The sequence below is a fragment of the Tetrao urogallus genome (assembly GCF_951394365.1).
Source record: "Tetrao urogallus genome assembly, chromosome: 4".
NCBI classification, from domain to species: Eukaryota; Metazoa; Chordata; class Aves; order Galliformes; family Phasianidae; genus Tetrao; species Tetrao urogallus.
The window spans coordinates 25,374,994-25,519,172 of record NC_136817.1 but is presented as its reverse complement, the minus strand read 5'-3'; the positions used below and the strand labels follow the sequence as shown (position 1 = coordinate 25,519,172).

General features: G+C 42.8%; 3 protein-coding genes across 3 annotated transcripts; 1 reads left to right on the top strand and 2 right to left on the bottom strand.

Annotated features, from left to right (window-relative positions):
• Positions 1-13,641: 13,641 nt before the first annotated feature.
• Positions 13,642-16,304, bottom strand: FGF5 (fibroblast growth factor 5; the record flags this gene model as incomplete). Its single annotated transcript, XM_079534251.1, has 3 exons — positions 13,642-13,989; positions 15,457-15,560; positions 16,061-16,304. The coding sequence occupies 3 exons, from the start codon at positions 16,302-16,304 to the stop codon at positions 13,642-13,644; spliced, it is 696 nt and encodes a 231-aa protein (XP_079390377.1).
• A 5,022-nt stretch (positions 16,305-21,326) lies between these two features.
• PRDM8 (PR/SET domain 8) lies at positions 21,327-23,199 on the bottom strand (the record flags this gene model as incomplete). Its single annotated transcript, XM_079534496.1, has 3 exons — positions 21,327-22,552; positions 22,686-22,908; positions 22,987-23,199. 3 exons carry the CDS (start codon positions 23,197-23,199, stop codon positions 21,327-21,329), a joined length of 1,662 nt encoding a protein of 553 aa, XP_079390622.1.
• A 13,485-nt stretch (positions 23,200-36,684) lies between these two features.
• On the top strand, positions 36,685-135,916 carry ANTXR2 (ANTXR cell adhesion molecule 2; the record flags this gene model as incomplete). The annotated part of the gene is made up of 17 exons (XM_079534877.1): positions 36,685-36,809; positions 37,149-37,220; positions 39,822-39,893; positions 44,936-45,017; positions 45,555-45,662; positions 45,749-45,817; positions 46,694-46,774; positions 62,303-62,363; positions 63,368-63,463; positions 67,284-67,353; positions 84,069-84,147; positions 85,983-86,078; positions 91,220-91,261; positions 92,338-92,433; positions 96,227-96,394; positions 96,550-96,630; positions 135,878-135,916. The coding sequence occupies 17 exons, from the start codon at positions 36,685-36,687 to the stop codon at positions 135,914-135,916; spliced, it is 1,437 nt and encodes a 478-aa protein (XP_079391003.1).
• Between the last annotated feature and the right edge of the window lie 8,263 nt (positions 135,917-144,179).

Below are 144,179 nucleotides of genomic sequence, written 5' to 3'. Positions count from 1 at the left end.
TCTCACAGTGTTTCCTGCAGGCATCCTTTTCCAACAAGTTGTTCACATTCCCTTCCCAAATCTGCCATGCTTTCCCCTAGGTGTGGGAACACCACATCAGCACATTTGAGTCATGAAGATAAACAAGCTGTTCCAAGAACTGCAGATAATAGAATCACAGAATCATGAAAATTAGAAAAGATCACTAAGATCACCAAGTCCAATCCCAACACATCTCCACCATGCCCGCTGCCCAAGTTCCTCAGTGCCACATCTCCATGGTTCTTGAACGCCCTCAGGTACAGTGACTCTACCACCTCCCTGGGCAGCCTGTGAACTCATTCTCTAAACCCACTTACTAAAATGAGGAAGAGCTGAGTCACTCTCTGATGCTGAGATCTATCTGTAACCATGCTTCAAGCATCTCCAACATCTGCAGACCTGGGATGACAGGTTGACTTAAGAAGTGTTTGTACCCTTCTGTGGTATTTCCCCTAAGAAAGTGATTTATTTACAGCTACATCAGCACTGAGTCAGTTCCTTCTTTCTTTTCCTCGGCACCCTCTATTTACACTCAGAATCTTTTGTGAGCACAGGTGTATGAATAGCATAGCTCCAATTAATTGCAGCGTAGCCCACAGTGCTGCTCTGATCAGTCACTGCTGTGCACCTGCAGTAATAAAATACCAAGAGAGATAATGCATTGAATTTTAATCACGTGTTGCCATGTTACACATTAGATAGCTTAAAAATATTTCCTTTATTCCCGGGCTGTTTGTAACAGGGTGTTAGCAATTAAGCACCAACAGCCTGGGAAGTGCTGGTTAGAGTGACTAAGTGGATTCCAGCTGGGTAGCAGGAGTGCTCTTCTTAAATGGATCATATAATTATAGGATGTTTCTTTCCACTCTTTATGAAAGGAAGCTGGAGCAGTTTACAAACTCTTCCCATGCTGTAATGTGGCATTTGTGAGACTAGAATTCAATACAGAGCAGCCAAATCGTAAAAGAAGCAGTATCCTCTTCAGCTGCAAAGGCCAAGTAGTCCTTGTGTCTCACATTGTCCTTCCTCCATTAACATGTAACTGGTAAATGTGATCTTTTTCCTAAACGTACAACAGGTGGATAACTCTGAAAGAGCTTTCTTTTCGATAACTGCAGTGATAAAGGCAAAAATAAAACAGTTGTTCAATCAGAACAGTCTGCTTGGGCAACAGCTCCTGAGCCAAGGAAGGCTCCCTACAAAGCATATGAACAAGGAGGCACATTCTACATGGATGTGGGGACAGAGGACTGAGTGACAATGCTGTTTGTCTTCTGCCAAGATGAAAGGCTCTCTTACACCTCAAGGTTTATAAGATATCACAGAATCACAGAATTGTAGGGGTTGGAAGGGACCTCCAGAGATCATCGAGTCCAACCCCCCTGCCAAAGCAGGTTACCTACAGCAGGTAAATTAAATAAAAAAATACAGCAGGTAAATTAAAAAAAAAAAAAGAAAAAAAAAAGATATTTTGATGCATGCCAAGATAGTTACTTATTTAACTAACCCAGTGGACAATTACTGCTGAAGACATTTGGAAAGCTTAAGTATTTTTTGTCAGACCACTTCTTACCTTTCCCTCTTAGCAGTGCATTTAAAGAGCAGCAAGAGATGAATCAAACCCTTTTATTTCATTGCCAAAACCATCTCATCGTGATCTTCCAGCTGTTTTGGTTTTTATTCTGTGATCAGTTATATGCATTCCAATGCAAACAGTCACTAATCAGCAGTTCTCTGAACTTCCCTTAAAGCATTTCTACAAAAATGCAGTATTTGCAATTCTTCATTAAGGCAGGATAGAAGCAGTGTTAATGATGGTTACTTCATTACTGACTGCTCTTCAACTCTGGAGAGCATAGGCATTGCGCTTGATACTGTTTGCTGAGTAACTTTTGTCAATTGTTTCTAGCATATCTTTCACGCTGGGCATTAGGAAGCTCCCAACATATTCAGGAATTCCAGATCTGCGAGCACTGTTATCTAAGATACAACCAAAAGCAGCTCAACTCATTTCATGAAATCAAACATATTTCCCATGCAAGTACCCAGCACTCTGACAGCATCTTAGCAATCCTCAGTGACATCTCAGCAATGCCACTGGCATTGTGACTAAAGGAGATACAGAACTCACTGGGCCCGTGAACTTACAGACCAGAGGCAGGAAAGTACAAAGGCATCTAGGTTCCTTTTCCTCTCATACACTACTATGCACTGAAAAGTATGAACTAAAAATGGAAACAGTAGACCTACATCATTTGTATTAAAAATTCTCTTCGTCTCATTTAGGTGATTATTTAACAGATGAGTCCCATGAGTGCTATCAGAAAAGTTGCCTCTAGTAAGATGCTTGGCAACAAGCCTGAAGACAGACGCTCCTGTTCCATAACGAGTGATCAAAGGCAACTATTAATAAGCTGCTCTCCCTGGGAATAAAAAAGGAAAAACAGAATTTAAAGAGAGGTCTCCTGCAGGCTGAGAAGCACAAGAAATTTCAAGTTAACACATACTTTCCTGAGTTTTGAAAATCTACCTAAGCCAAAGAGAAGCAAAGTGCTTTTAGAAATCTTATTCTTTTAAAATCAGCACTTGTGGACACAGCAATGAAGTTGACTAATGGCAAGCATTTACAGCCAAGTGCCACAGCACAAAGAGGGTGAAGATCTTCAGTGAAGAGCTGGAACATACTCATTTACTTGGCCACAAATTCTTTCTTTTCTAATCTATTTGAAAAGGGTCAATGCAACTTCTGTAAGAGGAATCCTGCCATACAAACCTTGAGAGGGCTCTTAAGTGGTCAGTGTGCACACAGAGATGATCTGGTGGACAAGGTCTACTTGGATTTCTCAAAACCAATCACTGAAGGCTTTATAAGAAAACAAATTAGTAGTAGAGTTAAGAAAAAAAGGCCTTTACTGGGATATACGTTATGAAAGTTGACCACTTCTATATTTCATTTTCCATCTTTTAGACAAAGGGACACCAGCAAAGTGATGTCTGGAGGTGTGCTGCTAAGTCTGGGGAAAACAGAAATAGCAATCAGAAGAAAAACTTAAAGATGATGGGAAATTGTTCAGTCTAAGGATGAGCGGACACCTTAAAAAGCTATAAAATGATCTACTGAGGTTTTGTGAGTGGACAGTAATAAGTCAAGGGACAGCTGGTGCAGAAAAATAGACAAATTAACAGATGCCTATAGAGGAAAAAATTACAACCCTACCTACTGAGATGAAATGATGAGCCTCAAGAAGATGATTCTCATTTGGAAGTGAGACCTCCAGATTATGGTACAGTTGGAACAGTTGCAACCATTTCCAAATCAGTTATATTTGTTTAGCTGTTTTCATGCAAGTTTGGAATTGTTATTTAAAGCCAATTTAGAGCAAAGAACTTGTGAGCTGCTATGGAGCAGTACTCCATCCTTAACAATCTGAAGAACGTTCAACCCAGCGATTGACAAATGTACTACCCTGATGTAATTCTGGCATTCTTGGCCCATTAGTTTCCAACTTCAAAGTGAATCATAATCTTTCAAAAAATACAATTTTAGCATGCGGATCCCATTATTGAAGCAATCATTATGGATGCAGTTGAAATAACAAGGTAAAAACCTCATCTTTTGCGATGCAGTTCCAAATATATACATACACACATTCATATATATATATATTACACAGAATAAAGATTTCTATCCTAAATCCCAAAGGCTTAACTCCTTTCAGTACTTCATCTATTCATTGGGAAAGCTGCTTGGGATTTTCATATACCTAACTCATCACCACACAGAAATTATTTTTGAAACACAATTCTCACCTGGATTAAAAGGAAAAAGAAAAAAAAAAAAAAGGACAATAGTGACAAGGAAATTGAAAGCAACATGATGAGGCAAAATTCAGTTGAAGTTTTTAATAGCTCATCCTAGTACTTTATTTTCTCAGTTGAAGGTCAGTTCCTAGCTTAAAGGTAAGAATCCACATGCTAGTGCCAAACGTGGTGTTTGCTTAAAAAGGGGCTTAACCACAGCTGAATCTTGGACATGCAGACAGCATTAGCACATGTCCTTTAGAAGTTAGCAAGTGAATTTTGTGGGGATTTGGTACCTTTTTCACAACTCACTATTTGCTGTGTTGGAGGCGGCCAGGAAGAAAATTCAGTCTAGTCCTCAGTGTGGGCTTGTTTCTCCTCTTACTTTGCTGCAGAGGGATATTTTAGCTCTGCATTGTGGTTCTGCAAAAATTGCAACCCTTGATATACTTCAGAGGAGGAAATCTTCTTTGTTTTTCAGTTGATACAGAGGGGCTGAATTTCATCTCGTTGAAGATACACATTCATGTGACACTCAGTGGGACGAAGCTGGAAGAAGATGCAGACATTTGAGCATCCTACCTTAGGCAAAGTTATGCCTGAAAGGAAACAGATACCGAACTCATTGTGAATTATTTATCTTTTCTACATATTTAGCTCATCTTAACCAGAGTTCGTGCTTGTTCTACTATCTATCTTGCCTGAAAGAAATCTGAAGCAGCAGGCTATGAACTGCAGGAATCCACTGGCAAATCCATTTCCTGGACTCCGGTTTCCTTTGCCTGAAGATTACTCATAAAATAATAAACTTCCCCTCTGAAAAGGAAATATTTTCCAGCACCTACTTAAACACATTTCATTTATTTATTCCAAAACTTTTCCCCAAACTATCCACAATTTATAAAGGAAAAAAAAAAAGGCTCAATTTATTCTTAAACAAAGAACGCTGATTATTGCAACACACCGCCAGGTGAAAAAACATTGCTGTTAGTGTAACAAATTCACTGCCTGGAATAGAAAGCTACCCAAACACACCTGGGCCTCTTCACAAAGCATTTAAGATTGTGTTAAGGACATCGAAAACGGAACACTTGAGACTACCAGAAACTGTGTGCAACTTGGGGGGGACAGCTCTCAAGCACTGAGAACCAAACAGCCCTCAGGTATTAATCTATAGCAGTAAAAATGTATGTCAGATATACGTTCAGCTACTTTTCTTTTTCAGAAACATGTATCAATAGTCTTTTTAATGTCTCTTAATCCCACTCCCAAGAAAGGAAATGATTCCAAAGTTGTGTGCTGAAGGCATCCATTTGGCACACTGATTTTCAATAGCATTAGGCATACAGGGGGAAAGAGACTGCTCACTGAAATGGTCTCTACAGTCTCAATTGACTTTTGTTTATTTTTCATTTGAGTATGTAGACATCAAAAGTTTGGTGAAAGCCCAGAAAGAACAACTGGAGCTAATTTAAATGTCTACTTGTGTTGGTGGAATGCTCAAAAACTCATTGATATCTGCCCTGTCCCACTCAATCCAGGGCTAAGTAAATAAAACCAAGGACCATCAATAAAGCATTGACATTTGTCTCCTTCCTTCATTAGTTCAAGAAATGCTGCTTCATACTAAATGGTTAGAAAAGGATGTTGCTGTTACCACAGTAGAACGAGTAATAAGAAATTGAAGAAGAGAAAGACCTGGTCCCCATCCTGCTATTAGGTTTAGAGTCAGGAACAGGCCATCATCCCCTTCCCAATAAGGAACTAATTTAAAAAACTCAAAAGGAAGAGATGGAGGAGGAGGGGAAGAATTGTGGTGAGAGTAAAAAGACGTTTAAAAAAAAAAAAAAAAAAAAAATCTGTTTTCCTGGACCAAAATGGCCACCATGAAATATTCATAAGGCTTTTTCAGTTTGCTCTGTTTATCCATTCCTGAAATATTGACACATGCAAGCTTCAAAAAAAATCAGCTCCCAGAAATTGTTCCAATACCAGTGTCAGTCAATGTTATCTCTGCATTATGGGCTTATTAAAAAGGGGCAGAAGAGAAAAGCTCTGAGATACGCTTGCCATGGATTTCACCACATGTGTTCCAGTTCTTACTCGGTTTGGCTGAGCCAAAAAGCAGAAGGTTAGCTACAGGATGAAAGCTGTCACCTTCTGATCCCAGCTAGCACTGAGAGCACAGAGGCATGTCAAATTGAAATATGATTAACCATACCTCTTCCATAAGATCACAGAAAAAATAGCTATTGGAGCTCAGTAATGGCTCTGAGGGAGCTTAGCAGGGGACAAAAGATGAAGTAGCTCTATTACATTTGCAAGGCCTGGGCTCTGCAAAGCCTTGGAAGAAGTTCCATGGTTAATTTCAACAAGGAACTTCAAGAAATTGGTTTGCATTTAATATCTGAGACTCTTATCAGCAGTTGCAGAAAAGTCCATGAGGCCTCCATTGGGTCCAGAGTTGTCCTAGTGCAAGAACAAGAGAGAAAACTCTGATTATGAAGGCTAAGAAGATTCATCTTTTGTCTTTCTGTATGCAAGTAAAGCCTTTAGAATAAATGCACATGCATGGAAGCTCCTGACCAATTATTTTGTTTTATGTCATACTGAATGTTATACACACATGATTACTTTAGTATTTGGCATTTTCTTTATTGCCAGTCACTGAACTACAAGGAAAGAATGATGCTACCATTATGTCTAAAAGGGGGCTATAGGAAAGAAGGGAACAGACTCTTCAGTGGGGTCTGTTCTGACAGAACAAGGGGAAAGTGTTTCAAACTAAAAGAGAGGAAATACAGATTGGATATAAGGACGTTCTTTACACTAAGGGTAGTGAGGCACTGGCACAGATTGCCCTGAGAGGTGTTGGAAGCTCCATCCCTGGAGAATTCAAGGTCAAGCTGGAATAGCTCTGAGCACCTGATGTAGCTGTAGGCGTCCCTGCTCACTGCGGGGGATTTGGAACTGGGTGGCCTTCAAGGATTCCTTGCAACTCAAACAAATCTGTGATTCTATGATTAAGTGCAGAAACAGCCAAAAACCAGCTATAGATCCATGCAGGAAAAAATAAAATAAAATTGTTTTCCCTCCAGGTGAAAGAGCAGCACAGAGGCATCAAGAACCTAAGGGACACATTAATCTCACTCTGCTCCATAAAACACACAGCACAGAAGTGAACTGCTTTGCAACTGCCTCAAGCCTAAAATCTGCAGAGATGAAGCAAGTTCCCCCTCCTGCTTTATTTTCTGCTTCCTATGATAAATGTGGGATCCTTAAATTATCTCTCAAACCAGAAGCTGTTCCGGTTGCCTGCCGGTTGGTTGTTCCCGCACCTCGTCAACTGCACCGTTTGTGGAGCTCCAGTGCAGCAAACCTTAGGTGGAGGGAGGCCCCTGGTGGTCACACAGAGTAAGGCACCAGAACCCTGAAACGGAGACCTAACACTGCCACCCTGAACATTTCCCAGCTAGTTTTATGACATAACAGCACAGCTCTCCTCTAACAGCAGAGTCAGAGAAGTTAAAGGTAGCTTTTGAGTAACGAGATTTTTCCCATTTCTGTCATTCTGGGCAACAGAAAGAACTGCTGAGAAATTTGCATGCATCTAGAAATAGACTAATAAAAATACTTGAAAAAAAAATCTCCAGTGACAACACACACATACACAAAAGAAAAAAAAGACTATGGCTCAATCATCTTCATTTCTGGAACAGATCTTTTACAATCCGTTTTCTCTAGAACTTCAAATGAGATGTTAAAGACAATAAGAGTATGACTGCTTCATAACAGTCTGGAAGACAAATGCTATCCACAGCCTCCAGCCAACCCAAATCCATTTTCTGCAATATGTACGTGACTTCTTTTTACCACTTCTAACAGAAGTCCTACCAGTTCCTCTAAGCACATGCCTCAGCTCATACAGCCACTTAGGTAAGCAGGAGGCTATTGGAAAGCAGAGGTAAAGATTCAGAGGAAAATGGTACTACTAGTTAAAACACCTGAGGAAAACCATTGCCCCTTCTGATCAGGACTGCTTTGCAGTACATCATAATACATAGCTGCAATAAAGATGCTTTTTCTGCTGTGGCCAAGACATAATGCTGTAGCTCTTGAGCAAGCCCTGATCTTTAAGCAAAAATCACAAGAAGAGAGGAGCATCCTGAGAATGATTTTCTCTTTCTGATTCCCTTGAGTACTGCCCTAAACCATCCGCTGACCTTGCCCTTGCTGATTTGTTGCTACTGTCAGAGCTTACCAGTCTGTGCCTGTATCTACTTAATTTCCAAGAAACACTAATTTTCTACCACTGTTCAGCAATGCAGTTGCAGCACTAGGAGGTGTGACAGTAAAAGTTTGTGACCACAGAGAAAGGAGCCTTTAAGATAAAGTGGGCATTGGGGAATATGCATTCTTATAGTGGTATTTAATGTCTTATAGCAAAGCACCAAAAACAGAAGTTCGTTGGGGAGGGTGAACGTTCTCTTCGTGTTTTGTTTTATTCCCCCCTCCCCACCCTTTAGGAAGTAACCAGATGTGGAAACCAGAAAAGCAAGTAGCCACATGTGTTAAAAGTTTGTAGGCTGAAAGGATGAAGAGAGGAGAAAATAGAGGGGGAAGCGAGCAGAAGAGACGATGAGGCTGTGTTGCTTAGTAGTGAATCCTCTATGCAATTTGAGTTTTCTTGGAAAACCCACACTGTAACTGTCCACATCACAACAAGTGGAAGATAGCAAAAACTAGCACTGGATGAGCTTCCTTGGTCAGAGAGTTTTAGAGACTACATCCACTCTCTCCTCAAGGGTTTCTGGGAATGGAACTAAAATGGTCTACATAAAAGAGAGGGCTCTGTGTAACTATACCCAATGAGACCATCATTCTGAGACATTTCAGATTCTTCACAAGTGCCAGTTCTCATCAACTGTGGTGTGATTTGTCTCAGCTACTATACCTTAGGACAGTCCCACAGCAGCCTGCCTCCCTGACCTCAGGGAAACATCAACACAGACCCACAGCTCGCTGACATACTGCTGCCATCAGGACAGGAACTGCACAGTGTGTGACTCAGTGGACTCAGCCCTCAGAGCTCTGAAAAGAAAGGGATTTTCCTTTCTCACACACCACCCCTTTTCCATCCTGCTCTGTGTCCTGTGAACACTAATCCCAGAAGTCTGAGTCCTTAGAAAACATGTTTTTAGCTTCAGAAGGGTGATCCACCTATTGAAGCATATCACTTTGTTCTTGGGTAGAAACATTTTAGTATCTCAAACACATCTACCATTTCAGAACTGCAGAATATCCACTGTTGGAAGGGACCGATGAGGATTATCAAGTCCAACTTCTAAGTAACACAACTGCCCTGTTCCTCTACATATTCCTGACAGGTATTTGGAGTGAAGAAAACAACCAGCGACCCCTCCCACAATACAGAAGGAGGCTGACATAGTGCTCATTGCTATGTGGGAAGCACTCTGGGAAAAGTCAAAAAGCATTTTCTATCTCACGCACAAGAAGCAGAGGGCATTGGGAACTGTCACCATTGCCTTTATCTAACACTGTGTTCCATGGGAACAAGCAAAGAGATGTGAATACATGTGCCTTTTCTCTCCTGACTGGGCATCTGATGTTCTGTTTCAGGGCAGCCCAGGAGAGGACACCACAGGGACATCCATTAAATCCAATCTGTACATTCACATGGTCATTTATGACCTCATTGTCAGAAGGACCTAAAGTCCCAATCTGTGAGGCTGTTCTCTCAGTGATTTCTTTTGCTAGTTTGAAATATCTTAGAAGAAAATAAAAGTTTAAGTGGGTTCAAAAGAAAATAAACAGATTTCCCCATAAGCAAATATGTTCCAGGTAGCAATAGTGCATTTTGCCTGCATACCCCCAAAGCAGCAGTCAGTGTGCTGTGAAGATTGTGGAATCATTTGAGTCAGAAGAGACCCTTAAAGGTCATCAGTTCAACTCCTCTGCAACGAGCAGGGACGCCTACAGCTACATCAGATGCTGAGAGCTCCTCCAGCCTGACCTTGAACATCTTCAAGGAGCAACCAGCATCTCTTTGGGCAGCCTGTGCCAGTGCCTCATCACCCATATTGTAAAAAACTTCTTCCTTATATTCAATCTAAATATCTCCTCTTTTAGTTTGAAACCATTTCCCTGTGTCCTAACAAAACAGACCCTGCTAAAGAGTCTGTCTTTTCTTATAGCTCCCATTTAGATATTGAAAGGCCACTCTCAGGTCTCCCCAGAGCCTTCTCCAGGCTTAACAGCCCCAGCTCCCTCAGCATGTCCTCATAGGAAAGGTGTTCTCTCCTTCAGATAATTTTTGTGGCCCTCCTCTAGACACACTCTAACAGGTCTACATCTCTCCTGCACTGAGAATTCCACATCCAGATGTAGTACTCCAGGTGAGGTATCACCAGCACAGAGCAGAGGGGCAGGATCATCTCCCTCTCCCTGCTGACCACACTTCTTTCGTGCCCATGATGTGGTTGGCTCTCTGGGCTGTGAGGGCACGTTGCTGGCTCATGAAAAGCTTGCCATCCACCAGTACCCTCAAGTCCTTTTTGGCTGTACTCTATCCTTACATCCTCCAGCTTGCACTGATAGTGAGGGTTACCACAACCCATGTGCAACACCTGGCACTTAGCTTTATTGAACCCCATGAGGTTCACCTGGGCTCACTGCTTGAGCCTGTCCATATCTCTCTGGATGGCATTCTCTCCCTCAGGCATGTCAACTGCACCACACAGCTTGGATTCACCTGTAAACTTGCTGAGTGCAATTGATCCAAAGAAAATCCATAAATACTCTTCTGACTGGGCTGAGAAAGAGCCATCCTGGAGGGGTCTCATCTTCCAGACCTGCAGGCATCACATGCACTGCTCTGCTTTCTCCATGCTGGAGGTATGGTATCCATCAGGCAGGGCACGTTCAAGGACACTAGGATTGGACTGAAGAAAAGAAGAAATATGTATCAAATGGGAGAAGGGAAACTTCAAGAATCATATTGAAGTGTTGCAGAAAAAGCGTAGTCTTGACCATACAGAGAATGAAATAGAGCATAACAGACTACAGCAAAGGATAATATTGGCTTGAAAGAATTATGAAGTTGCTGATTTCTGACCTACACAAAGAAAACATAGCAAATCATACTAACAGCTAAAATGTGGATTCTTATCTCTATGGATGATTCAGCCCAAGTGAGGTAAATGAGGTGTCAGAAGGAAATGAGGAGGACTAAGATTCTGAGAGGAAAACACCTCACATCCATGTCCCATCCCTTAAAAACAAACACATTACAGCCTGTAATCAAATTAGGAGACCTTTAAGCAACAAAAACGTTACCTTCTGGCATTGCCAAAGTTCCACATTGGTGTTATCTGCAGCCAGTGGTGGCACCCAGGGCCCTGCTCTTTCTCAGCAAGTCCACACATGATGTCAGGGCACAAAGTGCACCATCTCCAAAAACTTGGGCTTTTTTTCCTCCTCTTCCCTTTGCTTTCTGCAGCCCTTGCAGATATAAAGAGGTTTCAGCCATTCACTGGGCAAAGCAGCATGGGGGAGCAGTGAGCAGCACTGGATGTGGCAAGCAGCTGATGGGACAGCACTGAATACAGCAGCAGTTGGTGCTGCAGCAGCCCCAAATCCACGCTCCGTTAGGACTAGGCACAGCTCAATCCTCTTCCCCATTCTGGTTCAGCACAGGGCCAACACATCTCTTCTGCAGCCAACAGAAGAGTAGAGCGGATTTCCTCCAGGAATCTTCACAGCAAAGTGACTGCTGCTTTGGGATCTGCAGACAAAGCACACTCCAGGCAGCTAGAGGGCATTACTCCATGAGCTCCTCAGCCAAAAGGGAAGCAGTCAGGATAAATATTCCTGTGCAGAATAAGAACAGGAACTTTCTCCACAAGGCTGTTTCCATCCATTTCCATTAAAATTTAAAATAACCTGCTTAGGAACCTTAGGGAACCTGCTTTGGCAGGGGGGTTGGTCTCGATGATCTCTAGAGGTCCTTTCCAACCCCTACAATTCTGTGATTCTGTGAAACCCTGTGGAGGAAATCTGGGTGGTTTTTTTGTTTTGCATACTTAAAAACAAACAAAAAACCTCTCATATTACTTTCTGATCATCAGTGGTACCTTACTATGGGTGCCTAAGAAAAGCTGTTAAAGCCTGGTGAAATCTACTGGGGTTCAACAAAGGAGCCCCATGTTGTCACTTACGAAGAGGGTGGTGAGGCACTAACACAGGTTACACAGAGAGGTGTTGGAAGCCCCATCCCTGGAGACACTCAAGCTGGAGATGTTTTGAGCACCTGATGTCACTGTAGGTTCCCTAATCATTGCAGGGGAATTGAGACAGACAGCCTTTAAGGATCCTTCCCAACTCAAATGATTCTATAGTTCTACAATTTAAGTTACTGCTATGACTTCAGTGTTACTTTGCTTGATCTTCATACTAACTTAGAACCTTACCCAAAAGAAAAAAGTTTACTGATGATTTCCCCTTAAGTAAGTTGCAGTGTTTCACAGCACGCCAGTCTGTTTTCTCCTTGGACATGCCTCCAAAGCCAATGGCTGCTCCCATCACCCAGAACTCCTTCCCTTGATCCATTCTCTATTTATTTGTAACACTTTCCTAACAGTTACCGTAGAGCCGTGAAAAGAACTGAGAGAACATTTTGTGAAATTGGTCAAAATAGTGTCACCCAGAAGAATGTTGTGAATTGTGCTATCTTAATGCTACTAATTGAAACTTCACATCAGTAAGCCCAGGAAGTAAGCTTAGCTTTAACAGCATGCTCAGTCACAACTTGGTCAAGTGTCTCAGGGGCAGCCATAAGCCAGGAGCAGACCTAGAAGACACCAAAACAGGAGCAGTGTGAACATTGTAGCTCTCTTCTGGCTGTATACTGTTTTTCTCTCACCCAGCACTCTAATGTATTATGAAGGCTTCTGTAAGCATCAAAGTTGATGTCAATGTTCAACGCAACAACAGCACAGCTCCTGTGCTCACATGGGACTTATTGAGGAAGTCACATCCTACAAGGAACAGCAGTGGTTCTCCTAGGTAGAAATAAGCACATTCATGCCACTTCACACATTCATCGAGGCAGTGGTGTGGAATTTCTTCTTATGATTTAGACATTGTTTTGTTCCTATTAGTTCTGATAGCAGCTCTTCTACTCAAAATAATGTGTCTGTAAAGTTAAAGCCAGTGACAGCACAGAGTACCTCATGGATGTCACGGCTGTGTTGGGTTGCGTTTGCCCTGCAGGCCTCCTCTCCAACATGGAAGGCTGCAATCTGAAATCAGTATCTGTCAATGTTAAGAATTAACACAAGATATCACATCTCTCAGATCGAGTTCATAAGATGTCCACCCAGCAGCAGCCAGAGTTCTGTTAGCACGGCGAACTCAGGATGCAAAGAGAGATGGCTCAGAGGGACTCATCTGGGATAACTTAGGAGAAGCTGTATGACCTCAGACAGTCCAGATTTTTTGTGTATTTCTGGTGTGTCCTACATCTTGTTGCTCATATATACAAATACAAATGGAAGACATGTGAGGAGCGCTGAGGTCCATGGTTTGCTCAGCCCAGAGGACTGTCACGATAGCACTGTGACAACGCAATGCTCAGCCAACCCCGGACAGGAGAGGGAAGGTGTCACGGTCCCACGGAGGTTCCACAGCAAAATACCATCAGCAGCTGAACTGTGGGTCCCATCTCTGCCAACAGACATCCTTGCCACGTCCATCCCAGCATCACCCTACCCAGCAGCCCTTCAGTGTCCTGAGGAGCCACTACCCAAAGCGGAACTTTAGCCGGTAGCGGCCAGGACCGGGGCTGTGCCGTGACGTGGCCATCTTCTTGGGCGGCGGTGGTGGTGGGGGTGGTGGCTTCTTCTCAGGGCGGGCGACTGTGAAAGCCAGCTGGGATGGAGGGGGCTGCCGGAAGCGGGGCAAGAAGTGTGTGGAGACATGCTGGGGACGGGCACGAGGGCTGCAACCCCTCTTGGCCTTGCCCCGCTTGTTGAGGGCCACGTACCACTGGCGGCCAGAGCGCTGCCCACGGTGCACAGCCGAGGCATAGGTGTTGTAGCTGTTCTCCTGGAAGCGCTCACGGAACTGGCACTCAGCAGTGAAGCGCGCCTGCAAGCAGAGACAGAAATTAGCTGGGGAGCTGCCCACACCCACACCCCCTGCCCATAGCACTGTGCTTGTTCTCCCAAACTGTTGCTCTGAAACTGGTGAGGGATGCATGGAGAACATCCTGGAGTCCAGCAAACCTCCACCATTCCTAATACCTCCCTGTGCAAACTGGGACTCCGGAGGAAAATCCTTCCCCAGAACTGGGATCGTGTTGCAGTGCACTTTCCCAGCAGATTTTTCCCTGTGTAACACCTGGAATCAAATCTTTCAGTCTCTGCCTGGAAGACAAACCATCCCACTGATTTCCTTGGGCTTTCCTGCTCCCCCCCCCCTTTTTTTTTTTTTTTTTTTTTTTTTTTTTTAAATGCACTTGAAGAGCTGCATCTCCACTTCCCTGCCACATGGCACCCCGGCTGCTGGGTTTAGGGCTGACCAAAGCCCCTGGAAAGATGTAGACCCACAGAGCTACTCTCAGAGCAGCTCCAGGCCTGCGGGCATGGCTGTACCACAGTGCAGCGCCGTGGCACCGCAGCGGCTCCGCATCAAAGCATGGCTGTGAGTGACGGGCACAGAGCTTGCTTTGTGCATTGGGCCATGAAATAACTTTATCCCGCCAAGGCCAGGAGGAACAACAGATGCAGGCTTTGCATTATCGGTGTTATCAGCCTGGCCATCCTCAGGCGTTTGGGTCAAGTTTCTACAAATTGATGGCTTTCATCAGAGGAAGGCACCATGTCTCTCTCCAAGGATGCTCCTGCAACATGGATTTGACACACACAGACTGAGGCTGAGTTCCTTGCTGCATTTTCATAGAAGCATAGATTGATTTGAATTGGAAGGGATCCTTAAAGAGTATCCAGTCCAACCCCCCTGCAATGAGCAGGGACCTCCAACAGTTACATAAGATAACCATAGCCCCTCCAGCCTGACCTTCACCGTCTCCAGGGGCTTCCAACACCTTTCTGGGCAACCTCTCTCTCTCTGGGGGACTCAATACCCATACTGTAAAAAACTTCTTACGTCCAATTTAAGATTTTTCTCTTTTAGTTTGAAACCATTTCCCCTTGTCTTATCAGCCTGCTAAAGAGTCTACCCCCTTTCTCCTTATAACCCTCCCTTAGACACTGAAAGGCCTTTGTTTTGCCCACTCCTGCTCTGCCCATTTTCCATATTTCCCCTGCACACAGCCATCATATCTCTCCCAGACCCACCCTGCTTAGACACAGCAAAGCACTCAACCTCTGGGCATCCCCAGGAGACATGCCCCCATAGAACTCAGTGCAGAGCAGCACTGAGAGTGTGTGAACCTCACTCGATGGCCCTGTGGGCTTGGGTGGCCCCAGCACATCACCAACGCTCGTGTTGCAGCATCACCAACACAGGGCAGGCACCTACATGCCCCAAACACCAGTGTGCACACAGTTGTTGCAGCGCCGGTACTGTGCTGTACGCACTGGGAATACTCACACTTGCGTGGAGTTTTCCTTTCTTTGACATAGCTAGAAATTTGTTGCTGAAAACTCCTCGGATTCCAACGATCCCCTGAGAGACAGCAAAGATTTCCAGAACGCCTAGGACGACAGAAAGCTCAGAATAAATCACATTTCTTTTTGCATCAGCGTGACAAAAATAAAGCAGAAATCTCACGGCTGCATTTCTCCAGCAAAAGGCCCCGCTCCTCAGCAACCGCCTCTGCGCGGCTCTGCTGCTCCTGTGTCCCCAGCAAGCGGCATGACGCTGCGGCTGTGGGGTTTGGTTTATTTCTCTCCTTATTTCCCAGCCGGTTCCTCGAGCCCGCGGGGGACAAGCTGGGGACGGAGAATGCTCTTACACACGGCTTGGGCCAGTGCCGACAGATCGCAGATTCGGGAAGCCCCATTTCCCCCCCGAATTTCTCACCTGTTCTCAAGCAGGTTTGTCCCCACCCCAGCCCCGGGAGCCGCGGTTCAGAGGACGGTTTGGGACAGAGAGAGCTCCCAACCGGAGAAACCTTTCTGCTTCCGCGTGGCCAGCTGCCACGGCCCCGACCTCCAAAACGCGGGCAGGAAGGGGCCCCGGCCCCGGCACTCACTGAGCGGGCTGGCGGCGTGCGCGCCGTCCACGCGGCCGTCGGGGTGCAGCTGCAGGTGGAAGCCGATGCCCACCCGGCAGTACAGCCGGCCCCGCCGTCGGCCCGGGCCCGCCGCCGTCAGGGAAGAGGGAGAGGAGGACGAGGAGGAGGAAGGCGCGGAGTGTCCCCCGCCGGGCAGCCGCTCCCTCCGGCCGCGAGCGGGCAGGGCGAGGAGGAGGAGGAAGAAGAGGAAGGCCGGGCGCATGCCGCCGGCGGGAGGAGGAGAAGGAGGAGGAGGAGGAAGGGCGGGAGGAGGGCTCGGCATCCCGCTCCGCCACCCGGCACCGGCGGGAGGGGGCCGCCCCCGCCGCTGGCAGCCCGGGGGGGCCGCACCTGTGCTGGGCCGAGCAGCTCCCGGCGGTGCGGGGCGCGGCTCTGCCTCGGGTTACGGCGGGGCCCCCCCAGGGCCGCCGGGCCGGCAGAGATTGGATTGCAGCCTCGCCGGGAGATGACAGCCAGCAGCTGCGGGGAAGGGGCCGGGGCCGACCCCTCCCGTTTGTGGGGCCCCGGGGCTGAACACGGAGCCGGGGGGGAAGGGGGGGGCAGCAGCAGCATCCCTCATCCCCAGTGGCCCCGAATGCCATCCCACCTCTTACCCCTACTCCTGCTTCATCGCTGCCCCCACACCCCATGGCAATGGTCTCCCCAGACACACCCCCCATTCCCCCACCTCCTATCCTCCCTCTGCACCCCTAAAGCCTCTGGAGAAGCCCTCCCCTTCATTTATCCCATACCCTTCTGTGTGCCCACCAGCACCAGAAAATCCCACTGTGGGGCCATGGGGGGGGGGGGGGGGGGGGGGGTTGGGCGAGGAGGTCCCAGGGGTCAGATTCACAGGAAGTACCGTAGGTGACCTTCAGCTGTGAGGAAGAGGAAGATCACGGGAGGAGAGGGGGGAACAACACATGCTTGAGGGTGGCACGCATAGTCCTGCATCCGTATCTCTATATATACTTGTGTCTATAAATAGAATCATAAATATATATACACACACGCACAAATATATAAGCAGGCAGACACACAAATACGCATGTTACATCCATCTCTATGTGTACAGAAGTAGAACTGCCCCTATACTTAGAGGCCATACCTGCAGGAGGGTTGGGGTGCTCGGAAGACTCTTCCCTTTTTGCCGTTGCAGCACTCAGATCAGTGAGACCCATTCGTTCCTCTCATCCAAATGGGATGTGGGGCTGTTGGGGATTGGTTCATGCTCACGGGGCATCCATGGCCTGGAGGATGATTTACCCTTGCAAGGTCCATGCAGCAGGGAGAGGGGAAAAAAAAGAAAGAAAAAAAGAAAAAAAAAAAATAGAAGAAGGCGGCTTGATTCTAAATAAATAACAAACCCTAATAGCCCACTTCCTGCAATAATCCAATTTAATTGCCTGTGGCAGTTGCAGCCCTTACATACACACAGCAGCGGCCTCTGAAGGCTGCAGCTGAAGTGCTGCTGCTGCCTGAATTATTCAAGGCTTGGTTACAGAGCAAACTGCCAATAGACAGAAAGATCCTTATGGACTCAGCCCCTGCATGTCCCATCCATGAGGACTCCGTATCTGTGGGCTCTATCTTTGCCTCTCTCATCCCTAGAGGTCCATCTCTAACCCATTCTTGGTCATCCAATTCTCATAAGCCCCATCCCTGGTGGCCCTAATGCACTGGGAGCACTGAAGAGTGCCTGTGTACCCCACAGCTATGCCACCATCAGGACTTCAACGAGACACAATGACCCCAATGGACACAGACAAGGACAAAGACCCAAGCAAAACCCAGAGCAGTGCTTACATAAGGAAATAAACGTTCCAGAAGTCCTAAAGGTGCAAAGGAGCCCCCATTGCACACTAGACATATTTCCCAGCTGCTATCAGAGTGTCGTGGTGATTGATAGAAGCTCTGCAGGGATTGTCCCCTCTGCAAGTGAGGCTCTGTGATTTCGGCCACAAAACAGAGAAACTAGAAAAGACTGGGGGAGGAAGGGGAGGAAACGACACAAGAACAAAACACAGCACATAAAGTGGAGAGCACTGCACATCACTAGCAAAGCCGTCTACTCCTCTATAATCTCTCCAGGAGCAGCTCCACCTGAGCTCCAGGGGATGCCCAGGGCTGAGCCACCGTCGCCCCACTAGGTGGCACTGCGCACCCATGCACGGGCTCCAACAGAGCCCAAAGCATTAACCTCCTCCCCCCCCCCCCCCCCCCAAAAAATATCCCTCCACCATCCCTCAAAATCCCTTAAATTTCCCCCAGATTATGCCCTAAACACACACCCCCCTCCCCCCCGAGCAATAGGAGCGTCCTCGGTTTGGGCGGAGTTGCTCTCATTGGGATGCAATGAAGTGGTGATTAAAATGTAATGAAGTGCAGGTGTGTGCGTGTGGGTATGGTGGGGGGGAAAGTTTTGGGGACAGCTCTTTGAGAGGAGGTTTTCTCCTCTCTTTGAGAGAAGGTGAAGCGCTGCGGTGGGGGATGAGAGGGAGTGGGGTTAGTGCAACTTTGTGCGGGGGGAGTGGGGGATGGAAGTGATGGGAATATGGAGCGGACTGTGTGGAGGGGGAAAAAGGAAAAAGAAAAAAGGTGGGGGGGAGGGAAGAAAAGGGAAGAAATGAAGAAAAAAGAAGAAGGAGAAAGAAAATGCAGTCTGGGGAAGAAAAATAAAAGAGAAAAGTGGGGGAAATAAGTAAATAAAGGAGTACTCAGAGCCTCAAAAGCACTGCGCTGCAGAACACGGGGTGCAAACGGTGCTCCCCACGCCGGATGCACAGTGCCCAATATTGTCCCTAGGATCGTGGGAGCTCTACGGCAGCGTTCACATCTCACTCATGTCCCCCTTACAGAACTCGCCCCCACGGACGAGTGCTTCTCGGGGCTGGTGATAGGGGCACGGTGTGGGTCCCAGCCTCCCCTCTTCCCCTAAAGACGCGGGCAAGGCCGCACCCGGGGGCTGAGCCCCAGCGCCACTCGAACCGTGCGTGGGACCGGGAGCGCTGCGGGGCTTCAGGTGGCATCGGCCGGGGAGTGGGACTGTGTCGGGGATGGGGTATGGTGAGGGGAAGGGGGGAGAGGGGAAGGGTAATGGAAGAAGGGAAAATTGAAAAAGGAAAGGGGAATGGGAAAACAAACAAATAAGCAAATGGAATAGGTAAAGGGGAAAGGGAATGGGAGAGAAAAAATGGAAGAAGGGAATGGGAAAAGAAATGGAAGAGGTAAAGGGGGAAAAGGAATGGGAAAAGGAAATGGGAGAAAAGAATGGGAAAGGATGTGGGAAGGAAAAGGAAAAAAATGAATGGGAAAAGGAAATGGGGAAAACGAAAAAAAAGAAAAGGATAATGGGGTGGGGAAAAAGGAGTGGGAAAAGCGAAAGAAAAGGAAAATTGAGAGGGAAAATGGAATACGAAAAGCGGGGTGGGGGGGGAAGGAAAATTGAATGGAAAAAGGCAATGGGAAAAGCGAAAAAGAAATAAAATTGAATGGGAAAAGGGAATGGGAAAAGTGGGGAAAAAAGGGGGAGAAATTGAATGAGAAAAGTCGGGGGAAAGGGAAGGGAGAAAGGAAGGGGGAAAATACAATGGGAAAATAGGAAAGGGACACGGGGGAACAGAAAGGGAAAAGGAAAAGGAGAAAGGGAAAGGAAAAAGGAGAAAGTGGAAAAGGGGAAGAAGTAAAAAAGGAGAACGGGGGAAAAGGAGAAAGGGAAAGATGGAAAAGGGAAAGGGAAAAGGGAAGCGAAAAAGGAGTGGGGGAACAGAGTAGAAAAGACCGAAAAGGGAAAGGAAAATAAAAGAGAAAGAAAGAAGGAGGAAGAAAAGAAGGAGGGAAGGGAGGGCAAAAGAGGAAAGGGAGGAATGGAGAAAAGGGAAAGGGACGGAGGTGCGGAGGTGCGCGGAGCGAGGCGGGGGGCGCGGAGGGGCCGTCCCCGCGGCCCCACGGAGTAACTGCGGCTGCGTTGCAGAAAATAAATCATTTATTGTCAAAGCACCCAGCGCACCCAGATAGACTATAAAGTTTAATAAATCTTTTCGGGGGGTTGGGCGGGCCGGGTCGGGCGGGGGCATGAAAAGAAACACGAAACTACCGAGACTCCATCATTCACGGGCACATGTCACACGCGGGCGGGCGGCGGGGACGGGGCGGGCGGGAACGGAGCGCGGAGCCCCCAGCGCGGAGCTCGGAGCCCCGGAGCGGGGAGGGTTGGGGGGGTCCCGTCCGCCGTCCGCCGTCCGCCGCCGCCGCAGCCCCGCCCGGAGCTCCGTATCTAAAATAAAACCTTTACCCTGACATAGAATTATTCTTACATCTAAACCATAAGTGCTTCATAATTTAAGTAGAAACGTATGACAAATGCATCAATATGTTGCAATATATGACATTTCAAAAAATGTACTTTAAGTCATTTGCTTTCCTTTTTTTTTTTTCTTTTTCCCGTTTTTTTTTTCCCTTTTTTTTTTCCGCCTTTTCTCTTTTCCCTTCTTCGCTTCTTTCGCCGTTTTTCTTTTTTCTCTCTTTATAATCTTCGTCCTCTTTTTGCCTTTTGAGTCCATTTTTCTCTTTTCTTTTTTTCTCCATTTTCTCCATTTTTTTTTCTTTTTTTCTGTTTTTCTCAATTTCCTCAAATTCTCTCATTTCCTCCATTTCCTCGGTGTCTTTTTCTCATTTTTTCTTTCTTCGTCACTTACGTCCATTTTTCTTCGTTATTTCCTTTTTCTTTATATTCTCCACTTTTCTCCCATTTTTCTCCATTTTTCCATTTATCAATTTTCTGCATTTTTTCCGATCTTTTATCCGTGTTTCTCCATTTTTTCCCATTCTTTCTATTTTCTCTGTTTTACTCTATTTTCTCAATTCCTCCCCGTTTTCCCCATTTTCCTCCGTTTTCTCACTTCTCTCAACTCTATCCCTTTGGTCCATTTTCTCATTCTTGTCCATTTCTCTCTCTCTCTCTCTCTTTTATTTATTTATTTATTTATTTATTTGGTCTGTGTTTTCAAATGCTCCCAAATTTCTTTTCTCTCCGTTTTCCTCCGTTTTTTCCCCAATTTTCTCAATCTTTTCCTTTTCTCCATTTTCACCGTTTTCTCAATTTTTCTTTTCTTTTTTTTTTTTTTTTTCCTCCGTTTTCTCCATTTTCCCCTTCTCAAATTCTCTCCGTTCTCTTCCTTTTCTCCATTGCTCTCCAATTTTTCCCCCCCGTCCCCTCACCCCTTTCCCCCCTGCCTCCCCGCCGCTAGTTGTGCGAGGTCATGTGGCGGGAGAGGTGGTGCCGCTCGCGGAAGGACTCGTTGCAGATGGGGCACTTGAGCTTCTCCTCGCGACGCCGCTTCACCAGCGGCTCCAGCGCGTACTCCTTCTTGTGGTGCGAGCGCATGTGGTACACCAGGTCCGACGTCATGCGGAAAGACGCGTTGCACTTGGCGCACCAGTTCTGCGCCGGGAGGCACAGCGACGCGAACGACGGCGGCAGCAGCGTCAGCGCGGACGGCAGCTGCAGCTGGAGGGGCCCCACCGCGGCCGCGGAGCTCTTGGGCCAGAAGGCGGTAGCGTAGAGGAAGGGGCTCTGCTTGGCTCCCGCCCCGCCGCCCGCTCCCTCCTTGGCGGCCAGCTCTGCGGCGTACAGGCGGCCGGCGGAGGGGCCGTCGGGGCACGGTTCTCCCAGAGCGCCCAGCTTGGGGCCGAGCGGCAGCGGCGGGAAGCAGCGGGCGGGCTGCGAGAACGCGCTTTTCCGCTCCTCCGCCCCGACGGCTCCCGCCGCCCCGAGCTGCGGCACCGAGCTGAACGCGCTACCCCGCGTCGCCGCCCCGTTTCCACCGCCTCCTCCGGAGCGGGGGCACAGCGCCGGCTCCCCCCCGCCGCCCGCCGTCGGGGCCGCGGGCGAGGAGCGCTCTGGGCCGTCCTCGGGGGCTGCGTCGGGCTCGGGGCCGCGCGCCGCCTTCTTCACCTCGACGAAGGCGCTGCGCTTTGCCTCGCCCGTCTCGGGGCTGGGAGGCGCGAAAAGGCGACCGCTCTCCTCGGGGCCGCAGTAGGAACCGGCGGCACGGAACTGCTGCTGCGGGGCGCACACCGGCTCCTCCTTGGGGGCCGCCGGCAGCCCCGGGCGCTCCGTCGGGAAGCGGCTCCGAGCCTCCTCCTCGGGGTACCGTCGCTTGGTCCCTCCGCCCGCACCTTCGGGGGGAACGTCAGGGCGGCGCGGGGGATTCTCCAGCTCCCGGGCCAGGTTGTGGAAGTCCGTGGAGGGCTTGGCCGCCCCCCCAGCGCCGCCGTCCGGGAAGGGGTGAGGAAGCGGCTTGGGGAACTTGGCGGGCTCCGGCTCCTTGGCGGCTGCCTCCTTGCCGTCGGGGGGACCGCCGTTGGTTCCGTGCAGCCGTTTGGGGCAGCGGAAGCGCAGGTGGGCGGCGAAGGGCAGCTCGAACTGGAAGCGCTGTCCGCACTCAGGGCAGGAGAACGGCGGCGACCCTGTGCGGGACACGGGGAAGGGGACGCGCGCTCAGCCCCGGGCTGCTCAGAGCCGCCGTCGGGGAAGGGCACCCCGCACCCACCGCCCGGCCCCTTCCCCTTTTTTGGGGGGGGGATTTTGGGGGGCACCCACCGTCGGGACCCCGCGCGGGGCCGAGTAGCAGCAGCTCGGCGAGCTCCTTGCCGTACCACACCAGCAGCTCCTCGTCCTTGGCGATGCGGCGCAGGGAGCGGTAGAAGAGCTGCCCGCTCTTCACGTAGGCCTCCAGGTTCTGCTCCTGCCGCTCGCGGGCTGCCTGCACCAGCCGCAGCCACATCAGCCCCTCCGCAGAGCCGTTGGCCGCCGACGTGTCCACCTGCAAAGGGCCGAGTGTCCGTCGGAGGTTCCCCAGGGGCCGTGGGGCCGCTCCGCCCGCCCCGTCGGCGGCTCTTACCCGGAAGATGTAGGGCACGGTGCGCTTGTCGGTGGATTTGAGGGCGATGAAGGCGATGCTGTCGTAGAGAGACGTGTGGCTCAGCACGCACGGCCCGAAGATGGCATTCTCCGGGATGTCGCAGGTGGTGTAGACGCTGGTGAAAATGTCCGTCAGGCACTGCTGCACCGCTTTGGCCTCCCCGTCCCACGGCCCCCGCGGGGCGTCCTCCATGGCTGCGGGCGGGGGGAGGGTGGGGAGAACAAACAAACACACACACACAAAAAAGCCACACACACACACACACACAAAAAAAAGAAATTATAGCTATTTGTAGAAGCAGAAATCAGAAGGAAAAATGCGAGTCATCACGCTGCGAAAAAAAATAAAAATCAAATAAAAATCACAAAAAATGAAATGATGGATGTTTACAGAGATGTAAATCAGAAGGAAAAATGAGAGAAAAAGTCATCGCGGTGGGGAAAAAAAGGGCTCCGCGCGGGGGATGCGGCCGCCGCCGGGGTTGTGCGGGTTCGGATGGGGAGCGTGGCCCGGCCCGGAGGGGTCGGAGAGTGGCATTGTGGCTGACGGCAGCCACCTCCCGCTCCGAGAGGAAGCGTCTGGCTGCGCATTACCATAATCCAGCACTTTCCCTCCGAGATGTAATTCAAAGCAGAGAGCGGAGGTAATTCTTTTTACCCCGACACTCGCTCCGCAGAGCAGCCCCGCTGCCCGCGCGGGGTCGGGCGGTGCGGGATCCCACCCTGCGCTGTTCTCCCGTGGAGCCCTCTTCCTCCCGACCCGCTCCTCTGAATTCCTCCCTCCCCACCTCCACCGAACGGATCCCCGCGAACCGCCCGCTCCGGAGCAGAGCGACCCGGCCCCGCTTCCCGGGGACACCGCTGCCACATCCCCCCGCGGAGCGGCGGAGGGTGTCCGGTCCCCCGCGGGATCGGGAACCGGGAGGGGGCCGCTCCCTGTACCCCCCCTCCTCCGCCGTCGTTGCGGAGCTGCCCGGCCCCAATCGCGCCGACCTCCGCAAACGAAAGCTGCGGCGGCAGGCGGCCCCCGCCGAACTTTCCCCCCGCCGCCTCCCGCTCTCCCCCGGCCCCGCGCAGCCCCCGGCTCCCCGTGGCCGCCCTTTGTCCGGGGCCGGCTCCGGGCATTGTTCCCTCCGCCACTCACCGGGGGCGGCGGGGCCGCGCTCCACGCCCGGCGCTGGCACAAAGGCGGCCGCCGGCTCCGTGCCCCCCGCTCAGCGCCGCTCCATGGCCCGGCCGAGTGCGCTCCGCGCCGCGCAGATGGACGCGGCGCAGTGAGTGAGTGGCACGCAGACACACACTTTTTGTTTGCCGCACATAATCTGCCCAATGACGCGTGACAGCCCACGTCCCCTCCCTTTAACCCCTTCGGGGGACGCCCGCTCGCCGCCCGTCCGCCCGCACGGCCCTCACCTGGCAGAGCGCGGGGACACCCCGAAGCTTCGGGACCCGACGGCCGCCCCCGGGGGGCAACGGGGCCGCCACCGCTGGGACGGAACCACCGCCGCGACAGAGTCGCTGCGGGGACGGAGCCACAGCCTCGGGGACGGAACCACCGCCGGGGCGGCCCCGACGGCGCTGCTGCCCCCGCGCACCGGGATTAAGGACGGATGGGGGGGGTGAGGGATGGATGCGGGATGAGGGTTGGATGCAGGATGAGGGATGCATGCGGGATGCGGCCGCTCCGTGCCTGCGGAAGGGTTCTCCCGCATGGAGAGCTTTCTCCGCTTCAGTCCTTACCGCCGTCATTTCGGACCCGCGATGGATTTAAAAAATAAAAAGTAAAAATGGAAATAAAAAGGCGAAAGTAAACAAAAGGCGGCACAAAGCCCCTTCCAAAGGGGAGCGGAGCGCTGGGTGCAATCAGAGAGTGGCGGGTGAGGGGCTTTCACATTCACTTATCCGCCGCGTAATTACGATTTTCCCTGCATTAAGATTAAGGGCTGCCCGTAATGTGCTTTCAACATTTATCTTATTAATTCCACAAACCCAGCGGCTCCTCAACGGGGATTGCTATAACATTGCCGATACGCGGCAATTTACAGATGTTTCGGAGGTGCGCGGTTTTTGCGTTACATATTTTTCTTCTCTCTTTTTTTTATTCTTTCCCTTTCTGATCTTTAGCCCCCGCTGCTTGGCACGCAGCTCCCGACCCGCTGCCATGCACCGGGGAGCAGAGAACTGAATCATCCTTTTTCTTTGCCACAGTTTGAAGGGGCGCCGCAGAAGGAGTAGTGCCCGAACCGCTGCAGCATTGCCACGGCGGCCACCAGCACCGAGCTCGGAACAGAACTGCGCGGAATTTTGGGGTGTCTTGGGGCATTTCGAGGCATCTTCGCTCCCCCCCTTATCCCTCCCCACTGCTTTTAGGTTCGCGTTCTCCTGTGTGCTGAGGAAGGTATCTTTGGGAATACTTCACCATAGCGTCTTCCGAGAGCCCCGTGCGTTATCCACGGGAAAATTTCTGCGTGCAGAACCGCGTCCCCGATGGGGCGGCCTGACCCACCCTCCGAACGGTGGTGAGGCCAAAAGCAAAGAATGGAACAAGCTCTGAGCTCCGCGGTCCTGTGTCCCTGACCCGGAGCTGACACCTCACCTTGGCACCCCCGGAATCATTGACAAATATTCACGTCTGCGCTCAGCACCGCAGTTTTTTCTCTTCTGTGAGCACTGAGCTGAAGGATGAAGGGTGCACGCAGTCCCTCCCTAGCCTTCACCATTCTACAGCTCAGCTCCCTGCCCTCTATTCACTGCTACCTGGTTTTGGCTTCCCATAAGTGCAAAATGCAAAGAGATGGGGCCCAGGGCCGCACCCCATTTTCACTGCAACGTGTCACCCCAGCACCCAGAGGCTCCCCTTCTCCTCTGGGGGTGAAGACAGAGGGGCAGACAGAGGATTGGACAGAGTGGTGTGGAGGATTCCAGCAGGGATGGAGCCCACAACTCCCCAAGATTGATTTCCCTCCGTCATAAATCTCAGCCCGCTGTCCCCCTGCCCACCCAAGCATGATGAAGCCCTTTTCCATCGAGTATTCAGCACCGGAACAGCACAGCCCGCCCGGCCCGCAGCCATCTGCTGCTCCGGGAGCGGAGAACAGCGGCCACAGAGAAAGGGCCGCGCTGTCCGGACCGCTCCGGGACAAACGGCAGCGCTGAATAGCGGCCGCAGACTCTGCCTCGCTCCGTGCCTATGGAGACGGAGGAAGAAAAGGAGCATTATAGCGATGCGACAATTGTAACACGAGCAAAAGAAGAGGCACCCAAAGGGCAGCGCTGCGGCGGCGGAGGGCCCCGGGTGGAAGGGTACTGCCGGGTTTATAGAGACTTTCACTGCTTTTCGATCGGGAGCCAAAGAGTCGGGGGACAACCCCCGAGCAGCGGTCGCGGCACGCAGGTGACGACTTTTCGGGCTTTGCGGCATTTCTCCCCAATTCCTTCCCCCCCGTCCCAGGCGTAGCATCCTGCAGGGCGAGCGCTCGCTTCCTCCGATGGAGGGCAGGAGAGGAGAGCCGACGACTGCGGCCGCGGCCCAAGGGGACCTCAGCGCCTCCCACCCGCAGCCACCCATCGCCACATCCTTCCCCCCCTCCCCCCCCCCCCCCCGCCCTCTGCTCGGGACTGTGGCACAGCGCTGCCCCTTCCTCGTGTTCCCCGACGTGCTGCTGCTTTCGTGGGCACCAGCCACGTGCGTGGCTCATCCCCATTCCCAATACCAGCATTGCTTCCTTCCCCCCCCCCCCCCCAAGCTTGCTTTTCTCAACGTATTACACGCACGACTCCGCGCTGCTTGCACAATGTTTTGCGTGATCTAATATTCTTTGTTCCAAACTGCAAAAAAAATCTAAATAAAGACTATACTGTGTCGCATCGGTATAGGCATCAGCTCGCGCTTCCCGCGGCATATGGTACTTCAGAAGCCATATGTACCACTGTTTAGTGATTCTGGCAAAGAGGCGCAGAATGGTGAAATCCAACTGCCAGGATTTCTGAAAACAAATATGTAAATGCTCCAGTGCTTTTGTTATTCATAACATACCTCTAACACAGCACATACAATATGCTGTTCATTCTGTAACTAGTGTACTACTCAGCTATATTTGCTTCAGCCCTCGGTTTTAAAGATTTTTTTCGGCTCTGTACGATTCCTCCATGCTTTCCATCTACATTCATTTAAATTGGCACTTGGAGAAGGGGATTTTTCCTTTTTTGGGGGGGGAGAAATGGGGGAGTGGGAAGCGTGCATATCTATACAGGCATCTAATAGTGGAACAAAGAGCCACGCGACTGCAGCATCCCCTTGGCACAAATGGTGGAAGGAAGCCTGGGAAAGGCACTGCTTGCACTGCTTTGGGGTCAGCTGCTGGTGTGGGGCAAGCATCCCAAGGAAGGTGATGCTGAACATTTGGGGAACGTCAGGAAATAACAGCTAGGAGGGGGTTTGGGACAACAACCCCACAGAGCATCCCACCTGATCCCACAGAGTATCCCTACTTGTATTTTGTATTTGTTCTTTACATTAATGGGGTGACACACTTAACAGCAGGAAACATTGGCATATTATGCGAGAGAGGTCCCAGAGTATCCTCATACCATCATCCCTCTGCACCTGGAAGCACATTCCACGTCCAGCATCTCTGTGAACTGTGAACAACAACTGTGAGATGTAAGCCCTCGGCTGCTCAGCCATTTGCACACCCTGTGCGAGTGCATGGAATTTGTATTTGTTGGTATTCACCTTAATGGGAGAATGCATATCTTAGATCGATGCCATCGCAGTTTATGGGGATCATCTGTGCCACATTAGCAGCTCAGAGCTTTGATTCCACAGCCTTGCAGGTACCACTGCCCTCCCACATGCATGAGTGGGGTTGTGAAGGGCTGGGACACCTGGCACAGGTCCTGGGGCTGAGTCCCACCCTGACCACCTTTCCAAACCTAGAAAGCAACTTCCACATCATACATAAACTTCAGTATTTTGAAAAAAAAAAAAAAAAAAAAAAAAAAAAAAAAAAAAAAGCCTCAAATTTTGACCATCCTCGCAGCAGAAAGCTTCCTATTTTTCATTGTGTTGGTTCTTACTCTCAACCAACATCTGCCGCTATGATTATGGTCTCTAATGAGCTTCTAAATCACATCACAGCATTCTGTGCTGATGAGCTGCAGTCAGTAACTAAGTGTTTCCTCCTGCAAGATGTGAAACACTTCCTACAAAATGCTGAGTGCTCGCAATTCTCCCAACACAAAAGGTGAGAAACTGTTTTTTTTTTTGTTTTTTTTTTTTTTTTTTTTTTAATAGCATGTCTTATTTGGGGAAACCCAGGAACTGAGTGATACGTAGAGAGATCTGAGCCTGCCTGCTTCACATATAGCACAGGTAGAAAACACCACAGAAGCACATCCCCAGAAGAAGACAGCAGTTTCAGGGACTGTCCTTAGCTGTTGACCCCCTTAGAGGAGGTGAGGGAATCCAGAGAAACCCATGGACAGCCAACTGACCCACAGGGATGCAAAGCAGCTTTCTCGTGTCACACAGATGCATCACAGCTCCTTCCTAGACTCTCTTCTAGCACACAGCCAGAACCCAGCTTGTGTGGCACCACCTCAGCATGTGCTGAACTGGGTATGGCATGCACATCCAGCCCTGTCTCAGGAGAACTGGGATGGAAGAACATAGATTTATTCATCTTTTTACAGGATGTATATGATTTCTCATCATTTCGGTAATGAGGTGATGACTCCTCATGGGTGACTCAGGCTTTGTCTTTCCCTTCTGCTCCAGCAGCTCATGAAAAGGGAAGTGAAGAGGGTTTGGTTTATAGTATGATTTTACGGAGATACTCCTTACTTCCTGCAGATAAGGATTTGTACAGCTGATGCAAGCCAATCCATCCACAAGCTGACACCTGTATTCAGTTGGGCACAAAGCATCAGTTCTCCCCACCACCCAGGAAGATCATTCAGGACATGTCCAGTTCAGCAAGACAATGCTACCTTGCACACACATAGGGATACAGGATTCCCCTCTACCAGCCAAATCCCAGAGAAATGATGATCCACACACAAGTTTTTGTCTTAGGGAGTAGTTGAGTGTTAGAAAGATAGCAAGGAAGTTGTTGAAAAGATGTTCTTCCATTTCTTTTGGACTGCAGGCACCCAAAACCCAAGCCCATAAAATGGCCCTGGAGTTGCAACCATCTCCAAGATTTCTTGCAAGTTTGAGAGCAGGAAACCCCAATGGGCAAGCAAAAGAGCAAGGCAGTACTTTCAAGCATGCAGGAGCAGGAAGCAGACAGGACACACACACCGTGGTGTGTCTGTGCCATGAGGCATCTTGGCTCACGGCCGGGTTAGGTGCCTGTGAGGTGACTCAGCACTGTCCCTGGCACAGGATGTGAGTTCCAGGTGAGCTAATCCCTGCCTCGTTTGCACAGCATTTATGGGAGTAACACACCTCCCTGCTTTGGCTTGGCTCACCTATGGCAGGAGGAAGAATTAAACACGAATGCTAGAACATTGCTGTATCAGAAGGGCGTGTAATAATCCAGGTCTTTTTCTGCAGTCATCACTATATACCAGTTGTAGATATTTCCCCAAACTGTTGCTAGTTGTGCCACACTCAGCCAAGATGACAGATTCCTGCTGGTCTTGGTAAACAGGGTAATGGCTGCCAAAGCACCATAAACATGAAACGTGGATCCAGCTGCTTCACTTGCTGGTCTGGGTGAAGACCTCTGCCCTTCCTGCCTGTTGTAGATAATTGCATTTACTGATCTGCCAACATCACCACTCAGAATGAAGCCTAGATTCCCAGGCAACACTGCTTCGCTCCCACATGTATTAACCACACAGTTGTAGGAAGAAAAACCCATAACTCCTTCAATTACAGAAGATAGTGTATGTCAGGACTGCCTACTATGTTGCACAGGCTGACTTTTCTGAAGCTGAGAATCTGAGGAAGAGGCAGTTTAGAGTAAAGAAAATTTTAAAATCCAACCTAAACACCAGTTAAAATCATCACAACCACTTCCCTTCCATCCATCAACAAACTCTTACCCTTTGGCAGACAGGAACTGCTACAGGCACAGGATTGATGCACACGTGGGCACCGGTGCTGCCCACTTGGCCACGGCCTGATCTTATGCAATCCAGACAAGCCACCTGCTCAAAATATAATAAATAATCAATTCATATTCAAACTCTGGACTTCAATATGCTAAGCCTCAAATGTCTCCCACGATACCAACTGCACAACCTTCCCACCCTGTCTCTCCCAAGGAAGTTGCTTCAAGAGCTCTGTGCCACAGTGCTTCTCTCTTCCCTATCAGATTGGGACTCCATATCGGAAGATTTGGACCAGAAAACAGAGCAGGAGCCCACACTGTAGACCCCACTCATTCCTCCTCAACCTCCATGCCACTGGGCTCCAACTCTTACCTGTGAGTAGCAATTCACAAAACCTCCAGAAAAGGCCCACAGTCTCCTTTTTCACCCTACACAACCCTATCATATCCATCTCCTCCAGCTGCCCATTGCCTCGACCATTGCAGGTTCACAGTAACTCTATGATAGATGCACAGAGATTTCCTCAGCGCAGCCCAAGTCCCTCCAACAGCATCCTCACCCCACGGTGTAGGAGCAGCCAAACTCATTAAGCCAAGCCCTGGGAGATCTGTCCCACAGCTGCACCACATTCCCAGCAAAAAAGAAAGAGGACTCAGGTGTTGCCTCTTATAATCACAGACCCACCACCAGCTGCTGTGGGCTACACCCTACCAACAAAAACCCCCACAAAACTCTCTTCCAGACCTTCAAGCTCCAATCAAAGCAAGGTGTTTCAGTATGCCTCGTCACAACACTGAGCTGCAGGGCAGCGTATGCAAGTGCAGCTCTCCGTGACTACGGCTTGCTGGTGATCGTATGCCGGAAGAGTGTTGCACAGATGACTTCACGAAACAAAATTAAGAGTCATGCATCAGAGAGGACATTGCCACAGCTCTGGCGTAATTAGGAGCCATCATCATCAAGCACAGGAAATTGGCACATCTGCTTTTTCAGGCTGTCGGGCACACTGTCAGGGGGAGCTGTGCTGCATCTCTGAGCCTTGCAAAGCACAAACATTTATGCAGGCTCCCCCAAAACAGTGATGTATGCAGTTTTTAATCATTTATCCTCCCAGTGGTTATGTTCCCTTTCTATCCCTACACCATGCAGGGAACACTGATCCGACAGCACCATATTCTTTCTTTCCTCCATCCCCAAAGTGCTTTGGCTTTAAACCTGCAAAACTCCACAGAACAAAAGTTACATTTTTGTTTGATGCACCCAAGATAGGGTTTGCTTCTTTCCTTTAGAGTAAGCAGTAAAGCCCCAGCAAGTCCCATGGCTTGGGTGGATGCAGGCTTGCAGTATGAAGACATGCCACTTTTTCTTTCTATTCTTTTTCCCTTTGGGTGCCCACTCAGAGATGCATTGTTCCCTTGAGGGGATATGCTGAACTGCTCCCTGCTGTGGCCATGCGTTATTTCCCAAGAAGACCAAACAGGGTCACTGCAGCCCCAGAGTTGTGCAAAAATCCCATCCGGAGTCATCCGTTCCTCAGTGCTGCTCCCAGCCAGCAGCCGCTTCTGGCATAAGATTTGATTTTTCCATCATGCTTTTTTTTTTCCCTCTCCCAGGCCAAGGCTGATTTAGCTGCACGCTGTGAGGTTTGCACTGGGATAGCACACAACTTCATCTTCCTTTTCAGTCACTCTGCTCATGTGGGAAACAGTGCTGCATATCCCTGTGCAGACTTCATGTTGGAAAATCAGGGACCTTCTCTGCTTTGCTGAGACTAGGAATAGTATCACTCATTACTGACAGCAACTAAAGGCCCATTGTGCACAGATCACTAACAGATCTCCATGTTCTCATATGGAAGCAAACACATTGCTGACATTCAGGATTCCTAGTTTTTGGACTTGAGGGTTGGCTTTCTACCTCTGTGTTTTTGGCTATGTATTTCCAGTAGGTATCACAAACTGTTTTGGTGTGTTGGAAAGCAGTGACTATTCAGGAATTCTGAGCTTGCATAATTCCCAGATTTGTCTAGACAGATATTTTCCATCTGGATAATATATGCAGCAGTACACGGACACGAGTTCCTGTGTTACTTAATGCTATCCTTTTTATTTATTCATTTATACACTGATGTGCAGAATGCAGGCAGACCAGTGGGCTACATCTGTAAGGCAGAGGAAGAATTTGTTTGGGTAATCCTCCAGCAGGCAGCTCCTTGATGATGGCTGCACAATGTACAATTCCTGGACTCACCGTGTCTGCTCTCCTTCTTTGCAAAGGGTGAGACTTGATGTTGACAGCTCAAGTTGTGTTGCCTTGAATCACAGAATCATTAAGGCTGGAGAAGACCTCCAAGATCACTAAGTCCAGCTCCAGCCCATCTCTACTATGCCCACTGACCATGTCCCCCAGTGCCACATCTCCATGGTTCCTGAACACCTCCAGGGACGGTGACTCTCCCACCTCCCTGGACAGCCTGCGCCACTGTATCACCAGTCCTGTAAGACAGAAGTTGGCAGTGAAGTTGTGCTGGTTTCTGCATACATCTTCTCTGTCAAAAGTTCTTGCTGCAGTTGTGGGAGCACTGCCCAAAGTGCTCCCACAGGTATCTGATCCAGTGTCATACAGAGGTCTCCTGGTGCAGGCAAGAGCAGCAGGAACCCCTCCTTCTGCCTTCAGGGACCCCTTCTGCTGCTGCTCTTCATTAACCTTTGTTCATTCCTGTAGCAATGGAGGAGGCAGGGAAAGAGGTGGGAGAGAGAATGGTCTGATGGGTTCTGAGAACTAGGCAAGGAAGATGCTTAAACACAGCCAGAGCCAAATCCATGTAAATATCCATAGCTACTGCCATGTGCTTTCCGGTCCATCTCTGCTTCATCTCATCCCTCCAGTAAAGCAGGCTCATGTTATCCGCTGCTTCAGCAGAAACCACAGAGTGAGAGAGGAATTTACACACACTTGGAACCTGGGAAGGAGCAGCTTCCAGCTGTCACAGACCTCGGGCTGGCAAGGTTGGATCTCTGTAAGCAGCTGAAACAGTCTCCAACAGCTGGATGATGTGACACATCCTCACAAGGCTTGGGGAGGGCTCTGCAGGCTGAGCTCAGGTATGTGTTGGGAACCCTCAGCTGGGCCTGCAGAGAGAGAGGTCAGTGCTGCTCTGCAGTCCTTAAATGCAGTAGATTTACAGCCTTTGCTTTTGCCACATCTTTGCGGGTGCTCAGCTCTTAATCTGCTGTGTTTTGAACACCCACAGGGACTGTAAAATGCAGCTCACTTGCCCTTTAGCCTTGCTAGCTCACAAATACAAAAAATTTCATGCGCCAGATCCTTGGTGGATGTAAATTGTGCTTGTGTGGATGAAGCTTTCAGCCATTAAGTTACTGAAGTGCGATACAGGGAGGATTAAATTTCAGGTGCCTTTCTCTTTCCTTTTGTGCTGCTGAGCACATTATATGGCATGGAGCATTTCTTTGGGTACCACAGGTATTCCCCCACCCAACTTCTGCTGTCCTTGTGTCACTATTTCTGTAAGGGGTAGTACTTATTTACAGATCAAGGTTGTTTATAAGTATGCAGTAGGGAAACAGAAAGCAATTGTTTGATGTTACTATAGGGGAACTGTGTTGTGATTTGATGTAGCAAGAAAATACTTCAAATTTTGTGTGGAGTCCTGTGGTTCCAATAACCAGTGCAGTGTGTGAAAGCTGTGTGCTGGAAGTGAGAGGAAGATGACGGATCTCTGACGTCATCCATCATCCGATGGATGTCAGAGATACCAGCTTTGCCAGCTCATCACAGCTGTGGCTGACGCAGGTTCCTTCCCCTATCTTGTCATGTGAATGATGTTGACTCAGAGATGGAGGCTCCATGAGGATAACAAACTGAACTATGCTTTCTCTTTCCCCAGATGGACAGCCCCATTGATCCACTGCTCCTGTGATGGATGCCATGGTGGGATGCAAGCTGGGGTAGAGCTGAAAGCTCCAGCACATCAATTTGCTAGGAGAACGTAATGCAACGTAATGTATCCTGATACCAGGGGAACGTCAGGCTGAGTGTTAGGAAAAGGTTTTTCACTAGGGGGATGTGGGCATGGAATAGTTTCCTCAGGGCAGATCATGGCATTGATCTTGCCAGAACACAAGAGGTGTCTGGACAAAGCTCTTAGTAATATGGTCTGATTTTTGGGTGGTGCTGTGTGGAACCAGGAATTTGACCCAGTGACCTTTATGTGTACTTTCCAACTTGGAGTATTCTGTGATTCTATGATTTCATGAGACAGAATGCTGAGCTGAGCGCCAGCCGGAAGAGTACTGAGGACTGAGGAGTTGGAGAACTGCACACCTTTGGCTCTCCACCATTGGAGCTTTGAATGCAGTCCACTAAAAGCCAAAGCTGCCTGGATTAAAGGCTGTTGAAACAAAACAGTGAACAAAAGAATAACCCTTTTTAATTCCAATCCCATTGGTTGCTTGTCACAGAGTGCTTGTGGCAAAAACTCTGCAAAGGAAACAAAGAAATAGTGGATAGACATTTATTTTTAACTTGGGAGATAATTTTGGTTTATGCAGCTTGTGGCTGGAGCTTTTCATCAGAGAAAACTTGCGCATCTTTTTAGCCCCCAGAAAATATTTTAAGATTATAAAGCATATTTGAACTTCCTGTGAAAATCTGAAGGCCCAGATGGCAAAATCCAAAGGATAATATTCTTGCAACGCTTTCTGCAGTGCCTCATGCTCACTGCTAAGGATCCGGCTTATGCTTCAGACCAAATGCTCACTCTATATTTAGCTTTGCACAGTCTATTGTGAAGCGATGTATTTCAGAGGCAACCACATTGAAATGGAGAGAAATTGGTCAACATGCATGGTTGGAACATGGCTGGTGTTTTGTGGGTTCAAGTGTTGGACTCGATGATCTGTGTGGCTCCATTCAATACAGGGTGCTGTGTGGGTCTGTGTCTATGACTTGAGCATTCACTGATTCCATGTTTCTATGACTTGGATATTCTGTGAATCTATGGTTCTAGAACATGGATATTATAGAATCACAGAATCATTAAGGTTGGAAAAGACCTCCAAGATCACCAAGCCCAACCACCAATCCACCCTCACCATGCCTACTAACCACATCCCTCAGCGCCACATTCCCACAGTTCTTGAGGGACAATCACTCCACCACCTTCCTGGGCAGCCAGTTCCAATGCCTCACCATTTTTTCTGAGAATAATTTTTTTTCCTAATATCCAACCTGAACTTCCTCTGGCACAACTTAAGGCCATTCCCTCTTTTCCTATCACTGTTACCTGCCTTTCGGGCAGTTGCAGTGAGCAATAAGGTCTCCCATGAGCTGCCCCTTCTCAAACTGAACAATCTGAGTTCTTTCTGCTGTTCCCATAAAATTTGTGCTCTTGAACCTGTTAATCTCTGTTGCCTTCCTCTGGACATGCTCCAGGGCCTCGATGTCTTTCTTACAGTGAGGGTCCCAACACAATATTCAAAGTGGGGCCTCACTAGAGCTGAGTACAGAGCAATAACCATCTCCCTGCTCCCGTTGGCTGTACCATTTCTGACATGAGCCATAATGCTGTTGGCCTTCTTGGCCACCTAGGCACACTACTGGCTCATGTTCACATGGATGTCAACCAATGCCCCCAGGTCCTTTTCCTCTGTGTTGCTCTCCAGCCTCTCTTCCCCAAGCCTGTAGCGATGCTTGGGGCTGCTGTGACCAAAAGGCAGGACCCAGCACTCAGACTTGTTAAAGCTCATACAATTGGCCTCTGCCCAATTGTACGACTGATTGTCACTGTGCAGATCCCTCTATAGGACCTTCCTATCCTCAGGCAGATCAACACTTCCCCCAAACTTGGTGTCATTTGCAAACTCAGTGAGGGTGCACTCAATCTCCTCTTCCAGATCATCAATAAAGATACTGAACAGGGCTGCCCCCAGCAGTGACCCATAGGGAACCATGACTGGGTTTAACTCTACTTTCCACCACTTTCCATGCCCAGTCCTCCAGCTGGTTTTGTACACCGAGAGGAATAAACCTGCCCAAACCATAGACAGCCAGCTTCAGTGATCATTCTGTGATTCCGTGGCTCTATGAGTTGGAAGAGTTTTATGTGGTTTTGGAGAAAAGTTGATGGCTCAGCAGCCCCGGCAAAGGGTGAGAACTCACAAAGGATGTAACAAAAATCATAAAAACAATACAGTGTCAGAATGTTCTGTGTGAGGTCCCTAGTTAAGCGGTGGCACGCTCCACGCTCACGTTCGGGCTGAGTCCCAGCGAGGGGGCAGCTCCGCGGGCCGTCTGAGCGCAATGCCAGACGCTCGGGCTCCGATTTAACCGGAGTTCCCGTGGTTACTACGGAACAGTGCGCTCCCAGCCCCGGGGACCGGCGGGGAGGAGGCGCCTGAGGCGGCGGCGGCGGCGGGCGGGAGGCGGGCGGAAGGCCGCAAAGGGGCGCGCCGAGCCCGGCCGGCCCCGGCCCCCGCCTCGGGCGACACGGAGAGGAGAGGGCGGGGGAGGGCCGGACGGGGGGCGGCCCTTCAGCAGCGCCGAGCGGAGCACGGCCGCGCCGGGCCGCGTCCCCTCACCGCCGCCCCGAGGCCCCATGGCGCGGCCCGCGCTGCCGCTCCTCATCCTCCTCCCGCTGCTGCTCCCCTCCGCCAGCCCGGCCCCGGCCGCCGAGCAGCCGTCGTGCCACGGCGCCTTCGACATGTACTTCGTGCTGGACAAGTAAGGCTGCGCGGGTCCGCTTTGTCTGCCGGCGGACACCGGGTGCGGGCGGGGGGCGAGCGAGGGGGGCCCGGCTCTGGGGGCGATGCCCTCACCCGCTGCTCGCGGGAGGAAGTTTGAGTGCAAAACGCGTTTTCCGAGGGGAAAAAATCCGTTTTTCGGGCAGCATCTGCCGCCCCTCCCCCGCGGCAGCTGTTGGTGCGGGAAGTTTGTGCCGAGGGAGGAGGCACCGCGGCGTGGAGCGAAGCGAAGGGCCCCGCGCGGTCCGAATCCCTCCCAGAAACGGCCCCTGTGCCCTTTGTCCGTAAGGCTGCTGATGTGCACTGCTTTTCTCTGCAGATCCGGGAGTGTGGCACAGAACTGGCACGAGATCTTCGACTTCGTGAACCAGCTGACGGAGCGGTTTGTGAGGTGCGTTTTGGTCCTTCTAACATCTGTAAGCTCTGTAGATGTGTTGCACAAACACGCTGAGAGGCTGGCTTCCGTGCCCAGATCGCTAGAAAACAGTGCGAACTTTCATTCCATCTCCTCGTGTTTGGGACTGAATAAAAAGGTGATAGCATGCACCTCTGGACGCTGTCTCTTAAATTACTTACAGATGCCATTCAGCATTTTTATTGTTTTTGTTTTTTTTTTTTTCTCCGTGAGCCACACGGTTTATTTCTGATAGAATATTTCTTGAAGATTGCATTCAGAGCTGTAGGTAAAGCAGGCTGCCTGGTTATGGGTCTGTCTGTGTGGATGTGTGGTGCAGTGATATGGAACAACTTTAAGTGGATGGGGCGAGGCTCTTTGCTGTGGTGTGCAGTGACAGGACAAGGGGCACAAACTGGAACATAAGAAGTTCTTTACAAACATGTGGAATAACTTTCCTATGAGGGTAACAGAGCATTGGAACAGCTGCCCGGAGAGGCTGTGGAATCTCCTTCTCTGGAGACTTTCAGTACTTGCCTGGATGCTTTCCCGTATGAGCTGCTGCAGGGAACTGCTTTAGGAGGGTTGGGCTGGGGGATCTCCAGAGGTCTCTTCTAATCCCTATGATTCTGTGATTCAGGCCTGGACAAATTCCCAGGAAGTTTGTGCCATAGTGACTGTGTTCGTGTTGTGCAGACGTGTAATCAGCTCTGTGTGTAGCTGGCAAGCGTGGGTGCTGCAGGAATGCTGTGCAAACACTGCTAGCTACAGCTGAATGCAACCAGATGAGGGGGACTGTGCAGTAGCATCTCCTTAAAAGAAAATTGAAATGATTGAAACAAATAGCCCCCAGCACACACACATCCGTGTGGCAGTTTCTGCTAAGGCAAAAGATGTGAGTGGGCACTTAGAATCTAATAGCAGGATACAGATAGGGCTGTGTAATTTAATACTTCCCACATCCATCATCTGCAAAGCAAACCTTGCCTAGAGCAAGTGGATGACCTGAGGTGCTGGAAGTTCTATAAGCTTTAAAAGAAAAAAAGAAAGCCTGAGGAGATCATAGCACCACTTTTTTTGCAGTGAGTGATTCTTGTCCCACTGAAAGAGTGGTGTTTGTTCAGTGTAAATCCAGTTCCTCACCTTGTACAGCCAAACTGCTCCTTGCAGCGGTTTTGGAGAGGAGCTCTGGCTGCCATTTTTAAACTGAAGGGAGTAGCTGTGGGCAGAACCACAGAGAACCACTTGGTAACAGTTTTCTTCAGCAAAAGCTTTCACTGAAGAATTTATTCCGAGCTGTGTGCCTTGTATTCATTTGCTTGCCATTCTGGCTTGTCTGCAAGACAGTGTTTGTAGTGACAGTGTTGCGTGTTGGGCATCTTGGTTCTGAAGGGCAGGGTTGCTTCGTACTCACATGATGCTCCTCCATCACCTGAGTGCTGGGAACGCAAATTGACATGGAATTTCTTACGAAGAGGACAGTTTCCTGAAGTTAGTTATATTCTAACTTTGAGGTTTTGGTCAGCAGAGAGCTGCGTCTCAAAGAGGGAAGTCTCACATTGCTTGGGCTGGGTGGTGAGGTAATCCACAGAGATGGGGATTTTGGTTGTTTGTTATTGGGCAACTGCTTACAGCATCTAACACAGCTGATAACACGCAGCCTGGGTTATAATTACATACACTGTGATTTATGAAAATTACCAAATATATTGAAATAGGCATGAATAAAAATTGAAGGCAAGCTGGACAGGTGTTGTTAGGACCTGCCTTAGGAAAGTTATTATCTTGGCCTTCTGGAATATAAGTTCCTAGGGAATGCATTTTCCAGTAATGTTTGGAGGTAATTCCTCTTAATCTTGTTGGAAGAAACAGGTAGGTTTCTCCAAAAAAGACTTAATTCTTAGTAAAAATAATTTCATACAATTCTTTTCACAGTGCCAATTTCCTGGATCCTTTTATGGAGGTTGATCTTAAGTTACACAACTCTGTGTCACTGATGAAACACTCTCATTCTGAAATCAGGAGTTTGTGTAGAGATGTCTGAAAGACTTTTCTAGAGAGGAAAGGCACAAAGAGTACTACTGATTTGATTCTGCTGATCTCTATGATGCAAAGCTTCACTTTGTAAATTACTCTGTGATGGGATCAAACTTTACAAAGCAGTAACTAGCTTTTGCATGTATCCGTGTGTAATACACACAAGAGTGTGCCCTGAGCGTATGGCTCCAACTTACCTTTACACCAATGACCATGAAAACACATTTTTTAAACGTTGGTAGATCACAATCCCTGGATTTCACATTCTGTTGGGTCACATGACTTTCTAATTCTTAAGTTCAGCACCTGTTGATTTGGATTTCAGTCAGGCAGGAAAGAATAATATTTCAGCTACTTTGTTCTCAATGTAGATCTGGAAGAGAGATGGACATAAGCACATTAATTCCTTTCTCATTCTTGGTATAGTTGTTTGAAGGTGTGTTCTTCTGAAATTAGAGGATAAAGACAATAATAATAAAACATGAGTACATGAATGGAATATGTGCATCTGTTCTTTTTGTTTGACTAAAATCTTTTTTTTCCTTTTCCCTCTTTTAAAAGCCCCAAGATGAGATTATCATTCATCGTGTTTTCCTCCCAGGCACAAGTCATTATGCCATTAACTGGAGACAGGTTAGTGCACTGTGTTTTTAATTTCCCTCTTTCCCTGTCCCCACCAAAAGCTCTTATTAAATCAGAGGAGCAGATACTGCACAATAACTGATACCTGTAGGTGGAGGTCAGTCATGAGGCCTTTGTGCAGATCTGGATTTAATTTTGTAAAGCAGAGTCTGTAAATAAAAGCCTTTAGTGTTACTTAATGTCTGTAGGTAAAGCACGCAGTGGTACATTAATGCTTCCTATACTTTCAGATAAGGTAGGTATTTTCTAATTGTAATTTTCTACTTCAGGGTAGGCTTTAGACAGTGAAGTCTGTGTCATTTGAAAGATGAGAGGTCTTTCTGGCACCATGGACATGTCTTGATGTGCCTGATCCCTTCCATGACCGATGTTTTCAGATGCAGTGGAAGGCAAGGCTACTTGCATTGATTTTACAAGAATAGGAAACAGTTTTGTAGAAAATGTCTCAAACCACCAGGGTCCTGGTGAAATCCCTTAAAACCTATCAGATCACGTCCTCGCTGTCTCTCTTCTGTCCAGAAACCAGACACAGTTCACAACTCTGTGGATTTGGAGCAACTGGATAGATCACATAGGAATCATTAATGAACTGTGTCAAAGTGAGAGGGAGGTAGTTCTTCCTTTCTGTTCCTTTCAGTAGAGTCAAGCTAAAGCACGATCTCTCCTATTTGTTCAGGTTACTGTGGTTTTTTTTTGTTTTTTTTTTTTGTTTTTTTTATTTTTTTAAAATAATTCATAATAGCAAGTACAACACTTACTGAAGAGAACACATTGGCAACAAGCAGTCTGGCACCCTAGAAGCAGGCTGTCCAATGACACAGTTCCCCTCCTGTTTAGCATTTCAAAAAGTGGTCTGACTTGAGACCAGCCAAGAGTCTCCCCCCGCCCGCACTCCAGTGCCGGATCTGCTCTCTGCAGGGACAGACAAGGTTATAAGCCATTTTTCCAGATGGCTTGAGAGAGGTCATGAGAGGACATATAAGCCCATTCCAAGGACTGCTCAAGTCAATGAGATCCTTTCTCTCAGTTTCAATGGGCCCTTAATCCCTGCCAATAGCCTGCTCCTTATCAAACTGGTTGATAGCACACAGACCACTTTGAATGCTTGGGCAGAACTCTGGAATCATGCCATGGAAACACAAGTGCCTTTCTCACTGCATGTCAGTTGCACTCTTCAGGCTGTGGAAACCTACTTTAAAGCATGGGAAGAACCCATTTAGTTGCTGTGAGTTCCTCTGTCCAACTTTTCTTCATTGCAAGCCTTATTGCTTAGGAGGAATTATAAGGAAGATGAAGAAGGGGGCAGGAGTGCCTGCAACCCTATGCAGATCAGCAAGAAGGGATGGGTACAGCTGGAACAGTTGTCATTTAAATACAGAAAGTCAGCAGTTAAAAATTGCTTGGAATTCCACACTCTAGTTGTTCTGAATGGGAGATGAGGATGCGAAGTGCAGTGCGGGATCAGGGATGTGAAACTGCACTGTGTGTGATGATGGGATGATGCAGCCTTGTTAGTTTATGTGCATTTTGGCCGTGCTGGGATATTTTTCCCCTCACTCGCTAATTCACAAATGCCAGGAAACCACAGTTTATTCCCAGCAGTCAGCTCAAAGCTGGGAGGTCTTTTTTGTTTTAAAAGCCATAGGATTCTAATTGTTTGCACACAGTTACTGCTGCTTTTTACTGCGTTATGAAGCTGTGGATATAAAGAAAGCCACACTATAGTGGTTAAGGCCCCAGATTACCAAACATTTTGTGACTGCGAACAGTGCTGTGTGGATAACTCTGCAAACAGAAGTCATTGCTAACCTCAGTATACACAGTTCTATGATAAATACATAGAAAAAAACACTGGAATGGAGAAGACTTCTCATGCTGTTTACGTGCTGTTGTAGAGATGCACATTTCCCCTGTGAAATTTGACTGGATGCTATAAGCAAATGGTCAGCAAAAATTTGTGCATTCACATGTGGGTCTCAGCTGTGCTGCTAGTTTTAAAAAGCAAGTTGCTTGGAAAAGCAGTTACACTTAGGAACAGCTCTTGCATTCTCCTAGGGCCAGTTTTATGCTGGCTAGGAGAATTTCAGGTTTCTGATGGTACTTGTCTTTCTTCTACCCAGAGCCCATGCAGGAGGCTTAACATTTTAAGCAGAATAAGTATTATTGTGCATGGCCCTCTGTACTATTTGAGAGTTGTAGAAAGCCAGAAGCTCCTTCAAATCACGCATCTAGCTGATGCACAGAGTTAACTCTCACTGGTGGGCAAGCTGTGTTTGCTGGGGGTGCAGCCATCCTTCCTGTTCTTAAAGAGCACTGTTCCTTTGTTTCTCAGACTGGTACCTATGAAAAAGCAATGATTTGGATAGCTTTTAAGCTTCTGTCTTCAAGCACGCTTTGCTTTCTAGCAAGGATAAATCCTGTCTCTTTGTACATGTCCAAATGCAACATATCAGCAACATCAGCAGTCAGACCACTGGGCTGCTGACAGCACTCTTATTAGCATTGTGCCAATTAAAATTTAGAAAAGCAATAGGTAGCACCCTTGACTTCAGACACCTAGACAACATAACTGCAGCCTTTGGCCCAAGCAGGGAGTAGTGTTTGCAGACAGGCCCACACGCTTCCCGAAGGAGTTGGCACAGCTTTCACACAGCCAACAAGCTCTCTCCAGCTGGAGTGAGTAATGCTGGCATGAGGTCCTGCTCTCTGAGATGGAGCATGGCAGGGTTCCTCTAAGGGCACTGCAGAGGCCACTGCTATCACCTCTTTTTTTTTAGCCACAGTGGGGCTGTGCCTGCAGCCCCTCTTGGCAGAACTCCATTGAGGAGCCAAAAAGAAACCCCAGAGCAAATTGGCAAAGGACACGTAGCTGCAGATGCATTTGCCTGCCTGCTACTGGAAGATTTATTGGAAGTAGTTGCAAAGTTTCTGAGAGACAGGGTAGCTGTTACAAACTGAATGTGCCTTTTCTCAAAGAGAGGTGTGATATACAATGAATGTGTGCATATACAATGAATGAGGAAGAGTTAGTAAGTCTGTGCTCATTCAGCTCAGTCACAGAGAAGCTCTAAGTTGCTGATATCATTTTGTTTTCCATTTCACTCCCGCATTTGACTTAAACCATGAAGCCAAAGGCAATCCAGCCTGTATTACCATTATTGAATTTTGCTGCAGTTGTGTCCAGACACCCAGACTGAGGTCATGGCTCTGTTATTTCAGTTCAGACGAGTTTCATGTAAAACCAGATCTTCTCTGCAGTGTTCTCTGGCTACAATAAATCATTACAGAAACCAGGGAGGGGAGAGTTTAGAAAGATTCAGGCAGACACAGGCTCCTGTGTCCGCCCTTCAAACCTCCTGGGTACAAGTTGTAGGGTGCCTCAGCCAACCCCGCTCTTGCTGTCTTTGGGAATCATCTGCTCAGGCCTTGGGTTTCTGCGTTGGCCTCATGACAGTCACACTGGGACTGAGTCCTACCTGACAAGCTCAAAGCATCTGGCTGGGCTGATCTGCAACACGTGTCCTAAGAGAAAGGGGCGGCGACTGATGGAGTTGCAGCTAAAAAAGCTGTTGCTGCCAAAGATTTTCCTGGAACCTCTTGTAGGCAGAGGCCTGGAAACACCAGAGATTTCAGTGTGCCTGGGTCACAAGACATTTCAGATAAATAAAGCCCAACTGATTGTACAAAAGTTATTTTTGCAGAATGAAATCTGTTTCAGAAAACTGGGACTTCGGTTGCTGCTTATTTCTTGGCAGCAGAACACTAACGCCTGTGATGTGCTGCCACTCATCCTGGCAAGCACTGAGTATGTGGTTTATAATCTGCCTTCGTACATAATCAGTTTCAAGTTGTTTCTATAGATGCTGAATATAAAATATTTGGATCAAACAGATTGTATTATCTTACGTAACTTGCTTTCCATATATTCATGCAACTTTTTTTTTTTTTTTTTTTTTTTTTAAAGTTTTAAATTCTATCAGTTGATCCTGTGATTGGGAGCTTACTACATCAATGGATTGTACTTAGGAACAAAGCTTCTACACATAGAAAAACCCCATCCATGGAACAAATGACTTGTGGGTGGTATTCAGGCAGAGCAGCATATGCATTCCTTCTCTGTCTTTTTTTTTTTTTTTTTTTTTTTTTTTTTTTTTTGTGTGTGTGTGTGTGTGTGTGTGTGTGTGTGTGTGTGTATGTGCTTTAGGAAAACCTTTCATAAATCCTGCAATGCATTTTCCCTCCATCTCTTTGCTCTTGCTCATTTCCTGATTTTTCCTTATATTTATTGTCCAGATTTCCTGTCTTTACTTAGTTTTGTTTTGTTCAGTTAACCCAGCCACTTGCAGTCAGTGATGGATTTATTCAAAGGCCCATGAGAAATAATAGCACAAGCTTATTCTTTTAAATGTAAGTGAGCTGCAGCCTTTGCAAGTATGACATCTTATCAAAGCTCATGCAGAAAAGCCATGAGAGCTTTGGATAAAAGGTGTCTTGCAGGTGCTGCATTTACCTGTTGGTTCTTGCTTTTAAATTATTGCAGTTTTTTCCCACCTCCTACCTGTATATTGATCTGGATGATTTGACTAGAAACAGAACTGCTCCCGTAGGAATTTCCTTTTCTAACTGCAATGTGACTGGAAATGAAGTCAGTTTAATTGACCAAAGTGAAGTGAATAATAAAAAAAGAATTACCATTGAGCTGTTTTAATGCTGAGGCACGGCCACTTCTTGGCAGCATCTCCTCCATCTGAAAGGTTTTACTGAGTATGGGCCTTTGACTCATCAAGGCATCCTGTGTTATTGAGATCTAAAATAACTGTTACAACAGGCACTTTTGTGATGAATAGACAATCTGCCTCCACTTTATATCTCAGCTACGTGCCGTATTTCACAGATTTTTATTTCAGATCTCATTTATTATAAATGTTATTTTTCCACTGATAAACTAATGTTATTTTTCCACTGATAAACTAACACCTTTGCCTACTGTAAGTTGATGCTAAGTCTTTTACCTTTTTTTTTTTTTTCTCCAGAGAGAAAATCAAGGAAGGTCTCAAGAATTTGTCAGAAGTGAAACCAGCAGGTGACACATACATACATGAAGGGTTAAAACAGGTGGGTTTTGCTCATTATTTTGCAATCACAATATCCTCTGTTCTCATCCCATGGGTAGAAACTTCTTTTTTTTTTTCATTTAATATCCGTAGAGCCAAGATTGTAATTGCAATCTTTTTGCTGAACAGTTCAACAAACAAAAGACTGTTACTATTTGAAAGGAAAACAAAGCAAAACAACTGTAATATTAAGCCATTATCTTTATATGTTGGAACCTACTGACTGACATTTAAAATCCATGGATAGCAAAGGAAATCTTATGGTGGATTTAAAGAGCTGTGAAGGTATGTTTTTTTTTTTTTTCAAGAATGGGTCAATTAATGAATGACCCCAGTACTTTAGAGGTGAACTCACTGCTGACTGGACTGTAGTGATAAATGATTTCCTTGTTTGTAATTTGTAAGAGGATTATCTGAAGAGATAAGTATGAAGATGAAACAGAGTTGTTCAGATGAGACACTTTGTTTACTTACAACCAACGTCCTAGTTAAAAGTTAAGATATAATCTTAAGTGCAATAAATATCTTTCATTTTCAGGCCAATTTGCAGATTGAGAAGCAGGGAGCATCGAGGTTTTCTAGCATCATCATTGCGCTGACAGATGGCAAGCTAGATGGTCAGATTCCTTTGTATGCAGAAAAAGAGGTGAGCACTAGTTGAAAACACATATTCTAAGAGTTTGTAATGACCACTGGATGAAAAAATACTCATTCCTCTCTATTCTGGGACAGGCGAAGACATCCAGACAGCTGGGGGCTAGAGTTTACTGTGTTGGCGTCCTTGATTTTGTACAAGCACAGGTAAGAATATTACTATTTCAGATTACTAGATTGTAGCACATTGCAGGGTTTTTATATGGTTCATGTTCAGTATTATACATTAGGCTGTACTGTACCTTCACTGGCAGACAGTCCCATGTGTTTACAGGCACAAGTAGAATATGTGGGTGTCACTTTTACTGTAGAAAAAAGCTGCAGGCTATATCCTTGCTAACTTATAGCTGCCTGTAGCAAAAGTAAAACTCTTCCAGTAAGACAGTTACCAGATTAGGCAACAGTGTATATATGACATCGCTGTGTCTACTGTGTAGCTCCAGACAAGCTAAGCAGAGAGTGTAACAGCTAAAGGAAATGGGAAAAAAGATAAAATGAAAATAAACTAAGGATCCATGATCCCTGTCTTTATTGATTGGAAGTTCTTCCAGAGCTTCTATTCTGTGGCAGAACTGTCCTAATAGTCACTGCAGCTACTCTTGTCAGGTGAAAGAGTGCAAGAGGTATTTTACTACTGTAAAGGCACATAGAAAGGCTTTTTAGTGTAAGGCAGAGCAAACAGGGAAGGTAACTCTGGAAAGAAATTCAGAATTACCACCAAAATACAAGCTCTAAAAGGTTCCTTTATTGTGCTTGTTTTATGTGATGGATAGCTACTATAGAATTTAGTTTGCTGCAATACATTCTAGCAAATCCTCCCATTTAGAAAAGTTAGAGGTAGCTTCTATAGCTGAGAAGAACTCAAAACTTTCCTTCTTTTTGCAGGGGTGATGAAAAGTGGTGGTTTTTTGTTTTTTTTTTTTTTTTTTTTTCCCTCATCCCTTTATATTTTAATGCTGAAAAGTCATATGAAGTGTTTAATTTGCCAAGTGATTCACATGCATGTTTGTGTTCTCTCCAAAGCTTGAAAGAATTGCTGACACAAAAGAGCAAGTCTTCCCTGTCACTGGAGGATTCCAAGCACTTAAAGGGATAATCAATTCTGTGAGTACAAGGCGAGAAGTTTAACATTTCCTGAAGATTATAGCATACTCTCCACTTCCACTTACTTTTCCAGGCAGAATTGGTTCCTAAATCTGTAAATCCAGTGCATTATGCTCTCTCCTCCATATCTTAGAATGCAGTTCTGATAATAAGCATTGCCTACCACTTCTGCAAGTGTTCACGCAAAGACCTTGTATGGAGTTTGATGACTCCAAGCTCTGTTGAGTGAGTTTGAGGAGAATACATTGAGGTATAGCTATTGCAGACTTCATCTAAAATAAATGGAGGCCATTACTGCGGGAAAGTTGAGAATAACTGGTTGAAAGCATTAGGAATGAGTAAAAAATATATATTGCACAAGTCTTTGTATTCAGAGAAGCGTTCTAAATATGTGCTAGACCTTAACCACTTGTTTTTCTACTAAGGAATGAGACTTTCAGTTGTGTTTTTTTTTTTTTCTTTCCCCAAATGTGCATTGAGTGACTCTCATTAGTGAGAGGGGACTCTTCAAATGATTACTCTGAATTGCAAGAACAGATCAAAGCAAGAGGAAAGTTATGTTTGTGGTCAGTGGCTGGACGTTATTGTAGCTGTCCTTAGAGCAGATGTGTTTGATTGTAAGGACCTAATTTATTTACTTTATGTTCAACCAAAGGCCGTGTGCTTTGTTTAGGGTTTAGACTGCTGCTGCTGCGTGTAAGCAGCAAAAAGGAACAAAGCCTACTGTCAACTTAAAACCAAGAATGAAATCCTTTTTCTGAAAGTGATGTCATTATAATTCATTTCCTTTTTTTTTTTTTTTTTTTTTAAATAAAGGATACCACTCACATGCAAGATATTATGCAGTCATCAATTTATCACTTCCTTTCAATAGCCTTTTTTTTTTTTTTTTTTTTTTTTTTTTTTTTTTTTTTTTTTTTTTTGTGGAAGTTAAAAGCATAATGGGGCAACTTTTTTTTCCTTATTATTGCTTAAAATAAATGTAATTTGAGAAGCTTCCTTGCATATTCTGAAGACGTATAATCAACCTTTTCATAGAGTGACATTTATTTTCCTGAAATGAGATACAGCCCATGTGGTACTCCTTTTTTAATCTCTGTTTTTGCTATTTAAAATACTTACACAAATCAGTTCTTCTGCTGGCACAAAGAAATGCAACATTGAAGCCACCAGAGGAAGACTTACAAAAGCTAAATATTTAGTCCCACTTGGTTAGGCTACTGAATTTCCACAGATATTGCATTTCAAAATACATATGTCAAGGCAGAGTCAGGTAAAGAAATAAATGTTTATGTTTAGAGTATCATCTCAAACAGAAGTCACTGACCTGCAGATCAGACCCTTTCCAGGAGCTGAATTTCTCTGTGGATTTCTTAGGCTCTCTGAGGAAACAGCAGGAGTATGATCCCTTGAGGATTCTGAAGAGCTCAGCTTGAGAATTCTGTAATTAAAATACACAGAAAGTTAGCATAGCTTGTAGGCTGTCCCCTTAGCCTCTATTTTTGGCTGAGGTGTTTTTGGGCAGTCTCTGGCTAGCAGCCATGGTGTGTGTGTGGTGTGTGTGTGTGTGTGTGTGTGTGTGTGTGTGTGTGTGTGTAGAGAGAGTCAGCCTGGCAGATGGTGCTTGCACAAGCCTCAGTCTAGCTTCTTTTGGCACCTGTGAAAAGACCAGTACAGAAGTAGCAGATGTGTGCATATTGTATCTGCACAGCAAGAAAAGATGCACCTAACAGCAGCACCTCATTGTTAAAGGACTAGTTTGAGATTGACAGGAGCTGTACGGAAAAAGAACACTTTTTGAGTAAACTGTTCTGCAGCTTCAGCGTTGTCTGCTCCTTTAAGCTGTGCCTGAACTCATGAGTTGTTGAGGTTTTTGTTTAGCAGGCTGTAGCTGCAATAGGTCAGTCAACATTTGGATCACTGTATATTTCCGTCCATAAAAAGACTGTATGTTGTGGCTATCTGGGCCTAAAGAAAACGTTTTCTATGACAACAAAAAAGCATGAGAAAGCTTTTCTGCCAGGAAACACATCAGTGCACCTCTGTCTTCTCATTGTTCTTATTTGTTGGGTTAAGCGATTAAACGAAGCCAAGCTAATTATTTGATAGCTCCAGACAACTTTTAGAGGTTGGAATATTGTCCCCAACTTCCTGAAAACCACTGAATTTCTGTGTAGTTTCATTTTACTGTCACGGCATCTAAAACTATTCTCTCTCCTTTAGTAAAGCACTTTAAATGTCTTTATCGGAAGCAGATGGTTAACAACGTGCTATCATTGTCCTTGTTTTTAACTATGCGGTGTAGATGGAAGTATCCATAATAACCATAGTTTTTATTTTCCCTGGTTTTTTTTTTTTTTTTTTTTTGGTTTTGTTTTTTTTTTTAAATGCATGTGTTTTAAAATGATTGATATGCTGTAGTTATAAATCAGTTATCATTGAAAGGGTTTTGATTGACTGTGACAATTCACTCTCATCATATTGTAAAATTGGTAAGCAAGATCTAATCAAATATGAAATAGTAACAGTTTTCCTTTTATTCACAATTATAAATCCATTTCAGTTTGCAAATGCACTAGAGAATACAGACTCGGAGAGACACTCTGTCACAAAAGGGAAGTATAATTTCAAAAGAGGAAAAGGAAATACCCAAGTCACAAACATGCAGAAGCATAGCTTGAAGTGCAGTGCTAAGGGTTCAGTTGTGAAACCTTCCATTATAATTGTTGAATATTTCTTGTTTAATAAAATACACACTTTACAGAAATAGCAGTGACCCAAGAATTGAAACTCTCCAGCAAAACTGCAACACAAAATTGTTCAGTATGAATAGTAGGAGAAGCTGCTCCTCTATTCTGCTGTATTTGCGTCTACCAAACTTTAAGCTCTAAATTTTTTTTTGGCTGTTCTGTTATACCTGCAGTAAATGGAAGGAATCCTGATCATTTGCTGATGGAAAAAAAAAGTGATAAGCTTAATCTTAAGTGTATCTGTTTCTACCTACTTCTGCAGTTGTTAGAAGTCTAAACGATTACGACAATTTATTTTCTTTGGATAGTTACATTAAATCACAGCGAGGTGGTGGGAACTTCATAATCATGAAGATCCCTTCCAACCTAGGCCATTCGGTGACTCTGTGAAATATGTTTAATGATGGCCATGGATTAATGTTCAAGACAGCTGGTGATCAGCATTTAGAGAAAAACAAGTTCAGATCTTGAAAGCTTGTATTGAAATTAGACTTTCCTACTTCAGATAAAAATCCCAGTGAAGTTTGGAAGAATTGAAGCACCTCCATGGTGCACTGCATTTTTTTTTTATTTTTTTTTTTTTTAAATAATACCACCTAACAATTAAAAACTGTGCATGGACTTATGTGAAGAGGTGACTGTTTTTTGAAGTTTCCAGCTCTTCCGACATCACTAATATCTAACTTTACCAAGTAGTAAAGTGAACAACATTGTCAGAGTAAATAAATCCAAGGGGAAATCTAGAGCTTAGAAGAAAAATGCTGAGGGCAACTTATGCTATCAGGAGCAGTTTACTGATTCAGTTTGGCTGGTAATTACATGGACTATGGCCTTCTGAGCAAGCCACAGCAGTGTGGCTTTTTGGAGTGCACAATTTATATCAGCATGTGGCAATTTAGTACTGTATGAGAAAATGGAATTGTTCTTTTTTTTTTTTTCCTCTCACATAAATGATTTAGATTAAATAGATATGTATATATGTATTAACTTTAATCATATATATGTGTATTTAATTTAATGAAGAGCCATTTGGGAATTTATCATTTTCATTGAAGCATAGAATGGCTTGGGTTGAAAGGGACCCCAAGGATCAAGTTCCAAGTTTCATTGTTAGGACTAAGTCTATCTGTCATAACCAAAATATTGCCTTCCTAGATGGCTTTGTTAGACTGCTGAGGCAGCACTTGTCCTAACAACCAGACATGTGGGTATGGAACATCTTAAGGAGAGGATGATCAGGGTTAGGAGTGGTCTAACTGCTAACTCACATGCATCTAGCTCGGTATGGTGCTGAACCAGAGCCTTCACTTGGATAAATGCTGTGGATTCATTGTTCTTACTAAATAGCTACTAACTATTAATAATACTAACTACTAACTAATAAATACGAACTCAGAATTTCCTTGTGGGGGTCAGATTGCACAAGGTGACTAAAGGCTGTGGGACTGACAGCCTGAAGACATACCAGTTATCAGATAAACTCCTCTGTAGTGCAAAAACAGTGCTGGACTCTATCAAGGGAGCAGAGTATGTCTGCAATCATAGAAGCAGGAAACATTGCAGTTCTGAACACTGTCATTCTAACTACTTTGGTCAATTATGAAACAACAGTTGTGAGAACAAGTGATTAAGTAAAGGATCTGGGAACAAAGATGCTAGTGCCATTTGAATCAAACATTGGAGTCTTTATATGAGACCATACGTCTCTACTGCATTGCTGGATAGCTCCATGTGTTTTCTAGCACCCTGACTGCCTGTCTGCCCTACCCCATCTGGAATTGTTTGCTGCCTGTTTGAGTGCAGGGGTAGTCTGTGGTAGAATCAACCTTCCCTACTTCTATTGGGTACATTGTACCTGATGTCAGGCAGCTGTCGTCTTTGGTAGATTGTTATTCTGTTTTGTGTTTCCCCAATAGGGCTGAAGTTTCTGTACTGTCCCCATAAAACTCCACCATAAGACAGCATGAAATTTTATTTCCAATTGTTTTTGCAATATTTCCACATTGTACTCGCGTTTGTGACACATTTCTGTGCTTGTAGCTTGCATGGCAAGTCAGAGTATATCACATTCTGAAAAGCAAATTGAGATAAGGATCCCTGCTTCCTCTTCCATTTATGCAAACACAAGCCCTACTGATTGGAGAGTGAAAGTTGCCTAGTTGTCTCTGCAGGCAGAGCTGGGCAAGGTTTGTGCCTGTAGAAGTTAAATTAGTGGAGCTTATTTTAGGAATGTTATTAGAATTTGTGGCAGTTGTAAGTAGACTTCAAAGCATTTTTATACTAATGTGAGTTAGCACCACTTAATACTCAAAGTTAAAATATATTTCATACTTCAGAAATCCCCACAAAGTGGTGTCAGATAAAACTATAGGAACTTGACTCATGTAGAACTAAAGAGGAAGTTATTGACTTAAAAAAAAAACAAGTAAACAGTTCCGTCTAGAATGGTTTTATCTTGTATTGTTACAGAAGTTCATAAGAATTCTACATGGAAGGGATTAGAAACGAGCATTCATCTCTTTTTGCTCATTTTGTGGGCACTCAGTTTTGAACCGGGCATTTCAAGCAGGAAAAGCACCCTTAGTCATAGGGGAAAAAAATCTGATCAACAGATATAAGCTGGGAACTTGCATTACACAGTACGTATTTTACTTGTATTTTTGAAGTTGTTTCCACATTGGCAAAGACTGTGATGGGAAAAACACCCACAACCTTAGCATAAAGTTTATCTTCATTAAAAAAAATCTCCACAAATATCCAGTTACAAATTTATGGTTAGTATTTCAACCCTAGGTCTTGAACTTCAGTATAGGTGTGCAGAAAGGCACTAAATTATCTGGACAGCTCTCCTGCAGCTCTACTGCATTTAGCTCTAGAAATCTCTTTACTGGAATTGATATTAACAAAAATAGGAAGAAGGTTGGCTAGCAGTATAGCTGATGGTGAAAAGGGACAGAACCACAGGAAAGAATGATTCTTGAAAGAACAGTAATACATATAGCTATATATATATATATAAAAACACAGTAGCTCTTAATGCTGAGTGTTTTTTTATGGAAATGCCTGCACTGAAATTAGTAGGACCACTTGCTGCCAGGTGCCTTAACCCCCCTGTGATTGAGATTCCTCTCTGGCCAAGTTGCAAGCAATTTAGTTATTGAGTAGTCATCAGTAGCTAAGTTATTTCCCTTTTGCCTTGAGACAGCTCAGCTCAGCTCACTAGGGCTGCAATCCATCCCTGGTCTACTTGCTTGGAATATGCTAAGACAGCTCCCCACTTTTTCCTTAAATGATGTCCCTGAGCTGCAGATAAGGGGAGAAGGACTAGCAAACCAACTGCAAGCTGTTAAGATTTTTCAAGAGCAAAATGAGCTTAAACAGTTCATTATCAATTATAAATGAATGTAATTGGATCATTTCCTGTAGGAAGAAAATATGCTCAGTTTATGCCCTGGGAATCCAGGAAGCGAACTATTAAACATTTAAGGAGGTGGGGGAGGGAAAATGCAACAAGTTATCATTAAAAGAATTATTGCTATTAAATCAGTCATCTTCTTTAATCCACTTGGATGGTCTAATATTCGAGCTGCACTGAGTGCAAGGTTTAGAGCTAATGCTGTGCTATGTTTTCCATGTGATCGAGACTGAGTAGATAGTTTTGGGAATTACTGCATGTAGACGTTAAAGGGACTCAATGGCCTGGAATGGAACGCTTTCTGCTCTATCCTTCACTGCTGTACAGCCCTTAATTTGACGTTCTCTGACATATTACAAACCAGATAATGTTCTCCTGGAGAACAGAGAGCTTGATAAACCAGTAGCATAACTGACATGGCTCCAGTTTTCATGAGCACACACGTGCCTTGTGATTTGGACACAACTTGTCAGCTCTCCTCACATGGCTATCGGTTCTGTTACATAAGGACAAGCGTAAATCTTGCTCAAAATGAGGCACTTACAAGTCTGAGATCTAGTGTTTCCTTAGTGATAAGTTGTTTTGAGACAGATTTTACTTACTAATTAAAAAAAAAAAAAAAACACTTTTTTTTCCTGCTATCAGAAGTAGCAGTTTATCTAGATTCTTATTTACATTACTTGCTAAGTACTGGGCTTAGAGTTGTTTTTAGTAATGTGAGGGTAAAGGTTCTGATGCTGTTAAAATCTGCATCTCTTCCGACCTGCAGTTTTGTCATCTACATTTGGTTCACTCGGCGACTGCAAATGAGGCAGTGCTTTGACATCGTATAATTAGAATATTCCCACTAACCTGACACTGCAGCAGGCTTCTCTCTGATGGTTATTTTATGCAAGACCATATGTCTCAGGGATTTTTTTTCATTTCAATGGGGGACAGGATAGCAGCCCTCCTCCACCCCCTTTCCTGTTGCACTTTGTCTAAGGCAGTGCTGAACGGTGTCAGGAAGTAGGCTGAAATTGGCAGCGAGCTGTACTTAAGAGCACAGATGTTTGGCACCAGACAGAAGTATATCCCCATTATGCACATAACTGCTATGGTTGCTTTGCCATTGCTTTGTTGGACGGAAACATCAAAATGGTGTTTCCTGTGAAAGCATTTGTTTCATTTCTAGTTATCGCAAATAGATTGCCTTCCATCTAGGGTGAGATGGTACCAGTGCTTGGTGGCACTGAGAGAGAAAGAAGGGGGGAACATATGGTTTGTTTCAACACAGTACCAATACGAGACGTGGCACAGTCCTATAGATTTGGTTTTGGAATATCATTTTGCATATGGATTTTACAGGAGATATTGCGGATGTCCCATCCCTGGAGATGTTCCTGGGGCCATGAGCAGCCTGATCTGGTGGGGGTAACTTCCTAAGGCAGGGTGTTGGAAACAGATAAATGTTGAGGTCCCTTCCAACCCAACTATTCCAGGATTCTATGACCACTGTTTAACTCTCTTTTTTAAAATTAAATTCAGACTGCGAGGACATGGGGCAGCTTAACACTATCTGAAACAATTCCAAGTTTAACATTGTGGAAAGGCAGTGGACTTCAAGGAGCAAATGTGCATGGAGAGGCTGGCCTGCTTAAGAGCAGGGAATGCATGGAACCTCATGGGTGCTTAAACATGATTAAGGTTACTTATGGAATCACTTCAGTCAAAGGATCTACATATGTTCTTTTGCTCTCATGACCTACTCCAGGCCTTTAGTTATAAGTCTAACCACATAACAGTATAAAGGGGCAACAATAATTACTCAGTTAAAAGGAACAACAACTTGTAGATGAGAGGGAAATATATAACAACACCTGCAAACAAACAGCCTGAGCTTTCACTGCCTTGATTCACTTTTGCACACTGTAAGACTCAATTAGCATGGCACGGCAATTACTGAGCTACAAGCAGTCAGAATTTCAGTCTTCAGAAGAAAAATAGGCAGCATTTAAACACCTCCTGCTTAACTTTGAGTTCATTTTCACTGCCTCAACAGTAGTGGAAAAACATTTTAGGGGCACGGGAGAGAAAAAAAAGTTTCCAATAAGACACTTAAGTGACTCATATAGAAATAAAAACACATGGAAACATGGGATAGGCGCAGTCTTAGTACACCAATCAGAACAAGTGAAGCAAAAGCATTTTAGGAACTGAACTGACCACTTCTGTAAACTCCACATTAATTGGCTCTCCTTGACTTATTTTGGCCAGACTTTAGCCTGGCCTAGCTGGAAATGACTAAACCAAACAATAGTAGAACACTGTTTGCATTACAAATTCTCCTGAGACTTTCTTTACAGCTCTGAACTGGGATGACACTCAAGAAGGTATTAACTTACCCAAGAAGGAGTAACTCAAGCACAGTGCTCCACAGTCCCAGGCAGCTCACACAGCTATAACCCAGCATTTCTAAACCTTGTTTTTGCACACTCTTGCACTAAATGATGCCTGCCTGCTAACTGCTTTTTTCTTGCCTACTGCTCCTGGAGCTGCTCTCCAAGCACCAGGTGTATAGCACTCCCTAATTAACATTTAATGGGAAACAAAAGGTACAGGCACTAATTGGCAAGCGACCATCACAACTTGAGTGTTACAGCTGATGACCAAAAGCTTTGCCTGCCTGCCTAAATCCCACTGAGACCAGTAATGTTACAGTTAGTTTTCAGCGCTATTTTGTTTTCATGGCTCCTCACAGATGCTGTTTGCAAGTTTTTTCTACAGCATTCCCCTTCCTCACCTGTCTCAATTTTTTCAGAATATTTTAAGTAATTCTCTTTGTTCTACAGTAAAACAGTGACAGGGTGGTGAGAGGTTGACTAGCACTGTGTATTTATTGCTCTATCTTGGATGAGGGTGGAAGTGAGAGAGGTGCAGCTCTTCCTGATGTAAGTGTCACAGTTAACTGAGAGATACATTTGGTGCATTCCATGAAGAAAAGCACGTCTGCTCTGTGTCACGCCCTGACCATAGCTTTCCTAGTTTGAATTCTGCTTGCAGTCTGCCATGGTCCTAGAGCTGCTTTTCTCCCTATTGGTTCTATTTTGCCCACTGTACACTGTGTTTAGAATAGCACCTCTAGGGAAAATGGTGTCAGAGAGAGAGAGAAAAGTAGAGGGGTGATAACATCAAGAAAAGCTACTATTTTGAATTTGCTGGCATTCAAAGTTTTTTTGGTGCTCCTTTGCCATCTTTCTGCTGTATGCAGCACACTTTTTGCAATGAGACTGGCTGTCAGGATAGCAACAGGCAGTGTTCTAGGCTCGAAGCTTGAAATGCAGTGAGCAGGAGCAGTAAAGTTTTGCACACTGATTGTGGAAGTGATTATATTGCACTATCAGCATATATTTTGCATGACTTGCCCTACATGAGTTTAGCAAATGGGATTGCTTTTAAAAGGTGAATATTTTCTCTCTTCAAAACTTAACTCTGGAAAAGAAAATTAGATGCTTTTGTTTTATTACAGCACATGCAGTTCACATAACTGCGTTGCCTTCCCTTTAAGGAGTCAAGTCAAACTGATTGAGGGTTGGGATCCAGAGAGCAATGATGTAAATAAAAAAAAATATGCATGTTTGACGTGGAACTGTAGGCAGTGAAGGACACTGGTGACTTTGGTAATTCTTTGTTCAAAGTTATTACTTTCCTGAATGTGATCAAAATTGTCAAAAAACTCTTCCTCCAACAGTTCATGGCCATACTGGTCTTCTAACCAGGAAGCTGTAACTTGTATGTCCATATATGTATATACACACCATTGTCTGATTTCAGAACAGTAACTAGACTTGAAAACTGTTATGGTGGTGCAGTAAAACATCCAGCTGTGCTGTTGACTTGCCCCAGTTCCTAACCTCCACCTCCAGTTCTACGGAGGAACAGATGCCACAAGAGTTATGATTTATGGTGCTGCTCGCTGCCAAAAACTTTTGAACTGCAGACTGGGGCTAAGTAAAATGGAACGATACTGTGAAAAGAATTGACACTTAGCATATTTTATTAATTGTCAATGTACAGTTGGGTTGCTCATGGCTTGTTACTAGTGCACTGTCTTCACAATTTCTTGGAACGTGAAATTCATTAATGTGCTGGAAGGGAAAGTTATTGTAGCCTGCTTGTAACACTGTGCCGCATGGTACAGCTCTGTTCTGCAGTATGTTCCCAGTACATGGTAGGCAAAATACTTACAGAGCTGCAGGAGCTGTACAGTTTAAATTCTCAGAACTTTCAGAGGCAGCAGTGAGGGTGAGAAGTGAACAAAAGCAGAGCCCAGCACGTGACACGTTAAAGAGACTGAGGAAGGTGCAGTAGGCAGGCTTTCTATGGGAATAAATGTTGCATAAAGCAAAGGCAAGATCTATGGCAAAGCAAAAATTATAAACAGAGATGGAGTCTGCAAAGCCTGTAAGCACTGGTGAGACTTATTCCATCTCATTGCTTGGCTGCCTTTTTATAATTTATTGTAGGGATGCATGCTTTTTCTATGCTAATGTAATGATTTGTGTAGATGTATTTTTTTGACAGCTTAAAAAATTCTAACAAAACACAATTCTCTATTTTGATTGGATACGTACAGGTCAGAAACTTACACATCTCCAATTGAATCAAGTGCTAAACCACTTCTTTATAAGGTGCAGTTGATGTGAGCCTTCAGGAACCTTCTAGTGGGGAATGCACAGGAACCAGGCACCCACACAGATTGATACAGATTTTAAGCACTGATTAACACTCAGCTTGCTTGGATAGCAATTTGTTAGGAGAAAAGTGGTCCCAGTCTGAGAAGTGGATAAAGGAGCTGGGCTTTCTAAACTGTTTGGAGAAATGTTCACACGTATGCTAGTTTGTACCTGAAAAAAGCTGAACTTTCCCTGAACACAAAGCTGTGGCATCTAAACCTCTCAAAGCTGAAGGTGGAAATAGGTGGTAACTGGCCCATGCAGGACTTGACATGAAAACCTGAATGCTGGTTAGCTGGTTCAGGAGCTGAACAGTTTATTTAGCTGTGCCCTTAGCTGCAGTCAGTAAGTAAACAGGATGTGAGAGCAAGATCAGAGTATGCAGAGCTCCTCTGAAGGACAAAGCTCTTAGATCTGCATGCACGCAGATACCAAGGAACCAGTGTAGAAGGAAGCTCATTTTCTGCATGGGACATGAAAGCTTTTATTCAGCAAGCAACTCTCTAAGCATTAGAAGGATCTCATTCCCACTACATCCAGTTGAACACTCATGTGCCTGAAGCTACAGGTGCAGTTAAGGATGTTAAGCACGCAGCTAAGCATGCATGAGAGCTGGCTCACAAGGTGGAACTGAGCAGTCTGGCAACTGATTTACAAGTGACCCTTTCAAAAGGAAATGGTTCTCTTTTTTTTTTATAAAAAATTTTATTTTAAAGCCAAATTGAATCCTGGTGTTTATCCATGAATTTACATCAAGGATGCTTTTGAGTGTTGTGGGTTATCTCAAAAGCCTTTATTCTGATAACTTCTGCTCTTAGAAATATTATGAAATGATTCACTTGCATTACTGACAAACACTGTGCAAACTGTACAGCATCCATTCACCTAATGGCCATCAGATGTGATATCACTGAAAGCCTGAATGGCTCTTTTGCTTCCAACCAACCCTCAGAAAGGACAGCATTTGCAGCACTGAGCCTGAGCAGTGTTCACACTGCTTGCTGTTGTGGCAGCTTTTATCATTACTATTCATAGAAAATATAGTATAACTTACCTTTTTTTTTTTAGTTATCATTAAGATGCTTAGTTGCTCTGATATAACATGCTACATGCAGAAGAATTACAGAATAAGGTTTCCTCAACGGTCTGCTTTTTGTTACTGCTAAGGAAGGAAACATCAATGATAGGAATTTCACATCTCATTTTCTTGAAGCACAGGAGACTGACCACCTTGAAGAGTAGCACTGCTACCTTCTTCCACCAACAGCCACACCTGGTAAATGAGCATTAAAATTAAAAGCTTACAGCTGTGATTCTGACATCATCCTCTCATTTGGATGAGCTCCTGTGTATTTCCAGCTGTAATCCATTCTGCATAGCCTTGTTCTGTCTCAGACTTGCAAGAAGCATTCTATAGTTCCTCCACAGCATTTCATGCTCTAATTTGAATTTACTGTATGTCAGCAGAGTGCTTAAGTATCCCATGCAAGGATAGCCTTAAATAGTCATTATTTCAACTCTTCCTGTGGGCAGTAAGTTTCAAATTAATGAATTTGCAATGCCAAATCCTTCCTTTTGACTGCCATGATTCAGAGAAGAGGGAGCACTGTAAAGATTTGTGAAAAGTTCTTCTCAGCCTTGCTGACTTTCCACGGCAAGATAGGTTAAAGCTATTTTAGAATAGAAAAAAAAATCTGAAAATAAGCGAACACCAAACACACAAAGTTCTCTAAATCCTGTTACATGTGAAGGAAGCGTTGATTACCACATTTGAAAACATTTTCAGGTTCTCCATTGTAATAGCTGTGAGCCAAACCTTTCCAAACTAATTAGACGTGGTAAAATTAATAGGATTTTCATGAATTATGTTTCAGATTCACTTTATCCATCTTGTCCAAATTTTGCTTTGAGGGAGCGTTTGGAAGAGCCCATAAAGGAAAGCCCAAGGCAAAAGCTATCTGTACACTTCTGGGCTGGCTACATCTGATTCACCTCTCTGCATTTCTTTCATTTCTGCTGCTTAAAATTACTTAAGACTGTCACTGAAGGGAAGGTTTTCTGAGATAATGGGTCAGATTTTAATAGCAGCTTCCCTATCATATATGGGCCATCGAGACAAGCAGCTCTTTGAATAACTCAAAAAAAAAAAAAAAGACTCAGTGTCTTCATGCAGTTGTCTTCCTCATATGAGCTTTGTTTGGAACACAACAATATTAGATTATTAACATTGCTAAGAGATTGAAGGTGTTTGAGCACAGCTTTCTCAAGACAAGTGAGAGCAGTGAATGACAATAGCTTAAATGAGGAAAGTAAGTATCAAAGCAATTGTGTATTTTTTCAGAAAAGCATTGAAAAACCTATTTTCTTGTTTTTATCACAAACATCACATCTATGCGTAACAACTGAAATTTCATGGTACTATGGGGAAATGTATGCATTCTGAATTATTCCCTTTTGCTAATGAATTTTGTTAGTGAATTCTAAGCCATATTTTATGTCAGATGTGGTTTTTATTTTTCCCTGTTTATTCCTAAATTCAGGTGGAGTTAAACATGCCCGAATTGATTGTTTGCCTGCTTTGTGTCACATCTAGAAATAGTGTTGGAAAATCACTATAAACATGGTGGGGTTACAATAGCACTTCCCAAGGAAAAACAGATGAAGTCTCATTGTTCCAGTTCTTCCTCCCCCCCCATTCATCAGGCACTGAGCAAATAGGGACAAGATCACTTCAAAAGTTTGTTCCTGTGGATCTAATGCTACTCTGAAGTGTAAAAAAAAAAATAATTTCTTTGAGCCTTGATATTGCCTATGGCTGGATATTTATATTAAAGCAAATCCGAAGTCTCACTGACTTAAATGGGACTGTTCACGTGGCTCAATCTTCAGAGAAATACTGAGAGAACATGTTTCTACAATGAAGGAATAAAATGCTTTGTTCTTTCTTCATTTTGTTCTACACAAAGCACTTTTTTTTTTTTTTTCTTCTCTAAAATAAGCCTGCTCTCTACACTGAAATAACAATCAAAAAGTGAAGTCCTTTTTTGGAAGCAAGAGTTGAGACCTTCAGTTAATATAAACTGCTGGAGTTGCACTGAACTCAGAGCTGCATTCTTTCCAAAGATCTCTATTGCTGCATCTCATCCAAATGCATGTGCCTGTGAGGTCTCTCTTTGCAGATTTTTAGATATAACTTAATGTTTATAAATGGTTATTGAAAGCACTACAAAAAGAATTTGTGCACAACAGTTCAGGGGGAGACAGGTGTTAGGGAAAGTGTTAAATGAGACAGGCAGCTTTTTGCTTGGAACCTGGCATTGCTGTTCCACTATGCACACTGACAAATATGCTATTATTTCTGCTGGGACTGGATACGTAGCAGCAGAAATCATGAGCAAATGAGAGTGAAGTAAAAAAGGCAACACTTGAAGGGAGGAAAAAGGAGCTAAGAGTAAGACAGTCACATTTACTGACAGATTGTACCTGGTTCTGAGCCAGCCTCTGAGAGCAAATGAAGGTACAGAAGGGACAGGACATTATGCTACAAACAGGTCCTGACCTTGAATGAATTCCATGTAGTATTATATACATATATATGTGTGTGTGTGTGTATGAATGCCTGCTAAAAATATCATATACTACAGCCCAAGCTATTTAAATACTACACAGAAGTTTTATTAAAGGAAATTAATAGCCTTTTACCAAAAAAAAAAAAAAAATAAATAAATCACACATCATTATGTGTAGGAAGAAGGCAGTAAAGATGTGTATTGTTTTCACTTGTTTAACCCTACAAGTTTCAAGTGGCTTTTCCCACCTGTACCACAGAAATACGTTATGACTTTCACATATTATGAATTAACTTAGAATTAGGAACAGTGTCCAAGACCACCTTTTGAAGCACAAATCATTCCAATTTGTCCCTTTTCTTATAATGACAGACTCATTAAGGTTGGAAAAGATTGCTGAGATCATCTAGTCCAGCAGTCAGCTCATCACCACCACACTCACAAGTGCCTTACATTCTATCCGCTGTATTTCTGCATTATTGGTAGGAGTATTTTTTGCTCCTGCCTATTGGAAGACTACTCCATAACTGGTTAGGCTGCCTGCTTTTGCTTCTCTAATACAGCAGTTAAAGAAAATCATTCCACAGAGCTCTGTTCAGTCAGGAAAATCATGCATTCTTGCTCTGCTGTACATAGAGCAGGGTGCCAGCACTTGGAATAATGTGCACTTGGCCTGACCCACAGCTTGTTGGAAGACTCCGTTTGATTGGGCTGGATTCTGGATCAGGCTCCTTGTGACTAACTTCTGGCATAATACTTAGGATTGGGTTCCATGGAAAATTAAGTTGGGAAACTGGATAGAATTTGAGGCCAAAAAATCAGACATTAGTGTTGTTTTGAAGAGTATTCCAGGTTCAACAAACTGATCCAAGTCTTACGAACTCTTAGTGGATCTGACTGTGCAAACATGCAAAAGTTTCACATGGTTCAAGGAAATGTCCTACAAAGTCAGGCACATGCAAACCAAATCTGTAGCTGTGTACTAGTATCTTCTAGGTACAAACACTTGATTTAAAATAACCTGTTTCCTCACTGAAACAGCATTCTGAAACCTATTACTATTTCCTCTATTACAACAGGTGTTGAAGCAGTCATGCACTGAGATTTTATATTTGGAACCATCCAGTGTCTGTGTGGGAGGTAAGTTCTCATGAAAAAAATAATTATTATAGGATGGATATCCACATTTTACCCAAAGGGAAACCACCCAGGTCATCTAGAAAAGGAACATCCCTCCAGAAATTCCTCAGGGACTTTTTAAGACAAAAATCAGATCCTTTTGCTGGCTCTTTTTTCCGCAGGAACTGCCTATTGAGGGCTGCTCCTATAACTTCAGTCATATGTAGGAACTCCTATTATCCATTGTATGATGTGTGCAATTAATCACGCTTTGCACTTCTGATACTTAAAGCAGTGATACATTTGTGACACTCCTATTCTTAGCCTATGGTCACCAAGTATGAATCCTAATAACATAAGTCCATATAAATGCCTGACAATATTTATAGTGCTCTGAACATGTTAGTGTGAGCAGTAAAGCATTTGACTGTTCTGGTGCAGTAAGGTGGCAATCCTTATGTAGAAAAGCTACACAAAATTATGTGTCCTTTTCTTCTTCCCAGTTTCACAATTCACACACTCTGAAACCAATCAAAAGAAGGCGGTTGCAAAATCTGCCTATTTGGATGTCTTTTAGAAACATGGATCATCTCAATGAAGTCAGTTGCCTCAGTAAACAAAGTTGTCCCTTCTCCTCTGCAAGATTTTATGCTCACAAATAGCATGGCTCTTACGCAACTCCCAGAGAAGCATTTGCGAGTAGAAACATTCTCTTCAAGAGAGAGAAGCCCAATCAAAATCTAGAGTTTCTTGCAAATAAATACCTAGATTTCTTTCCTCATGTGCAACTGAGACATGGGGAACTTACTAACACAGGTCCTGCTGTTAGTCAGAATCAACTGAGGGAACAATTATTTTCTCCGTAATGACTTAACTATGCAGTTAAGTACCAGGAATTAATTAGTAATGTTTCAAACTTAAGATACCTTCTTATGCTGAGCATCATTTATTGCTAAAAATATTTAAATTATCTCCTAAGTTGCAGTGCACTGAATAGCTGTTTGTTGTTTTCTTTTCCCCTGCAGAGGAGTTCCAAGTTGTTCTTAGAGGAAGCGGCTTAACCCTTGGTGGGAGAACTGATGGTGTTACTTGCACCTATCAAGTGAATGGAACTACCATTCGTAAGTATTGGAGTTAGTAGGAAATATAAAGGCAGATCATTTCTAAGTGATTTTTTTTTCCTACTTTTTGCCTCCTTTTCTTTAAAATCTAAACAAAGGCATGGAAGAAAGGAAGGAAAATAGGAAAACTCTGAGGATTTGCAAGAGAATGTGTGTTGTTCACATCTTGCTCAGTGATTTGAATTTGCTACCAGTTACCATTAGCTGTGACCAGCAGTTATGTGGAATAAGGTGTAGGTAACCATCTAGCTCCTAATGTACCTATGAAAAAAACACAGCCACAAAGCATGCTGACCAGTATTCCTTCTTGTAAGATGACCATGGTCAAGGAAGGCCCTTGTGATCATTCCAGAAATCAGTCTTACCCAAGGCACACATAGCTTGTTCTGAAGCATCTCCACCCACACTGTCCAGTATACAAGAGGTATAGCTGATAGATTGTCACAGGAATTTAGCAGGGCATTGGTGCCACTTCATGACACACAATCCTCTTCCTGGAACTTCTACAATTGGTAGTGTTTTTCCCTATATTGGGACATCTTCATCTGCTTAATACCTCGAGCAGCAGTCTCCTCCAGGAGACCACAGCCAGATTCCCAGATGTATAGTAGTTTCCTGGCACATGGAGTGGAATTGAGTTTCAGACAAAGTGACCATGGCATCTTTTATAGGCACTTTCCCTGTAGTTTTTTTGGAAATAATTCCTACTCAGTGTTTTTTTTCTGTTGTATTTACTATTGACCTTTAGTCAGATTTTGTAATCCTTAGCTCTTCCTCTGTTGAAATATTGTCACTGGGGAAATTTTTTTCTGCATAGGGCTCCAAGAGCTCTTAAAAAAAAAAAAAAAAAGGACAGAATGCGAAGCATTTTCTTATCTGATTAAGAATATTTTTGAAGATCTCCTTTTAGGCAAAGCTTTTTAGGCATTGGTCCTGTGTTGTTCAGTACATTAACTTTTGATGAGGCAGGAAAACTGTCAGGGCAAAGGATATGTTAGGCCAGAATCTGGATTAGTCCCATTCTGCTCCTCTGTTCCTTAAACTAGCAACATGGAGATGGTGGTGGTGAAAAAGCACCATTAACAGAAACCCCTGCCATTTTTGATATCCAGAAACTAAAGTAGACAGCTAGTGGAATTACATTTAAGCAGTATGTCTTAGAAGCAAGCCAGAATGGAAAAAATGATTAAAAAAAAAATGCATCTGTAGAAAAAAACATAACATATTCTCCCCCTACCTGATGTCTGATTTTTATATTAGCTTGTCTTGAATTCTTGTCTCATTCAGCATGTGTTTCCAGTCCATTTTCTTCCAATCTCTCCTGCCTATTAAAGACCTTCTATAGGAATAAGAAAATAGCACAGTTCTGGATAAAGAGAATCTGTGTAAAGCAATTCTGCTTTTATAAATTTTTCTTCAGTTTCAATTAAAACTGTCACCTTTGTTCCCTGTATTAAAATAAGGCTTGCTCATTGACACTTTTTCTTCGTATTAGTTTTATAGAAATGTAGTTTGAAATGTGACAAAATTGGTTCAGTTGCATATTTGTTATCCTAGTGTGCTTTTCCTACTCAGAGAAGGGGGAAAACAGGCTTAGTTCTAGGTGAAGAAAATTAATTTCATGCTCTTTAGAATGAGCAGGTGAGACATCAGTAACACAACCTTAAGATAATGACAACTTACACTCAATTTAGGTGGCTGGTTTGCAAGTCTTCAGGACTCCCTTATTTCTATTTCTGGCTTCCTTCTGACTTGTATTCAGCCACAAGCAGTTCACTTTTCTACAACTCCAGTCTGCCCAAAATAATAGCACATACCTTCATTTTTATTATTTTTTTTTTTTTTAAATGCTAGTTACTATTGTGGGCTCTCCGAATCCACTGAGAAGAGAATAAGAAACATTAGGCTTAAAACTCACAGGTGATCTAGTGTGGGTGTTATTAGGCCAGTGAGGAACATTACAGTGAGAGTCAGTTTCTGGAATAGTTTATCTTTTTAACAGCTTAGATGAAAGCCACTGACATATATTATGCACACTGCCTTCTTTAAGTGACCTTTTCAAGTGTTTCCTGACTTTAATTTCTGATTGCCTTATCATGTAGTCATTTATAGCAGTGCAACACATGCATGTCTGCTTTGCCATAGTAGGAATAGCTATGCTTGGACAGGATGAAGCCCCCAAATACTTGCTAGCATTTGATGTGGTGATTTGCAACAAGATCTTCAGGCTGCTTTTCCTTTTCTTAACTTCAGGAAAGGGTGTACCACATCCATGAAAGGAAGGGAATTGGCATAGTGATGTATTATGTGTTGCAGCATAAAACAATCTGTGACATGTACTGCCAAAGGCCTGCCATAACACACCTAGCTTCTTGTCGTCTTCATCAATGGACAACAGCAAGTGTTTACAGAATAGTATAGGAAGAAAATAAGATTGATGTGCTCCTTCCTTTGATACACAAGCTCTCTCTACAGAGCTCTAAGCTTTTTTTTTTTGGTCTCCAAAGAGACTGAAGGAGACAAAATGGTAGGAAGGGCTCTGAGCACTACTAGGAGGTGGTCCCAAGAAAAGGGAAGTTTATTCTCATGCTGTGTTCTCCTTCTTGGAAAAACAGATGTGCTCTCAGTGGAGTCCTCACCATTTGAGGTCACAATTGAGGACAAGTTCCCCTTACTGGTAGCCTGGGTTCTACTTTGAGACTAGCCTCAGAGCAAACCCTTATTTTGTCAGTTCTTCATGTTTTAAAAGATACATTTGGCATGGTTCTCTTTCTGCATTTATAAAGAACCGTTACCAAATGCTGGGAAGGAAACCTGCCAAATGTAGCTTGTGGGGTAGAAAAATAATCTATGAAACATACCATTAAGACAAAAACATATGGCAATGTGCTAATCCTTCTTCCCCACCTCACAACCAGCCCCAGATCTAGGCCAAGCAGTCAGTGCAGATTATGGTACATGAGAAATTTTCATTTATGCTACGAGCTCCTCCTTTAGCTGCCCCTGAACTGCTTGCATGTCTGCCTTGTCCTTACATGCAGGACAGAGTAATCTCCACATTCATCTCACAGATCATTCATCTCCCCTCTTCCCCTAGATCAGTAGTCCATGCTCAGACATACAGTCCTACCATAGGAAGTTGGGAGGATAGTTCTGTGAATAGGAATGGACTTTTTCCCCAGTTTAGCAATACTGGATTTACAGGAGCTCCCTTCAACAAATACCACATTCACATGTGCAAGTTTTTTTTTTGTTTGTTTGGTTTTGTTTTTTCTCCTGTTTGACTCCCTTGTCACCTTTTGGTGCACTTTTAACATATGAAGGACACCCTTGAAGGTTCACTGCTGTCTTCTGCCACCCAGTTGCAGGGACAGTGTTTCTTTTTCTCCTTTCCTTTTCATGGTTGCAGGAAAAGAATGCTGTGTTGGACAGACTGTTTTATGAGTAGATGCTTTGTAAGTCTGACAACATTCACAGATGCTGAGACCTCCCAAAAACATGAAAAGCACTGGAGAAAAATACAACTACAGCTGATGGAATACTCATTCACTGCCACGCACAGGATTTATGTTAATTGGAAGCAAACATTCACTTTCCAAATATTGGGAAATCCTAAATTATGTTCTTCTTATTATTAAATTAAAAAAAGGCCTTGAAAATAGGAAAACAGCTCTAAGAGAGCACGAGCTGACATACATCAGGCAACCAATGTAATATGGGCACACAAGCTGGGCACTGGTTTGGACTTCATAGTACACGTACGCAACACTGTCTCGTTTTAACAGTGAAGTAAATCAACTTCATGTTATTTGTTTTGCAGATGAAAAGCCAAAAAAGGTGGAATCGGAGTTTCTGCTTTGCCCTGCACCAATCCTGTATAGAAGTGGCCAGTGAGTACTTGAAACAAATGCCATCCTTTTTCAGTAGAATTAGACCCATTATTGCTGATGTTAATCATGTGGGCATTTAGCTAGAGGCAGTCTTTTGTTGTTTTTATGGGGGATGGTTTGTTGTCATGTAGGTTTTTTTGTGTTCTTGTGTTATTTCCCTGGTGTATTTGCCAGCTTTGGAATGGGCTTTAAATAGTCATCTGTGACCAAACCAATTTGGACAGTGCCTTAAAAATGAATATTCAGCCAGTTTATTAAACACTGAAAAGGTCCAGCTTGTCACAAGTTTTATGCAGATTAGCTGTTTTAACAGGGCATAATATGCTCTCTTCTGGATAATCTTTAGGCTCATTGTTAAACAGATTACATTATCACTGACACTTACAAGCTATTATTAAAATTATATGTCAAGATCTGTATCACTGCTCAACGTGTAATGATAAAGCAAGGCACTCGTTTAACAACGGCGGCAATCTCGTAACGGCACTGTGGCTAAACTGCAGCTCCAGCCTTATTCTAAGTGTCACTGGCCATGGCTCCTGATTACTTCTGGCCCTTTGAGAACTCGTTCTCCCCTCCTCCTCTCAAATTCAGATGTTCCTAGGGCTTTTAGAACCGCTTCAACTTCATTGTTCAGATTTATGAGATAGCAGCATGAAATAAAGATTCTTTAAGCTCATCGTAAGTCAGAAAACTGTGTGTCAGATCTTAGCCCCATGGGAGGAAAAGGCTGTTTTCTTCCCCAGTTTTGCAAGTAGGTCCTCTCAATTATTTGCAGTGAGGTTTTAATATTTTTGTTTGTTGCAGTTCTGTATTGCCATTTTTTGTGACGATTCTTAACAGTATAAGAACTAACGTTGCATAGATTGTGCAATTAGTTTTCTGAGCTAAGCAGTAATCAACAAGTTCAGTTGTAAGACTGTATAACAAAGCCCTAAATGCACATCTGTTTTGTGCATCAAATGACAACCGGGAGGAGAAAAGTTGGAAAGCATTAGAAGACCTCAGTGGAAGAAAGCAGGGTGAATCACTGCAAAGAGCTTCATTGCAGCCTCTGTAGCAGCCAAAGCTCATCAGCAGTGTAGGAAATAAGCACAGAGGAGAGCTACATTGGAGAACAGAAGGGGATGAGTTTTTAATTCTGTATGTCTTCTTATTGCTAAGGTTGCCTCTCACATAGCTAGGACAAAAATCAATATTTTGCATTTATCTAGCAGGAATTTTAGTACTATTTGCTGTTCCATTACACTGTGCAGCTGCACTGTGTTTGATTGAGCTGGTCTGCATGCGGTTGTGTACCAGCTGTCCAACAGAACAGCTGTAACAAACTGCTCTGCTAGCTTAAACAAACCAGCACCGTGTGCAGCTGTGAGACCCCGTTTCATCATGAGGAAGATACAATGCAGTCATTTTAGGAACACTTCCTTTCTACATGGGGTGTCTCAGTGGAGTTGCACGGCCTTACAACTGTAAGTTAGACCCCATTTATTAAACACTCCAAAGCCTGAAGATTCCAGTGCTTTTCCACACACAGTGACCAAGAGTGTGACAAGACACATGGTGTGTAAATAGCTAAACAAACGTAAAAAAAAAAAGCATGGAATCTCTATAGAAATTAAAGCACAGTAGAAGTTACTTGGAAATGCTGCATTTCCTTACTCTATGAAGCATTACTAAATAGACAACCCACCATAATGCAGCTGCACTCTAGAGGAAGCACCTAATTATGGCATACTTCTTATCAGCAGTATTTTAAGAAAGAATGCCTGCACACCACATATGGCCTTGCGCAGGTTCAGAGAAAGCTATTTCTCAGCAGTTACTATGTAAAACAGTTCCACGATCCTTTCCTGAAGTAGTTTCAGCTTTGGCCCAGAGATAAACAATTTACTCTGAAGAAGAGTGACAGCTATGAAAGATCTGTACATACTTGAACTCCTGACTTTTCATTGGCACAGCTCAAACTATTGCTGGATAACTCCCAGTAATTCCTCATGCAACAGAGCTAATATTAGTTGCTAATGTAGCAACAACCAGTCTGCTCTTTTTCTAGTGCTCATTTTAGTGGAGTTAAGTACAACACAAGCAAAGTTAGCTTTGCAATTTTTAAACCTGTAGCTCTGCTTCTTTGTAGACAGGAAAGGCTCTTACAAAAATACACTCAGATGTTTTATATTTTGAAACACTCTTAGTGATGAACTAGCAGTTTTCAAATACAGAACAATAAAGTCTACGAAGAATAGGTAAGGTCTCTAGGCTGCTGCCATTGTGCATTTCTGTTTTGTTTCCAGCTGCTGGATGCAGTTAGTTGCGAGCCTCCAAGATAGTAGTTGTAGATTTAGATTTCTCTGTTTTCAGGGTATGATGTAGGAGGCTGCTGTGGTATTCTTGCATTATGTGACAAAGTGACTGTGCTGCTTATGCTATTTAAAATATCTTCTTGACATGCCTCTTCCAAGACAGAGAAGTACATAGCTCACTTATAAGATCAGCTTTTCTAAAAGATTGGTGATTAGCTAGTAGACAATACTTACACGGATTTTTACATGACCAAGCCATTATTATAAAATAAAGTATTAAATACTCCAGAATGGAAGAGACCCCTGTATACCATGGAAAGAAGATAGAATGAGCCCAAGAAAATGTAATTTCTCTTTCATGTACTTTGAGAAATCTCATATGTTGTTAGGGCAGCTGTGTTACTAGAACCAGAATAGCATGCCAGAATGACTCAATCTCCACTAGTGACCACTGAATACTTAGAAAATTTGAGGAAAAATTAATCAATTCCACTTTATAGCTCAGGTTGGACTTGGCTGTCCAGCCATAGCTTCAAAGGAATCAAACCAGATCAGGTTCTTTTTTTTCCCCAGCTCAATTACTTTAGAGGTTCCTGTCACTGTAGAGTCACTGTACTTCAGAAAGGAACGCTCATGTCTTTGCAGTACTAGCACACAAAAAGCTTACACTGCCATTCCTCTCATTCTACGGCTTTTGCTCGGAGTTCTTTGAGTATGTGCTCTGAAAATGTATCCATAGAATTTGCTTTGCTATCTGTCTGCTTCTGTTCCTGTAAGCCAGTGGTAAAATCCCTTCCTTCAGTGCCAAGTGATCAGGACAAAACATTTATCTTAATTCCTAAACTTCTGCAAATCCACTAATCTAGTCTGCAGATGACAACAATTAAAGTGTTTAAGCTATCACACTAAAACAACATTTCACTGAAATATATGTAGTAAATATTTACACATTATATTTACTCCTACCCTCATGCATCCTTGTGCTTGGATTCTTTTGAAGCATTGGCCTTAAGATTAGCTGATAAAAATACAATGAGCATTTACCTCCAACTCCAAGATAAATAAGCTTCTTGTAATTTAAAACAGACTCTATGTTGGAACTGATGTTCAAAAAGTTTTATCTGCTTCAAAGCACCAACAAAATAGGAACCACTGGGTCGAGGGGGATCACCGCTGTCGTTTGAGTATCATGTAGTTTCCATTAGTTCCCATTTCTGAATTGACACCCTTCAAGCAAATAGCCCTTCACCCTATATAAGCTGAAATGTCCCAGAACAGCAAGAATCGCAGACGGAGAAGGACAGCAACACCATTGGTCTTTCCAGCCTTTCTGTCCCCGTGTTCAGATCACCTTGGCTTCTGTTCATGTATATTCTTTCCTATATCCTGTCCAAAATGAGCAGCTGACATTTAGAAGACTAAACAGGTTATTTTGTGTGGTATGAAGAAAAAATTTAGTGCTCGCATCCCCAGGTTCTTAGATGATTCCAGTTTCACATTATCTGACTTCAGTGTGCAGTATGCAGTTCCCTGAAAACAAAGTACACAGATATGCAGGAGAAAATCTATTGGTGATTATCAGTTTGATTTTTACATCCTGTGAGTAGTCAAAGCTCTAGGAAGAAGCACAAGCTTACAAGTTTCACAGTAGCGTTGAATATACTTCAAGTGTACATGTCTATCAGATTCCAGTAGGGAGTCACTAGGGCAAAGCATAATATAATTGGGCAAGTCTTCTGAGAATCCGAATGGAATTGGGCAATAAATAGCTCAGGCTCTTACAATGGTAAGAAAAGTTCTGTCCTAGAAAGACGGCATAGGGCAAACTGATTCTCTAGGACCGAGCACATGGATTTATGTTTGAGCTGCAGATGCCACCTTGGAACATGCTTTTAGTTGGCTGTTAACCAGATTTCTCACAGGAGGAGCCAGGGTCACTCTAGCCTTTGTTTTTCCTGGTGACAACAGCTGCTTGGCTCATTTGGCACTCAGTTGTGAATGGGATGGCAGCTTGGAAGGAGCTCAGACAGACAGCATTGTGCTATTTCTGCACTGTTAGTTCTAAAACCTTTAGATTTTAATATTTTTGGGTTTCAGTTTATCACTTCTTTGCTTTTAATCCTGTCTTTACCATTGGAATGTTTTCCCTTAGCCCTTTGGAATAAAAGGATTAGAGAGCAAAGAATCTATTTTATGTAGTACCTTCAGCATCCAGGTAACAGATTTCTTGAACTAGTTTCACTGCTCTCTGTACCTGAGTCTTCCGATTCAGAACTTTTAGATGGAAAGACTCAGTATTTTTTTTTCCATGTTTCATTCTTAGAAAAGTCAATTGCTTTCCCCTCCCCCCACTACAAAAATTCCTATAATATCAAGTAATACTCTGCTTACATGTTTGTACTGGATAGTTCACATTACCTGCCTTCGGTCTTATTTTCATTTGGGATATTAGTAAAACAAGCTCACTTTGTTTTTAATCCTTCTTTTCTATAGCTTGTGCTTGTCTGAATGCTTGTAAGATTCTCTTGCTGCCCAAATTTTGTTAGTATGATAATCTCTGAAGCACAGATTTAGGGCAGAACAAGCTGCTCTGCTTGTTTCTGTGAATCACATGCTGGGCTGAGGACAATAGGAACTAACCACAAGCTTCAAGTTAAATATGGCTTTCGAAACATCTCTTCATAGAGCCCTAAGGGAAGCCACAGTTATGCTCTGAAAGAGCTTGTAGCCCCATGCAGTTGAAGGAGTAGACTTCAAATCCAGCACACTTCTTCTGACAAATTCATATAAGATGACTTTAAAGTAAAACAAATTCCAAAGGAGTCTGTTTATGGTGCGGTTTGTAGGAAGTTGCTGCTCACTGCATTAGGACCTTGAATATTACTTACTGCAGCAATGCAGGAAAGAATTAAACTAGCTGGAAGCCCAAGAACTTGTGCCTAGCTGGCAAAGATCATCCTGCATTTGGTTTCGCCTTACAGGAGGCTCTCTCCCCATGCAAAGAGAAAGCACTGCTTCATATTTACATTTGGATGCATGAGTTATAGAAGTTTCCATTAATGTAGAAAATATCTTAGTTCTCCAGTTTAAGAGGATCATTTTTATTTATTCCAGAACCAGACTTAAGATGAAGAGCATAGGAACAAAAGCAGACAGACACTGTGAAGAAGTGGATTGTGGTGCTCTGTCCTGTAAATTACCTCATTTGTTTTTAGACAGCTGCTCTCATTCAGGAGCAGCTGAAAGGTGTTCTATGCAATGGTTGTCATGGCAGGCTGTTAACAAAGGATCCCAACTAGTTTTTCCTCCCCTTGAAGCAAGTCATGCCTTGACTCCACCCACTTCTGCTTGTGTCACGAACCTGAGAGTCATCATCTTAAAAGTGGCTTTTGAATTTTCTCTTGAGGAATGGAGCATTTTTTCCATTGGCCAGCAATATTTCTAAGCTCATTACAAAAGCAGAATGACATGTGACTGTTTGTATCTTCAGGGATATGTAGAATACACATGAAAAACTTGAAAAAGGATGGCTTCACTGCTTTGAAGTTCTTCCTTTTTCTTAGAAAAAGAAAAACTTACTTAATTTCCTTTTCTGCTCCAACACCTGTAGAACCAAAACAAAACCTACTTGCTTCCCATGTTCTGGAATACTAGCATTGTTTTCCACATAGTTAAGTCAATTCCCTAAAGCAGTGCCTTTGATGCACAGATTTCATAATTTTATATTTTTACCACTGCTCCTTTTAGTGATTGTTCACTTCCCACCTTTTTCTATAGCTGATAATGGCTCTAAAGAGGTTAAAGTGATGCTATGTAGGATGACTGATGTTTAATATATTTGCCTAATTAACTTCTGGCTAATAATTCTAACCCATTAAGTAGCTAGTTAGTATTTGTTTCAAATAAACACATCTGGTCCTGCACTGACTGGAGGTTCTGCCTGTGTGTGGGTGACAGATGTGATGGTAGTTTCCCCAGCGCTCCCCTTTAAATAATTAACACACACTGGTGAAGTCGCATTAGACAGACAGCCCCAAAGCCAGCTGCATGGTCTCAGAGCTGGATCTATGGACATGTGCCTCATCTCATTAGTCTGCTCCATCTATTTCATTCCCTCTTCTTTGAAAGCTAAGCATAGCTCTAAGAAACATCCCTTTAAATAACTTTGGATTTCTGGCTTCTGTTCTGAAAGACAGAGGAGAAGAAATAATGCTCCGGCCACCCAAGGGACAAATAGATTTGAATTCACCAGCCCTGCAGATTGATCTCTTACAAACAAAGAGCATTTGAAGAGCCCCACTCTGGTGTTTCAGGGCTTGGAGTTGCTAGGCTGGGTTTGGAAGCAACCTTCTTTGGAAAGAAACATCATCTTGCAGCAGTCCATTTCTTTGTATGGTCCATAACTCCTTGGATTGGAACAGCTGGAAATTCTTACAGTACCAAAAGCATCATGTCTCTCAACTCACTGTCATTCCATTTTTCAGATTTTTTTTCATGGGGGAAGGGGGGGTGGGCAGGGGTAAAAACCCACCCCCACCCCCCCTCCGACAGAGGAAGAATGTCATTAACAGCACTATATTTGGCAAAAGTCTAACTTGCACGTAAATTAATTCTTAAAACTTGAGTTCTTGCTTCCCAGAAGGCAAAGCAAGATTTATTCCTACTTTAGATGGTCCTTGAACCCTCATAATTCTATGTCTGTCCCATAATGGGTGACATGCAGCAGTCATTAGTTCTAGTGCTACAGGCTCAGCCTGTGACCTTTGTTTTGTAAGGCAACAACAATAGCACAGCTGCCCCTGCATAGCTGAGATCTCAAACCTGCAATTTGGCAGGAAGAACAGAACAAATTGGATAAATATACATAAACACATTGTGAAGGAAGGGAAAACAGAACAGAGTGAACCAGAGCATCATCCTACAACTTGTTTGATAAGGATGATTTAAGGAGGCATATGGTATAATTTAATGTGCTTTCAAAAACATTGGCCTGATTCTTCAAGCAAATATGAAATAAATATCTAAATTGAAAGAGCTAATACAGTATCATGAGTTCTCTCGAAGGAGGCATATGAGTGCCTTTGGAAATGCATGCAAGTGGGGGCTGGGCGTGAATGATGCACAGATTTACATTCCCCCATAAAATTATCGTTAACTTATTGTTAAGATTACACATTCCTACTTCCTTATAACACTGCAATCAAAAAAAAAAGCTGCAATGAACTAGTATTTGTACCTAACCTAGCACCCATTTCATGGCTTATCAGTTTACTCTTGTGATGACACCCCACCCTCCCATTGTAATACTTCTCAAACTGTTTCTGTCCAACACCACACTGCCTACAACGTACATACCCAAGAACTAGAAATCACTGCTGTGCTCATCCTACACTACGACCTTTCAGTGCAGCTTTATTTAGTAACTCTGTAACAATTGTAAGTTTAAAATTAGCCTTTGTCTTTCAGCATTCCTTTTTACCAGATGGAATGAAAATATGAAGTAGGCAGCACATTTAGAAATGCGTAGCTTGTTGCAAAGAAACAAGTATTTAAACGATGTCACAACTCAGTTCAGGTAGAACTCCCACATCAGCTGTATGCAAACTGAGACTCACAAATTGAAGTTATTTCCAGATCATACAGATAGACCTATGAAGTTATCTGTGTCTTTTAAAGTTTATTTTTGGAAAACCTGTAGCGTTATCAAGTTCACTGATCAGAATGTTCATTTGATTGCCTTATAAAGCATTGAGAAGAGTTGTGCATAGCTATACTGAGATGTTTCTGTTGTGTTTTTCTTTCATACAGCCAAATTCAATAGCCAAATTCACGTGCTAAATGAAGTAATTACTGATCTTTTCCGCAGACATGGGTAGAACTGCTATTTAAAGCATTATTTACCTGTATGTAGCCAACAAATGTACAGTTGAAAGAGTAGAGCAGTTAAGACAGTACTTTACAGGTGTTACAGTCGGAAAGATTATCACAGTGGAAAAAAGACAATCACAAAGAAATGCCCATCCTTATCCGAGGATCTAGGCTCACAGTGGAAAACTCCAAAAAGGAGGGATTTCCAGATAGAGATCCTTCCCCAGTGGCATTCAACCCTTAAATGGGGATTTGGATTTGGTCAGGTGAATTGCCTTCACCTGTGCTCCCACAGCTGACCCAATCGTTGCCTCAAGTGATCAATCAGTGGTTCAGGCCCCTGACTCAGATCTCAGATAATAACTAACCCCCTTCTTGGCTATGAAGGGTGAAATTCTGTAAAACGTGTTTCAAGCACAGAGAGTTAGTACCAACAAATGGAAATAATAGGTCAAACCCGCATATTTAACTTGTGTATATTTCAGTCATTTAAGAAGAAATGAATATTTACAGCAGCATAATTAAGCACCTTCTGTTTCAAATTAATAAGTTACATGTTTACTTATTTGCATAAACACAGATTTATGAGCTGTTCACCACTTGCAGGAGATGCAGGTTCAGCATGCATTTAAGAACATATATTGGCAGTTATATAGCCCAGTCTGTATGGGCTATTACAAATATACATAGTTTGAACAACACTTGGCCAGAAGAAAAAAGGAACAAATAGCACGAGGATTAAGTAAGCTTTCTCAATTATCTCAATTAAAAGACTGAGACACTTCATATTCAAGACAACACTAGCCATTGCTGTACAAAAATAGGAACTCAATAAACCCACAAGCCATTCCCTTTCAGGAACTAGTTACATACCTTAGGAAGCACTTGAAGAAGACCCAGCAGTCTATCACTCCAAAAAGAGGCCCCAGGCACCAGGATGAAAGCAGGGCTTTTTCTCTTAGTTTGCTAGTAACCCTTTTACTTTTCCATTACTGCAACAATCAAACAGTTCACTAACCCTACATCAATAATAACAGCAAACACCAAAGGGAAGGCTTGCTTCCTTTTTATTTCCCTGGGATCCTCATCAATTATTTGACTTCATTGTGCTCTCTAATTGGTAGGGTTCCATCTCCAAATTATCTAAGTTTTTATCACCTGTTTTTATTTCAGAGCCTCTGTGCTCAGGTGATCGCAGTTCTTCTCCAGCATGGATGTACTCATGGCTAATGAGGCCCATTATTTTGGTATGAACATCATCGGTCAGCATCAACAACTCTTCTTCAGGTCTTTTCTTAAGCAAGGAGGGCTGATGTGCATCTGATCCTTTCCCACCCAGAATTGATTTATTTCTTTGCAGACGCTGAGACTTGGCATTTGTTTTCAGCAGCAGCACTTTAACTGCTTCTGTCTATGTGGGCATCCTGCTCTGACAAAATTCAGAAAGAGCATGGTTGTCAATCACCAATTGCTCACACAGTACAGTCACCAGACTCTGCTCCTCAGTGATAAAGAAAATAGCTAGGGGAATGTATTCAGGTAGGAGACAAGCTGAAGTTAGGCTAGATTAGGCCTAATGTCTGTTATAAATATTAACTTCCAAAAATATTTTAGAAATACATTTAGTTTGACACAATTAGACTATAATGGGAACTATTCACAGATGGAGACATCCTCAATGAATTGTATAGGCTAACTGGCTCCTAAGACATATGGGTCCAATGTTAAGATCAGTTGTAATTTCTGACGCAGTTCTTCACGTTCCTGAATAGGGCACATAGTGTTCCCAGAGCATTAAGAAAGACTGCGTGAGCAGAACTAAGTGCTTCGTATTATGCAGTGGACATAGTATCCTGAGCTGAATTAATAGACTCATTTAACATAATAATGACATTTCATACCCAGTTACTGCAGATTCCCATGATTCCATGAGATCACATTGAGTACATTGCTGACTTCTTCCTCTTTCAAATTCGCAAGCACTTCCCAGTGGTGAAATACTTCTGTTCCTCTGCACCCTATACCATGGGAAGCCAAACCCAAGCAGGCAGTGTACTGAACGCCATGCTGAGTGAGCTAAGCAGCTGTGAGGGGATAAGGGGATTCTAAGACAACTGTCTGTAAACTTGAGTAAGGTACACCAAGGAAGGAGTAAGAGGAAAAAAAGGTGCTCATACTAATTCTATTATTAAAACAAAACAAAACAAAAATTCCAACTCTTTAAAGATTTGCATACAGTGCAGGTCTTTATATTCTTGGGAAAAAAATAAATAATTCACTTCTATGCCTGTGTGGTTGGTGAGAGGAGAACAACTAGCGTGTGTCATAACCCTAGCTGTCTTTGGTACAATTCCTGCTGACTGGATAAAACTGTTTTCTATGCTTTCCAGGCATATCTGACCATTAGTGGAAATGCAGTGAATATTTGGCAAGCAAGGTTTGTAACCCTGCTCCAAGGGACTCTTCTGTATCCTTATGCAGCTGGGGTTTTGGATTTAGGAAGAGCAGCAAAAGCATGGGTTGGAAGAACTTTCCTTCCTGGCTTAGTGCTGCCTTCTCCTACAGCAGGACTGTGTCCCTGGAGTCAGCAAGTCTGGTTTGTGGTCCTGGAGTCTGTTAATCAATAACTGGTGGAAGGATGTGCTGCTAAAGGATATTCCCCAGCAAATAATGGCACAAGGAGGTTCAGTTCACCTACAGATGTAAGTCAGGATTGGCTGGCAATGGAACTGTTCCTTTAAACTCTAAAACACAAAATACTGAATGAGGATGTGCATTTGGTCACTCCGTGAAAACTGATGAAGGGTGAAACAGCCATGCTTTGTCAGTCACGGTGTGTTCCAATTACCTCATTTTTCAGGAGACCGAAGTATGGTTATCGTAGCATCCCTTTGTGAATGTTGTGTAGGTTACAAAGCACATGGAAGTGATGGGAGTACAGAAAATGATCCTCACATCAGTTGGTCTGCCAAAGCCTTTTCCCACCACTGTTACTGATTTTTCTGTGTGTGATTTCTGCATACGTACATATATGTGTATGTACATATATGTATATACATACGTATTTATGGGGGGGTTGGACTCGATATCTCTTCCAATCCCTGCAATTCTGTGATTCTGTGTCTAGATACAGTTATACAATTGTAAATAGTAAGCCAATAATAGTGGTGTACCAGCATTACTGTTGGCTTATCAATTATTACAACATTAACTTTAATAAGGCTGTCTGCAATTCATGGGAAAAGTTGTTTTAAAAGAAGGCACCCTTTTAAGTGCACCTTTTTATTTTTCTTCTTTCTATGTACAGCATTTTAGCTATTTTAATGCTACCACTTGATTCTAAAATACCTTTATTCACCATAATTTTAATAACTTTTTGAGCAGTTGCCAGTTTAATTTTCAGTGTGTGAAAATTGGAGGTAAATTATTTATTACTTCCAGCAAATGTCTTTCACAATTTTATTTAATTTTTTTTTCATCTTTTTTAATGGGTCATAAAATGGCAGCCTTTTATTGGATGCTCATAAAGTAAGGAGCAAATGAATACTTTGCAAATAGGTGACTGTGTATTGAAATGTCAGTTGTATTTCATAGTCTTCATACCAGAGTCTTCAGACCAGAGCTGGAGTGACATATGGCAATGGGCCACGTTCCTCTTTTCTAAAAATAAAACAGCCACGCACATAAAGGAAAGAAAGAACTGCAATTGTTGGGGCTTCTCAAGTTACATTTTTGCTAAATTGTGGATAAGAGCAGCCAGTGGTCCATGATGGATGCAATTCAAAGTTGCAAGAGTATGCTGGTTAACTTGGGTCATAAAGAACATTTTTTTTAAACTCTACTAGATGAAATTTTCCAGGATTAATTCTCATCTAAAAAGTGATACTTTCTGACAAAAGACAGGAAAATCATTCCCATGCTCAGCAAGGGTTATGAGCTGCAAACAGATGTTTTTTCCTACTACAAGAAAACAAGTCTAAAAGTATGGCAAATTATACATTAGACTCATGTTACATAAAAACAATCAAACTCATGAATATCTGCACATGTTAATTATACACGGTTATTAACTCCAGTTTGCCATCTCTTTGGTTCCACTTTACTCAAGCACCAATTGGTAGAATCTTTAACAGTCATCCTCAGGGTCTGCTTCCCCTTCCCGTGTAACGGAAGTCCACAACACAAACCACACTGATCGCTTGACACCGCAGAGGTGAAGTTTTTGTTTGGGTTGCCGCAGCAACACCAACATTGGTACTTTCTGGTTCTTTGTGGGTTTTCTTCAAGGTTGACCCGAAGAGATGCTCTATTTTGCAGCAGCTTTCATAGCAGAGTTTAGCATTTATTTGCATTTTGTGCTGGTACAGAACTAGTGTAATTCCAGCCTTGCCATGCAAAAATACAGCTGTGCCAAAAACTCCATGTTACTACGTGGAAAAAGTGCCCTTGTGCATGTCACTTTGCTGTTAGAATGTGCTTACCCTCACAGTGACTTAAGCACAGTGAGGATCCAAATGCTGGCCTCATAGTACTTCTTACACTCCTGGGCTGTGACACTGACACCTCTCTCCTCTAGTCTCACTCTCAACAGACATCAGTGGAAGGAGGGACAATCCTTCTTGGGCATTTGGAAAGCAGTGAGGATACTGTGGCTAGCCACATAAATCACATAAATAATTGATGGCAGCCACAAAGACTTACAAATGAGGCACTCACTGCCTGCTGAGACATTTAAAAAAGTAATTCTGATTATTTCCACCATAGTCTTACAGCTAGCTGATCAAAATCTGCTGCTTCTTCCCTTGTGGTCTAAGTCTACCATGCAAAATCTCTTCTGTCTCATAAACTATACTGCTTTGGTCTACAGCTGACATTGCTTCTGCTTTTAGCTGCCTTGAGTTTCATTGGGACCTTATTAAAGAGTGCGATACTCACAAAATACTAACAGTCAACCATTAGAAATGATGGTGCCCCAAACTGATCATCACTTCTGCATGTCATTTTGTTTTTAGAATGTTTTCAGTTTGTGCAGAGTGCTAAGCTAAATGCCTTGCACAAGGATAGTTTACAGTAAATATGATATATTTATACATAGGGCTTTCCTTAGACATTTGTAAATATGCATATAGAAGAAACAGGGTTCTTATTTTGTTGAGCTCCTAGGAAACAGAAGTACACACAGGTAGATGCTGAACAAATGGGAAAAGTGCCCTCCTTATACCCTACAGACATGACAGTTTCAGGAAGGAAGTGGTTTTGCATGTTGACAGGTTCATCCGTTTGAAGATGAGATAATTATCTGTATGAGTTCACTCTGTAGCTTCTAGAACTGAACGAATATGATCAAGTCCTATGATAGTCTCCAATGGCTCATCCCTGCAGCTGTGTATCAAAATGGAAGCCGATACAGAAGTGGGTTGTTCCAGCTGCATGGTATCTGCGCTGAGAGCTGATGTGTTCAGTGATCCTGCTGCCTGAGATGATATTTATCAGAAATCTGACAGTGAAAGGGTATTGTGAAGCTTGGTGGTAGCGTACAGGCACACAACTATTGGTTAACTCCCCATTTTTCTAACTGTAATAAGTGATGCTGCATGAGCAGAGCTTATCAGAGGCCAGCTCTGTGTTGCAAACCCTTAATCTACTCATCTAGGCTATCTGAGCTATTATGCTGCATTCTTCATAGATTGTTGAAAGCTGCATGGTACCTGGACAGTGCTCCTTTCCTTTAGTGTGGCTGAAGATAATTTTCAGTGCAGTTTTATCAAAAGCCTTTGAGTTTCCTGCTTTGTTCAGTTTGCCAGCAAAGTACATAAAGAAAAACAACTTCATTTCCTGTTCAATGAATGATACAAGCCCTGCATGTTTCAGCTTAGACCCATCTAGCTCTCAGGGACAAATAGGGCAGCTATGAAGCACTGCTAGAGAACAACAAGTAGAGGTGCTCTATAGGTGGCAAGAAAGAACTGGTCGCAGAAACTGAAGAAAATAGCTTATGTTGCAGCAGGAGTATGATGCATGGCATGAGGAGTGAAGAGAAGAGTGACTTCTTTTGCACTAATGTGTAAGAGAGAAACGATATGGGAAATTTAACAGGGTTGATGACTAGGTTTGAAAGCTGGAACTTTTCTGGGGAATACAAAATAACCCAATACCCAAGTCACATGCCCAGGAATTCCCAGCTAGTGCTGGCAATGGCAGTCAGTCACTGATGTACCTTTCCTTGCAACCATGTTCATCTGGGACTGGTAGCAGCATGTCAAACAGCTCAACAAAGTGCCAGAGGGTAAAAACATTGTGAAATGATATTGGAAAATATTAAAATATTCCTCACCAAAGAAACCATGAGTCAGGAGGAAGGATGATTTTGCCAAGAAGCAGAGGAAACTGACTGGATAGCAGAAGAAAATCCATAGGAAATCAAGGAATAATGTTCACTTTTTAATTTAATTTAATTTAATTTAATTTAATTTTATTTTATTATTTTATTTTATTTTATTTTATTTTATTTTATTTTATTTTTAATGAAATGGGGAAGGCATCTGAAGGCAGTTTGGAAATTGGATCCCAATTGCTTGAAGTAACTGTAGTCAGATGTTCCTGGCCAAAACCAGAAGTTCTTCACCAATGCATAGGCAGCTGTTGTTGATCTCAGTGGAGTTTTGAACAACAAAAGAGTAGAGAAATGGTTCCAAGCAAGGATGAAAGAGATGAGTAAAAGCAAAAATGTGTTTAGACAGTTAAAGTATTATGGGAAATTTAAAAACAATGCACAAAATATGTAGGGATTTAGATTCACATGGTACGGTAATTTAAAAATCAAAATTACATGGTGTACTACAGCTGGATATAGCATAGTTGGAAGGCTGACCAGAATTCACACTAAGCAACACAATCCCAATTATAGCATCTGTCACCATTACTTGGGAAAGTTGACAAAAAGTATGAAGGCTGAATAGCTTTTGTACTTCAGAAACATGACCACAATGAATGCCTTTTTTTGGGTGTACTCAAGTCCAAAATTTGGTGTGGAGCCTATGGCACGTTACTCTCTGACTCATGCTTTAAAAAGACAAGGCCGAAGGGGGGGAAATGAAGTATATATGAGAACAATCTCTTCTCTCTGGATTTGGACTTCACTGAAATGTTGCATTCAGAAATACTCTCTGTGCTGTGATTTCTTCTGTATTTCTGAGCTGAGTTCAGCTTTCAGTTACACCTGTACAGCCCTAGTTAGAGCAGTGATGTGACAAAAGTGGTGATGCAAAAAGATGTGACTCTATAATGCTGAAAAGTTTACTGGGATGCAGTTCAGTGACTTGGACAGAAAATCAGTGTGCTGTGTTTATGATGTGCAAATCTTCAAAATATTAAAGAGTTGAAACATACACATTTCTTCTCTGCTTAACAAAAGGCATGGAGTGAAATCCTCTTGCACTGCACTGAAGTCAGTAGGATCGTTTTGCCAGTTACACTCAAGCAGGATTGTTATGTTAAAATTTCCCATAGCATTTCTCACTGAAATGGCAAAGTGAGAAATTGAAAATAAAATAAACAAATAAATAAAAAAGTACAACATCTAAAATTTCATCACAAACCGAAGGTTTTTTTGCAGTTTGCTTTATTTAGTTGGGAGAGAATTCAGTTAGTTTTTTTATTTTATCTGTTCTGATTCACTCACTCCTGTAGCAATTAGAAGTAAATTATTCTTTCTGTTAGATCAATTATTCATAACACAGACCATTTAAAAATGAGTTTAGTGGAAGCAACTTACTTCATTTTTACTTAAATTGAAAAAGAGATTAGCCAAATTAGTTAAAATAGCTCTGAACTCCATATTGACTAAAGCGTTTGTGCCAGCATAAAAATTGATGACATCTAAGAAGAATGCTATAAGTGATTAATCATTTTAGTTCATGGATATCTATATTTTTATTTAATTACAACTACACATAACATAAACTGTTTGAATCTAGGGAATGAAAGCCAGAGATGCTGAAGAGTCCTCTTCTGTTTAACATTCGCCATGTGTTGTTTTCTTCTAGGGTTAATTTGTAAAATGTAAACCACATACTATTTGCACGCAGTGTTTATGTACTATTTATAGAAAGTCTTGACCATTTATAATTATTCGACATTTTTATCCACAATGTCTGTGTATGACTAAAGAGATGGTTATGGAGTAGACAAAATAATGCTATTTTTACAGTTGATGCGCAGTGTATTTTATGTGGAACATTTGGGGGTGTTTTATGTTGCGTGGAATAGAGAAGGGGTGTTCTCAGCTCTCTATTGAGAAGACTGAAATTATTTTTAACAGTCATCAACACAACCCCAGAGGGACATGGCAAGCAATTGCCTTCAGTTTTAAGTAGTGTGAACCAAAGGAAGTTCGATTGGAAATGAGCAAGGATTGGTTTCTAAGGACACCTGTCTGAGAACACCCACTCCATTGAATGGAGTCTGTACGTCCCAGTGCCTCTGTAGTGTGCATATGTCTTTACTGACTGCTTTATGGCTACTGATTGTTTTTCCTTTTCATTCCAGAACTATAGAAGTTTTGGTGAGTTTGAACGAAGGGCAATCTTTCATGTCCAGCTCTTTGACAATCACCGCTTCAGAGTGTGTAAGTAAATAGAATCATAGAATCGTAGAATCATTTGAATTGGAAGGGACCCTTAAAGGTCATCTAGTCCAAATTCTCTGCGATGACATGCACAGCTAGTCAAGTTACTCAGAGCCTCATCTTGAATGTCTCCAAGGATGGGGCTTCCACCGCTTCTGTCAAAAAATAGCTCATATTATTTCATGTAAAATGTTTCTATTTCTGTTCCTATTTGATCACTGCACTTCTCCCAGAGCAGAGAACCTCAATGCATGGCAAGTCTCTTAAATGGTTGTAATGCACAAATCCACCTTACTAGAAACACACTTGTGCAGACAAATACAGAATATAGAGAATTTAACAATGAATGATTTTGAAGAATCGTGGAATCATGCATATATATATGTGTTCTAAGTAATTTTCTCCATATTTCAAAACATGCTTAGAATCTGTTTTATAACACTAGAGCACTCCACATTAGGCTTCAGATGCTTTGAATTCTTTGATAAAGTGAGTGATGAGGGCTACAGGTCCTCCTTCAACTGTTGCTGCAAGATCCATGCAGTGTGTTCCTTCTCTGTGCGGGGCTTACGTTTTTCTATAGCCTGCAAATTGTGTTTTGCTAAATTTATTACACCAAATTACATTACTGAAGTGTGCAGCTGTGGCTTTCAAATACTGGGAAGTGTCCATGCCAATAGAGACCTGCTCACTGTAAGCATACTATGAACCAGGCGTGACACGGTCACCTGGGGCCCATCCCAGAACATCTCTACTTCAGAAGATCCATGGAAGCAGATTGAAGCTGAGGAGTGTGACTTCTGTGCAGCTTTCCCATCAGGCACAGAAGCACATAGAACAGTGCCTTCTGCTCATCAGCATGTATTTTTCCAACAGTATTTTTATCACTCCTAGGTAATTAACCTAAAAGAGAAAAAATAGAAGTTTTTTTCTGTTCATTTTAGAACTAAACACTTGCATAGCTGAAGAAGTCAAAGTTATCTTGGTTCAGCCCTTATGTTTCAGGAAGAAAGCCTGAATGAATTCAGAGCTGAGGAGACACATGCTATACAAACTGCATTCTCTGTTTAAAGGGCCAATTCATGATTGCAATCTTACATCAATACACTATGAGCAGCCTTTCAGCATGATGATGTAAGGAGAGTGCAATCACAGGAGGATGCTGAAACTACCAGTGGGTTGCTTTTCTCTTTAGCTGAGTCTTTTCAGAAAGATCATACACAGTGAGTTTATTTCCATGGCCCCTTAAAAGCTGCTGAGGTGGCTAACATAGGTAAAAATAAAGCACTCCTGCAAAGGAGATCATCCCACATTGCTGGGAAAAGCAAAATGAGTTTTCCCTCTGCTTATAATGCTTCTCTTTGATCAAAAGTTCTAACTTATGACACAAACAATCAGTGCAGATGTGCAGCAACAGAAAAAACAGTAGAACTTTTTATGATCCCCCCCCCTTTTTTTTTTTTGTCTTTCATACATATTGCAGCAAAGAAAGCTCCATACACAGAGAAGTGCTGTTTCCATAGTAGCAGATGGGCAACTGCAAGAAATGGGTCACTGATAGAATTGTTCCACTAATTCTGATGGCTGAGCAGCTGATGTCTAGTTGGTGTCTGAGAGTTACAAGTTGCAGCCTCCTCTGCAAACACACGGTGCTGCAGAGGAAACAAACAAAAAAAATGCACTGCACCGAGGCATGCATTTATGTATTTCTTGTAAACACAGCTTCTTTTTAGTTGCATCAGTCAGGAAGAAACTGTTTTGGGCCAAGTGGGAAAAGCAGGCAGGAATTCTTTGCAACATTCCCCTGATGTGCTGTCCTTCTGCTTTCTCCACAGTCCAGTGGCATAGCAGCCCTTATTGCAGTGCTTGTGCTGTTACTTCTGGCGGCGTTGGGGCTGCTCTGGTGGTTCTGGCCCCTCTGTTGCAAAGTGGTGAGTAAAGGCTATTAAAAAAAGTCACCAGGTTTGTGACTCACGACCATAACTCAAAATGTGTTGGAAAATACAGATAGGGCAGGAAATAGGTTAAGTAACAGGGGAGTTTCATGTGACAGAAGCCATCTGTTGAGGCACTTTTCTTTCATTAGTGATACGCAAGCAGAGATCAGGTTAAATGTTGTGGTCTGTGCCCCTAGCAGTACTCCTGGCATTTGAAGAGACCTGCAGACCATGAGGCAGTTTCAGCAGGCTGCTGTGCTGTTTGTTGGATTTCTGCAGTGAGCAGATGTGGTATATTTCTGTGAAATCTCTGAAAAAAGCCTGTTCTCTTTAATTTGAAAGTTGTTGGCCATAATGGCACACAGATGTTATTCTGAAATCAAGGACCATTTTAAAAGTACTATAGCTAAAATTGGTATTTGTAGTCCATTATGGGCTCTCGAGTTTGAAATCCCTTATTGTCTTAATAATCCCTTGCAAAAAATTAAATTTTCATCTTGCACACATTACATCTCATTTCATCTGAGTAACGAACATTCTTTATCCTTCCAGCAGCAATCAGAAATGCTGCTCCACTAACACTCCTTCCATCTCCTGGCATGCTGGGGCTTTTAAATTGGGGAAGTTTAGTATTGATCCATATCAATGACAGCACTGAGGACTAGAGAATCGGAGGTTGCTCCCAGGCTGTTACTGCACTTTTTCTTATCTCAGGCTTGTAGTAGCAGGGGCATCAGAAAAGGTGGACTTCTCCTGGTCCAGAGACAGCCAAAGTAGTCAAAAGCTTTGTCTGTTATGGTCTCTGTTATACCCCATAGAAGTTTTCAACCCCTGGTTCTTTCCTTATGATGTCTGAGTCAAAAGCTACAAAATCTGCTCTGATAAAAAGCACTCTTCTGTCTCATTCTCCATATTAGAGTCCCATAAGAAATCTAGGTAGGCTTCAACAATAATTTATATCATGAACCTTTCCATGGAACAGAAGAAATCAAAATTATAAAGAAGAAAGCTTTCCATTTTCTTATTTTAAAATAATCGTCTCACCTTGATTCCTAATTGCCATTGTATGGTAAATCTTCATATACTGCACATCATATTTCTCCCAATATAGCAAATAGTGACTAGTGCCTCAGTCCCTTGAGAGCAGGAATTATTGAGAGCAGTACGCTGATGCTGGAAAGACAATCAGAAAGGTGCTTTCTGGATTTGTACATCAAGGTCCTACATTAAAAAAAAAAAAGAAAAATTGAATTGAAGAGCAAAAACAGTACCTTGGGTGCACACAGATGCACTGTGACATTAAGGCAAGCTTCTGTCTGGTCTCATCTCCTTTGTGGAGCTCACTTGGGCATCTCCACAAAGAGCTTCAGTAAGGAGATGTAAGGAGATGTCCCTCAACTCTAATTCACCTTATGATTAAAGATGTTGGGTCCTGAGATTTACTCTGAGGAACTGTAACTTACCTTAAGTATCTTCTCTGGATATAGTATTTGGTATGTAATTGGCTATTGCTAGGGAAGCCTTTGGCTATATATTCATAAATTGTTACTAAGAAGCAACCTAACTTCTGTGGGAGCAATAAAATCATAGCACTTTAAATGTTCAGGCCCTGTTGTTTCCCCCCACCTCTCATGGGTATTATCTACTCCCTTAAAAATAAAAGGTCTTTTTAGGTCATTGTTTGCTAAATCATTACTGAGATCCAAAACCACAGACTCTTACACTGAACCTATTACCACATTCTGACTTGTTCATTTATTGTTGTTTTGATGTCTGTTTTCTCAGACCATTATCCAGTGTGTGGTTCCTTTCTTTTCCTTCTATTCTGCCTCTGAAGCTCTCACATTACATGTTATTACCACTTCTGGATTAAGTACATTTGGGCTTTGGTGCCTGTGTGTTTGAGAAGACAGTAGCACATCAGGGCAGCCAGGAGGTCCTCTGCCCTTCCTCTGAAGCCTGGTGCAGTGGGGTGTCTGCTTTCATGGACAAAGACCAGGAGCAAGGATGAAAGCAGCAGCCCTCAACTCTTCTGTGCTTTGGAACCAAATGGAAAAGAGAAGGGAAAGGTGTTACTGACAGAACAGAATGGGTGACCAGAGTGCATGAATCTCTATCGCTTGCAGACAGTGTTGTGAGCTTCAGGAGGTTTGGGCACTCTGCTTTATCCTTGATATAAAGTCCACGTCGAGGTGGGGGACTCCTTTTTCTTCTTTCTTTTTTTCCCTTTTCTTCCACTTCCACCCCCCTTCTTTTAAAGGCAGTTCACTGTTGACAGTTCTTTCGCTCTTCCCTCAATATCAGAACATATGATCACATCAAGCTGGCTTCAGGCTCTGGTGCTGACATTTCCTAATGCCCACATCACGCGAACATTTGATAAGTGTTAATGAGCAGATCAAAGGGACTGTTGCCTGAAGCAACTAACTTTTTTTTTTTTTTTTTTTTTTTTGGAAGAAATCGGCTTTCCTCCAAGCTCAAGTCTTCCTTCTTTGCAACTAAATAAAAGAGATGCAGACTTGCCTGGTGACAATGACGATAAAACAAAACAAAACAGAATTAGGAAGTAATCCATCTCTACATGTGGGTAACAAGACAGCAACCTTATCCAGAGTCTTTGTTACTTATCCAATCTGAATCAAGTTCAGGGAAAGTGAATTTAGCAATATTACAATACTCAGTAACTTCAGCTTCATGCTACATTTGCATTGTTTCCTGCCAAAACTGCATGGGTTCTTTGCATTTCTTTTTTTATTGAAATAGCTTTCCACTCATTTCACTTGAAATACCAGACAGGACTGAGAATATTCTTTGTGTGTGTGTGAATGTGTGCGAGGAGCCTGTGGAAACATAAGGATGCAGGCATTTACATTCCACTTCTGTCAGCAGGGTGAGTATCTGCTACTCAAAGCAGATTATTTTCTCACACCACTGTCACATTTAAAACAAGTTTCATTTTCTGAAGCTATTAGAAATAGCAGCTAATTAATTTATTGGTTAGTTTCAAATCAGGTCTACCCTATAACTTTAGGGAATGTAGCAGCTGCCATAGGATTCAATCCTTTGCTCAGGGAGTCAAACAGAAACTGTCATTGACTCATGACTTTTGAAGTCCAATGAGGTCAACAAATAGAGTTTGTATTGATTCATTGGAGAAGAAATTTTGATTCCATCAAAACCAACAGGTGAAGGGCCCAAATGAACTGTAGCATGTGCCACAAAGAAGGTTCCTATGTGAAGCTGTCTTTGCTCAGGAGAGATTGCAGAACTTAAGAATCCTACAGCTGTAGAAAGTGGGGTGATAATACTGTTTAACATGTATTTATATATCTACTATATGTTTAACATATATCTATCTGCAACTAGCTTGGCCTTTTTGTCCTGGACACTGGCTGTCACGGCAAGAAAACTGGTGTTTTGGGGGTAATGGTTAGAAAGAGGCAAAAGAGAAAGAAAAATGACAATTAAATAAAGAAGAGAATGTGAACATGTACACTGAAAGTAGCATTTTACTGTTTACTGTTTTAATGCTGTGGAAAATCTTGCTCAGTACCTAAATATCTCTCAGAATCAGACCATGATCACTCTGGGTTCTTCTTTCTCTCAAGTTAGGACAATAATTGCAATCTGGCTTTCAGGAATGTCTGACCAACTAAATAGCTGATTTCTGTGAAGTAATCTTAGAATTCTCGATAGCTGGTGGGAAAAATAGTCAGAAACGCTTAAGGAAAAACAATTGCTTGGCATCTTTTTGCAACATCTTACAGCAAAGGGATGTCTTATTAAAACTCATAACTGACTTCCCAATCCACTGGAAGCACCATAAACAAGTCAGTATCCTAAACCAAAGGTACCATGGAAGCATGTTTCCAAGGAGGCCATCACTTTTTTGTCTTATTTGATAGAATTTCTGTATCACTGCTAAAAGTACACAGCTTGTTTGGGCAATTAAACTCTTGGTGCGACTATGACTTGAAATGTAAGCTAAAAAGGAAAACTCTCAATTATTGGTCAGGTAAAAGAATATTCTTTTATATATGATGCTATCCATCCATGCAATTACAGATTATCTGTAGGCAGTGGTAGAATCAAAGAAAGCACTATAATAATGCACAGTGAAGAAAATAATACATATTTTAATTAAGGTGAAGTATATGGTTGCCATTGTGGACAATTTTTGATGGGCTACTCCTCAGCAAAAATAGACTCCTCTAGTTTCATATTTTTTAATCATTTCTATATGATATTCAAGCACAAAAAAAATGCCTTGATGTCACGGAAGTACTTCTTTTTTAGCTTGACTAGCCTGCTTTTCCTGGGGAAGGATGAATGCCTGTACTTCAGTTTTCACCTTTACCATTTAAGCAACTTGCTCCCTTTCTTTTCCCTCTGTTCACTGTTTGGTGGTTTCCTGTCAATACCAGGAAACTCCCTGAGATTTACAGTACGTATGTGAGAAAGAGAACAAGAAACTGTAGGTAGAGGTTTAAAAATAAACGTAAGTGAATTACCATCTGAGTGATCCTTAACCAGTCACAGTTTTAAGAAGCCTTGCAAACCTAACTCCCACTTGCAGGCACTCTATGCTGAGCAGTTAAGGAGCTACATGCTTCAATTATTAGATCTGAAATGTGAGATCTGCGGAAATGATCTAGACGTCGAGAGGTGAAGCCTGAGCTACCAGAAGGCATTTCACACTTGTCATTGGGCCAGAAATTATCCATCAGCATGGCATGGCACAAAGAAGCAGGCATCTTGGCCCAACATTATGCAAGACCTCACATAGACCTACGGCTGCTTTTCCTCCCAGGCTTGCTAATTAACTCCATAGGATTTCATCACTGCCTATTACTTAGAATGACTGAGTCTTATCCGGTCAGGAAGCAAAGTGGCAGACACGTCTGCCCAAAGAGTGTCTGCCAGTCAATTGATTTTATTTTCTATCAGGCGGATGGTGTTAATTTCCAGAAGGCCTTGATAATCAATACCCAAGGGATGTAGCAGTAGTGGTTGCCAGTTTATGAACAGATGTGGGAGACTCAGACGGAAACTGTCCACTCTTAAAAAATTTTCTGCATGCTTTTTAATGCTGCCAGTGCAATTCCTTATTTTTTTTTTTCTTTCTGCTTTTTTAGGTCATCAAAGATCCCCCTCCACCTCCACCACCTCCAAAAGAGGTACAGTATAATACTGCGCCATACACCATGCTGGGTGATGATACTATTCCTCTGTGCTCATTTGTGTTCTGCAAATCTGGCTCCTTCTGTATTCTTTTGTAAATACCTGCTGAACAAGAAAGAACTGCCCTGTGAGAAGCCTTAGGCTGAGGCAAGCCAAAGTCCACTTTTCTACTCTTTCTCAGTCATCTCAGTGTAGTATGAATTAAGTCATTCAAGGTCATATCCACGTAACTGTTTAGTAGCTTTACCTCAACACAATTTAACATTTTCTCATTCCTCATTGAAAGCAGGAGGACCAAGTTGTCCTTACCTGACAATCCAAAGATTCATCATAGGACTTAAAACTGTGTGTTCCCACAGCTTTGGCATTTGAGACAGTGAGAGACCTTTATAAGGGAACTTATTTTCCTCTTATCAGCAGTAACATAGTAGAGGCTTTTTTGATGTCTTCAGTATTTTTGCCTCTTGGTGTTGACTTAGCTAATTGCTTGAGCATATTCAAGTGTGTTCTGACAGCGAAGGCCATGATAAGGGTACCTCACTGAACAGAGGCAGCCAAGAGCAAGTTTGACATTGGTTGGCTTAGAAAACTGTGATTGGCTGTGTAACCTTTACTGCAGATCCACTGAATGCTGTCAGCTGAATCCCAGTGAGTGGGGCTGATAATCTGGCTCTTTGCAAGCATTACATTTTCAGTAGAGGAAGCTACCACTGATCCTTTTCTTTTTTGTTTGTGTGTTTTGCTTGTTTTTATTAATGCAAACAAAAAAAGACAGGGCAAATGTATACTGATCTGTAGAATACGCAGTTGGATTCCCCATTTGGGCTTTCCTAATGGATGCCACCAATGCTTTTCTCACACAAACTCCTAAAAGAGTATTTCCAAACATGACCAGATTTTGCTTGGAAATGAGTGAACATTTGAGGAAACTAAAAATCTGGTTCTTCGCATCTAAGATAGAAGAACATTTTCTTGTGTACTCTAATAAAAGATACTAGAAAGAAACCTACTAAATAAATAAGTAAATAAATAAATATCTTTTAAAAGCAAGTGTGTTTCAATTTATTGACAGGAAGAGGAACAAGAACCCTTACCTACCAAGAAATGGCCCACAGTGGATGCTTCCTACTATGGTGGACGAGGAGTCGGAGGAATCAAAAGGATGGAGGTTTGTACAATATAAGGATGATAACTCACTGAAATACAAGGTCTCTGAGGCTGCAAGTGGTGGAAAAAAAAAGACTTTGAAAGTGTACTGGAAATACAATGGTATAATGTTTGCTTCTTTCCCAATGACATAAGCCTTATGACATTTTTACCCTATCAAATAATTTTGACCCTGCTTACGAAAGAACAGCTTTCTGTAGTTCCATTTGACTGGAACTTTAAATAGCTGCTTGAAGACATGCTCTTTCCATCAAGCTAATGAGAAGGAGAGAGTGAGAGCCTTTTCTGAATGTTTTGGAAGAAATTACAGTGAAACATAAGTCCTCCAACTGTGGGCCAGCCAAATGCGTTGACAATGGTGATGCTAAGGAGAGGCTTGATCCCAAAGGAACTCACAGCGACAACAGTGCCTGTCTTTGAAGAGACATGATAGCATCATGTTAATTAAAACAGAATGAAAATGTGCACGTCCTTATGTCAGATTTTACAGTCAAGTCAGCCTTTATGGAATTTGCAAAGCAGTTTTCTGTCTTTAAGTTTAATCTAGGAAACTGTCTCTGAAATTCCCACCTAGGCCATATAGATATGTCTTGATCAAACTAGAAGTGTATCAGCCTAAGAAATGGCTTTGCCTGAGTCCTTTTGAAATGCAGCAGAAGAATGTGCAAGTTTAAAGTTCTATTGTTTATACGTGTTTCCTTTAGCAATTCAGAACTGCTAATTTAGAAGAGCCTCAGCTTTCAGAAACAAACCATTTTGTGTAGTGCTTTCCAACATAAAGAATAACAAGCCTGGATTTTTTCAAATGAGCCATAATGAGCCTCCAGGAAGACGTTTCAGGGTTTATAACATTACAGTTTGTACAGAGGATCTTGTCAAGTGAAACAGAAATCTGATATATATTCAAATGAACAGAAATAATATCTCTAGCATTAAGAAATACATTCTTATCACATGGCAAATATATGGTGTTTTCTTTTCAAAGAAAGGAGGATAAAGTAATAATTAAGTTAAAAACATTTTTATCTGTAGTAGGAATAAAGATGTATAGTTGTAAGTCAAATTAAACTGCACAGACACGTGAGAGGCCCCTTATTCTATGAAGCTGTGTCTCTATTCTTCTCTGGAAGCTGGGGGTACTCAGCTGGTCACCTCACCTTAAATGTCACAGCACTTAAATATGAGGCTCTTCCTCTGTTCCATGGAACCTATAGTAATGGGGCTGAGGGAATGCTGGCTTAACTGCCTGTTTCCAGCTGTTTGCACCTTGCACTTATCACTGTCTTAGAGCATGATGAAAGTAAACAGGTCTAAGAGAGGTTATTCCTTACCTGACAGTGAGAGGGCAGTGGATTCTGTGGCCAATGAAAAATTGGATGCTCTAGTCATTTCGTTTTCAGTTCAGACGGCAATTCAGTTACGTGTTTTTTTTTTTTTTCTTGCTTCTCTGCATTCTGTTCTTTTGCCATTCTTCTGACAGCTTGACTTTTGGGCTGTTTCCTTAGAGAAAAGTAGAGAACGAACTGTTACATTTCCACTCAGCAGTCCTTCCCTACTTCTCTATGCTTACTCTTCTCTTTCAGGGCATTCCTTTCTTCCCCACTACTTTTGCTCCTCTGTGACAGACCATGATAACATAGCCAGGATGTTCACTCCTCCTAGATCTGTCTTCTGACATTGCTTCAAAGTTTTAAGATATCATTTCTGGATCTTACTCATTACAGACAATTGGTTTTAATGTCAAAGTTGTGTTGTCAGAATCTACAAATTTTGGTTTCTTCTGGTGAAGCCATTTAAATCTGAAGGAGAAGGTCATTCCATCAGTAAGGAATCTACCATGTATCTCTAAATGGCTTTAACAGTGTTTAAAATACATTTTAACAACCTCATAAAAAACATAGTAAAAGTACCGTTGATCACAGTGAAAGATACAGATGCATTTTAATGACTCAGCAGGGTCTACTTGGACATGAAAGCCCATTCTAATATTGTAGAGACAAGATTCCCCTGTGAAAAATGGATATCACTAAGCAAGCCAAGTGGCAGAGTCCAAAATAACAGTAAGGTTCAAAACAATAACCCTTCTAGGAAATTATGGTTTTTTTTTTTTTTTTTTTTTTTTTTTTTTACACAGGTGACATATAGCATTATGGACCAAATCAAGCTCTGTTGTACTTTGCTGCTGTCATTCTCTATACTGAGATTACATTGTTAACAGACTCTTTGTGATGGTGATAAAATTTTCTTCCAGGTTATTTTGTATGTTTGAAAGAGGGCAGACTATGACTTGCCTGTATATTTCCCTCACTTTCCTTATCAGCATGTTTTGCATATGGAACTTAGGATGACAAAGAAAGCAGGTTGCTGCCAACCCTCATCCCATTGCATAGTGATCTCAGTACAGTGTGGTGTCCCTAGCAAGACCTGAAGCAGCCTTCTTCCTTTGTCCTGGCAGCAGAAAGAAAAACTCGGCTTATTTCTTTTTACAAAACAATCTTGTGCCCTTTTGCAGTGGGAGATTTGTTGCATCCCACTATTTTTTCTGCCCTTTTTTAAAGTGTTTGAATTGATAAGCAGCAAGATAGAAATGGGATATATCTACCAAGCAGTTGCAGTGATGCTCTTAATTCTTTCCCTGAGGGAAAGGGTGAGTATTCTTCAATTATTCTTACTTTGATTCATCTCTTTTCATGCCTGGCATATCTAGTTAGGAGATCCCTGGGGAAAAAAAAAAAAAAAAAGTGTGTAGGTGGAGTTTTGTAAGAATAGTTTGCTTTTTTCAGTCAGCGATTTCATGACTCACCAGCATAAACATCACGTTTATGCAAGATCTACTGTCAGAACTTAATTTGCTGTCTTTTGGTTTATCACATCCTCCTTATACTCTAGCTTGAAAGAGGAGGCAGGATGCAGAAAGTCTTGCACTGAACATAATTGGGGCCACTTTTACCAAGAACTTTTAAGCTCCAGCCATAGCTTTTATATGCAATTTCGAGATGAGAAGCTAAGAGTCTTCCCTAGGCTTGTTTGCTTGTAGGATACAGCAAAAATAATTGCTGCACCATGTTTCCAATTACAGTAAGAAATAAGATTACCATAGCAAAAATCATCTCTCTTGGAGGAAAGATGTTTTTCTGTACTTTCTCTATATAGCCTGGTAATTAGAACCTTCTAGAGAAGTGGAAATAGGCATTTGTCTCATCAGCAGCAATACTCCAGGTTTCCATCCCCTTCCAACAATCTGTGTATGTTTTGTGCTCTTAATGCAGTGATATAGATACTTACAGTTGGTTACATGTTACACATTTACTTATGCAGGTGACTGCTTCATCTGTATTTTCTCCAGTATGGAGAGCTACTTACAAGTCTCTGAATAGCACCACTGAGTTTCTGTTCAGTAGTGCTGAAGTAACACCTTCCATCTAAACTGGGATTCTCAGGAAGCACACTGTGTTAGTAAATCTGGGGTGGCTGAAATTGAGGCTTTCATCAGTGTCAGGTAGAGGTGTAGGATAAATCAGATTTCCTGTCTGCTTTGCAGTCTGTGAGGTGTATGATACGATTTTCTTTCAGTATTTCTCTTAATTATTTGCCTTTGCAAGATGGGAAAAAAAAAAAATCACACATATGCATTTAAGTAAGATGCTTGTTATCAAAAAGGAGGAGTGAACATTTTCTGCTCTCCTGTTAATTAAGAGTTTCTTCCAAATTTAAACTTTTTCAGCCATAGTTCCCTGGTCATTTGTCTGCATTGTGTTTACATCTGAACTCTCGCTTTTTTTTTTTTTTTTAAGGTTCGCTGGGGGGACAAAGGATCCACTGAAGAAGGGGCTCGATTAGAAAAAGCAAAAAATGCTGTGGTGAAACTCCCAGAAGAACCAGAAGAACCTTTTCATCCAAAACCACCTAAACCAAAGCCTACCTCACCAGTCATTCAGGAGAAGTGGTATACACCAATTAAGGTAAGCTTTTTAGTCTTCAGTACAGTGTAGTTTTGTTCTTAAGGTAGGACTTTGTGTGCCTTACTCATCTTACACAAGCTGAACTGAATATAATGAAATAAATGAGATTTTGTTGGTTTTATCATACTCAGAGTCCTGTTGCTCTGTTGCCACAGGGTCGACTTGATGCACTGTGGGCACTGTTACGAAGACAGTATGACAGAGTCTCTTTGATGCGACCACAACAAGGAGATGAGGTTTGTGCAGCGCGAGTGTATCAATTGTGGTGGGCAGAAAAGGGGCATGTTACAGCCAGGGTATATCAGCTGCTGAACACTGGTAATTCCATGGCCTTAATGAAAGAAAGCAGTGCAATAACAAGAATGACACAACAGAAAAAAATAATGCATTGGTAAAAAACGTACACTGAAAGATATGCATTCCCATTTGTGACACATTTGAAGAGCTGTAGGAGCAAACTATTTTCTCTAAGTGAGATGGAAACTTCTCAACACACTGCCCCACCAACAGATGGGCATGGCAGATCAGATTCTCAGTTACCTTAAAGCAACAGTGTGTGAGAGCTGCTATTTTTGCAACATATCCCATGAAGACAACATAAGAATTAGAGATGTTAAAGGGAAGGAGTTACTTCTGATGGAAAGAGAGGTAATCACTCTTTAGGTTATCTGCCTGATAATAGGGCTGGTGGTTGGTGCTGTTCTCACATAAGAAAAAGTTTTATCTAGGGATTTGTCTAGGACAAGGGCATGCATTTGGAAGTTGCAGAATGACAACTCACAGAACTGGAGATAGGAAGCTGTACAATCGACGAACGTACAGATGTTATAGTTACGAGGTATACTAGAGAGCTTGGCTACATACTTATTACTCCAAAGCAGAAAAGATAGGATGCTTACCCATATCCAGGGCTCACTCACAAAACTCCAGCAGAATGGATCTCCAGAAGAGATCCTTCCCCCCTGGCAGTCAGCTTTTAAACGGGTCTAGGAGAGGTGCAGCCAGGCTCCACCCCTTCTAGCAGCACAGCTGAATTGCCTTCACCTGTGCTCCTGTGGCTGACTCATTGCTCGCCTCAGGTGATCAATCAGAGGTTCAGGCTGTGATTCAGCAGTTCCCATACAGAAGCATACTCTTTGTATGGCTATCAGATACTGATGTTAGCGTTCTGGTTGTTATGTTTGCATGTTGTTTACTGCTTGAATGGGTTATTCATGTCATATGGAATAATGAACAGTAGTAATTTTTCATGCAAAATATACAGTACTTTATAGTACTTTAACAAGTAAATTCTGTGTAAACAGAAACGCTGATGCCTGATCTGGCTTTACCTGAACAGGCTACAATTGTCAGTCAGGCTCTGTTCTGAGGCCATTTCTGGCCATGAGAATGGCAATTACTGGAAATTCTGTGGTTCTGTGAAAATTGGCTTACCAGGGAAGTCATTTTTGGCCCAGTAAGAAATCAGGCATCCGTCCTCTCTGGATTTGACAGAATGACATTGACCAACATCTTGGCTTATAAAAAACAGAGAGGTATCTCACTAACCTTCAGTATCTTTACTGAAAAGGGGAATAGAATTTCTACGAATGAATTGAGATCAAAATAATGATCATTAAAGTGTGACTTGTAGTACTGTAGGAATGCTATTTGTGCCTGTCTCAGTATTTTATATCTCGGAAGAAAAAAAAATACACCTCCCTAGTTCATGATTTACTGGCTGCACATCCTATGCTGTTCCCCTGGTGAGTTGAAGTCAGTATGATAAGCAGACACGTATGTAGATTGAAATACACATGTGCATGCACCTAACTGGGAGACACTGTTATGGCAAACAGCAGCAAAGCAGCTCTTTTATTTTCTTCCTTTTACTGCCTAGGAATTTGGTAGTTCCCACTTGCAGAAGAATTCACTGCTGAATTCAGTTCCTTGATCAAGTAATTGAAATTTAAGCATGAAGTATCAAAGCAAATCTTCCTCCTCCCCCGTCTCCCACTCTTCCATGTTGTCAGCTAATGCTGAGGTGGCCTGGTCAGAGGCTGCATGCAGCTGAGTGAAGGAGCTTTGATTGCGGACGGCAGTCCTTGGAGCCATGCATTTTTCAGCCAGCAATGGTGAGGCTGGGGACGCCGGTACAGGTGTGAGCTAGCAGGTTGTTGATGACATCTGCACAGGTCCTCGGCAGCCTGCAGCGAGGCGGCTGGATTGTCAGCAGATGTAGTTGAGAGTGGCAGAACAGTTTTGGTCTCCCATTTGCCGCCTGGGGGCTGAAACACTAAAGGTAGATTGGGGGTGGACACAGCTGCGCTCCCAAACATGCCTCGGGCACAAATAAAGAGATCTAATATAGTTTGACTCTGTTGTGGTGGGGAGATGAGGATGGAGAGCCACTTCAGAGACAACTTAGCGCTGCAACATCTGCCGCCGAGTTCCCCGGGAGTGACAGGGGACAGCAGGTACAGATCGAAGTCCCCACACAAACAGCCTCCATTAAGCCATGGATCTTTTGAAGGGCTCCCATCAAACATAGTGGAGTCTGCGGCAGGAGATTATTTTGTTTTCAAAGCCATGTTTTGTTTTCTTTGCTAACAAGATAATTTATAAATGATTCATTACCCCATGTTCCTACTCGTATTTATGCTTTCTTTTCTTTATGTAAGGGGTAAAAAATAAGGAATCACTGTAGTTTTAGGGTAGTTTGTTAAACCACTTAACTGACCAAGGGTTTTAGGCAACCTTCAGCCCATAATGTTATTTTCAGTTATTATTATTATTTTGAATGCATGCATGGGGAGCATCTGCCATTGTTTCCATACTGGAACACCTCTGACATAGAGTTTATATAAGAAAGAAACTTGGCAGTGGTTTGCATTGTGATCATTAGGGGCCTATTCTCTTACAAAAATTCTTCAGTTTATTTTCTGATTTAGCACCTAGAGGTTGTCATTAATGTTCCTCAAATACTTAGTATAACCTTACTGCTTGCTGTAATTTGCACAAAATTCTTTTAAGTCTACAAATGGCCCATGGCAGTCATACTTAAGATTTTGCACAGTCAGAATGTGAACATATGTGGCTGGGAAAAGGAAAAAAAATCCATAGCTCATTCAACAGTAGGTTTCTATAGTAGAACTACAGGGCATTTCCAGCTTTTTTGATGTTAGAAAAAAGCATAAGAAAACCACACTTATATATATAATTTTAAACCTGTTAGCATTTACATGCTTCAAAGATGAATTTGTAGTAATGGCTGCAAAATTCATAGGAACATCTGTTTAATGTAATGCTACTTTGTGTGCGTCTCTACGTTATGCAAAAGAATCGTATTTTGTGTTGTAATTCTGTTAGCATCACAAATTCACAGTTCAAAAGATTTTGACATTATGATATTCTCTGAGATGAGGCCCATGTTGCTATTCCCTTTGTGTTTGTTCAGTAGTTTCTACACTGGGCACAGGCAGAAAACATTAAATCATTTGTTCAGACTGTCAGAGAATATAAAAGGAACTGTTAGAAGGCTGAGGCTGGGAGTCCCTTCACTGAGAGTGAGCTCACTGTTCTGAATCAAAGACCAACTGCAGTGCCTAGGACAACCCCAAGTTTCAGTTCTACACCATGCTTTAACAGGTACCAATGAAAAGTTCAACTGCTTGCACCTAGCAGCAATTTGCATTACCATGGGATACTTTTCACTTGAGCGCTTAATTCACTGATAATATGGAATGATGTAGAAGCAATGATATCAAAGAAAACATTGGCTAAGAATTTGAAAAGAAATCCAAGAATTCATAAAGTAATGCTTATCTTTATCTGGGATCTCCTGAACGGCTGCAGTGGTTGGAAGATGCAAAACTGGTTATAAAGTGAGATGAGAGGAGAGGTAAAGAGCACCTCTTCTTCTTAAATGTTTTCTGCTTTCTGCCATTTCTCCAAGCAAAAATTTGTCTGTGGAGACCGAAACTGGAGCCAGTGTTTTTCCTGAACTTCCACAGTAAGATTACTGGTAAATTATTAAGGTCACTTTCTGAACTGAAGTTCAGTTTAAGTTAAAGAAAATGGAAGGGAACATTTTAAGAGCAGTAATTTCAAACTGCCCCATTCCGACTGAATCCAGAGGTTGGTCTCCAATAGAAAGCGATGCATCCTTGTGAGTGAAGCACTGAATGAGGTTTCAGAAAAAGCAGTAGCAGTCATCTTTATGAAAAGACAACGATGTCCCAGTATTGTGAAAATAAGAATATTTTCCCATGGGTGCAGGCGGTCACTTTGGTACTCCCTGCCTTTGTGTAGATGAGAGCTGTTGCTTTTTTTTTAAAATGAGCATTCAGAACTCAATAGTATGAGCACAAACACTTCTATGAATGAAATAAGTGCCTTTGTGTTCCCACTGCCGCAAGACAACGGCAGCTGTACAGGTGGGTGATGGTCCTGATGGAAGCAGTGCCATACCAAAGTATAGCATGCACCTCTGGTTGATGCCACAACAGGTTAACAGAGCATTCTAAATGTGGAGCTGCCCCCATGGTGTGTGCAGCCAGAGGAATTCCTGCTGGTTTTAGTAGTTTAGAAACAGCTGAGTGTTTTAGGGTAAGATACACCCTACCAGGCATTGCTGTAACTCGAGCTGTACTGGCAGCACAGAGAGAGTGCCTGTTAAGAGAGGGAAAGTCATGTGAATTTGCTACAGCTGTCAAACACCGTCTCCAGCAGCCCAAGGAGCATTACCATTCTTTCCACCCCTGGCCCCGTCCACGCTGTATTAAGAAGAAAACATTTCATTTTTCAGCTCAATGTCCCTCACCGTTTGTTTCATTCTGCACAGTTTGAAGGGGGAAAGATGGTTTCCTTAATTCCTCAACACAACTTCTTATGGAGCAGATTGCAGTAAAAAGTTATATTTGATTACTGCCTGGCTTCCAGCAAAGAGAATGCTGTGTGTATTCAACCAGACTCAGACATAAAACAACTCCCAGCCTGGACACAGCCTTTACAGGGAGGGAATGTGAATTTTAGTTTATGTGAATGTTGAGTGTCTCATTAGTCAGCTTACAGAAAGACTGATCGCCTTCAAGATGCAGCAGGAAGAAAGCTGACAGGTTAATTCAGTCACTGCCATCCAGAAGAGACGTGACAGCTTTAACTGTCTTGTGCACCCAGATTTATGAACTAGTCCCATGCTCTTAACCAGATTAGTTCCTTTTCCATTAACTGCTGAAAGTAGGGCAGCTGTCCGAGCGGCTGGTTGTAAATTCGATAATGTCTGCTCTGTTAATCTGTAGGCTTTTCAGATGGAGAAGGCAGCAGATAACAGGATTAAAGTTTCACGACCCAGGGTTTTCACAGCCCGATATGCGGGCGCAGGGGGATAGAGAGTGACTTCTGTCATTAATCTTAATTGATTGCCAAGAGGTTTTAATCTGGGTTATTAATTAGGAAGATCCTTAACATACTGTCTACACATCAACATCAGATGCTCTTTTGGGACTTTTGGGACATATGGCATATCTTATATTTACATTCACACAATTTACACATACGTATATTTCTGTATGAAGTGCAGATATATATGTATGGATGTATACAAATAGCAGTGAGAAACATTTGGATGCAGAGGCATCACATGCTCTCTGGCAATATTTGATGAAAATCAAAAAACACAGTGCACACAGGTTACATTTCCACATAATAAACCTCTACATTCATACGTCTTTTTAGCCATTTTCATTATATATGCCATTTAACTAGAGTATTTTGCAAATGGGTATATCTGATACGCAGATTTGCATAAGATTGGTGTTTAACAAATGTGCAGCACGTGTTGTGTGCCTCTGGCCATGAAGACACCTACAGATCTCAAACAGAAACATAACCGGTTCTATCTTTCACAGTTTCCTGGAGCTTAGGTTCATACATTCACTCTTCCCTTTTTTATTTTTAAACAAGTTACTGCTAGACAGTCAGAATGAATAGAGGTGTAACTCCCCATAGCTGCAGCTATGTAACTATGTGATAAATCCCGTAACACTGCTTTGATGTTTACCAAAATACCGTATGCAGGAAGAAGTATTAAATTATGGATTGAGCATATAAACTAGGCAAGAAGAGAAAACACCGTGACAGAGACCTGGCACTTGAATTTTGCGTAGATGCAAACTGTGCTGTACATTTCCGTAGCTCCACCATTTACAGATGATTGTTATATCATTAATCACATATATCATTATATCATTCATCGCATACACAAAAATAGAGCCAAGGGGCTGAAAGTTCTTTCATCATGCCCGTGCTGAGTATTGCATTACCTCTTTAAATGGTTAGTCACAACTTTTGCTCGTTTCCCGTAGTAAATTGCATCCAGTCTTCCTTTAGTAGTGATGTATTACCTATTGCACTACCACAAAGGGGCATCCCATAAATGCACCCAGCTTCCAAGGATTCACTGTGGCTTTCTGCTTCAACCTGAATTTCATTGGAATTAACTGGTGAGCAATTCTAGTGTATTTAAAAACAAGTAGATTTTGACTAATTGCTCAGTTATTTTCCTAGCAAGGTCCCATTTGTGGAAGATTTACGGCTTTCATCTTCCCATTTTCTTGCTCTTGCAAGATCTTCCTCCTCTTGAACAACCTCTCTAACTCCACTTGGACTACTGGGACTTGTGAGCATTAGTGCTGCTTTGTATTAGTCATTCAGCAGTCAGTTGAGCTGATCTGTAAATTTTCACTTAGCATCTGAGGTGCTTCTGCTGAGCAGGAACAGCACAGTAACAGTGGACTTCCCAAGAAGGTGCCTCACTGATCTGGCAGATAATCCATTGCTGTGATGTCTTGAGAGTTTGTCAACAAGCTGGGAATGGTTCTTGTTAGCAGACTGAAGAAGAGGTCAGAATTTGATTTCAAACAGTGGCACCAATTCTTCCACCTCATCACAAATTTGAAATCCAAGGATGAAATGACTTTAATGACTGTGTTTCCTTGACATAGCTCTGGGTTTGCTTTTCCAGAGGGTCACAGTTAAGGAGAAGGAACTAAAACAATTTGAAACCATGTTGTAGGCAATATAAACACTATATGTGGATGAAAAGGCATCCTATTGGCTTATGCACAATCAGCGAAGAATTTCCCATAGTTGTGTCCTTACTCCTTTACTTTTCATTTTTTGACAACATCTAAATGAAAACAGTTTATTTGGAGCAGAAATAATGCTTTACTCATTCTAGCCCTCATGCTCAAAATGATTATTAGGTGTGGTAGAGTTCATTGGAGATGGGATTCTCCATAGCTGTAGAAATGGAAGATTTCAGATCTTTCCAACGGTGGCCTGGCATGTTTAACAAGATTCAGACTGTGACTTCGTTGCCATTTGGAGAAAATCAGCACAAATACTTCATATCAACAAAGACAACTAATGATGGAAATCAACCAACCGGGTGTGAGAGGGGATCCAGGATAGGAAACCTGAGGTCAGAGTGAGGTGGGAGGCTCAAACTGTTACTGGGAGAAGAAATAGGCTGCCTTGCCTTTGACATTATGAGCTCTAATTCTCTAAGCAAAAGGAAAGCCTTGAGAAAACATCTTGAAAAGAGCATTTTTAGAAACTGAGTCACTATGTGTCACTTTGAAGTGCTACCTGTAGGTATCTGTGGCAGCCTGGACCTCAGAGTTGTTTATTCACTTAAAATGAGATTATTATGAAGCTGTGCTCGGTTATAGCTATTTGAGGACCAAGTGTGCATAAGCAGCTCCACCCAGATACTGTCACTGTATCATAACAACAGTGGCACTAAGCCTGAAAACCGCTGCATATCCTAATAATTTCATGTGTGTAAATCTTCTCATTAGTTTTAATATGACATTATCAAAAAGAAGGCAGGGTGATGGAGCTGCTCCATAATCTTGACATTGATTGCATAAAAAAGTTTGGAAGGATTTCTGCCAAATGTGACTGTTAGAAGTGGGTAGTGCAGAAAGAGAGAAGAATTTTTTTTTCTTCTGATATTTTTACTGCATTCTCAGAATTAAATAACATTTTTCTTTTTAAATTAATCTTTGCATTTCTTAAGTCCACAGTGAAGTACAGGCCCATTTAGAATTTAAAAAAAAAAAAAAAAAAGCTTTTGAGTTGTAAGCAAAAGCTGTAATATTTTCTACTGAGCTTTAAAATCTTCATGGAGTGCCTTCAAGTAGCATATGCCTCTGATCTTCATCTGCATGTTTTGTCTCAAGAGGAAATTTCTACCTACTAAAAGAAGCGAGCGTGCCATACATTGCCAAAGTCCATTACACTTAAAAGTTCAGGCAGACATCCATCCATAAATTAGAATGTCTTGATAATTTGAGTTTTGTCCCCCAGTAGTGTGACATAATGGCATGCCCTCAGCCTTAACATTTAATTTTAATATTGAATGTGCTGGTTTTTGATAGCTTGTGTCACAGCCTTCATGTAATTTAAATGCAGTTTTAAAAAAATTAATTCAATTATAAGCAGTGGAGTTATTAATGCTGCTTTGTGTCACTAAATATATATGGATACAAATAATTCTGTTCCTTTTAAGTCACTCTGAAATGAATTTTGTAACTTCTGATAACCATGGTGGACAAATGCTAAATGAAAATCAATCACTTCAATTTAAATGAGCTAAGCTCGCTGTCTTTCTTAAGCAGCCTCTGTTGGACAGCTAACCAGATGATAAGTAACAGTTTCACTGACCTATAGCCTCTGAATGTTTAACATAACCCACTAAGGACAGCACTTCAATTACCACTGCATTGCTTTTACTCTAGGGCTCTGCATTGATCATTCATATACAAGGATTTCTTTCTTTCTGATGCACATTTCTATCTCTAGTTTTCTTCCACAGTGTTGCTCTCTCTCTCTTTTTTTTTTTTTTTTTTTTTTTTTTTTACTGCACCTGATAATTCAAGCTCTCCAATAGGAATCAGTTTGATGAAATTAAAGAGGATTGGATTTTCATTATTATATTTTTTCCACTGGAAACAACAGAAATCCTTTGATGATCTGAAATACAAATTTTCTTACAGCATGCAAAACATTACTGTATGATGAGAAAAGGTAGATGCAGATGGAAAGTACACGTCAGCTGGTAAAGCATTTCATATCTTTCTGTGTCCAAGTTGATGGGTGATATTTTATGCTATAAAACCTGCTAAAACTTGGAGTGGTTGTAAAACGATAGACAGGTATCTTTAGGAAGTTGTAGAAAATGATCCCAGAAAAAAAAGTCAGTTGTTTAGGGCTTAACATTTTCAGAAGAACCAAAAGTCTCTAACGATGTTACTCAGTTCCAAGGAAGGACTTCTCTAGCAAACCTCACATCCTCTCATCTTAACAAACTGTAGTGCATCTCTAAATCATATAAATGCTGTGCATTGTCAGTAAGAAACAACTACTTACCCCAGGAAAGAGGTATTGCATTTTAGGGCATGTCCTTCTGTCCATACTGCTTCCTTTCCTCTTCCAGCGCTGCCTTCTGGCCTTGTTCTTGACTTTGCTCCCCACCTGTGTGGACTGTTACATTTGTCCTCACTTCTGCAGAACTTTGGTCACTATCTTGAATTTCGAGTGCCTACCACAGTTGAATCCCAAGTAGTTGCAGGTCATGCATATAATTTTATTAATAAAATAAAAATGGCTACAAACAAAGGCTTCTGCCCTCTCATAGCCACTTTGAGGCTCAGGCAGCTGATGGGAATGACCTTTTATTTCTGCAGTAATTTTCATAATGATATTCAGGGTCAGGCCCAACAACCAATCTGCCATGCATTAGTAGACATCAGTTCCCTTTGGTAATACGAGATAGATGTACCCCAAACAGATGGTCAGAGATCATAGGTGGCTAATGAACTTGGTGGAGCATTTTATTAAGATTACGATGGCAACAAAATATGTTTTTCCCCTCTGATAACAGCATTGGTAGCAAAAAGAAAAGAAGGGCGTGTAGAAGATTGGGAAGATGCAGTGGATTGTGTTTCTGTTGGATCTAGGAAACTGTGAAATCTGGATTTAATTTCTCAAATCGAGTTGCATTAAAAGTGCAGTGTGGTTGGCAGAGTAAAAAAAAACCAAAAACTACTATCTCTATTGGTGGTAATTGGAGAAGAAGTGATATAATGTTATCTCCATCCTGACATTTGTTACTGACTCTACCCTTTGAATGATTCCTATATATTAAAACTATCCTTAGTTAAATTATTAAAGTATCCTCTACACTCTGGTGGAGAGAAAGAAAATCCAAGAAAGAACAAATTTCACTAAGATTGGCCTTGCAAATGCATACCAGGGACTTGTGCACACGGTGCCATGGATTTGCACCCCCTTAAATCACAGCATATTAAAGAGTCATGCTTGTTTTCCTTGGAAGCCCTTCCTGCTCCTAGCATTTGTTTTTTGGGGGTAGATGCATGTAAAAGCATTCAGACCTACTGAACCAAAATCTTTTTCATCCTTTTTTTTTTTCCTCCAAACTGATTGTATGCCTTCATGTCTCTGTGGAACTGACCCTGGGAGTATCAAGGCCAATTGCATCTGTCTAGCACTTCTCCTAGTCAGGGCCAAATCAATCAACAGCACAAAGCCACTGAGCTTTGGAGAGTGCTTCATACAATTTCACGTGCTTAATTCTTGCCAAGTATAACATATTTTTCCTGAATAAAAGCCAGTTCTGTCTGCTAGATAAGCATTACAACAGTGGCTCAAACTGCAAGCAGAAATTTTAATTTTGTCTTTTAAAGATTTGAGAGTTCTGTGTCACAAGTATTTGAGAAGCCCAGTGACTTCCTAGCATAGTACTCTGGTTCAGCTCATCCAGCCTGTCCACACTCAGCCTGCATTGAGTGATGCTAGTTGGAAATTCCCCACAGTAGCTAATCCCTAGTGATGGCATTTGCCTCCTGTTTTTGGTTCCTAAAATACAGAATTTTAGAGTAATTGTGGTTGGAAAAGACCTCTAAGACCATCTAGTCCAACCATTAGTGCACCACCACTGTGCCCACTAAAACCATGTAACCAAGTGCTGCATCTCTACATTTCAATTGTTTTCAGTATGGACTTCAAAGTTTTCTCCAAGGCTTATCTGAGGAGTAGTAAATATAGCTGGTCTTCAGCTGCAGTGTTGTTCATTACATCCAATTCATAAGGTGGTCCACATGTTAAAAGTCAACATAATTGTGCATGCTGCTGATATGTATTGGTAATTGCCACTTTGATAACAACTTGTAACTGTAGTACTGAAAAATACCTTTGATTTAGGCTTTTCACAATTTAGTTTTAACATATTTCAATAGTTTAAGGAAGGTAAACAGAAAGAAACCTTTCAATTACCACTAAGATGGTTACTGTAAGTGGAGTGGCTGTGAGCTCTCTTCTCTGGAGTATTATGGCATTTTGGGTTGTTGTTCTTTTAATATTCTGCCCAGTTAAGTGGAACATTATTTCTGATCTTGTAAGAAGAAATACTGTGGAAGAAGGTTACTATGAGAGAGTAGCACAAGGATGAGAGCTGTCTTAGCACATATCATGAACAGAAGACCAGGAGGGATGTATGTATCCATAGATGTGTTTTGATGCTTCTAGCAGTGAGTGCAGTGGTTCTCTCTGGGAGATGCTCCCAACTGGACTATGCACATTTTTACCAAGAGCACGAGGACAATTCATGGCACCTGAAGGTCTGCCCACCCTCCTTTTCTTTCCCAGCCAGGATGGTGGGGGTTTTCACAGACTGAAAACAGCTGGCACCTCTTTTAGGCTGCTTTCCAGTCTGCTGTCTCCACCGAGATTTCAGCTGAGACATAAATGCTGTTGATTGGAGTGAAGTTATGGAACAGACTGTGAACAAAAGCAGGAGAAAGGTACAAGAGAAACAGAAAGCATATCTTCCAACTGGCTAATTCTTGATTTCCACTCAAAAGCTGAGTGGCCTAGCAACTGGGCCACTGCCACACATTGGAATTGCAGGTTTGCTAAAGGCAGGCTGCTCTGACCAAAGCAGCAGGGCTTCCTCAGAGTGACAGGGGTGGTAATTAAGACACAAGAGAAAGGCCATCAGGTTTCTAAGGGTTACAGTATCTGAGGAGGACAATGTAATAAAGAATGAGGCCAGTGATGGTATCTGACAATTTTTAGGAGATGATGTGAACACCAACTAATGAAGGCAAAAGCATTTACACGATGGGGGAAGCAGAGATGCCTCTAGTGAGCCCTGTGAACAACAGCCAGAAAAAGAAGGGTAAATGATGTGGGTAGAAGAGTTCACATTCCATTGCTTGAGGCTGAAAATGCTTCAATTCTCAAAACAGAGACAAGCACATTTGACCCAAGAGAAGAGCGACGTAGCTCCATCAAGTGCAGGTAATTAGCATTCAGTGTAACATCTCCTTGGTGCTACTTTCCACTACTAGGGGTCCTACTGCAGTATCAGGGTCAACTCTTCACTAGAAAACAGAATCAGGTGCCATTTTTAAATGCTGGCATTTCTTCCCTGTAATAACACTAGACAAGTGCAGTGCCACACTGGTACATGGAAAAGTCTAATCAATAAAAAACATTTTTCATGGAGCTTAAGAGACAGAGATTTTACCCTATGCATAGCACAAAAGTAAAATGAAGTAAAATCATATGCCAGACTAGGCTGACCTATGTGGAGCCATATGTATTTATAAAAGACATCAGCTGCCTAGTGTCGGAATATTGTGGCTTGTGCCGCTTTCTGCTTATGATTGCTCTGAACAACAATTAGCATTACTCCTATCTCCTTTACTCACTCTGTGAGGCCTACGTCATGTGCCTGCAAGGCTCCTCGGAGACAAGGTGATGGCACCATTGGTCAGCCCACGTGGGAGAGGGCCAGCTGCTAGAGATGACTGCAGCCCTTGTCAGCCTTAATGACCTGCAGTTGACACCTCCTCCCAGCCGCCTTCCTTCAGTGTACAAGTACTACATTGGAATAATTGCAGCCTGTCATCCTCTGTTTCACACACACACTCCTCTTAGCCTAGACAAACAAGGGACATTTGACTAGATGCTCAACTACTGTTGACTCTCTGTGTCTGGGCTTCTGCGTGTACACATGTGCGTAATTTACATGCGTGTAAATATTCAGTGCTCAGTAGTAGTGTCAAAGGGTAAATTACACTAGTGAGAGTCAGATTGCCCCACTGTCCCTCCTGGTCCCTGTCAGATATAACTAAGCAGGAAGATGTAGGGGCTTCAGCCTTCTGCAGAGCCCAAGTATCATAGAATCATACAATGGCCTGGGTTGAAAAGGACCTAAAAGATCATCTAGTTTCAACCCCCCTGTCATGGGCAGGGTCACCAACCACTAAACCATGCTGCCCAGAGCCACATCCATCCTGGCCTTGAATGCATCCATGTTTGTCTGGTCCTGTCAATGTTGCCAGAGGGATTAGCACCTGCCACTCCACTCCTCGTTGATGTCCCTAGCATGCACATGGTTTTCACTGAATTGTGAAATAAATGACTTTTAAAATTGTTTTAGTTGAAGACTGTTAAGCAGTTTGGAATAGATGACTCATATCTCCTTAGCACAGTTTCTCCATTCCTGCTTTTACTCCTTGGGCATCCATACCCGAGGACCACGCACATCTTTGAGTGGATTGGATCCTATAGGATTGAGGGGTCAACTGTATGGAGACAAAGGCACTTAAGGTAGGACAGGCATGGCCAGTGTGAATGCCCCATCTTTGCAGTGTTATGTGAAGCACCCTGGCAGCTATGAATGAACTTTTAGTCTGGCTGCTGGACCAGCTGCAAGAGCTACAAGATGTGTATTGAGTAGATAAACATACATAGGCCAGAAGAAATCAAATCCAGTAAAAAGCTGCCATGGAGACTCAGCCTTGGATTATCTCATCTTCACTAGTTAGTCTCTAAGGAGATGGCATGCTTCTTCCTCACCCCTCCAAAGGACCAACTTGGGATACAGACACAAGATATCAAGGCTTCTGTTATCTGAAACTTGTCTCTGCTCAATGAATTTCATTCTCCCCCTGACAGCGTTCAATATAGATCTCATCCATATGAAAGATATCATTATTTTCAGTACATGCTTGAAGGTAGTTTTTTGTTTTAGTCAACTATTTATTTAACTGGACATCACCTAACAAAATGAGGTTGGCAGCTATAAAATAAGTGGTAGAAGAGAACACAACAGCAACCATAGGAAACTATGTTCTATATTCACCGGAATGTTTGGCTTAGAGTATGTCCCTCTGGTTATGATTCACTGTCTGTCCTGCAGGGCGTCCAGTAAGAGACATCTTCCTGAGTAGGTGGCTATCATTGTGCTATTATTACTGTGCTATTCTACATGAAATAGTGAAAGCAACAGGAGGTATTTCTATCTTGCTATTAATGGCAGATTCTATTACATGTATTTGGATGTCAGTGTTCCCAGGCAAGTAGTAAGATAATGATGATTGGTGAGAGGAAGTGCTGAATTACCTTCTGGTGTAAGTGGATACAGATCTGTTTATATTAGTGGTGAATTCAGTCCTATGTATTTTAAGTTCTTGAGGCTGATTTTTTCCAGACGTACTACTCAAATCTTTTTTAAGGATTTTTCAAGCTGTAAGCTAGTGATGAGCCTGCTTTACTTTCAAAGCTCTGCTTTGGGAAGGGACTATCAGCAGATATTAATTATTGAACACTATACCTTCTGGAAAAGTTGTTTCAACTCTGGAAAGTGACCTTGCTAGAAGAGTGAGAGGGAAAGAGAGACGTAGAGTGCCTCCTGAGATCAAGTGGAGTGATGCGTATCAAGAGAAGACACTAAAGATTTATTGTCCATGGCAAAAGAAACACAGATCTCTGCTTGTGCAATAAATGTTTTTGACACCATACAACTATAAAGAATGACTAGATAGTGTAGGTTAAAAGTGTTTTACTCAAGGAAATAATACACATTTTCACAGGGCTGTTTAAATGAAGAGGTCTGACTGCTTGGCTGTTCAGCTTTGTTGGTCCTGAGAATTTCATGGTGTCTCTGTTGAGTCAGTTTCTTGTTAAAAGGCAGCTGAATAATCATAAGAGAGAATACTAAGAATTTATCTGAGACTGAAAGAGAACAGAACTGCACTGTTACTCCCTTTGGAGTAACACTCTACTTTGGCAGTTTGACCAAAAGCCTCACTAATGCCTGTGTCAGTGAAAGAACGTGTGTGACTTCCACACTGTTTTCTCATCTGTCTTGCAGAATCTCTGCAACCACCTCATTTTCACATACATTGGAGCAAAATGGTTACATACAGTTCATGCAAATTAAAATTTTACTTTTGCTTTCTGGGTTGGCCAGAATGACAAGCTTGGCCAAATTAAAATCAACCCAAAAACCAACTTTTCTAAATACCGGGAGATTAAAACATGTGAGTTGCAAGCAGGGCTTTCTACAAAAGGTAGCTTTCTTTTGACTTCATCAGTGAAGTAACAAACTTCAAAAATTTCAACTATTAACCTTATCCAAACCTTTCTCCTGGCATTTTTGCTTTCTTTTCAGATCAGTTTGTGCAGCACTACACTTGTCTTACCGTGATACTGCTATTGCTTAGTCAGCTTGATTGTTTCCAGGAAGGACTTAGAGGTCCTAGTAGGTGAAAAACTTCACATGAGCAAGCAGCATGTGCTTGCAGCCCAACAAATGTCCTAGGCTGCATAAACAGAGGAGTGGCCAGCAGGGCACATGGGAAGGGATTGTTCCTCTCTACAATGCCTTCAAAATCATCTCTCACTTTTATGAATGCCTCTGTTGTATTGGAGAGCTAGGCATTCTGGCCACAGAGCTTTTAGATAAATCATAATTAGATACATGTGCAAATACACCAGTGAGGCCTGGGTGCACAATTAGGCACCTAATTATGTTGAAAATGCAATTGCACACTTATCTAAAATGGCCATGCTTCTTCCGAGGCTGCCCAGTTGTTTCTGTCTCATTCCCCAGTAAGTCTCCAGGCCCACCTGTTGAAAATGCCACTGTCTTAAGAAACATTCACTATCCTGTCTTTCATTCAGCACCAGCCATTTTGAAGCACAAGTGACTCCTGGTCAAGGTTTTTACAAAGAGTTTTTGCTGCATTCTGCCCAAAAGCATCCCATGTGTTGGCCTGGTTTGTTGCTTGAAGTCAATAGCGCTGCACAGGGTTGAAGAGGACAGGCTGCAGCACGGTGTGCTAGATGCTGGTCACTATGAGTCAGTGTTTTACTGCAAAGTAGGTTTCAGAGAGATTGTACTTTCCAAGTTTCATAAAAGAGGTAGCCAGGTAGGTAGAAGATGATGTAGTGGTGTTTCTTCAGAAAGAGAGGCTGTATCACAGGCTGAGTATTCATGACAGAGTTCCAGAAGAGTCTGCATAACTCTCTTAGACATGCAGTCTGATTTTTGTGTGGTTTTATGTGAAGCCAGGAGTTGGACACGATGATCCATATAAGTCCCTTCCAACTCAGGATATTCTATGATACTGTATTCCTATGGTGTGCACGCAGGGCATCAGTCTGCAGGGAACCAGGTAGTGCTGAACTGGTTTCTTGTGGAGCTGCTTGTTTTCGAGGAAATGAAAGTAGTGTCATCAGAGGGTACTGAAAGAGAGGAGGATTTGGTAGTTCCCATTTCTGGCATCAGGCCAGCCTTGGCTTTTATTTAGCTATTTTTTCTCTTTCTGCTGTTGCTTCTTTTTCTTCCGTTAAACAAGGAAAAAGAGGGGAAAAACCCGGCCAACTGTGATTTGTGATTCAGCTGACAGACAGCATGTGATGGAAATTGCAGCTCGGCTGATTCTTAAGAAAGAATGTGGTTTAAAATAGCATTGTCACAATTCGGGGACAGCACTTTCATTGCTGAATTATCTGAGAACATTGTCAATATCACAGTGATCCAGCACTGCAGTTTTTCATCCACTGCTTGGTTTGAACTGACTCCTGATCAGCAAGGATCATGTGCAAGAATTAATATTTTAAAAGCAAGACAGATGAACTAGAAGGTAAAATTGACAACTGGGGGAGAGCAGCTTTATTCTTCTCTTTTAATACTGGCTGGATGATGCAGTTTGGAAAGTAAAAAAAAAATCCGGGTGTTTATAATTCTGAATGTTTGTACACTTATACACACTTGCCTTTAAGATAGGAAAAGGATAAGTGCATTGCTTAGAGGTCAGAGTCCCCAGCGGGGCCCCAGAGCCCAGCCAGGAGCAGGAGACACTGCAGTGGCACACTGGAAGACATGAAAGGTTTTGCCAGCAGTGGTGGATATGCTTAATGTGGTTAAGAGCTTAACGGCCTACTGAAGTTAAATTGCAAATGCATCCCATATTGTGCCAACGTCTTCTGTCTGCCCGCAGCCCTGTGAATTGCCTTTTTAAGCCATCAGTCTGCCTGCCCTTCGTGGTACTCACTCAAGTACAGACCTGGCCTTTAGTTCTCTGACCATGATATTTTAAAACTTACCATTTACTGTGGAGAAAATGATGAGGGAGATGAGTGAGGGTGGAGATGATTTGTCTCTGCTTAGTTCTATATATATTTTTTCTCCTTTCTAGTCCTTGAAATGCAATATTGTAAATTCAGAACTTTTTTTCTTCTACTGCAGCATTTTTTAATGTTCAAGTATAATTATTTTTAATAATATTACCAGGAGAAATGATTCTTGCATACTGCTCAATATATTAAGCATCCTGCATAAGAAAGAAGTGCCCCTTAAAATAAAGCAGTCGTACTTCTCCTTTTTAACACCGTGCTAATTCCTCTGAAGAAGGATGTGGAACTGAAAACTTCATGTGGAAATCTACTTCAGATCTTAATTGGCTTGAGTTGAATCTGGAAAAATGAACATTTCTAAAAAGATTCTGCAGGGCAGATTGGTAGCCTTTGTTTAATTTTCATCCCTCTTGTAATGGTTGAGCCATACAGCTGAGAAGAGTTTGCCTTTCATCCTTGTCATTATAACCATTGCTAAACACTGAGGAAAGCTTGGGAAAAAAAAAAATCCAAGGTGTCACATTTTCTGTTTCATGCCATATTTCCAAAGAATTGTCTCGTTCCAAAAACCCATCAAAAATCCCAACAGTTCTTCTGGATCTCATTAGCACTATAGTTAGGAATACCTAATTCTATTTGAGAAAGCCAGGTTTTCTGCACTTGGATCCAGATTCTGTAGGTGGAAATGAGAGGGTAAGTGAATTAGAGGAGCATCGGGACCTTAAAGTGCCAGTCAGAAATAAATACTCCAGCTTTCGTTGGCTTGAGAGAGAGATGATAAAACTTAGAATAAAGTACTTGCCCTATGCTACCAGAACAAGCTGAGTACTGCTGTTAGGCAATGGGGCAGAAGCTCTTGCATTCTTTTCTACTCTCCAGATTTCCTCATTTGTTATTATTTCTATTATAGAGGAGGAATAGGCACTGTATTTTCTTATTGTCACTACCAGGTCTGTAGTGATTTATTCTTGTACTTTGTAGCTGAATTAAAATCTTAATTAAGCTTATGCCACTTTTTTCTTCTTTTTAATTAGGTATAGCCAAATCACTTGTCTGTGGGAGGAGGAAGCAAGGGATAAAGAGCAGAAGCATTTTTTTCCTGAACTGTAGTTGTGAAGTCTTAATGAGAGTATCATCTCAAAGAGATACCAAAATATTTTCATTCTTCTTTATTAACATTAAGAATTTATTCCCTCAAAAGTCTTGAGCCTGCTGTCCAGCTATGTCTAATGTCTTCTACCCAGGGAATTCCTGATTAAGAATATTGGGAAATCACTCACTACATAACATCTCTGGCTATTCTGACTCAAAGGCTTGTAACAAATTGGGATGGTTCTTCGGAAAGAGTCTTCACAGGCAGCTGAAAATTCAGCTGCTATCTTTCTGACTGAATGCATTGGGGATGCATTGTGCTGAGCTTTTTACATCAGCCCAACCAGCTCCATCGTTGGCTTCATAGCCAGGCTCTTACCATCATACAGTAACACATCAGAGGGAGTGTTGTGGTACATGAAACCTCAGTACTTCACAGAAATCTTATTTTGGAGTATTTCCTGGTGTTATCTGCTCACTCAGCTTCTACAATTCTTTCTTACTTTAGTTCAGGCCTGGAGATGGACCCATTTCAGCACTGAGTTTTTGGTGCCTATAGTAAGCAGTGCTTTCATACGGAATGATAAATCACAGTAAAACAATGGAGCAGTGGAGGATGCCTGGATGAGGCTGTTTTGCCTGTAGTATGCTGCAGATGGCTGTCCTTGCCTGGCAGTGCAACTGAAGTCCAAACAGGTTAAACCAAAATGGGAAGCTCAGCTATATCTCCCAGTATGCTTCCCTCAAACTTATCACAAGCTTCTCCATCCTGCTTGTGTTTCAACACACAAATGGTAAGGCAATTACAGGGTTTTCCATGAGCAAATTAGAAGTTTGGAGTAAGCTCTCCTAAAATAACAAATGTTACTGTCAGTGAAGTGTAAATCCGTATCTTTTAGCAGTGAATGGGTTTGTTTGGTCTTCCTTAAGCCTTACCCATTTATTTTACATCCCTTCCAAAGCTGCAGTTTGGTGTCAGTAGGATGAGCTGGCTCTTTTTTGAGCCACCGCAACCCTCCTCCAAAGGGCGGAATCTCCCAGCAAGCACTGGCAGCCATTGGTCTGGTTTCAGCCAGACCTTTTTGTTGGATCTGCAGCTATATTGGGCATAGGATTTGCAATATATCTTAAATTCTCAATTTTCCTCTGTAATGCAGCTTCACAACTGCTACTTCTTAGGAACATCAGCTTCTACTGTTTTCTTAAGTGCATATATAATTTGTTATTAATGAAACCTTTATTAAGGAGTCTTAGGGAGAAACTCTGAGTCGCTCATAAGTGCACATTCCATGACTCTCCCTCTCTCCCTGGAAACATGAGGTACTCCTTTTGCTTGAATCAGCTGTTAACTGAGAGACTTTTTTTAAAAAGCCCGTCTCCTGTGGTCCTAACTAAAACCACTTCTTTCCACATTAACCTCATCATTTGAGTTTAATCTGTTCTATCTGTAGAGAGAGAAGGAGCTCTGGCATGTGATTGTTCCAGTGTCCAAGTGGCAGACTTTCAAACATGTAAGCCTGTGTCTGCTATGACAGCTCACTCCAATTAAGGCTGACACTTTGTCCTTAGCTCATCCTCCTGTGCAGAGGTATTGCAGCACATATGGTAACGTAACATCATGTGCTGATCTGAGACCTCTGCTGAACTTCAGCAGGAAAGGAAGAGAGGTGAGAATGGGTCTGGTCCTCCTCCAATGTGTGATGTTGGGTCAGTATGCATGCCCCATGCTCAGCAGACATGTGTGGGTGGAAAAGAGATTGTCCATATCCATAAATTCAGTCCAATCTGAAGGAGAGTGCACTTCTACCAGCAAATCTGACTATGTTAAAGCAATAGGATAGGACTGAGATGTCCTAAGGGGCTTACGGGATGTGAAGCGTTTCAATGGGACTTGGAGATCTTAACTTCTTCTGTAAATCTCTTTCTTAACATTGTGTGTTGATGTTTTCTACTTAAGGGGCCTTTTGGCATCTTTTGCATTAATTTATAATGCTGTGTTGGTTGATTTGAAAGCACTGATGGAACACTGCTTATCTTAAAAAGACACTGCTTTGAAATAAAGAGTTATTTCAATATAGAGATTAACATGTCAAATTACATCTTTTGGGTTTGTTTTGTTGGGGTATTTTGATTGTTTTGATAGAATTCATGGATGTATTTCCTAACAAAATTTTTCCTGCGTCCTTAATGTTTTCCATGTTATAATGGAACATCACATGATACTGACAACATTTTGTGCATGGGGAACCTCATCTTTCTCTGCTTAATGGCATGATAATGTAGCCCTGTTGATTTTAACAGGATTAGTTCAAGAAAAGAAATATCTCATTGGTAGCAGCTTCCATTCTGTTCAGCTAAAGTATTTGGTTTCTCTCAGTTTACAGCCTTACAGATTAAGGGGGCAAAAAGCCTGAGTTGTTAATTTGTTCAAGACAGCAAATAATATGCCAGTATTCAAGTATAGACAAAGCTATGGAGTTTGAAACCAGAAAACAGTATATTTTCTTAATTCAGGCTCAAGTGACAACAACATATTGACTATGGTCTCCTACTTTTTATACTATATTCTATATGTAATTAACAAATTCTGAAGCCTCAGTCAGTCTACAAGCATACAATTAGAAGCAAGGGTTTTTAGGCTAACAAAGTGGGGCTTAATAGGGCCGTTTATTTCAGTAAGGACTTACACAAACGATAGACTGGCTTGATTAAATTCTATTAAAACTAGTACTCAACCCTTCAAACATGCCTGTGTCATTTTAAATTTTTAAAAATCATTTAGCTGAAATCTGCCCCGTCCTGACGGCAGCTGAATAGATGTGAACCATTTTAAGAATATTCATGCAGCTATCTTCACTCATTTAACTACTTTTGTTTGAAAACGTAATTTGAAATGTATCATCGTACTAATCCAACCTGGATTTTATTTTTCAAGACCATTTCTGTTTATAAGTTTAGAATTTAACACTTTAGGGTTTTATTTTATTGTGGTTTCAACAACAAATAGTTTTCATCCTCATCAGTGGCAGGATTTAAAAAGGTACTGATTTACCTGTATTGTAATTAAATTCATGCCTAAGTATGTGTGTGTCTCCAGCTTTAGAAGATAATTGTGCACACCTCATTACTTTTTACTTCTGGATGATGCTGTGGTCATTTGCCAGGTAATTTCAGAAGGCAAGTTCTAAATTACCAGCAATTTCATAAAGTTTAAAATATTCATACCTAGCTGGGGGATGGCTGGGCATTTCCTCCACCCCTCCCAAACAGCAGCAAATTAAACATTCATAAAAATTACCTGAAACAATGGGGGAAAAGTGCATACTTTGAAGCACTCTCAAGCAGCAAATTTTCAGTTTACTCCGCTGCGTAACAAACAAGTTGTCACCATAGCAACAGCCACATAACTTGGTTTTTATATAACAAATGACAAAACCTCATTTCCTTTCCAAAATTTGCCCATTGAATTTATTGCAGATTTTTCCTAATCTTACTCAATATACATGCACTTTACCAATTCCCCAGACTTAAATAAGGGCCTTTTGAGATTATTCTGGGTTTTCTTTTTATTAATTAAAAAACTAGATCCAGCAATCTGAAATAGAAACATCCTCATCTCCAAATTGGAGGGAAGTGGATTTGATGGGTGGACGACCCGATGGATAAGCAATTGGTTGAAAGGCCGCAGACAGAGGGTGGTGGTCAATGGCTCTATGTCCAGGTGGAGGCCGGTAACAAGTGGTGTCCCCCAAGGGTCTGTCTTGGGACCAGTGCTCTTTAACATCTTTATTAATGACATCGATGAGGGAATTGAGTGCACCCTCAGCAAGTTTGCTGACGACACCAAGCTGAGTGGTGCGGTTGATACGGTGGAAGGAAGGGATGCCATTCAGAGGGACCTCGACAGGCTGGAAAGCTGGGCTCGGGTGAACCTCATGAGGTTCAACACGGCAAAGTGCAAGGTTTTGCATTTGGGCTGGAAGAACCCCAGGCACCTGTACAGGCTGGGAGGAGTGGTCCTTGAGAGCAGCTCGGCAGAGAAGGACCTGGGGGTCCTGATGGACGAGAGACTTAACATGAGCCAGCAGTGCGCTCTGGCAGCTTGAAAGGCAAATGGGATCCTGGGCTCCATCAGGAGAGGGGTGGTCAGCAGGGACAGGGAGGTGATTGTCCCTCTCTACTCGGCTCTTGTGAGGCCCCATCTGGAGTACTGTGTCCAGGTGTGGAGCCCTCAGTACAAGAAAGACATAGAGATTTTGGAAAGGGTCCAGAGGAGGGTGACTAAGATGATCAGGGGGCTGGAGCAGCTCCCCTATGAGGACAGGCTGAGGGAGTTGGGCTTGTTCAGCCTGGAGAAGAGAAGGCTGCGGGGCGACCTCATTGCAGCCTATCAATACCTGAAGGGAACCTACACCCAGGAGGGGAGTAAACTCTTCAAAAGGGCTAACAATAGCAGGACTGGGGAAATGGATCCAAGTTGAAGGAGGGAAGATTTAGGTTGGATGTTAGGGGGAAGTTCTTTACAAGGAGAATGGTTAGGCCCTGGAACGGGCTGCCCAGGGAGGTTGTGGATGCCCCGTCCTTGGACGTGTTCAAGGCCAGGTTGGACGGGGTCCTGGGCAACCTGATCTAAATGTGTATGTTTGGTGGCCCTGCTAGGCAGGGGGGTTGGAACTACATGATCCTTGAGGTCCCTTCCAACCCAGGTGATTCTGTGATTCTGTAATAGAGGATGACTGTCATTTCTTTCAAATTCCTTTAGGCTTTTTTTCCTCCTCCTCTGGGAAATAATTCTAAGTCTTTTTTCATGCTGTTGATTGCAATGGTGCAATGCCACTGCATGCTCCCAGTATCATAGAATCATGGAACTGCAGATTTGTTTGAATTGGAAGGGACCCTTTAAGGCCATCTGGTCCAACTCCCTTGCAATGAACAGGGACACGTACAGCTACATCAGAGTGCTCAGAGCCTCATCAGCCTGACCTTGAATGTCTCCAGGGATGGGGCATCTACTGCCTCTCCATGCAACCCTTTCCAGAGCTTTCTCTTCTCCAGGAAGAACAGCCCCAGGTCTCTCACCCTATCCTTGTGGGGGAGGATCTATCCCTTGGATCACTTTTGTGGCCCTCCTCTGGACATGCTCCAATAGGTCCACATCTCTCTTGTACTGAGGATTCCACACCTGGACACAGTCCTGCACGTGAGGTCTCATCAGCATGGAGTAGAGGGACAGGATAACCTCCCTTGACTTGTTAACCATGCTTCTTTTGATGCAGCCCAGGATATGTTTGGCTCTCTGGGGGTATACGCTGCTGGCTCATTTCCAGCTTGCCATCCATCAGTACCTGCAGGTCCTTTTTGGCAGGGCTGTACTCCATCCTTACATCTCCCAGACTGTACTGATAGGGAGGGTTACTATGATCCAGGTGCATTTGGCTTTGTGGAACCTCATGAGGTTCACCTGGGCCTACTTCTCAAGCCTGTCTATGTCTCTCTCAACGGTAGGGTCAGCCCATTCTTCATCAAGCGTTAAATTAAGGAAATTGAGCACTAATGGAGGGCTACTGGGTGCTTGTCACCAGATAACCAAGCTGCAGAGCTGCAGGTCTACAGGCAGCTGGCTGAGAGCGGGACCATGGGTTTGTGTAGATGCTGTTCTAGCTCATGATGGAGTTGTTGGCCCTCCTACTCTTCCCTGACAAACCAAAACCAGAGACTGACCTTATAGAAAATAGTGGTGTTTGGTAGCATGCTTTTGCACATTTGATCTGCACAATGCGGATTGCCTACAACTGGCTATGCAAGGTGTAGATCCAGCATTTGGCTATGTAGAAGATAAGCAGCAAAACACTGAGTGATCGTAAACAAAGTAGCAAAGAAGGTCAGAAGGGGGGAATCTACATGCGCATCATTCTGCCTATTAAATGTGTGACAGAGTGACAGATTTTTATTGATACATGTGTTCACCTTGTATGCGTATGCGGTGTTCTGTATACCTTGGTGGTAGAGGAGAGGGTAAAGGTCTTAGGCTATAAAATGGAAGGTTCAGGATATTAGGAAAAATTTATTCTCAGAAAGAGTGGTCAGGCTGTCCAGGGAGGTGGTACAATCACTGTCCCTGGAGGTGTTCCAAACCGTGGAGATGTGTACTGAGGAACCTGGTTAGTGAGTATGGTGGAGATGGGCTGGTGGTTGGACTTGTGAGCTTGGAGGTCTTTTCCAAACTAATGATTTCATGATCATATGGTTTTCCAATGGAGGCCGATTAAAACACTACTCAAATGTTTGAAGTCTGAATTCCTACAATAATTAGAAAGGATTCTTTCATTTCAGAACAGATGACTGGATCACCAGTTCTACAAGTAATATACAGCTTTAAGCTCTAATGAGCCTTATATATGCTGCAAGTAAAGAACCAGATGTTCACTCTCTCAAAGCTCTTAAAAGTTAGTTTCACATACTGAAATTGTCCTTAAGGGTGTTTTCCCCCATGTGTTAAAAAAAAGATACCAAAACCCAGAAGCTTTTGATAATGAAGCAAACATATTTTTATGGTGTGGGCTATTTTTTTTTTCAGTCTGCTGCTAGTTTTTAAATATAAAGTATAGCATATGTTTAACGCAGAACATATGGAAAGAAAAAGCAAATCTTGAATTCCAAACATCATATTCTTAGTAGAAAAGATTCCACAGTATGAAAGTGGTCATTCAGAACAAAAAGGAAAAAAATATATTACATATAAATATTCATAAAATCAACTCTAGTTCTTCTCTAGATATCATTATGCAAATCTGAAATAGAGTGCTCAATATAGCCCAAAGTGTGAAGAAGAGAGTGTCCACAAGATTTTGTGCATGATGGTGTTGGGTTCATGGTTGGATTTGATGACCCTAGTGGTCTCTTCCAACCTGAATGATTCTATGATGCTATGATTTTTAGGAAGAAGATCAGTTCAGTATGCTGAACTGCCTGAAAAACTGGCTGTGGTGTAGCAGACCACCAAGAACTGCTGATACTTTTATATCTTTTGTGTCATTAGCTGGCCATGCTCCCCAAGCTGCTCCCTGCAGGCATGGGTCCAGAAACACAAGGTGGGCCTTTGCTCCTCTTCCTCAGGCTGGCCCTACCTACACGAATGGATTGTGCATCAAATCATGTTCAGGCAAAACTGCTGATATTCCAGTGTCTGCTCTTGCTCAGAAGGGCTACTGATGTCACCAGAATTCCAGGAAATGGTGACAGTGCAAGCAGAAAAGAGAGGCTGATAGGTTTGGCAGTGTCCATACAGACACAAAATGAGTCCAGCTTTTGTGTACAACACTGAATTTGTCAGTCTCAGTAGGATAAGTGCTCAGCTCATAGGTGGCTTCTTATCACTCTGCCAAGGACTCGTGTACTCACTCTTTATCCAGTGTATGTTCAGTGATACAAGGCACATGCTTTTTATTGATAGACATTGCACTGATTTAATTACAAACATTTTTAAGCCACATAATTATATTTTAAATTCTTAGCAGTCAGATGTTAGGAATTTAGGAATCCCTTCATTTGAGTTTATCTGTTCTTAGTGTTTTGTACCCACCTACTTAGCACAAACCAATATCAACTGCTGTGAATTAAGAGTGTGTCTAAAATTCTTTCTCTCGTGTTCAATGAAACTTCTTTGAAACTACAGAGATAGGAAAATGAGGACTGTGAATGATGTCTATCAATCCACATGCAGACAGGCACAGACAGGCTTGAACCATTATGGATCTCTGGCTTTGTGCTAGCACCAGGCCTCTCCTGTCTCTTGGATACTCAGAGATATAGGATTCAAAGGCCCTTCTTTTGAAACCAGCTGTGGGGACAAGGCTGAAGGTGCAGCCTGGTGAGGAAAGTGAGGCACCATGTGCTGCTCGCTGTGCAAAGCAGGCAGCAACAGAGCTCTGGACCGTGCGAGTTGCTGTGATTTCTCAGGAGTACTGGTGGGAGGTTGTGGTGTGGCTGTTTGTCAGTTCTCTTTGAAAAAGGAAAAAAAAATTGTTCATAATTACAAGCAAGAAGCCAGACACTTAAAAACTAGTTAGAGAAGAAAGCGCTCACTTCTCCCTGTATTTACAGAACAGACACAATAAAAGGCTATTTCACATTTACATGTTTTTGACCAACAGATGACAGCGCGGAGAGCAAAATGATAGATCCAGCTGACATCTGCATCCCTCTATGCAGTGAATATTGTAAATAACCTTGAGTACTAAGTGACAGATAAAAGGCAGCACTCAGTCCAAGCTCTCCAACCAAATGGAAACAGGGTGCAATGCAGCAAAACTATCCCCAGTCTGAAATCAGACCTCGGTTTGAGCGGTTTATTTCTTTTAAGTCTCACCAGTTAATGTTTCTTTAGAACATGAAGGTAGGCAGAATTTGTCTGAATACTACAAGAAAACTAAGACTCAGAAAGGACACGGCAGATTTCATCAGCAGCTGAAGTGAAGGCGTCAGTGCAGGTGTTTGCATTCACTGGTGTGTCTTCCTCCCTTAGATCCATTAGTGCCAGCAGCAAGCATAATGCTTAGGCACTCTTAGCTTCTCTTTTCCTTTTTCCTCCTTCGCTCCCTCCCCCTCCTTTTTTTTCTTTTTTTTTTTTTTTTCCTTTCTCTCTCCCTCTTTTTTTTTTTTTTTTTTTTTTTTTTTTTTTTTTAGTGCACTTCCAGATAAATGCCAGTCATTTGGCCAGGGCCAACTCACAGAAGGTACAGCAGGCACAGATGGTACTAATGCATAAATGTAATCTAGTAAAAGGATGCCAACACCAACCCAGAAAAGGTTCCAAATAACTGCAGTGCACTTACAGGAATACAGTGATTGGCAAGGTGAAAGCTGAGATTTGCAAGAGCTTACTGTTCCCAAATCAACAATAGAAATTCTACAACAAATGAACATATTTATTTATTAATTTATAAAATGCACTTAATACCAAGATCTCTGGGCATACGTATAACAAAAACTCACCAAACCCCCAAAGTCATTATACATATTACATTGATTAAAATCATACAGTAGAATATCCAATGTTGAATACCATTATGATCATTGAATCCAAATAAAATAAGGGAAAAGGCAAAAGGAGGATGCTAAAAACCAAAAGCAAGTATCATGTACTCATTACCCAATGTTTATCAGGAGAACTCCTAAAAGGAAGGTTGCACAGCACTGTGGTGCCTCACAGTGAAGGGATCCAGAGAGTGCCTGGGCAGTGATAGTGCGCCTATAGGCATATATCCCACGTGGGCAGCTCTGTAGACCAAATAATCCTATTCGCTCAGGATTCGGGATGTAAAGACCTGCACCAAATCCTTTTTCCAGCACCAGCCATTGATACACACTTAAGACAAATACAGCAAAGAGGATAAACGCTGTTTGAGTGTCCCTGCAGGACACTTCTCACTGTCTCTGGAGAACACCAACATCTCCACTTAGCACATCTGTGGTGTCTCATGAGGAAGAAATATTTCTAACAGTATGGAGCTCACCCAGGCAGCCTAGAGCACAAGAAGGAAGGAAAATGGTGCTGCTGAAGGACTTGAATGATTCCTGCTTGCAGTGCACCTGTCTTAGCAGCTGCCAACACCACCATGGTGGGCCAGCTAGTAGGTGAGGAGTCAGACATGCAGTTCTTTTGTGTAGCAGTTTGTGTCCCTGGATAGAGGCACCATGTCTTAGCTTAAAAAATTGCAGTGGAAATGAGTATCGCCATTTCATCTTTGTCTCCATTTATTAGCATCCGAAAGGAGCAATGGGCACAGTAACGGACTAGTGATGGCAGTCTCTTCTTCTGGGCTTTCTGAGCTCAGAGCACAGTGAATCGCGGGTCAATGATGAGGGCTTCAACCAGCAGTAATACTAGCGACAATAGCAATAAATTAGCCCAGGTTCAAATATGCCTGACATACAATTAATAGACATCTTTGCAAGGGAAGAGCAAGGCAGACTGACAGAGATGTGTAAGAACATAAATCAGACAGCTTTATAAATTCTCTTCTTTCATAATCCAGAAGGTCTAAATCAGACATGGCACAGGACACAGGAAAAAAATACATTCTGTGGTCATTTTAACTATGGTGTCATATGAGGATTTGGCTTTCAGGAAGAATTTGGATCTTGGCTCAAGGCAGAGGATTCTAGAGCTGCCATTTCCATACTGCCCTGAACAAAGAAGGTTTGGGAGGGGATCAGAAGCAGTGTCCAAATATCTGCGAAATTCATGATTAGTAATCCACGTGAGTTAAAACAAAGCCTAACGATGTGCTGTGGGGTTTTGTCTGTGGGAAGGAAGGAGAGCTGACTCGTTGACATGCGCTTATTGTACCAGGGAAGCTGACATGGACTGAGGGGTTGAAACAGCTTGGCGTTCACATTCCTTACTGGGCCCAGTGGTCAATGTCATTTGTGCTGCATTTGTTATCGCGGCAAAGGATCCAGCTATCAGCACTGTAAAGGCTTTGGTTGGTGAAGTGACAGCTGGATCACAGTGGCATCTAGAGGGCTGTTACACGCAGTGTGTGTGCAGCATTCATGAGGTTCCTGCTGTGGCTTTGCTTGGCTTTGCTTCCCCACCCACAGAGCCATCTCCAGCCGGGCAGTCACAGCCAACAGCTGCACCCTCTGGCTGTGCTGGGGGATGTCCAGTCTCCTCGAAAAGAGAATCCACCTAAGCCCTACCTACGACTTCCAACAGATTCACATTTTTAAAAGAATTTCTCAAGTGGAATTTCCCTCCATGGTAATTGTGTGGTGATTATTAAAAAGAAAAAAGAAATTACATACCGTCCTAAATGTTCATCCTGCTCTGTAATTGGGGTGACTTCTCTCTTTACAAGTAATTATCATATTCAAGTAATTATGATGATTTTATACTGTAAAATCAAAGGAGCCTTTTAGCTGTGGTATGAATACCATACTATTGCTGTGTTTGAACTGAGAATGTGAACCCTGGAGGACTTCCATACATTGCAGTTTTAGGGCACCTGCTTCTTACTTATGTGAACTGTTTGAAGATGGTGCTAACTCTTCAGAAAAGGTTGGGTTAAATAAATAAAGGCTGGGAAAGATCATAAAGGAAGGAGATTTTAGGAGAGGCTTGAAGGGGACTTTGCTGAGTTGCGGTCATGACCGTGGAGGGAAGGTGGTGGAAGAGAATGTTTCTTGTGACAGTTATGGTTTATCTGTCACCAATGACAGAGAAAGATAAATTGCATTCTTCCCACTTGGAGTAGTTGCACACAGGGGAAGAAGGAAGAATAATGGAGATGTTTGACTTTTGTGTTAGAGATACCATCTCTGTGAAGTGTAAATTTCTGATATTCTTTGCCTTTTTTGATGAAGAAGACCCAACAAATGCCAGGTTTTGATATTTGTTGGTTTTAGTGGCCTTAAAATTGGGCACTTCTGATTTTACAAGGCTTGAAATTTTATGTATTATAGTAGCATATAGCTCTCTTTCTTTCCTTCCTATAAAAAGATGTGGAACACTTGAGGGACACTTTGTGATGCCAAGGGCCATTTGGCGCTACTGTTCAGGTCTGCTGTCAGATTGGCCGCAGTCCCCCTATAACATTAACAAGGCCCCCCAGTAATACTCCTGATGAGGATTCATCCCAGGATATTTCAGAGTTCAAAGAGGAAAAGCGCTTCCCAGTGAGAACAGCTCAACCTCCAGAACCCCCCTACTCCACCTCCCTGCAGTCCTGCCACAGCAATCCCACACAACGATATGGCAGGTGGTGCCCCCCAGAAATCCAGAAATTAAGGAAGAACTCTTGAAGCTTCACCCAGAAGGACAATCTCACGATGCCACCCCATAGCTTTCTCACCATGGGAGAGAGAACTGTCCCAGCGACAGCTCAGCAAGTGGCTCTGGGCACGATGAGAACTGTGCTGGCCCAAGTGGGTGAGTGTCGGCACTGGGTAGGTGTGCACTGGGCTGCCCGCCAGGGCAGGGATCACTTTCCCTCTGGCAGTGAGAACAAGCTCAGCCTGCGTAATTAGATCTGAAGGAGCAGAGCCCTCCATTGGCAGGAGCTGCAATGGGAAAACAATAACACGTCCTTCAGGGAAGCGGGGTCAAACCTTGCCAGGCCATGGTGCATTTCCACGGAGGCAGAAGTGCTACAGGCAAGGGAGGCTTCCTGCCAAGGGTCAGGTGGAGAGAACCAGGGCCTTACTCCACATCAGACGGGGACTCTGCAGGCCATTTCCACATCCTTTCCTTTTGCATAAGCAATGCTTGCCTCGACAGAAGAAAACAACAAACTCCTGCCCTCTAGAGACAGGAGACCTCCAGCTCTGCTGAATAAAATATTTGCCACAACCTCCTTTTGAAGCAGATGCTACAAATGCATACAGTTTTATTCTCCCCTAAGGCCCCCACAGCCAGCTCAGCAGCTCGTCGTCCTCTCTTCTCCCAGACCTGGAAGGCCAACTCGCAGGAGAAGCAGCTTGTCACAACCACTCTTTTTCAAGGCAGTGGACTATTTGGAGAACTGCTGAATAAAGCAGTCACAGAAAGCTTGGCAATAAGGGAAGATAAATCCCTCCCTTCTTCATTACTAAAACCTGTCAGGATAAGCCAGCAAATGCTCACGCTAACTGAGTACTTCTTTCCTTTAACTTCTCTGACTGCCTGCATGCCTCTGGTCAGGCTGAGAGCTGTCCCCCTACCCTCCAAGTATGGGGCGACTGCACTAAGAGACACAAGCAGGGCACAGACCTAGACAGGCTTGAGCAGTGGGCCCAGGCAAATGTCATGAGGTTCCACAAAGCCAAGTGCAAGGTCTTGCACCTGGGTTGTGGCAACCCTCACTATCAATACAAGCTGTAGGACATAAGGATAGAGCACAGCCCTACCAAATAGAACCTGGGGGTACTGATGGATGGTTAGGCTGGACAGGCTCTGAGCACTCTGATGTAATTGTAGGTATCCCTATTCATTGCAGGACAGTTGGATGAGAAGGCCCTTAAGGATCCCTTCCAACTGAAACAAATCTATGGTTCTATGATTTTGAACAACCCCTGGAGCACAGCTCTGTGCGATGCGAATCTGTGGCTGCATGATGCACGTGCTCTTTGTGTTCAACCTTGGTACCAGGAGCTCCACATTGATTGAGCTTTAAGGGTTTCACTGCCCAAGTTTTACTTGAAATGTCAAAGGTGGGAAAATACCATTCAAAGACTGCACTTGAATCTCTTCTACAAAATCCTCTTGGTCCTGGTTTCCACAAGGTTACACCACTGGTAAACATATACTTCAAAGATTTTAGTCACTGTAGCAACTGTGAGGAAATGTCCATATGTCCAGTTACAAAATAAGCGTTATTAGTGAGGTGAAAAGCTGTTCATAATAGCATTTTCCCAAAGCCGCCAGCATACTAAAAATACAACAGATAATACCCCCGATTCCCCACTGCACCAAGCATGTGTGATACATCTGAGCAAAGTGTGCACAAAGTGGATACTGAGCCCTGATAGATTAAAACATCAGCGTTTTGTACATGTACAACTTTCTCTGGACATCTGAAGGTTTGCTCCAAAGAGCAACCCGTGCCAACATGGAATTTACCAAAACATGCTGATGTCACAGGCATTTGCAAAAACAAACCAAGAGACCAGGTAGTAGCAACTCTACTGAACTGCTCATTCAGGACCATGTCAGCTGTAACAAGTAAATGAGTTTAAGATACTCTCCACAAATTAATATTCATATTAAGGTAACAGTTTGAGGTAAATGACTACATGTGAGCTGTGTATTTTTCTGCAAGAAATATTTTTCTGTCACAACAGCTTCTACACCCAGCCATTCACTGTGCACTGTATATATTTCAGCAGCATCTTTAAAATACCTATTTTGAATGTGTTACTGACAGTTTTGCTCACAGAGTATTTGGTGCAGAAAAAAAGGGGACTACCTTCTAAAAAACATTAACGTTGTCCTCTTTTCCTGCACCTTATTTTGCTTTCATTTTCCTCTCCCTCACCTAAAGCAGGTCTGAGGGACAAGAGGTGGGCACTTAGTCAACCTCATCTTCTGAGGTGTCCATAATTGTGCTGGCAAATTCCCCGTCAAAGCAGTCAGATGCTGCCAGCTGTCATCCTGAAATGACTGTTGTTGCAATTCAGGTATGTGATTTCTGAAAACTGACCTGCATGACTGCCAGACTGCTTGGAGAGATAGGGAGGTTCATGCACACATTCTAAGGAGGCTCAAATACATAGATATGAGAATAATAAACAAGTTATATGACATTCCACTTATCTCAAGTTATGAGAAGAAATACGACAGTGAAAAAAAAATTCCTCAGGGCAAAAATATGTAGCACCATTCATCTGTAGTTGTTCGGTTTTACTGCTGCTCTTTGAGGTGAATTTTTGAGTGCGTCCAGTGTCACTGTTGGAGATCAGAGCTTACCTCACCTGGGTCAGTGGCAATCCAGCAGTCAATTAAGGAATTTTGGGGAGAAAGCCAACATGGGCAGCCCTAGAAATGTTCCTAATGTCTGTATCACTGATAACATTTTGTGTTGTAATAATGCCAGCTCCTTGAAGAGATTAGTTGCCGATTTATTCTGTGAAAAATGACACTTCTCACAATGTACAGCACCACAAGCCATCTTCCCTCAGGTGCTCAATATCCACCACACAGTGCAGCTTATGGCTGCCCATGGGACTCCTGCACACACAATGTGGCTCTGCATTAGGATGGCACTCAGGGAGTGTGTGGCCACTGAGACGTGGTAGTCATGCAACACGTGCAAGGATGGGAAGATAATGATGTAAAGTGGTTTTGCTTTCTAGAAGGCAAATATATAAAATAAACATGCTGGTAGCAGTACACATCTGCAGAAACGATGTTTTAGCACTAAGAACTAAGAAGGTTTTGGCAACAGAACATATAGCTAATTCTAATAATGTTCTGAGCTTCACAGCTTTGTGATGGGGGTTGACCTGATGGCCGGGGCAGAAAGAAAGAGAGGTCCGTGTGTGCCTCTGACTGCTCCTTCAGGCTGCTCAGGACAGGGGGGGCCAGCAGCCCTCTGCAAAATAAACATATCAATCAGGCATGTTTAAAAAAGAGATCTATATAAACTTAACTTCAGTTGTGTGCTCCAGCTTGTCAACGGATATTTATGAGGTGAGAGTAATATTATAACAGTTATAGCAGTGAAATACATCCCAAGCGGGGAGCTAGTAAAGGAGCACACGGATGTTAATGCCAGTAGAATGTTAATACCCAGGAGATGGGGGCAAGGTGACACGAGCTGCAGTTAATGCTGCTTTAGTGATTCCAAAGAGATTTGGAAAGCAGGGAATTGCCCGTTCGCTTCTATTGCAGCAAAGCAGAAATGGTGTATGTAGTCCAGTCCTTTATTGGAAGGGCTATGGGAAAGGACCTTGTACTCTCAACTTCAAGCTGCAGGGAAAGCAAGTCGAAGGGGGAAATGAATCAGGTACAGCAGATTCTCATCTGATGATCCCCACGGCATCAGCAGTCTCAGCAGTCTGAGCTGTCGTGAGATGACAGCTTTGGGGGAGCAATGGAGTGAGCTTACAGGGAGACACTGAGCACAGAGGAGAAGGGTGCTCTGGTAAAGCTGTAAGGACAGGGCCAACAACAATGACATCACTAAATACTTGTCTGAGAAATGCCATTATTCCAAACCCCTCTCCTCTCTCACAGCTATGCAGGAATTGAATAACTGTGCTGGAGAGCACATTGCTTGTGTGTGACATAGAAAAGACAAATCTCCAAAGGGTACATTCCCTTTTTGGAGGCTGCAGCCCTGGGGAGAAGCACACAGCCTCTGCCAATATGTCACTGACGGGAGCTTGAGGATCTTGATCCCCCATGAGCAAAATGAGCCAGTCTTTTAAGAACTCACCTGTTACAGAGGGCAGTACAACTATTCTGGATTAAAGACATTGTTAAGTGCTTTGAGGGCTGATATGACAAAAGCAGCCTTTCAAGATATATGATCACCAGAGCAGCCAGCTATTCCACCGGCTAGTAAAGGATTTCCTGTTCTGCTCTGAGTTGAGGATATTCCTTCCCTTCAAGTTTTCATGTTAAACTGCTTCCAGCTCTCAGGTGACATCAGTCTGTCAGCTGGTAGCACTTGGAGGATGTCTGATGAAGGACCCACAGTCTCTAAGGAGACCACGTCTCACTAAGACCTGTTACAGCACAGAGCAGTTGGCAGTGGTAGTGATCCTGACTTCCTTTAATTACATCCTTGTTAGCAATTACACAAAGGAGAACAAAGCAGAAAACTTGAAGCATTTGTTATCTGCCTATAAAATCATTACTCCTTTTGGAAAAGTCACTTCCACACAGTGAGTCCCGGTGGTTCAGAAAGCAATGATTGATATGTCTTGAGCCGTGCAAAAACCCTATTACACTGGAAAAAAAGGGAGAGTTTCTTCCTGAATTTCAACCTTAGAGGTAGTACTTTGAAGATGGTTGCTACTGTTTTGGCAAACACAACACATGTTTGAGATACAAAGAAAAAAGCCCATATATCCATATCTGTGCATTTGTATCTCCTCTGCATTTGTGTCATATACTAAAAAAGATGCTTCTCAAAAAGCTCTTTGCACTCCAGATGGTACTTAATAATAGACAAAATTATGCTCTGACATAACTCAAAGCAAGAAACGTCGCCCAGCCCATCGGGCAGCTAAGGAGCTGCCATCCAGCTGCCCCCCAGGACTACCCCAAGGTGCCTTTCCACCCCAAACAGGAGGAAAAAAAAACCAAAAAAAAAAAAGCCAAACAATCAAACCAAAAATACCCCTAAACCCAATAGTCTTTTTTATATGTTCGACTTGAACATAAAGTTTTATGTGTGTACATCTTGCAAGGGATAAGTCTGTAGCTTAGTTTGAAAGAATGCAGGAGAGGGACAGAACCTCTCTGACTCCCTTGATTACGCAGGAGCTCAGCTGTGAATATCCGTGCAATGTTGTGAATTCAGAAGGCCAGCCCTGGCAGTGCAGGACGTGGGCACAGCTCCAAGGAGCCTGCAGAGTTCCCCCACTTCCTCCAGCGGAGAGCCCAGTATTAGGTTACGGATGGTTGGAATGCAACACATGTTTGCTCCTGCATTCACACATACAAATTAAAGTGCTTCTCATACCTATTTAGCCAACATCAACAGATGAGTTCCAGGCTCAGAGCACAGTGCAGTCCAAGAGGTATCCTCCTCCAAGTGCTGAGTGTGCTGCTCCAGAAGAGCTGCACAGAAGGTCACAGTGCAGGAGGAACAGGGCCTTCCTGCAAACATCTCTTGGACTTTTTGCTTTGCTTTTGCACATGAGGAACTATCCTACAGTCTAACTGTAAGAGGAGCCTCCTCTTCCTTTGAAATTGTGTATCCTGAAAGGACTTTATCTTGGTTGCCCAGCAAGTTAAATTCAGTAAGATAATCAACCATGTAATAAATGACTTCACTGTAACATAAAAATATTTCTTCTTAGATAAAACTGTAGCTGTAGATCTTTCTCCCTTAGAAAACAAAGACAAACAAACAAAAAAACCTGCCATGTTCTACTCCCATAGTACCTGCAGTGCATGTTCAAGCAGGTCGTAGGTAGGGGCTTTTCCTCTGAGACAACTCTCGGATTCCACATGTAGATCACAGAATGCTTGCGTAACTCATTTTTTAATTACTCTAGCCCTAAAGTACTAAATTAGTTCAATTTTATACTGACGACATGTTGGTATTGTTAAGGTTTATGATCCAGTGATTTACAAGGCATGATATATGTGAATTCAAATGGCTTGTATTGATTGTTTAATGGAGTACAGGAACGTGAGTGTGACATTAGGTCACCAAACTGGCTGATCATGGTAATGCTGCTAGGATGGTCATTCACAGGTTGCATCAGTTACATAGCACAAGTGTGTTTTAATTCTGAAGGACAGTACTGGACAGATGGGTCTAAACAGCACTTCTAGTGAAGTAAATCATCCTGTTCATGAAGTTCAGATTGATCAGAATAGAAATGCAATATTCTTTTACTTAAAGCTGAGATAGATACTGCTGCATTGGAAGTTCTGAATTTGTTTAGAGAAACACACAACTACGGATCTTTTTCCCAAAACCAACTTGCACAGACAGTGACACTGGTTACATCACATACACTCAGATACACAGCTGATGAAAACCTGCAGTTCATACTGGCTTGGAGTGACGAATCCTTAGCAGAACTGAAGGTAATAAATCAGTTCTGGGGCACCACAGAATATTAGCTGAGTTATAGCAAGAAAGGGAGAGCAAGAGAGAGGCTTGTTGATAGACATTTCTCTATTTTTCCTGATAAATAATAAAATCAAAGCAATATATGGTGATTGTGTTAAATTGCCAGCACGATGAGAGCTCAAACCCTTTACACTGGTTTGAACACTACTTCCTAATGCATTTCATGTGCAGGTATGGTGAATCCACGCACCTTGTCACATCCCATTACCTAAATGCAAAAGCTGCTCTCTCCTATGCCAGCCTGCAATATTTGCTGTTCTGTTAATGACACTACGGTGGTCCTGACCTTCTCATTAATTAGTGCTTCTAGTGTTTTTCTCAACATCCTGATTTCAGCTCTGTCTGTTGTGAGCATCACATTGTATGCAGAAAAATGTGTACAGTACACAGGCCCTTTTTTTCTGGAAACCTCTCATCCTTCAGTTCTCCTACATAAGAGCAGGGAAACAAAGCTGCTAGTGCAGCCACTCCCACCAGCACTAACAATCTGATTGTAAACCACATACTTACTTCAGATGATTCTATCCCAGGTAGGAAAAAAAAAAAGCAATGCAACACAACAGAAGTTTCTTCCAAAAACTTCCCCCCCTGGCTGTAACCTGGCACAGAACGTGTATTTACAGCAAGACAGTATCACAAGACTGCAAGTTGCAAGTTCTCCCCATTTTTCTATAAGTGATTCTTCAACTGGGAATCCTTCTTGTAGTCACAGGACATGGTCCCTAGAATTAAGGGGTTAGTTTGCCCCTTTAATCATGCGTAGTTCATTAATAGCATTTTAAGGTGCTAAAAACCCGCATGGCCCCTTAACACACCACAATGAATCAGTGCATGCACCCAGGCCTTGAAAATTACAAAAAATTGAAAGTTACAAATGAAAGCAGAATGGGTGAACTGCAGTGTCCATTTACACCACTGGAGAAATACTGCAGCTCCTCTATTACCTGCTCTCTACAGATCATTTGCCATGTTTTGCTTTTGCAATACAGCATCATCTTGGAAGTAAAGTCCTTGCTGTGAGTATGCATTTCATGTTAACTTTGTTGTCAGAACTGCTAGAGCTGCAAAGCATTTTTGGATTGTATGCTCCAAAAATACACTTCTTCTGCCTATTCTATACACAAAATTCATTTTGATTAATTAAAAAAAAAAAAAAAAGGTACATGAAGATGTGCCATGCCTTCATACTTTGCCTTTAAGTGAATCTCTCAGTGCTCCTGCTTTGTCTCTTTGCATCTCTTCTGCATCTGTAATCCAGTTGATAGCAGCCAGAATCATGACCCAATCCAGCTATCCACCAGTTCTCTATTTATTATAGAGTTGACAGGAAGTAGAATCATTAGAAGAGCATTAGGAAAAAAGATCCCTTGATGCACTGTGCATTTCAGTCCTGGAGCTGATCTGGGAAACGCTGCCCCTTTCATGCTAGTCAAGGACGGGTGCCTATGAGAGCAGCCAGCCACCACTCTATGTCATTGCTGTCCATGGCTACTGGTAAAACCACTAGCTCAAAATAAGAAAATGAAAGTAATAGGAAATTCAGGCCTTATTTTGTTTGTTTATGGCATTATCTCCTGTGTTTGAGCCCACCCAGAGACTTTGCAATTAACTATGAACCTTGGGACAAAACATTCCATAGGTGTTCACTAACCTTACTGTACGTTTTCAAACAGCACTTAACACCTCCATGTGATGCCTTGGGGAATGGCTTGCTCTGCCCAGAGAAGGCTCAATCAATGTCAGTTGTTCTGTGCCACTGCAGAAGGAAATGTATTGTTGCTGTGCACAGAAGAGCTGTTCAGAGCTCAGGAGCTCAGAGCTCAGAATAGCTCAGGAGCTATTCTCTTGAGGGCAACACTCAACTTCAAAATCTGATGATCATCGTGGAGCTTTCACCTTTACCTAAGCTCTGAAAAGTGGGTCTTTTTCAGTGCTTGTCCCAAGTCAATAAAAAGAGCTTAATATTTTTACTGGTGGATTTGTCTCTCATTTGGCTATACCAAAAGCTGTCAAAATTCTGAACCTGCTTGTGGGAAAAGGGCACTTACTAAGGTGCAACACCACAAGAAACCACTTTTGCTTTTGGAGCACAGCAATTCTAAGTGCATCAGAACACAGCTTGTAGATGCAGGGCTGGGTTTTTGCTAATAAAATACAATTTCAAATCAGCAGTATTTCTGCTAACAGTCACGTTGATCTGCACTATGGTGCAGAAGGATTTGGCTCGGTAGAGCATCTGCCTTTGCTGTGATCTCCCTTTACTGAGTGCTTAGACAAAGTTTGAGTTTGCTCCCAGCAGTTAGTGAGAATTTCACATTTGTATATTACCCTCATAGAAGAACTCAAGAGTGTTCAAAGTGTGTCTTCAGTGTCATCACTGCTTCCCTACCATCCTAAATTTGTAAGTCAAATGTAGTTCCTTACTCTGGGTAATTTCCATTAATTCTTAAAATGTTTGCCATGGGTATGTTATTTTCACAAACATCTGAATTTAAATTACAGGCTTCTTTTAGCATGCAATATTCAACGTTTGAAAGTCTTGGTTGCATTCATTACTTCATCAACCAATAAAAGCTTCTCTCTTTTCCCCCCTCAGGGCCGATGTATTAACTTCACCCGAGTTCAGTCTCAGTAGAGGAGGATAAGAGGATACAAGGAGGAAATACAGCCACATTGCCACCTTCCAACCAAGCAGAGAGAACTGAGCACTTCCCCATGTTTCTTGGAGCACCTTCAGCCCAAACTCAAAAGGTTTCTGCATTCACCCTACCAGGATCCAGCATCGCTGCACCAAGCTCTCACGTTCCACCACCGTACATTCCTACTCCATGACTTGCAACAGTGACAAGAAGCATTGACTCCTATGCCTCTGCTTTATAGAACATAAAAGGGAGAGCACAAACAACCAAAGATAATAATGTTTTTCTATTTTCATTATTTTTTTAAGGACTGCGAATTCTCAGGACATAATGTGCTTTTAGGGGAGATGCAGAGTTTCTCAGATGCAGAGATGGCACGTGTTATGTAAATAGAGACTGTTTGCCATGGGCGGAGGATAAAGCTTCCCACCAGGCTCAGCAAACGCAAGAGTTCACTGCCTTACAGCGATGTCAGATCACAAAATCCTTCCGAGTCTCCCATCGCATTGTGCCTTACGGGAACCTTCTGACTGGAAATCTTGTCATTCTAACACTGAAAAGTGCACACGCATGACAAAATGTAGACAGGATGCCTCAAGGTATTGGTAGCGAGCAAGACTTTGCCCTTTAGTTTTTGAAGACACCTTTCTTTCATTATGCACCCGGGACAGGAAGAAAATTAATAGAGCGTTATTGCACAGGAAGACAGCCTGTAACCAGAGATCTTGAGCAGAGTTTGAGGGACTGATGCTTCCAGACCTTGACACTGTGGCTGGTGGTTTTTTCCCCCTTCCTGCATTCAAAGTTCAGTAGCGCATAAAACATCATCATCTATAAACATACCTAGCAGTAGTAGGCTTATGTATTATTTTTTTTTAGATGAAAAAAGCAGTAGCCACTAAGCTGGTATCTCAGGGTTTTTTTCCCCCCCGAATCTCCAAGGGCTCTTCAGCGTCACAAGCCAGCAACTCTCTTTGCATGAGAATTTCAAAGTTTAATTAATATAATTAAAGGCAACAGCAAGCAGCAGCCTGTGAAGATTTTGCTCATCTTTTTTATGCTTTTTGACATTGAATGACCTATTACTGTATGTGCATTACTCGGTTTTCAAGGGGGCACCGAGCATTGGTTCAGATTCAGCAATGGAAAAAGACCTCCTTCCATCAATTTAGAAATTAAATTTACGGGAGCACCGGCCATCATAAAACATCGACAATGTATGTATTATAATTTTTTAGAAAAACCAGTGTCGTGTCACGTCGATGATGCCAAATTATGTTAGCGTGAGCGGAAACACTGTGGGGGAGGAAGGAGGGAGCAGCTGAAGAAAAAGGCTCAAATGATCCAGTCACTTTCGATACTGTACTTCAGATGCAAAATGGATATTCGAGTCGAAACCTGACAAAGCGCGCCTGCTTTGATGGGAACTGGTATAGACAATGACCAGTGGCTGGGTCAGTGGGATGTCTCTCTGCGAGCAGGGAGGCTTATCAAATGACACTAAAAATAAGTTCAACAACCATCACGTTTGAGGGGAAAAGGCGAACATTTCACATTTGGTGGGCATGAATGTGTGCAAGATGGAAAGAGCAATGCGAAGCATCCTGGTCTAATTATCTCCTTTGTGCTCTTCATTGAAATCACAAGGGACATAAATAATTCTCTTGGTCGATGTCCAAATTCGTGGCACTGCCCAAAGAAGCCTTCATGTATATCCGCTCGCTTACATCTTTTGCTTGAGTTTATTTATGTCACTGGTAGCCTCATCATCAACAACCATGTGTGCACATTACGCTATAAATAAAGTAATTACTTAATTCTGTGAGCATTTCTTCTTCTTCACCCAGTCCCGCATTCTCTACACAAGAGCCAACTTCACCTGGCCAGCCATGCAGCCACCAACTTTGGCAGACAAACCATCTATTTGTGGTGGTCTACCTGTGGCATCGCATGGTGTGCTAGAAAAACTGGCTGCAGCCCAACTCAAGGGCTTCTGATTGTCCCACGGTTCTGTACAACACGTCACACTCCGATAATACAGAATGCACCATCAGAAGTCCACACACAGCAATGAGGTGCCTGCAGTGCTGGGTCTCCACCACCGTACCCAGTGTAATTGCAACTCTGACACAAACGGCCCATAGTTGGCCATGGCCAGCGCAGAAGCTTATAAAAGCTGATCTTACCCATGGAGCCCAACCACCAACAAGCCTTTGGCTTACTTCATGCCACTAACTGCCTTTGGCTTATTTCGAACCATTGACTAAGCCTCTGGGTGTCCTGCAGCCGAACGTGAGATGGGGAACTCAAGCTAAAGTAAGCTTGCTAAGACACAAGAGACTCAGAACTTTTACTCACAATGCTGGAGCAGCATTGGGCTGAAACATAGATCTCGTCAGATGAAATTAAGAACTTTTCTCACTTTTACTTCTTTTTCCTTTATTTTTAATGTAAACACTACACTTTTTTTGAGTTATCTCTGGAATTGTCAGCTTGCATTCTGAGCAGTGTGTTGCATAATAGAAAAACATGCAGATGAAGAGGATTTTTTCCTCTGATGTATCTGCTGTCTCTCAAAGAATATTTATAAAAAACAGCCACAGATGTATAAGTCCACTCATAATTTTTTTCTCTATACCTGTCTATCTGTATTCATTAGAAACTGCGGAATGCTCAATTTTTCACTGAGCGGCTGATACCATGCAAAAACATATTTCAGATATCTACATTGATTTTCCCTTCTAATTGGCATGATATTACTCTATGTTACACTTTTCATTTAGCTGAAGAGAACACCCTAAGAGTTTCATTATTTTACAGTGCAGAATATCTGTCACAAATAATTTGGGGGGCAAGAGGCACAAAGTAATCATGGTTTAAAATCCACCGATTCGAAATGACACAAGGTAAGACTTACTTGGCACGACACTCAAAATGTTTGAGAAAAACATCATTGGTGGGCTTAATGCATGTATTTCATACATTGCACTGTTCCGTACCTTGGATATCTCCTAATGAAAAGATGCTTGTTGGATCTCTTTGAGCCTGCCCAACCAAACCTAATTGTGTCTTGAAAAAATAAATCAGCATTAGAGCAACCCAGGAAACTTTCTACTTAGAAGCAACATCCACAGTCTGAATAGATGCTGTAAGAAGACGCCTCCTCTTACTTCAGTATCTTATTTTTGTGTCAAGGCAAACCTCAAAATACACATGGAGAGTAACTACAGGCAGAGGTTGGTGCAACCCTTCATTGGTTTAGGAGACGTCAGGTCTCTCAGAAAATGATGGGAGAAAGAGCTTGTGTGTGGAGAGAGTGTCCCTTCCCAGTAAGGTGTGCTGCTTTCAACGAACATGAGCTCTAGGTTCCCATCCCAGATGAGATGAGCCCGACACTCAGACTATCACCATGATGACAGGCTGTACAGATGCATGCACTGGCCGTGGTGTGCTGTGCTATGGCTTGGTTCTTGTAACCAGAGCCTGGGACATCCCAATTTGGTCTCTGCAGAGAACAGGAGGGTACAAAACATGCAATTTCCCATGCAAAACATGGCACGCTTGGCTACTTTATGTTGTAAACATGAAGAGTAACACACAGCAAAGAATAAATCACTTAAAAAAAAAATCCTATTCGGTGGCAATTCAAAAAAGGCCTGAGAGATGCCTTTGGAATAAGTTTCCCAGTGAGCAGTATGTTATTTCACGTGCCTTGTACTACAAAGTCTGCTGCGGTACAGCTTGGTAAATGGCACACACCTTGCTCACACAGACAGCGTGTTGACAGCATGCTGCGATGTACCAGGAGAGCCACAGCAATTAGGGAGCATCAATTCCAGAGGATGAGAAATAAAAGCTACGTGGATTCTCATAGAGATTCCATCAGCTACATCAAAATATGTTTCAGCTGCAGGATGAGGGGGCAGAAAAGTCTGAAATATGAGGAAAATGGAAAGTTGGTCCTGCAGTCCTTATGCTAGATTCCCCAGTAATGCTCACTGTCTGCAAGTGCTGCTCACAGGCGAGCTGCTGCAACAGAACTGCATCTGTATGAGGTACAAGCAGCATTTTGTAACAATCTCTGATTTTTTAAGGGATTTACTGATGCTTCTTCTACTTGACCATGGTAGGAAGCAGAATGCACACCTCCCCACATATCAGAATTTCTTCAACAAGCACTGCACATTGACAAAGCACTCTCCTGAAGAGCAACATGCAAAATGCATAGAAATAGCACCAGACAGCCTTTGAGAGCTCAGTTACAACAAAGATAAAGCAGGATTTATATCAATGGAAACAGTACTGTGGACAGCAGAATAGCCTAAATAAGACAAGGCTATTTTTATTAAATACATATTGATAATAGGTCAATTTAATTGGCTGGAGTTAATAGAAATAAAAGGAAAATGATTTTTTAAGTGTTTCCTTTTAGTCAGTTTTTAATTTAACAAGAACTATGGCTTTCAGCAAACATTAATCCACTGTGCTTAAACAAAGGGAGACACGTCAGGCTGGTATTTCTAAGGTGGAAAGTAAGGAATTTTCTTCCATGCCATGATGCAGGTTTGGTCAGAGTCAGAAACACAGCACAAGAACCTGGGCTGCCTGCTCCCAATTCAAACCAGTGTTTTTCCTTTAGGAAATCACCATGCCACATTTATCCTCATTTCGTCGTCCTTAATGCGTCATCACAACTCTGTATTTCACATACTGATATTTACTCAGTGTCAACATATTTATAATTTATAAATATAACATATTTGTAATGTTATAATGTACACATTGTAGTTGCAATTGTGGCTTTTTTTTTTAAATTTTTTTAAATTTTTTATTTAAGGCTGAATAGACACCATCACATTTGTCGGTCTTGGTGAGAGGCACCTCATGCAAGTCATGTGTACGTCTCCTACCCGTAATTTTGAAGGACTATGAATACACAGTTATCCGGTCTCTATGAAATTAGTGGTGACATCAGACTGCACTGCTCATTGTTTTCACTTTTAAGCATGTCTTTACAATTCAGATCACGTTGACATATTAAAAAAACAAGAGGAAGGCACCAGTAGCGAGGTTGCACCTCTTGCTTATTCTCCCTGCACGTGGAAAAGGAGCAGAGGATTTTGTGTTCCGTCACTTTGGACAAAATGCAGTCCTCCTGCAGCTGGCTGAGTCTCTCTTTTGTTCACCACAATTTCATCTGTAGGGATGAGACTGAGCACTATCAATGACATTTTTCCAGGTGGGGAAAATACACATTTTATCTGCACTTATTGACTGCTATCTCATGACTAAAATAACATTGGTCTTCTGCAGAACGGTTTTCTTTTTTTGTAGCTCATTGGGAAGCAATGAAGGTGCCATCACCATCTGTCTTCAGTTTTTAGCTCACTAGAACTTCTTGCTCACATGAGGAATAGGATAAAAGCCACAATATAGGGAAGTAGGGCTTGACTCTGCCCTCCCTGCCCATGCCTCTTCCATGCTGCTGAATATGTCCTATCCCCTGAGCAGCTGTAAGGATGTCCTGCAGCAAGCACATGCCTACAGTAGCTAGTTCAGAGAAAACAAGGAATTGGGAGAATGAACACAATGGTAGCAGAAAGAGACAAAACTTTTGGGCTCTTATACACCATCAGCAGAATGAGAATAAGTAATGGAGTCATTGCATTGCAGTAGAAGGCAAGCTTCAGTATTATTTCTACTCATGAGACTGCTTAAGGAGGTCGGTGGGTCTTGCTGTTGTCTCCAGCAAGGAGAAAAGGACCCAGCCCAAGGAGCTGAACATGAAAATGGTATCATTACAATAGGAAACATCAGATGTCACAAGGAGATGGAAAAACTACACCGAGAGGGGAAAAAAATTAAAGCAGGTAGGAACATACCTATCAAAAACTAAAGAGATGACAATAAACAGGAGAAGTAAATGTTGCATTTGCTAATGAGCGTTTTTTAAATACCTCTTGAGCTGCTACAAAATTACTTTATGTCAAAATTTCTAGTAAAAGCCTTATTAGACCTGGCATGTACTATTTTATTTCACAAATCTGTTTCACATTGGCTCAATTAAAATTGTTATATATTTTTGGGTCTTGTGTAGGTGCCATCTGTTTAACAGTACAAGTGGGTCCTGTGATGCACTTGTAAATTTTCTGCTGCAATAATTTTTTTAATATAATGAGGGACTTTGGATACAAGAAACTGCCTCTATTTGATGATTTTTTAGGTTTTGGCAGTAAACTTACACTGATTCTTAGTGCATTACAAGGATGGCTCTGTATCCTATGGAAAAGCAAACGGTTGATCTACATGTTTGCACCAAAGTCATATTATTTAATTCACACTTCTTTTTTTTCCCACTTGTTTTTTTCTGCCTTATTTCATAAATGAACTGATTTTCCCCACATGGAATCCATAGGGGTGAGCTCGGCTGGTTTTCAGTATGGCTGTAGCTGCTGCCTTCCATGTAGCTGCTGGGATTTGTTGAAGTCTGCCTCTGTAAAGTAGTTCGCAGGATTGTGCCCGGTTGCCTTAAGCTGTCTTAAATTGAAGCTTCTTTCAGCATAAATTTGCCCGTTATTAAACTTCTGGCTAATGGAGAAACCAAACATATTTGGCAACGAGGAGCCACCAACAGCAACCACCAAGCCCAGGAGCTCCGCAGTGGTTCCTCACCTCACATAGACATCCCTGCAGACTGACCGACCCTGTCCACCCAGTGCTGCTGCAACTGACATGAGCTACACAAGATACACAGCATCTAATGAAGATGGCTGGTAAAGAGAATGCACCTTTTTGAGGTAAAATGCCATTTGCACAGAAACGTTTTCGCAACACATTCTCCAGCAGATCACAACCTATGGGAAAATCTAGAAGAACTACAATTTTTTTATAGTTTGGACCTGTGTTACCAACATTATTTCTCACTACTACATCACAAGTACTGAAATGCAGATCGCAAATCACAACAAAACCCCAAGCCCAACCTATTGACTGGTTTCACTTTATAAAAATGTGCTTTCTAATTCTTCTGCTCAAGTCTCCATTCTATTTCAGGAGAGCAGCACTCGCAGTAGTGACAGTAATGCAGCTCATTCTGAAACACCAATGCACTCCCACCATGCCCACTGACCACGTCCCTCAGTGCTACATCCCCATGATTCATGAACACCTCCAGGGACAGTGACTCCACTACGTCCCTGGACAGGCTGTGCCAATGCTTCATCACTCTTTCTGAGAAGAAATGTTTTCTAATATCCAAACTTACAGGTTTCTGACAGTCCAGGTGAATCTGTCAGGTCTGACTACAGTGCTACAGCAAAGCATTTTGTTAGCAGGGGAACAAAATACTAAAGTAATGAACATGCATCACTAAGGCATCCAGAAAGCATCTCATCCGGCATCCCATAGCGCCTTTACTCTTTCCAAAAACCTCTCAGTATTATCCATGCTCTCAACAATTCCTTACTACTCGAGACAGCTGCTCAGGGTATTGTCAACACCCCGAATGTTTTGTATCTATTGACAGAACTGCAAAATGCTGATTAAATTATGTGCTTTAGCCAACCTGCGTAGGGAAAATTAATTGAACTGCAAAACGGATGGGTTCAGTGTTACCTTGTTGGAACAGGGAGGCTGGGCTATGTAATGCTTGATCTCCTTTTATTTGATTAGGCAAATTAGGAAACAACAGTGTGAAATGCATTATTGTACTCATATGATGTCCAAAATGCGAATCTCATTAGTGTCCTGGCCTCGATGGCTTTTGTTTTGATTCTCTGTAAGGTGAAGAAGAAGAAGTAGACCAGAGATAAATATTTTTCAAATTACAGTGGAATTGCCCAGTAACAAACACTGTATTCTGTGCAAGCTTTTGCCTGTGGAACACCTCCTTATAAAAGCTGCCGGGGAAATTTAGTGCAAAATGTACTTGAAATGCAGGAGTCACACTAGGTGGATGAGAACAGAGTCAGGGAGTGTTACGGCTCAGTGTAGGCTCACATAGAAGTGGATGCTTTGCAGAGAAATAAAGCTCTGTGGAGGAAAACACCTGTGGTAGCACCAGCACCACAAATATCATGGCAAAGGTGCAGGTTATGGTTGCTCTACGAGAAGGAAGGAAGAAAGAAGTAAGGAAAAAGGGATCTCTGATAGATGGGCTCCAGGGACAGCCCACTGCCATTGCAAAAGACCAGTGGAAGCCAGGGTTTGGTGAGGCGAGAGCTGCACCTTGGCGAAGGCTGAGACAATATCTGGCTCTTC